The sequence below is a fragment of the Crotalus tigris genome, unplaced genomic scaffold, assembly GCF_016545835.1.
Source record: "Crotalus tigris isolate CLP2741 ecotype Arizona unplaced genomic scaffold, ASM1654583v1 scf7180000024339.11422700, whole genome shotgun sequence".
Lineage (NCBI taxonomy): Eukaryota > Metazoa > Chordata > Lepidosauria > Squamata > Viperidae > Crotalus > Crotalus tigris.
Window position 1 is genome coordinate 3,451,483 of NW_024100509.1, and position 125,919 is coordinate 3,577,401.

Here is a 125,919-nt window from a genome sequence, read left to right on the forward strand (position 1 = left end):
TTCTTGAACAATTCTAACCTATCATATCATGGTATCAAAATATTTTTTCCAAGAACATCATTGCTACTCCACCAAATGCTAGCCTATGGGGTATTTTGGACTGCTGGTCCTTTACCCGTGATACTCTGATCCTACAAGGCAGAAGCTAGCCATCACTCAAATCTCTTCCCTGTCAGTTCTAAGGCCAGTAGCTGTACCTGTTGTCATAGATTTGGTGATTAAAATAGAAAGTAATCAAACAAATGACAGCTCATAATTAGAAAGATTCTAAGATATAATCTTTGCTAAAAACTTTGTGTGATTGTAGAATAAAATATTTACCAAATTGTCATTATTTACCAAGTCTGGGGTTTTTGTGTGTGTGTGTGTGTGTGTGTGTGTTCTATTGCCATACAGATTTCTAAAAGATGAACTGAGCATGTCAATTTTGTCCATGCTTCAAGTTTCAATGAATATGACTTCAGTCAAACAACCCCATCACATTGAAAGGAGCAACTTAACTCCTTTATCTGACAATTTCCTCCTCAGCTTACCTTATTTGCCTTACTTCTGTCAGTATTTCACAACCCTGTCTGTGAACAAATTACTGTGCTGTTAGATCTGGTTACGATATAGCTAGGCTCTAAATCATTGATTAACAACAGGTTAAAATGGTCAGAATATTTCCCAATGAGCTATAGAATGGACATTTGATATGCTGGCAATACATGGCACTTCTTTTACTGGAAAAAGGAGGAGGGGGGAAGAGGGCCACAATAACAACAGTTGGACAGTTTTCCACTTCTCCATGACAATGGAAGACATTTTTTACAATGCCTTGGTAAGGCCACACTTGGAATACTGCATCTAGTTTTGGTCACCACGATGTAAAAAAGATGTTGAGACTCTAGAAAGAGTACAGAGAAGAGCAACAAAGATGATTAGGGGACTGGAGGCTAAAACATATAAGGAACAGCTGCTGGAATTGGGTATGTCTAGTTTAACGAAGAGAAGAACGAGGGGGGACATGATAGCAGTGTTCCAATATCTCAAGGGCTGCCACAAAGAAGAGGGAGTCAAGCTATTCTCCAAGGCGGCTGAAGGCAGGACGAGAAGAATGGATGGAAACTAATCAAGGAGAGAAGCAACCTAGAACTAAGGAGAAACTTCCTGACAGTTAGAACAATTAACCAGTGGAACAACCTGCCTTCAGAAGTGGTGAATGCTCCAACACTGGAAGTTTTTAAGAAGAAACTGGACAGCCATTTGTCCGAAATGGTATAGGGTTTCCTGCCTGAGCAGGGGGTTGGACTAGAGGTCCCTCCAAGGTCCCTTCCAACTTTACTATTATTATTATTATTATTATTATTATTATTATTATTATTATTATTATTATTACATAAAGAATACCTGCATATAGCAACAGGTCTTTTGGATCACCCAGAAAATTAAAGTTTGATTCAGGATATACATGATTTATAACTTCCTTCTGTCTAGAAAAAAAAATGCAGTCAAGAATCCTGCGGAGTTCCAACTGTGAGCAGATTCTCATTCATCTGCAGAGGAGTGCCCTGAATCCAAGTAGGGCAATGGGACAGGGATAGCTTAAATAGATTTGCTTAAATCTCTCCTGAGATAGTCAAATACTGTTTTGAAATAAACGGACTATCAGAATGGTCAGAAAATGTATCACATTAAAAAGTGCATTTAAAAATTATCAGTTGAAATGCAGGAGGTGGGTATTAATTAAAAAATAAAAATTACAATTCTCTTTGTAGTTGTATGCACATACGTTTGCAACACTGAATAGAAGTTCTTGTTTAAAGCAATTAGCAAGAATACTGCAACTATTTTGTTGCAGGGCTCATGCGCTTTTATTGTTATAACTAAGGGGTAGTCAACCTTGGCTCTTTTATGACTCGTGGACTTCAATTCCCAGAATTCCTGAGCCAGCTTAGCTGGCTCAGGAATTCTGGGAGTTGAAGTCCACGAGTCATAAAAGAGCCAAGGTTGATTACCCCTGTTATAACTAGTACCCAGGGAATGAGGAGGGATAAAGTACATCCATATACCTAGCAGGCCAGAGCACTTAAGGTTTTGGATGCTCAACAACCTAATTTGGATTGCAACCATGAGCTTTTCTTCAAACAGGAGGAGGCCACATGATTGGTTTCCTCACCTAAAATCCCAGTGTGGCAGAAAGATTGTGGTCCCAGGTAAGATACTGAAAATGTCAAGTGTTACACCCTCTTATAGCCCCAAAAGAATCTCATCAGCCCACTGTCTAACCACTTGGGATGCCAAGATGAGAGAAGAGATGAGTAACAAGAAATCAAGAACAGCCATTTGCTGACAATGCTGGACTCGCTCTGCTGAGGAAGATGGAGGAAAGAGCCACAAAGTGTAAGAACCTTTGGAAGGCATCATTCTGGAGGTAGCATAACAATGTCTGAGGAAAGATTTCCCAAAGCCTCTGAGGATCCCGTTGCTAAGAGGAGAAAGGTCTGCAGACCGGTTGTTTCTATCAATGTGCAGGCAAACTATCCAAGGGTAGAGGAGGGGGCTGATGACAAGAGAGACGCAGCCCTAGCAGGAAGGCTGTGAGCAGGCTGTTGGCAGATTGCTGATGGTGGGACTTCTGGAGTGTTAGAGCATCAATTAACCTTTGTGGCGCATGTGCGAGTGCCAATCAGCCAGAGCAGCTCTTCCAGGAAGGGCTGTGATAGGCTGCCAAATGCCGCATGGCCTGCTGCAGAGGAAAGAGAAAGAGAGAGAGAGAGAGAGAGAGAGAGAGAGAGAGAGGGAGGGAGGGAGAGAGAGAGAGAGAGAGAGAGAGAGAGAGAGAGACCGTGGGAGGAAGCAGCCACCTGAAGCGGAGCTGCGGATGTCCCACTTTATCTCCTTCCCTTATTAAGTTTATGAAGACGATGCTTCTCCTCTGTGTCACGCTGCTGCCGTTAGAATACTAATGGGGAGATCTATTAGTTCCAGCCATCACCCACAACTGTTGTCAGGCAATTTCATCCGTACCAACCGCCTGACCTTGCTATTTTTAACACTCTCAGGTCAGGCCAAGCAGAAGAGCTGACTATGTCACAGACTCCAGCATTAGTGAAGCTCACTAGCAAGCAAAGATTTGGGAAACTATTTTCCCCACTGACAGTTCTGTAATCTGATGTGCTGAGACATCTGATGCCAGTAAAAAAAGGATCCCCTTGGCTCCTGGATCACAAGGGAAATTCAAGACAATGTGGTCTTATAACTCTATCCGTATTTAGATAAGGATCGTGCAACTAATTATTCTTTTTTTATATATAAAAAAGCATAGAATTCCTGTGTGAAAACAGAAACTCTTCACCAATAAATGGAATGAAAACATGTTCAGTAAAAAAGATGGCAATCTGAGTGAACTTAGGTAGGTATGGCACAAATGACTGTGAACTTAGTGCATTTAAGGCATAAGTAGAAACCTTAAGCCTCAAGGTTTGTCTGTGACATGATCAGCTCTTGATTTTTCACCTTTTTCCCATCACAAACATTTTTTTAAATAGCCCTTGGTATAAGGAATTATGTGCATTATGTGCATTTGCAATTGTGTAATGAAAGAAGGTGTTGGAAGAATAAAAGAAGGCTAAATAAAAATGGAGTAAAACACAATTAACTATTGATCTGAAATATTTAAACTTTTAAAATTGAAAAAAAAAATGGGGAAATAAAAAGGTTTTCACCTGGTATTAAAATGACCTCAAGAGTATTTGTTTCTCAAAGAAAAACTAACAGTAAAAGCAGGTTGTAGACCCAACACAGGTTTTCTTTTAGCACAAATTGGTCTCAGAATCCTCAGCTATCTCTGAATTTCTTATGTCTAGTCTGGTAGACAACTTTGTCAGTTTGCTAAGGCTACGGTTTAACGGATGCCTCTCAGTTCTGTTTGTCTGTCTGTCTATCATCTGTCTAATTTATTTGCTCCCTTGAATCATGAGATGCATAATTTTTTTTATAATTTCAATCTTGTTGTAAGCCACTCAGAATCACCTTGAACAGCAAAAGCTTCAGTTTAATGCAGTGTTTCCCAAACTTGACAATTTTAAGGCATGTGGACTTCAACTCCCAGAATTCCACAGCCAGCAATGCTGGCTGTGGAATTCTGGGAGTTGAAATCCACATGCCTTAAAATTGTCAAGTTTGGGAAACACTGGTTTAATGGATGCCTTTCAGCTTTATTCATTCATTCATTCATTCATTCTGTCATTCATTCATTTAAAAATTGAAGCAAACTGAAAAACAAGGGTTTGGAGGGGAGAGAGATTAGTACACTAACCACCTCCAGCCATCAGCTTCTCTTCAAAGGACCGCATGCCAGCCAGCATAGCCAGGTTTTAGGGCTTTTCGGAAGGCTGAAAGAGAGAAGGTGGATCTTACTTACTGTTGCAAGATGTTCCAAAGAATAGGAGCCATGGCAGAAAAGGCTCTTCTGGATCTCATAGCCAAAACTCCTTGTCTGATGGGATCCACAGTAAGTCCCTTATGCCAGCATGAGTGGGACAGGCCAATCCCATTGGGGAAAGATTGTTCCACAGGTATCTGGGACCCATGCCATAAAGAGCTTTAAAAGGTAATAACTAACACCTTGAATTGCATTCAGAAGCAGATTGGCAGCCACTGCAGCTCATGTGACAGTGGTGTTACATGTGCCACCTTAAGGCTTCCAAAACCGTCCTCATTGTTCCATTCTGGACCAATTGTAGCTTCCAAATATTGCCTTGGGCCCAATCTCTATTTGGCTTATGTGATTTTTATCTCTGAACCTTTTGACAGGCTGCAGTTTTTTGACAGGCTGAGAGACAGAGAGGCAGCCCAGTGACCCAGCCTGGCAGCTGAATGGAGGCAGTGCAGTGCAAATAGAGGCCACTGAGCAATGGAGAAATGATAGGTGGCAGCAGACCAGCGGCTGTGAGCAGCACAGTGGACCCTGAGTAGCAGTGGTGCAGGGCTAAGTGACAGAGGAACACAGTGCCCAGTGCAGGGGCTGAGAGCAGCGCAGCGCATCAGCTGAGCAGCAGCCAGGTGCAGCAGAGGACCCAGATCAGCATATTGTACCTGAAAACCCCAGCAGTGGCCAGGCAACCAAAGGGCAAGAAGGCAGGGAGGAAACGGATAAAATTTCAAGGCCATGAATAGAGGGTTAAGAGCAAAGCATCTCCCAGAAAACAGCCTGAGATTTCCAGCAAAAAGAAGTGCATATCACTTCATAAAGGGCTAAGAAGCTTTTTCAATTTTTAAAATCTCTGATTTTTTTTTGAAAAAAGTCTTTTTTCAAATTTTCAAATTTCTTTTTTAATTTTCAACTTCTCTTTTTCAGTCTTTAGATTATTTTTTCAATTTTTAAAATCTTTTTCAACTTTTATTTTTTTATTTTAAATTCTTTTTTCAATTTTATTTTTTTTAATTTCCATTTTCTTCAATATTTTAAAAAATCTTTTTTACATTTTTTTCATTTTTTCAATTTCTTTTTTAATTAAAAAATTGAAAGGAAGAGTTTACTTATTTTAATTCTTTCTCGTTTTTTTAAATTCTTAAAGATCTAAAAGGGGAAAAATATGGAAAAAGAGACAGACACTTCAAAACAGGGAACATAGTGATGAATTTTCAAGACAGAGACTAAAGGGCCAAGAACTTTTATTGAAAATTTTTAAAATTTTTACAAGAAAAAAAACAACCCTCCCCAACCCACCCCAGCCCTCCCGTTCCCTCCCTCAACCTTCCCAGAGCTGAATATAGGCTTAGTTAAAGTTTCTTAAAGAACTTTTGTAAACTATTATAAATTGATACTTCACAACAGGGAAAATATTAAATTTTTAGAAATTTTTAATTTTTTAACAAACAAAGAAAAGTCACAGAAATAGAGACTGGCATTATAGTGACTTGCAAAATATGACTTATGTTTGAGCTTATGATCGCAGAAGACCAAACAATGTATCAAATGTAAATTATATGAATTTACTAGAAGAAAAAGTAAAGGGTCTAGAGGCAACCCTAGCCACTCTGAAACTCAATGAACAAAGCAAGAAACCCCAATCTAAACAAGAAGACTACACCAAAATTAAACACAGTAAGGAGCAAACAGCTTCTAAAAAGATGACCCCGTATATGAATCTTAAAAACAACAACAACCTGATACATCAAAACTGAAAACAATAGGGAACAGTTTCTATTAAAAAAAATGACCTTATATGTTCTTAGGGGAACAGAAACTATAATTGCAGACCAGACATTCAATCTTATTTCATTCTTTGACAAAGTGACTAAATTAGTCAACAAGTGAAATGCTGTGGACATAGTATAGTTAGATTTTAGTAAGTCATTCAACAAAGTAGACCACAACCTACTTCTTGGTAAGTTAGAACAATGTGGGATAGACAGCCTCACCACCAGATGGATTTGTAACTGACTGACAAACCGTACTCAACAAATAGTCCTTAATGGTACCACAATTACGTGGAGAGAAGTAAGCAGTGGGGTACCACAAGGTTCTTAGGCCCAGTACTCTTCCATATCTTCATAAATAACTTAGATGAGGAAATAGAAGGGGAACTCATCAAATTTGCAGATGACACTAAACTGGCAGGAATAGCCAACAAACCAGAAGACAAGCTCAAGATCCAAAGGGATCTTGACATCTTGAACATCCAACAAAATGAAATTTAATGAGGAGAAAAGCAAGGTTTTACACTTAGGCAGGAAAAAACAAAGGTACAAATACAGATTAGGCAAAACCTGGCTCAAAAATAGTAATTGTAAGAGGGACCTTGGAATGCTAGTAGACAATCACTTCACTATGAGCCAGCAGTGTGTGGCAGCAACCAAAAAAGTTAATACAATCCTTGGTTGTATAAATGGAGGCATGGAATCAAGATCACATAAAGTATTAGTACCACTTTATAAAGTCTTAGTAAGACCACACCTAGAATATTGCATCCAGTTTTGAGATTACAAACAGGGAAGAAATGTAAAGAATTCAGAGCACAAGTGGTTTCATCTATACTTCCAACAAAAGACCAACATCCAAAGGAGCAAAGGATTTTAGAAATGAACCACTGGCTTAAAAACTAGTGTTATTAAGAGAACTTCAGTTTCTAGACCATGATCTACATTATCTACATGAAAGGCTCCTGGCAAGGGATGGGCTGCACCTGGAAAGAATAAATTCAGAAAAAGACTGGTTCATCTTATCAAAAGCGCTTTAAACTAAAATTGGGGGAGGGGCCAATCTTCATGACCTTTAGAACCTAATTCTAAGCAAAAACCACTAGCTAACCAATCAAATAAGGAGTAGGGAGTAAAGAAAAAGAAAGAAAAAAAGAAAAACATAATGAGGTAGAGAATGTTGTGAAGGATGGAAAACTCAGTTACAAAGTGGGAGATATAGGAAACATACCCAAGACCCATAAAGGACTCAAATGCTTATAGGCTTATGCTCAAAGTTTAGGAAACAAACAGGATGAACATGAACTATTAGTACATGAAGGCAGATATGATAAGAGTTGACATTACTGAAACTTAATGGGATGAAACTCATGACTGGAATGTATAGATGGAAGGATATAAACTATTCAGAAGAAATAGACCTAATGAAAGAGGAGGTGGAGTTGCATTACATATAAAAGATCACTACATCTCTACAGAAATACATAAAACCAAGGATGAGAACCTCCTAGAATTTATATGGGTCAATATAAAAGGAAAAAAATGACATTGGTATAGGCGTATACTCCAGGCCAACCAACCAAGCAGAAGAAATAGATGAACTTCTTGCTAATCAGCTAACAAATTTATGTAGGAAAATACCACAGTAGTAATGGGAGACTTCACCTACCTTGATATCGACTGGGAGACAAACTCTGCAGCAAGTGGAAGATCAAACAGATTCCTAACCAACCTAGGTGACATCTTTATCATCCAAAAGGTAGAGGAGGGAAGAGAAGAAAAGCTATACTGCAAAAACAATTGTGGAGTAAATTGTTTCTGATTGTGACAGTAAAGAAACTATATTAATGTTAAATTTAATTACAGCGGCTAGGTTGTTAGTAGGGCAATGTTGGAAGAAGGAATCTTTGCCTACTTTGCAAGAATGGTTTCTTAAAGTTTCTTACTTAGCGGAGATGGCAAAGATTTCGGCTTTCTTGAAAGATCAATCGCAAGAGAAGTACCTTTTGGTATGGAAAAGATAGATAGATTTTATACAATACAAGTATGATATAAAAATATTATTTAGCTTTTGAATAATTTATATTTAAGGTTTAAAATATTTTTTAGATATTCTTTTCTTTTTTAAATTTTTTAATTTTTTTTCTTTTTTCTTCTTTTTCTTATTTCTTTTTTTTCTCTTTCTCTTTCTGCTTTTTAAATATTGGTGTTAAAGTATTTTATAATTTGTTTAATTATTGTAACTAAATTTGTATATGGTTTATTTGTGTTTAAATTTTTTTCTTTTAAATCTTAATTAAGCCTGTATTCAGCTCTGGGAAGGTTGGGGGAGGGTTGGGGTGGGTTGGGAGGGTTTGGGGAAGGGAATTTCTTTGTAAAATTTTAAAAATTTTCAATAAAGAAGAAAAGCTATACTGGACCTAATCCTTACTAATTGAGAAGAAGAGATAGAGGGAGTTGAAGTTGCTGGAACCTTGGGGGAGAGTGACCACGTCATACTGGAATTCAATATAATGAAAACACAAGCAATGGAACATAATCCAAGCAGTGTCTTAAACTTTAAAAGAGCTGACTTTAACAAACTCAGAGCCTAGGAAAGATTCCATGGATGAAAATCCTAAAGGGGAAAACAACTTAAGAAGCTTGGGAAACTGTGAAAAATATGATAATAAAAGCCCAGTCCAGCACAATACCATTGTAAAAGAAAAACAAGAAATCCAAGAACAAACCAGCATGGTTGCACAAAAATCTCTCTGATAAACTGAAAGACAAAAAGGAAAAGTACAAAAAATGGAAAGAAGGACACATAACTAAGGCAGAATATTAGTAGATAGCCTGAATCTGCAAAAATGAAGTCAGGAAAGCAAAGGCCCAGAATGAACAAAGACTTGCAACAGAAGTCAAAGATAATAATAAAAGTTTCTTTCAACATATAAATAACAAAGGGAAAAAAAGTCAAGGAAACAGTCGGTCCACTAAAGAGAGAAGATGGCAAGGAAGTAACAGGCAGTAGAGAGAAAGCAGAGCTGCTTAACTCAGTCTTTGCTCAGTCCTCACACAAAAAGAAACACAGCCCAACCTACCAACAAGGCTGACAAACTGTACTCAACAAGTAGTCCTTAATGGTACTACATGTACATGAAGGGAAGTAAGCAGTGGGGTACCACAAGATTCTGTCTTAGACCCAGTACTCTTCAATATCTTCATAAATTACTTAGATGAGGGAATAAAAGGGGAACTCACCAAATCTGAGATGAGACTAAGCTGGCAGGAATAGCCAACACCCCAGAAGACAAGCTAAGGATCCAAAAAGTGCTTGACAGATTTGTACAATTAGCCCTATCCAACAAAATGAAATTTAATGTGGAGAAAAGCAAGGTTTTACACTTAGGCAGGAAAAAACAAAGGTACAAGTACAGATTAGGCAAGACCTGGCTCATTAGGCAAAACCTGTGAGAGGACCTTGGAATCCTAGTGGACCATCACTTAAGTATGAGCCAGCAGTGTTTGGCAGCAGTCAAAAAAGTTAATACAACCCTTGGTTGTATAAACAGAGGCATAGAATCAAAATCACATAAAATATTAATACCACTTTAGAAAGCCTTAGTAAAGTGACACCTGGAATACTGCATCCAGTTTTGGTTGCCACCTTACTAAAAAGATGTTGAGACTTTGGAAAAAGTACAAAGAAGAGCAACTAAGGTGATTAACAGAGCCGAGGTGGCGCAGCAGTTAGAGTGCAGTACTGCAGGCCACTTTAGCTGACTGTGTTCATTAGGTCAGTGGTTCAAATCTCACCGGCTCAAGGTTTACTCAGCCTTCCATCCTTTCGAGGTAGGTAAAATGAGGACCCAGATTGTTGGGGGCAATGTAAATATATATATATACATTGCTTACTGGTGTACACCACTTAGAGAGTGTTTGCACTTAAAGCGGTATATAAGTCTCATAAATAAATAAATTAAAGGCCTGGAGACTAAAACATATGAAGAATGTTTGCAGGAATTGGATATTGCTAGTCTAGAGAAAAAAAGGACCAGAGGTGACATGATAGCACTATTCCAGTATTTGGGGGGCTGCCACAAAGAGGAGGGGTCAACTTATTTTCCAAAGCATCAGAAGGCAACACAAGAAACAATGGATGGAAACTCAGCAAGGAGAGAAGCAACCTGGAAATAAGAAGAAACTTCCTAACAGTGAGATCAATTAATCAGTGGAACAATTTGCATTCCAGCTCTATTCTGATTGATTGAATATTTAGTTATTTCATTTCCTTCTTTTCCTCAAAATCTTTATATTCCCAGTATTTTCTTACTACCTAATGTCTTTGTTAAAATCATTGTTCTCTGGCATTAATTAGAATCCACAGATTGAATCAAATTATCTTGTCTTTCTTCTACTGCACTGTTTCCCAACTTTAGCCATTTGAAGATACATGGACTTCAACTCCCAACGATGCTGGCTGGGATATACTGGGAGTTCAAGTCCACACATCTTAAAGTGGCTAAGGTTAGGAAACACTGTTCTTCTGGATAATATTACCTAAAATTTATTTCTGTGAGCTCATTCCTACTTTGTCACATTACGTAGGTTCTGTTCTTCTTAAATTGAAGTTTGAAAGTTTGTCCAGAAACATTACTTTTTAATAGATATTGAAAAAATACTTCGTCGTTTAATTAATCTGGGACATAACAATTAACGGAAAGCAAAGTATTTAGTTTTATTTTTTCCAAATAAAAGCAATAAACGAAGAGAAATGAATGAATGATGTTCTCACATAATGAAATGCATTACATTACCACAAATGACCACATGGTGGCAGTCTAAGACTCCATTATAATCAGATGTAAACCTAACCCTTGAGGCTAAGAATATTTCTGTCCTGAAATGTTAAGGATGTCGTCATTCAGTTTTGAAGATTGAAGTGGATATTGGGTATTCTTCTGTTAAAATGATGTACGTTCAGGGATTTCCATTAGGAACTTGTCAAATTCTGTCCAAGCTACAAAACTGCCTTTAATTCAGAAATCCTCACCAGAAAGAAGGCTGCAATCTATCTAAGCAAGATGTAAATGGACAATTAAAACGTGGGAAGAAAATCTAAAAAACTGAGGACATCTGCATGCCAATAATCTTGTGTTCACAGGAATATTGCTTTCTAAGTTTTTTTTCCCAATAGCATTAAAAACTTTATTTGAGGATTGGACAGGATTATGGTACCTTGAGGGAAATTCACTTTGTGGTGCATAGCTGATGCTTCATCAATAGAATAACAGACTTGAAAGGGACCTTGAAGGTCTTCTAGTCCAACACACACCCCCCCCCGCTCAAGCAGGAGACCCTGTCCAATCTCTTCCTAAAAACCTCCAGTGATGGAGCACCCATAACTGTGGGAGGCAAGCTGTTCCGTAGATTAATTGTTCTATCAGAAAATTACTTCTTCTAGGTTGAATCTTTCTTTAATAAGCTTCCACCCATTATTTCTTGTCCTGCCCTCAGGTGCTTTTTATGAATAAATCAGCCCCTTCCTCCCTGTGACAGCTCTTTGTGTACTGGAAAGCAGTTATCATGCCTTACCCCCTTCTTTTCATATGCTAGATACGCCTAGTAATCAGGGGTAGGCAACCTCGGCTCTTTTATGATTTGTGGACTTCAACTCTCAGAATTCTGGGAGTTGAAGTCCACGGATCATAAAAGAGCCGAGGTTGCCTACCCCTGGCCTAGCTCTTCTCTGCACTCTGCACTCTAGAGTTGTCTCCTCTTCTTCCTCCTCCTCCTCCTTCTTTATTGTAGTGACTGGATGCAGTATTCCAGCTGTGGCCTCACTGCTGTGGCCAGCATTATTTCTGAAATGTCCAAGTGATGTTGGCTGCCAGGCATGCTTTGAGCAGCCTGGTCTGGCAAGTTTTTCTAAGATGAAGTAGCCATAGCCTTAGCTCCAAGCCAGTGTTACATCTGTGCTGATAGATTGCGATGTTTTCTTGTGAACTTACCTTTAAAGACAATTCAGAAACTCTTGTCCGTACCAAATGCAAACGTCAGCATGCTGACTTCATAGGTAGTGATCCCAACACAAAACGTGAACCCTACCGATTACCTTCAAAGCCTGGTGACTTATCTCCACGGTTCCTTAAAGGTTGTTCTTCATTAAGGTTTGTACTTTGCTCAGCCTTGATGTTGTCTTAGGGTGGGCTGGGGGGTAATCTTCTTTGTCATTTGTTGAACATGTTGGTAGCAGGCTCACATAGGGCCCAAGTGCTCTATGAAAACCTTATTCAATAGCTATGAAATCATTCTTGTTCTTTGATAATAACTTGGCCTATAGTTCGATAATGATAATATTTAAAGTTTTGTGTAATATTTTGCAAACTGCCTTGAACACAAAGTATATTATGTATGTATGTATGTATGTATGGATGGATGTATGGATGGATGATAGCTATATGGCAGACAAACAGATAATAGCAAAGGGCACATATGGATGATAAGTGACAATTCATCAATTCATCCTGTGAGCTCAAGGGGAAGGGATTAAACATTCAAGCAGTCGGCCTGTGGAAATCTTTCTGACCAAAGAAGCTAAGCAGCAGCAGGGAACTGCCAGAAAATGAAAACACCTGCTTCTTTTTGTGGCTGATGTGATGGTAAACAAGATTTCTTGGTTGCAACTGCAGTGAAAACAGCATCCTGCAAAACACATTCCGCCTGCACTGGCCCCACATTTCATCCACAGAAAAACGGATCTGGATCTTCCTTCCCATTGTTCATATCTTCTCAGTTATATTCTCTTCCATTAAACACAAGGCTCTTCCAAGGTCTAGGTAGCAAGCCCTCCACAGATAATTCTGAATGCTGGTCTTTGTCTCGGGGCAGTTTTTCACAGCTCAAACCATTTCCCCTTCCAGACTGTCAGGTCCTGGCATCTTTACTTAAAACTGCTGGCTGGTTTCACCCTCCCCACTGACATAATGGGATCAGCATGCTGGCATTGCAGACTCCCAAGGGATGTGGTTGCTTAGCAACTTCTCTTACCCAGAAGGAAAAGGCTGAGCGTGAACCATCCACCCTATCAGCTATTACAGAGGTTCCCTTCAGATAACTGGAGCAAGACAGAAAACATCTTATGATGCTCTACGCTCCCTATTTCTCTACAGGGAAAGAGCGTTTTGGGATCAGAATCTGATGCTGCCTCCTTACATGATGGTGCAAATCTGTTGTTCAGCCACACCCGCCCTTCCCAGTAGAAAAGTAGCAGAAAGGCTGCTGTGGTATTTGCCGAGAAACCGACCCAGAGAGATGGGCAGTATTTAAAAGCCAAAAGCACCTAAACCACACGAAATAGATTAGCTATTTTATGATTTTGACTAATTCTGGTCTACATTTTAACTTGATATGGACATTGATCCTGTACTAACATTTATAAATGTTATCCTTAGCATACTATATACATTCAACATTCGTTAAATACTTTATTGTGGTTGTATGGTTAGGAGGAGGATGAAAGCCAGGAAAACCAAAGAAATGTATATAAAGGAGGTGGAATATTCCCCCCCCACACACACACATTTTTAAAAATCGTATCACGAGTGTATACAAACCATTCATGGTTCAGGAAAGGCGACTGGCCTGAGCTCCCGTCTCCTGTTGTTTTTTGCCATCTAGAGGCACTTGGAATTTTCACACCCACATCAGAAGGCTGAGCTCCTCTCTTTTAAACATCAGTGCCGTGAAACGGAATCTACGGTTTTTTCTAACTCCAACTATTCTTCTACATTTTGATTGTGTCTCCATATACTGCATGGATCATGGGTGGAATGAGAGAAACAATAAGTTGGCTTACAAGGGAGTTGCTAGTTTACAAATTCCAGTGTGCTTCTGTAGAAATGGGCTTTGGTCGCACTTGTTCTTATGGGGCTAAATGCGTCCAAACTGACCAGTTCTGTCCTTACCTTGGTTGTTTTAAGGAAGAAAGGAAGGATGCTCTTTTTAGGGAAAGCTGGGAAAGCTCCGTGTAGCAGGAATACAGCTAAGGCTGGTCATCTCATCGGTATCTGAAGTCTTATGTGAAAAATTTGATCGAAGAAAACCTAGATGGCAGCAGAGATGTGTAGGCCTGTCTGGTGAGGGCCATGGCACGTGAAAGATCGCAACTTGGGATGGAAGAAAAGTTAAAAGGGAAAGAGTGTACATTAATTAAATGAATGAAATGGATTGCACGGGAGCTGCCTCCCCCTTTCTGCAGCTCTTTGGATGACTGAAGAGATTGGGGGAGCAGAGGAGATCTCTAGGCCTAGAGCACTGAGGGAAGAAGACCCATCATCTCAAATCTGACCAGTCCCTGTTAGTACAGTAATACATGTCTAAGACTACATGGTGGTAATATGGATGGTTAAAAAAAAGAAATGTTTCGTTACTCTTACATCTATTGAACGTCACCCAATAGCAGGACCCGTTGCCTGCTAGAGCAGTGGTTCTCAACCTTTTTAATGCCGCGACCCCCAACCGGTCGTAAGTCGAGGACTACTCAACCGGTCGTAAGTCGAGGACTACTCAACTGGTGCAGCACTGTTTGCAGAATGGGACTTTTGGCGGGCTCAGCAGGGCAGAGACAGCCTGGACAATTCCTATCGGCTTTTGAAAGGGATAAAAGGGAGTAGCACAGCTAAGGAAAAGGGGGAAAAATGGTGGACTGCGTTGTTTGGCGACCCCCGTGAAATGGTCGTTCGACCCCAAATGGGGTCCCGACCCACAGGTTGAAAACCACTGTGCTAGAGAAAGAAGATTGCCAAGAACACCTGATGTGAGAATTCTAGCAACATTTCGTAGATAAACCTGATCAGACCCAGTTGGACTCTATTGGCAATTAATAATAATTAATTACTCATTAATTATTTAAATGCCAATATAAGGTACAGTAGATCAGACTAAAAAACATTCTTGCTAAACCTTACAGAAAAAAAAATCAAATGATGTAATTTGTACATTTTGGACATTTTTTCTCTGCCATAGTTTCTACTCCCCAGTCCCTCAAAAATCGTTTTGAAGATGGTCTATAATTTTCTTCTCCTTTGCCAGCCTTGCAATGGTGTGAACAATTATATGATCTATTGATTTACACACTCATGCTGTTTTGGCCTTGTCTAGCACGTTAATTCAAACAATGAGTGTGGTAATTGCATGAGGATCTGAATATTCCTTTTTCAATCTATAGTTTAGGGAGCTTTGGGTTAAAGATTTTTAATCAAAAGCTCAGGGAATCAAATTATAGAAGCTATATTTATCTAGACACCCCATCCACATGCTTGATTGCATTAGATTGCACTAGTCTCCAACCATCTCCAAGAGCTTCTCTTTGCAGACATCATGCTGATTTTCCCCTGGTAAGAACTGTTATTTGATGTGCCTCATTAATCCATGTTAGAGTGATTGCTGCCCAGTTGTGCAGGTGTGAGGCTAATTCGGTATTTCTCAATCCTGGCAACTTTATAAAGTCTGGACTTCAATTCCCAGAATTCCCCTTCCATCATGCTAAAATTAATGTCCAGACTTCTTAAATTTGCCATTTCCCAGGCCTCATATTGTTCCTCCCACTCATTATAAAAGTGGGTTACTCTTTAGATCACTAGGTAAAAACACTAATGTTAATGATATTGCACAAATGTGCCTGGAGAACAGTTCCTTTTTGTACTGATATTTCTTCTAAAAGATATTTTAGCAATAAGTGTCTCAAGTTCTTTTTTCTAATTTGTTTCATTCATTTGCATTAATATTTCCATATTGCTAAATGGTAATGGAAATAATATGTTGGACAAGAAAGTTAAAAAAAAATTGTACAGTAGCTTCATCTCCAGTCAGATATTGGTTCACATCTAAGTTACAGTGTGACACCAACAGGTACCAATATTCCCATGTTTACCACCTGGTCTATTCTACATTGTACATTTAAAATATCATTTTAAGTTTAAACATGGGAATGCTTATGCTATAACCTCTCTGGAGACATATATGAAGCCCTAAGCCCAACTTTCCATCTCCCATCAGACACATATCTGTACAGACACGTGCTCAGACATGTGCACCCTCTCAGCCATATCTACATACAGTATATACTATGTATACAGCTTCCCCCTATACAGTCATGGGCACAGACACCCACACTCACTCACTCAACATGTGTCATTTGAAGGAGAAAAGAACAGGTGAAGCTGTTTCTTTCCTTCCAGAGAAAGAGGTTAAAATACATAGAGGAGAAAGGCTGCATGACTCACTGAAAACTCTGCAAAGGGGGGCTTGGAGCACCACTGAAGAGAAGTACCCTTCAACGTTATGAATACTCATGATCAAATGTGTTCCTTCACTCAGTGTGGTAGAGATTGTGAGGTGGTGGTCCACCCCAGGCTTAGAGCACAGGCGCAATGGTGGGATTCAGCCGGTTCGGCAGAACCGGTAGCTAATTTTCTTGTTGCCCAGGCCCAGAATGGACTTCCGGAAATGGCATCCAGAGAACCAGTTGTTCACATATTTGAATCCCACCACTGCACAGGCAGCTATGGGGACTCAGCTGAGAAAATTAACAACAGTACCCACCATAAGCAACTGCCCCATATAACAGGTATTATGGTCAGGAATGTCTGTGCTGTGAGCCAGATGATAGCCACTTTTACTGAACTTTGAAATGCTCCCTTCAAGTGATTTTTCCATTGTTTCCATCACTGTAACATCAAAATGTCATTTCTAGTAGTTTAGATCATTTGAGAAAATGAAGAGGGACTCAACTTCTGTAAAATGGCCTTAGAAACCCATTCCCTCTGCTATAATGGGAACATTTACTATACTGCTATAAAAGCAAATATAAAAAGCAGGCATTAAAGCAACTGGAAGTGTTAGGCCATTTTCAGGCTAGTGATTTACAGCATCTTCTAACATCAGCTAGCATCCCCATGCTGATATCACAGTAATAAGGTCAGACTTTATATTGCCACAGCGATGACCGAATGATGCTAGAAGAAGCAGTAAATCATTAGTCTGGAATTGCCATAAATGTTGTAAAGCAACATCAGATATAACTAATGTGGTTGGCGTTTTTTAAGCATTCTGATTACAAAATAAGTAAATAGCATAGTCCAAGTCATCCAGGGAAAGAAATACCACTATATCAAACTTAACAGAATTTGTAAGAAACACAAACATTTCCCATATCTCTAATAATTAAGTAACAGACATTATTCTCCTTCTCACTTTAGTTAGATCAGGTATCTGTCTCTTATAGCAATAACACTTACACTTATATACTGCTTCAAAGTGCTTTACAGCCCTTTCTAAGCTGTTTACAGAGTCAGTGTATTGCCCCGAACAACCTGGGTCCTCATTTTACTGACCTCAGAGGGATGGAAGGCTGAGTCAATTTTGAGATGGTCAGGATCAAACTGCTGACAGTCAGCAGAATTAGCCTGCAATACTGCATTCTAACCACTGTTCCACCAGGGCTCAGTTATCGTTACATTTCTTTCTTAGGGAATAGTCAGTTTTCAGTCCAGATATTGAATTCTCTTTGACTTTTTTCACGGTTTATTCTCTGATGTACCTCAGAGTTTTGAGATCCTCCACTCTTCTAAGCTTCCTAGCACTCTCCCTCCCATAGCATTGTGAGTAAATTTTTAATCTCTTTCCTTCTCTGCTGCACTTCTGTCTGTTTCCTTCCCTTATTTGTCCCACCTAAACAGTAAAGCCCTTCCCCTTGCCAACATCCAGTTTTAATTCTGCAATCTACTGCTTGTTTCTTGTCAGCCACTTCAGCCCCTGGGCTCTTCTGCTTACAGCTTGGCACCAAGTAGCAGGCACAAACATGGACAACTTGTGACATCACCAAAATGTTTCTTCTAAGCCGCATGCCAGCATGGTTGGTGCAGCGTCCTTCACACCCATGCATGAGATGGCTTTCTGAGAAAGGCAGCAAGGCAGGACAGCGGGAGAGAGATTGGGCAGCACCTTAAATTTTTGTTAGATGGCACAAAAATACCCAGCAGGCTGCATATGGCCCATAGAGTCATAGAGATCCTGGCCTTAAATCAAAGTGTCCCTTCCAATTATATTGCCACTGGCTTACACCATTTTGATATGATGATGGAAAAATCTTGGAAAGAAAAATATAATTCTTAATAGATAATATCATAATTGGGGCAGCAGATTGTTATAGGGAATAACACATTTTCTTAAAAGCCATCCTGCCCTGCCTTCGGCACAAAGCCTACTGGGTGATCTTGGGTCAGTCATTTTCTCTCAGCTGTAGGAAAAAGGTGATGGCAAACCACCTAGGAAGAACCTTGCCAAGAAAAACTCCAGGAAGGTACCAAAACAAAAAGGTATTAATCAGTTTTGGCTACATCAAAACCTTGAATGCTAGAGTTCCAGCAAAATAGAAAACCTCTCTTTTCCCTTATACAATCTTGTTGACGGATGTCTAAATCCAGTATGCCCTAAGCCACATAATAAACAATGTTAGCTATGTGGCTCTTTTTTTAAAAAAAAAAATATTCCACTCCTTATTGTTTTTGTCCTTAAGCACTTGAGTGATAGCATTATGTGTTTGCCTAACAGCTGATGTATTCTACCAAAAAAATCCTAGGCTCTTCCTTTTAGCCTCATCAAATGCTTTCTTCCAATCCTTCCAATAGATTAGTACTATTTTATACGTTTTAGTGTCCAATCTGAATGCATTAATGCCATTTCTTTGTAATAGTCTTGACAAATGAGCTGGAACATTTTAGATAACAGATATTCTAACGATATTATTTGACAAAGTAGTTTTTGAAAATGCAGCTTAGTTCATGTCTGGTATTTTGTTTTCTCTTTTAAGTTGTGAAAGTTAGAAAATATATGCTATTGTTTAAATCTCCTACAATCATATCTATAGTTTTTGTTTCAAGCAATCCTTGTTTAGCCACTGCCTCATTTACTCCCTTTTCAGAGTTACAACGGAGATGGAAAAGTAACTCTGCGACCAACCCTCCATTTACGATCTTCACAGGTCTGTAAAGCAAAGGAAAGCTGAAGTAAACTCATAAGCACAATCATGTTTTCCCTTAGCAACCCCTTCACTCAACCACTGAGTGTCAACCTCCGGCTGAAAAGCCCAACCAAAGCAGAACAGTAGAGCCATTGTGTTCTCTAATATATACTTTATTGAGCGAATACAAACTGGCAAGGTGAAAGGAAAGCTATCTCTGAGAAAATGGCGGGAAGCAGTCAATTAAAAGGATGGAACTTTCCCTCCCCTCTCTGACAGGTTTGGGTCACATTGTCCAATACATTGTTCAGTAATTATTATGAGAAGAAACTTTAGTTCCCAAAACAAGTTTTCAAGAGCTCTAGCTCTCACACTGATAAGACAACTGCGGATTCAAAATTCTCCTTTCTCTCCCTCCCGCACTGTTGGCAAGTTCGAAGCATGTAGCGGTCCTAAAGACTGTAAGGTTCATAGCTTGACACTGAGTTTCTGATCCTAATTGTGGTCACTAAACAAGGACCACCTGTACTCCATTTTATAAGATATACTCCAAGCCTTATTTCTGCCTGGGATTCTTCCTTCCTTTAAGTTTCAGGGTTACATTTATTAACTAACTAGATGGAGATTCAACCATTAGATGGAGATAATACAAAACAACTTGCAAAGCAATCACCTTCATTTTCTCTGGGTTAACACAGAATGTTGCGTGGGAGAAACTCATTCAGCTGATGGCTGTGGACTTCAAGCAGTTTGTGCATAACCCTGTGAAGGCCATGGTAAATGCAGCCACAGTGGGAGAGAACAACCGGGCAACACCAACTGAGATGACCAAAGTTTGGTCCTCCTCAGAATTTAGATGAAAAGAGCCCAATACCGGAGGGTCTTTTGTTCCACAGATATTGTAGATATAATTATGTATGCATTCCCCCATCCCTATAAACTGTATGCCTTTATGATGTAAGAAAACTATGGCCACAAAGCTCTCTTTCTCCCTCGGTTGCACACAGACAGACAAAATAAAATGTCTCCGTGGCAACATCCTGGCCAATTTTAAAGGACTGTTCTCTGGTCATTAATAAGTTCCTGTGCTTCACATTTTGCAGCAAGGCAGCTTCCTTTGATAAGTTACAGTAGGAGGGCAAGTAGGCAATAGGACGCCAGTACCATCCTACTCTTGAAGTGAAATATGATGCTAATAAGTAAATCAACTGAGAGAAAATCTAATCACTGAAGGTTTTTTTTTCAAGGTAACAACAGACAAGACAAAACAAATCAGAACTTCAAGGCTTGAGATTTCCTCAAAGAACATGTTTATTGGTTACATAGTATCGGCAGGGTCAAAAGTGAAACCAAGTCTGAAGATCCCTTCAGAGAGCAACAATATTCCAAAGTTAAACTTCCCACCCCTGTGCTATGCAATTAGCTACGTTTCCTATAGAAGAGTTTGGAGGGCTTTCTAACTAAATGCTCCCACCCCTATCTAACTGACAGAAATGATCTTGGTTTCCATGGGACAGTAAAATGTTTAGACTAGTAGAAATCTCCAGCCCCCTCCCAATCTTGTGGCAACTTAGAACAAAGAAAATGGCTGCATCCAGGTTCATCACAGAGCTGACAGTTGGATACCCCTAAGAAAAAAACAAGTCCTATAAATGAAACAAAAATGCAAGTTTTTTTATTATTATTATTTTAAAAATTCCATTTTTACATTGAACAGTGTGTTGTCTAGGTATACAAGTATTAAAATATAATAATCATCACATTCATAATAATCTTATCAAAATACAATCATATACTAAGAAATAGCAATTACAATATTAAACATAGTATTACCCACATTAACATTAGCTATATAACAATCAAAGTATTTACTAATCCATTATAAATCTTGCTCACATAACCCACATATTCTCATAGTTCCTACTTTCTAAACTCTGTTTTTATCAGCTAACCATTGGTAAAATAAGTCCCATGTCATATAATATTCAGTTTCTTCTTTTTCTTTAATGTTTAACGTTAACCTATCTATTTCTGCACATTCCAGTATTTTTTAAATTATATTCTCTCTATAGGATTTTCTTCATTTTTGCAAAATTGTGCATATACTATCCTAGCTGCTGTTAAAATATGTAAAACTAAATAAGTATTACCTTTATTGTAATTTCCTGGTAACATGCCCAGTAAGAATATCTCTGATTTTAGATCTATATGTTGTTTTGTCATTGCTTCCAACCATACATGAACTTTATTCCAATATTTTTTTGCTTTGGGACACGTCCACCACATGTGGTAATACGAACCTGGTATTTGATTGCATTTCCAACATTTAGCAGATTTATCTTTATACATATTCGCTACTCTAGCAGGTTAAAGGTGCCATCTGTAGAACATTTTATAAAGATTTTCTTTATATGTTGTTGGCATTGTAAGTTTATAGTTTCTGTCCCATAGTTTCTGCCATTTATCTAATACTATTGTATAGTCAAAATTTTTAGCCTGTATTACCATTGTCTCCTTTACTTGTTCTTCTTCCAGTTTAGTAGTTAATAAATAATTGTATATCCTTTAAATTAATTTCTCATCTATCCCCATTAGAATCTGATCCAATTCAGTTGGTTCTTTATAAAAACCACATAACTTCCTGTCTTTTTCATATTTGGATTGTATCTGTAACTGTGGCCACCATGATAAGTCAATCCCTAGTCTATTAAGTTCTTTTTTAGTTTTAAGTTCCCCCTTTTCATTTAAAAACATCATTATATCTTATAATTTTTTCCATATTAATTACATTCGGATGTATTAACACCTCCATTGTAGATAACCAGACTGGTATTTTCAAACAGTGTTGTTCTTTAATTTTTGTCCATACTAGCAGTAATGCATTCCTAATATAATCTCTTCGAAAGTAGCTACTGTTGAGTCCTCAGCGAAAGGCAATAACTTCTGGAGTCATTGGGTAGTTCTCAGGAGCCTCTTTATTGATGTTCAGCAGCTCTGTTACAACGCCGAGGCACACAAGCCTCTCTCCTCCTTTTAAAGACAATCCCTGGGCCAAACGGCAACATTTGGCGCGCTTTGCACTTCACGCATGCGTGCGAGTGCTGGCGCCAGCCAGTCTGATCCCGGGCAGCTTGCAACTGCCTGGGACTGTTGCAACGTCCCGAGCCTGCCTTTGCAGGCTCAGGATACAACAGCTACGTATATCATTCTTCCCATACCATAAAAACACGTGCCATCCCAAATAAAGATCATGTCCCTCCAGTGTCAACAATATTATGTTCCTCAGATTAATCCATTCTTTCACCCACTTTGAGTACTGATGCTTGATAATATAGCTCCCAATCTGGAAGGCCAAAGCCTCCTCTATTTTTAGCGTAACATTTTTACATTTATTCTCACTTTTTTGCCTTGCCATATAAATTTTAATATCATTTTATTTAATTCTTCAAAGTATTTTTTCCCTAATCTTATTGGAATTGTCTGAAACAGGTACAATAATCTTGGCAAAATATTCATCTTAATTGGAGCTATTGTACCCAACAAGGACAGTTGTAGGTTTTTCCAATTTTCAAAATCTACTTTAATTTGAGCTTTCAATTTATAATAGTTATAGTCTTTGATAGTTACATATCTTGCTGTTAATTGAACTCCTAGATATTTAACTTTCTTTGTGATCTGCATATCATCATCTTAGCAAATTCTCTTTTCTGTTTATCTATAAAGTTTTTAACTAATATTTTAGTTTTCTCTTTGTTTATTTTCGGTCCTGGAACTGCACCATATTCCTCTATTTTCTCAATTAGGTTAGGTCCTGTTTCTTACGGCTCTTCTAGGATGAACACTAAGTCATCAGCAAATGTCTGTAATTTAAACTCTTTCATACCTTTTATTCCACTGTCTTGTCTAATATTTCTATTTAACACCTCTAGAGTTAATATAAATAACAATGGTGATAGAGGACATCCTTGCCTTGTACCCGTAGTTATATTAAAGTTTTCTGTTAAGTCCCCATTTATAATCACCTTTGCTATTTATTTATTGTATATTGTTTATTGTATATTTATTGTATATTGCCTTAATCGTATTAATAAATTTCTCTCCAAAGTCCATACACTTTAATTGTAAAAACATAAACTGCCAATTCACATTGTCAAATGCCTTCTGTGCATCAAGGAAGATCAGTGCCATTTGCTTTCCAGATGCATTAGTATTCCAGACTTTGAGCATAGATGGGCCTAATGTGTCTTGTGTTTATAAAATTCTGCTGGTAGGCCATCTGGTGTTTTGTTATTTTTTTGTCTCCTAATTGCTTCTGTTAGCTCCATCATTATTATTCTTTCATTCAGCATGGTCTTCACTTCTTCAGACACTTTTAGCAATTTAGCTTTTTCCAGGTATTGTTTTATTTTATCTTCTGATATTTTCTCTTGACTATATAATTTTCATAGAATTCCTTTATTATTTTTTTCTTAGCTTCATTTTGGTATTGAATAGTACCAGTCTCATCTCTCAATCTTTGTATCAGCTTCTTTTCTTTTTCTTTTTTTATTGAAAAGTTTTATACAAGTTTTAAACAATATCCCCCCCTAGAATAACCCCCTCCCTCCCCCTCTCACTCCCCAGAGCTGGTTACAGGGTTACAAATAAACAAACAAATTCTAAATAAACTTATCCAACTATACAAATAATAAAATCGATAATATACTTTAACTCAAATACAAAAAAGAGAAAAAAAAGTTTTAACAATATAAGCATTTCCAAATTGAAAACTAAAAAATTATTCATAATCTGCATAATGCATTTTAAACCCATATCATAACCCATATTTACTCTACATATAATTTATCCATCTTCACCTCGCTGAGATGTATATTTCTTTTAAACAACCACTCATCCATAATAAACACAAAATCTTCACTCCATTATAACCTAACCAACAAACTTACGCTTGATAAAATTGGCTCTTTGCTTCTTACCCCTAAAAAAGTAATACCCTTCTACTTAAAAAGTTTCAGCAAACCATTCATCTTCTAAAATTCTCACCAACAGAAATCATTAGAATTTAAATTCTTTTACACATACCCATGATATCTCATAATTATTTTTCACTTTAAATTAAAAAAATATAATATATATACTCCCAAATATTTAAACTTTTCCACTAAATCAACACCTTCTATTATTCTTTTTCTTTACATCTACATACTACACAAATCATTCAGCATTCCTTTATAACATACTAAATACAAATCATTCACTATTCCTTTAAAACATCTTTCATCTCAAAAAAAAACTACTACAAAAGTTCATCATTTCCTTTTCTTTATTCCAACATCCATCTTCTGCTATTCTTTTAATTTATGTCTATAGGCTGCACAAGTCATTCTCGGTTCCTTTAAAAAAATCTTCTGTCTCAAGAGACTGCTGCAAAAGTTCAGCCTGTATTTCGCCTTCATCCAATAGCATAACACTTTCAACAGGCTGCTCTTCCAACTTTTCTTCAGGTCGTAAAGATAATGGAGAGCCCGCCTTCAAAACCGAATTGTAAAAATCTTTCACCTTTGAAATTGTATTAAGTCTATAATGTATCCCCACATAGTTCAACACTATTCCAACTGGTATTTCCCATCTGAATCGAACCTGTAACTTTTTGAGCTCATCAACCAAAAAAGCAAAATCCTTTCTTTCTCTTTTTTAAGTCTGTATACAAAACATCTTCCCGACTTATTTATATTTTTTAAAAAATCTGTTTTACTGCTTTAATTTTTTATGCCAATTCCTCTTTCGCTAATATATTTAATTTATGTTTTACTAATTCCATTTGATTTTAAGATTTGATTTTTGTGGTTTTCTCTGTAATTCTAGTTCTAACATTTTACAAAAATGCAAATTAAGAATCCCCCCCCCTGGGTTTCTGCAAATGTTTGTCATAAAAATTCTTAACCAATCTGTCTGCTTTCACATCTGCACTTTTTACACAGATAGCCTTGGATAAAGGGTAGCCCTTCCACTGAACCAGATATTGTAATTTACCCTTATAGAATCTAGAGTCAAGAATACATTTGATCACACAATGAGTCTCTCCCTCTACCAGAAAGGGAACGGGTGCTTTTTTTGTAATTGACCGAAAAGACGATTCCATGACTGGTTTTAACGAGCTGCAACGGAAAGCAGGGTGAACTTTCCCTAATAGTCATGGGAGTTGCAATTGGACTGTGACAGGATTTATAATTTTGACTATGGGAAAAGGACCGAGGAAATTAGGTCCCAATTTCTTACTCAGTAATTTTAATCTTAGATATTTTGTAGAAAGATAAACCTTCTCCCCCACATGAAATGACTTCTGGGGAGATCGCTTTTTATCAGCCGGTTCCTTGTATATCTTTGCAGCCTAGGTTAGAGCTTTTTTCACATTGGCCCAAACCGTTTGCAAAGAGGTCACCCACTAATCTAAGGTTTGAGAAGCAGGAGTTTCCTGGGGGTATTTGGGCATAGGGACAAACTCCCGACCAATAGCTATTTTAAATGGAGTAAGTCCAGTGCTACTGTGTACAGTGTTGTTGTATGCCACCTTGGCAAAAGGCAGGAAGTCTGCCCAATTAGTCTCTTGGTAATTAACATAACATCTAAGGTATTGTTCCACCATTGCATTCATAGGTTCAGCCGATCCATTCATATTCGGATGAAAAGCAAATGAAAGCCTCTGGGTAGATCCAAAGAGTTTCACAAACTCCCTCAAGATTTTTGTAGTAAATTGAAACCCTCTATCTGACACATTCTGTTTTGGTACCCCATGGAGTCGATAGATGTGTTTTAAGAACATGTGGCTCTGGACCCGCAGGTTGCCAACCCGTGGTCTAGTTTAACGAAGAGAAGGACAAGGGGGGATATGATAGCAGTGTTCCAATATCTCAGAGGCTGCCACAAAGAAGAGGGAGTCAAGCTATTCTCCAAGGCGCCTGAAGGCAGGACAAGAAGCAACGGATGGAAACTAATCAAGGAGAGAAGCAACTTAGAACTAAGGACAGTTAGAACAATTAACCAATGGAACAACCTGCCTCCAGAAGCTGTGAATGCTCCAACACTGGAAGTTTTTAAGAAGAGACTGGACAGCCATTTGTCCGAAATGGTGTAGGGTTCCTGCCTGAGCAGGGGGTTGGACTAGATAACCTCCAAGGTCTCTTCCAACTACATTATTATTATTATTATAACAACCTGGCTAGCTTTTGGGCAGATAGGAGTCCCCAACAAGTGATGAAATGAGCTTGCTTCGAGAAAAGATCAATGAAAGTCCAAATCACCATGCTCCCCCTGCTTTCTGGCAATTCTACAATAAAGTCCATGGCTATTTCCTCCCAAGGCTGGGAAGGATCTGCCACTTGTTCTAACAGACCAGGAGATTTTCCATGGCACTTTTTCATAGCGGCAAGGTAGCACAATTTGTATATAACTTTCAATGTCCTTTTTCATGCCTGGCCACCAAAACTACTGCTGCACCAAATGCGAAGTTTTTAAAAATCCAAAATGACCAGCTTGCTTTGCATCATGACTACGTTGGAGGGCTTGAATTCTGAGGGAAGCAGGAAGGTACAGTTTAGAGCCCTTCCAGGGTAGACCATCTTGATAAGTCAATAGCGATCTATTGTTGTTGAACCAAGAGTCTGTTTTTAATTCCTCTTTAAGCTTTCGCGTTAATTGACTATCAGGTTCATCAGAGCGGCTCTGCATCTGACCTCTCATGGTTACCTGAGAGGCTGACTGGGGCAGAGGAATGGTGGAATTAATGACCTCCTCACAGCGGCTTTTATATTGGGGCATTCTAGACAGAGCATCTGCCAGAAAGTTCTTTTCCCCAGGGAGGTATTTGAGAGTGAAATTAAAACAGTTGAAGTACTGTGCCCACTTAACTTGCTTAGGAGATAACTTTCAAGGGGTTTTCAGTGCCTCTAAATTTTTATGGTCAGTCCATACTTCGAAAGGCACTTTCCTCCCTTCTAAGAAATGGTGCCAAGTTAATAACACCCATCTCACCGCAAAATGTAGGTGCAGGGTTTTAGGCACAAATAGGAAAATAGTCACAATGCACATTTGTGTACCGTATTACAAAAGGTCAAGAATAAGAAATAAATAATAGGAAGCTACCAAAGTCAGTAGGTTGAATCTCCTTATTCAGAGTTAGCAATTCACATCCATAAGGCTCATAGGGCTGAAAAGGACCTTGGAGGTCTTGTAATCTAACCTCCTGCCCAAGGCAAGAGTCCTTATACCATTCCAGACAGACCATCTCAGATTTTGAGCTGTCTCCTTAAAGAGGCAATACATTTCAAAAGCACAGCAAGATTTCAATAAACTGATGCTTAAACTTAAGTCTCTTATATCAGCTTCATTCTTTTCTTTCTGAAGGCCTACCTAATTATTTTTCCTGGACTGGATCTCTTTCATCCTGGCCCTTCACTTTCACTTCTTAGCCCCTCAATCTTCAAACTTTACTCAAGGGATCCTCTGCCTTCTCTCCCCATGGCCTGGTGTCAATAATATTTTGGGTTCTTTGATATACACATCAGCTGCAGGGAATAACATCCCAGTTGGGCAAAGAGCTCGCCAGAGAAAGATTCATGCCTTCTCCCCTTTTACTTCTTATTGACCAGATTTATTTTAATGTATTTATTTATTTTAGTTATTTATTAAACTTTTATGCTGCCCATTTTAACAAGGCAATTCCAGGCGGCTTATGGTCATTCAATAAAAATGTCATACATTACAAACATAAAAAAAGACCGTAAATTTAAAATTCAGTTGAAATTCAATTAACCAAGATGGAGAGAAAGTGAGAGAAAGAGAATGAAACATGTACAGGGAGGAGGTGGGCTCTGTCTAATCCATTAGCTACCTCCAACATACCACACCCCCATCGAGGCCCCAGACCAGTTGGTAGGAGCAGGTCTTCAAACACTTTTGGAAGGTCAAAAGGGTGGGTGCAGATCTCGCTGGGGATACTCCAGAGGGTGGGTGTCACGGCAGAAAAGGATCTTCTTCTGAACCCCACCAGCCAAAATTCCTTGACCAAGGGGGTCTGCAGCATGCCTCTTCTACCAGTACTGGTGGGGCAGGCTAATCCCACCAGGGGAGGGATTAATTTCTCCTTTAATTGGAAGCTTTGTCTCCTATTCCCTTTATCAGGCTGTTTCTTTCCAACCCAACCTCTTCCTTTCCTCTCCCAGCCAGGATTCCCTGGCTAAGCTTCTTCAGCTTTCTCTCTCTGTGCGCACTCAAAGTTCCACCGCCTCTTAATACTTTTCCTATCTCCAAATTAACATACCTATGCTCAGTTCTTTTTTTGTAAAAAAAAAAAAAAAAAAGGTGCCAGAACTCACACACGTCATACAACCCGCCTTGCCTATCCTACAAGGTTCCATCCAAAAAAGATGCCGGAACTCCGTTCTGGCCGTTCCATGACAAAAAAAGTGCTGCCTATGCTAAGTCCTTAGGATGCATAGATTTTCAGGCCATTTCACCCTTAAGTAGAGGGCTGGAACTGGATGAGTCTAGACCAGAGATCTACAAACTTGGTATCTTTAAGACTTGTGGACTTCAGCTCCCGGACTTCCTCAGCCAGCCAGGGCCTCTCTCTCTCTCAGCCCAACCCTCTATCAGAGGGTTGATGTTATAGATAGGAAAAACAGGAGGAGGAAGGAGTATTAGGCATGTTGGGCGCCTTGTGTTATTTATAAAAATAGTAAAATAAATACAAATAAATAAGTAACTAAATAAGTAAAAAATGCAATTCAGCAGTGAGAAAAGTAAGGTTTTACACAGGTAAAATCAAAACCAAAACCAAGCACAAATGTGTAGGGATAGAATAGGTGGCACCTGGCTGAACTGCAGTAATTGTGAGAGGGATCTAGATGATCTAGTGGTCAACACTTAAGTATGAGCCAGCAGTTTGCTGCAGCTGCCAAAAACCCAATCTGCCCTAGGTTGCATCAACAGAAAGATAGTAGCAAGATCACAAGAAATGTTAGTACTGCTTTATACTGCACTGATAAAACCACACTTAGAATACTGCATCCAGTTTTGGACACTATGATACAAAAAAGATATTGAGACTCTAAAAAGAGTGCAGAGAAGAACAACAAAGATGATTAAGGGACTAGAGACCAAAACACATAATGAATGGTTGTGGAAACTGGGTATGTCTAGTCTAATGAAGAGTAGGATTATGGATGACATGATAGAAGTTTTCTAATATCTGAGGGGCTGTCACAGAGGAGGTGTGTGTGTGTGTGTGTGTGTGTGTGTGAGAGAGAGAGAGAGAGAACCTTTTCTCTAAAGCACCCGAGAGCAAGACAAGAAGTGGATGGAAGCCAAACCACGAGATATCCAACTGAGAAGTAAGATGAAATTTCCTGACTGTGAGAACAATTAATCAGTGGAATGGCTTGGCTTCAGAAGTTGTGGGTGCTCATTATAGAGGATTTCAAGAAGGGACTGGAGAATCATTTGTCTGGAATGGTATGAGGTCTCTTGCTTCAACAGGAAGTTGAACTAGAACAGTGGTGGTGAACCTATGGCATGAGTGCCAGAGGCGGCACTCAGAGCCCTTTCTTTGGGCATGAGGTCCCAAAGAAAGGGCCCCGGAGATGGCGAGGGACTGGCCCTGCCACACTGGCCCCGCCCACCCAGTCTGCCATGACCACTGTGGCCCCTGCCCACCGGGCACCTGGTGATAAACAAGTTGGTTTTGGGTTGCAGTTTGGGCACTGGGTCTCTAAAAGGTTCGCCATCACTGACCTATATCATCCCAGACAAGTGACTGTCTAGCCTCTTCTTGAAACTCTCCAGTGATGAATCACCCATGATTTCTGGAGGCAAGCTGTTCCACTGGTTAATTGTCCTCACTGACAGGAAGTTTTTCCTTAATTCCAGGTTGCTTCTCTTTGATCAGTTTCCAACCATTGTTTCTTGTCCTGTCCTCTGGTGCTTTGGAGACCTCTTCTTCTTTATGGCAGCCCCTCAAATACTGGACTACTGCTATCATGTCTCCCCTATTTCTTCTTTTCTTTAGACTAGCCAAACCCAAGTCCTGCAGCTGTTCTTCAAATAATAATAATAATAATAATAATAACCCAAAGAAATACAACAAGGATGCGGCTTGGTTAAAAGAGGTGGATGCAAATAAAACAGAAATTGAAATGAAAGAACTAGTAATAACAACAAAAATGGTAGAAAAAAGAGCAAAGAAAATCAAAAATTGGTCAGCACCAGGTGAAGATGAACTGCATGGGTTTTGGTTGAAACATCTAACTGTTATACACCCACTCATTGCCAAACAGTTCAACAATATACTACAAGGAGGAGAAATTGAAAAGTGGCTAACAACTGGGAAAACCTACCTAATAATGAAAAATCCAGCAAAAGGGGCAACACCAGGCAACTACAGGCCAATTACCTGCTTACCAACAACTTTCAAATTACTAACTGGTGTGGTAGCTGATGCAGTACAACAGCATCTAGTTGAAAACAATCTCTTTCCACCTGAGCAGAAAGGAAACCGCCCCAATAGCAGAGGAACAAAAGATCAACTCCTAATAGACAAAATGATCTTGGAAAACTGCAAGAGAAGGAAGACCAACCTGAATGTGGCATGGATTGACTACAAAAAGGCATTTGACTCTCTGCCACATGACTGGATAATCAAGTGCCTAGAAATAACAGGAGTCAGTAGAAACATCACAAAATTTGTGCAAAGATCGATGGCACAATGGAAGACACAGTTGCAGATCAATGGTGAGAGACTGGGAGAGGTTAATATCAAGAGAGGAATATTTCAAGGAGATTCATTATCACCATTACTATTTGTTATTGCACTGTTTCCTCTGTCAACAATACTGAATAACTCAGGACATGGCTATCAAACATCAAAAACATCTGCCAGACTATCCCATCTCCTTTACATGGATGATCTGAAGCTGTATGGAAAAACATCATCTGAAATAGAATCGCTGCTCAACACTGTCCGTATATATAGCCAAGATATTGTAATGGAGTTTGGCTTGGACAAATGTGCCACACTTACTATCAAACAAGGAAAAGTAGTGAAAACTGAAGGAATCAAGATGCCCCACGAAAATAACATTAAGAGTCTGGATGAGGAAGATTACTACAAATACTTGGGTATCCTTCAAGCTGACAACATCAAGCACACTGAAGTCAAGAAAAAGATTAGAGGTGAATACATCAAGAGAGTGAAGAAGATCTTAAAGTCCAAACTCAATGGAGGAAATACCATAAAGGCAATCAACACCTGGGCAATTCCAGTCATTAGGTACACAGCTGGAATAGTGGACTGGACTCAAGCAGAACTAAAAGCAATGGATAGGCAGACCAGAAAAATAATGACAATGAATCATGCCCTTCATCCACGCAGTGACATTGACAGACTTTATCTACCAAGGCAAATAGGTGGGCGTGGAATGCTACAAGTACATCAGATGGTTGAAGAAGAAAAAATGGCTTTGGAAGAATATCTGAAGAACAATGATGAAGATGCACTGAAATTAGTATATCAGGAAGGCTTACTAACTACTGGAGAGACCAAACTGGCCTACAAGAAAGACCAAATGAAGAACAGAATAGAGGCATGGGAAGACAAAGCACTACATGGCCAATACATTAAAAAAATAGCTGGGAAAGCAGATAATAACAAGACCTGGCAATGGCTAAGAGCAGGAAAATTGAAGAAAGAGACCGAGGGACTAATTCTGGCTGCACAAGACCAAGCCTTAAGGACAAATGCATATAAAGTCAAAATTGAGACGACAGCAACAGACAGTAAGTGCCGTCTATGCAAAGAAGCTGAAGAAACAGTGGACCACCTGGTAAGCCGTTGCAAGAAGACTGCACAGACTGACTACAAGCAGCGGCATGACAAAGTAGCAACAATGGTGCATTGGAAGATCTGCAAAAAATATCATTTGCCTGTAAGCAAAAACTGGTGGGATCATAAAATAGAGAAAGTCATAGAAAATGATAAAATTAAACTGCTCTGGGACTTCAGAATTCAAACAGACAAGCACCTGCAACATAACACCCCAGACTTAACAATTGTCGATAAGAAAGACAAAAAAGTCTGGATAGTGGACGTGGCAGTGCCTGGAGATAGCAGAATAGAAGAGAAAGAACTGGAGAAGATAACAAAATACAAAGACCTACAAATAGAAATAGAAAGACTGTGGCAAAAGCAAGCAAGGGTAGTACCAATAGTAATAGGCTCCTTGGGTGCAATCCCAAAACAACTGGAGCACCACTTGAACACCATTGGCATTGACAAATTCGCTATTAGTCAATTGCAAAAGGCGGCCTTATTAGGAACTGCTTCCATCCTGTGATGATACCTGTAATACCATCAAACATCCACATCTGCCTATCCCAGGTCCTGGGTAAGGACTCGATAGGTAGACAAAATGCCAAATCCAGTCTGAACATCTGGCTGACTGTGTGATGATCCATAATAATAATAACTGTAAAGTTGGAAGGTACCTTGGAGGTCATCTAGTCCAACCCCCTGCTCAGGCAGGTAACCCTATACCATTTCAGACAAATGGCTGTCCAGTCTCTTCTTAAAAACTTCCAGTGTTGGAGCATTCACCGCTTCTGGAGGCAGGTTGTTCCACTGGTTAATTGTTCTAACTGTCAGGAAGTTTCTCCTTAGTTCTAGGTTGCTTCTCTCCTTGATTAGTTTCCATCCTGTTGCTTCTTGTCCTGCCTTCAGGCTTTGGAAAATAGCTGACTCCCTCTTCTTTGTGGCAGCCCCTGAGATATTGGAACACTGCTATCATGTCCCCCTCATCCTTCTCTTCATTAAACTAGACATACCCAATTCCAGCAACCGTTCCTTATATGCCTCCAGCCTAATCATCTTTGTTGCTCTTCTCTGTACTCTTTCTAGAGTCTCAACATCTTTTTTACATTGTGGTGACCAAAACTGGATGCAGTATTCCAAGTGTGGCCTTAGCAAGGCATTGTAAAGTGGTATTAACGTGATCTTCATTCTATCCCTCTGTTAATACAGCCTAGCACTGTGTTGGTCTTTTTGGCAGCTGCAGCACACTGCTGGCTCATATTTAGGTGATTGTCCACTAGGACTCCGAGGTCCCTCTCACAGTTACTACTATTGAGCAAGGTACCCCCTATACTATACCTGTGCATTTGGTTTTTCTTGCCTAAATGTAGAACCTTGCTTTTTTGTTAGATAGTGCCCAATGTTCAAGTCTGTTCAGATCCTTCTATATCTTAAGCCTGTCTTCTGGAGCGTTGGCTATTCCTGCCAGCTTGGTGTCGTCTGCAAATTTGATGAGTTCCCCATCTATCCCCTCGTCCAAATTGTTGATGAAGATGTTGAAGAGCACTGGGTCCAGAACAGAGCCCTGGGGTACCCCACTACACACTTCCCTCCATGTAGATGTGGTTCCATTGTGGACCACACACTGAGTACGGCTGGTTAGCCAGCTACAGATCCATCTGGTGGTGATGCTATCTAACCCACATTTTTCTATCTTGTCAAGTAGTAGGTTGTGATCTACTTTATCAAATGCCTTACTGAAGTCCAAGTAAATTATATCCACAGCATTCCTCTGACCCACTAATTTTATCACTTGGTCAAAGAATGAAATAAGATTTGTCTGGCATGATCTATTTTTGACGAACTCATGTTGGCTTTTACTAATGACTTTGTTTGCCTCTAGGTGTTCGTTGATTCGTTGTTTGATTATCTTTTCCAGGATCTTCCCAGGTATTGAGGTCAGGCTAACAGGTCTATAATTTCCTGGGTCCATTTTTTTTCCTTTTTTGAAGATGGGAGCTACATCAGCTCTTTTCCAGTCCTCTGGTAGTTCCCCAGCGCTCCAGGATCTTTGAAAAATATAGTTCAGTGGTTCTGAGATCATATCTGCCAGTTCCCTGAGAACCTTGAGGTGTAATCCATCTGGTCCTGGTGATTTGAACTCGTCTAGACTGGACAGATGCTCACTTACCATTTTCTTGCCTATCTTAACTTGTGTTTCTATTCTGTTTTTTATGGCACTGTTTTTGATAGGTTGGTCTGTTTTTTCCCTTTGTGTAAAGACAGATGCAAAAAACAAGTTAAATAGTTCTGCTTTCTCCCTGTTTTGTCACCTTCTTGCCACTTTCACCCACTAATGGACCAATCATTTCCTTCACTTTTTTCTTGTTTTTTACACGTTGAAAGAAGCTTTTTTGTTATTTTTGACTTTGGTCGCAAGCCTTAGTTCATTTTGAGCCTTGGCTTTCCTCATTTCATCTTTGCAGGCTCAGGCTATTTGCTGTTAATCTGACTTAGTTATGTGCCCCTCTTTCCACTTTCTATACTTGTCCTTTTTATCTTTCAATTTGTCAGAGTTCTTTATGTAGCCATGCTGGTTTCTTTTGAGAGCTATTATTTTTCCTCTTTATTGGTATTGTGCTAGACTGGGCTTTTATTATCTCATTTTTCAAAATTTTCCAAGCTTCTTGGGTTGTTTTCCCCTTGAGGATTCTCATCCATGGAATCTTTCCCAAGCCCTCTCTAAGTTTATTGAAATTAGCTCTCTTGAAGTCCAAGACTCTAGTTTGACTATGTTCTATTGCTTGTGCTTCCAAAATGTTGAATTCCAATATTGCATGATCACTTCCTCCCAGGGTTCCTATGGCTTCAACACCTTCTATCATTTCATCTCTGTTAGTGAGAATTAGATCCAAAATGGCTAATCCCCTAGTTCCCTTCTCTACTTTTTGGGAGACAAAGTTGTCTGCTAGGTTTGCCAGGAACCTGCTTGATCTTCCACTTGGTGCAGAGTTTGTCTCCCAGTTGATGCCAGGGTAGTTAAAATCCCCTATTACTATTGTGATGTGCTTCCTGCATACCTTAGTTAGCTGACTAGTAAAAAGTTCATCTATTTCCTCTGTTTGGTTGGGTGGCCTGTAGTATACACCTATGGCAATGTCATTTTCCCCATTTTATATTGACCCAAATGCATTCAAGACAGTTTTTATCATTGTTGTGCTCTATTTCTGTAGAGATGTAGTTATTTCTTATATAGAGAGCAACTCCACCTCCTCTTCTATTTGGTCTGTTTTTTAAAAAATAATTTAAATCCCTCTATCTGTGTGTTCCATGTGTGGGTTTCATCCCACCATGTTTCCATAATGGCAACAATATCATATCTGCCCTCATTAACCCGAATTTCTAGTTCACTGTTTGCCGTTTATACTCTGTGCATTGGTGTATAGACATTTGAGTCCTTTGTGAGTGGCCCTGTGTTTCCTTTCTACATAACCTGTGTGGTGCCTGAGTTCCCCTATTGTATTACCACCTATTTGGTTAGTGCACTTTGTGTGGCACTTGCTATTAGAGGCTTGATTTTGCTTGACAGCAAGGTTAGTATTCTTGTCCACACACACATCTATGTTACATGCACTGATAGCCCTATAATTTTTAGATTGCCGGGGACAGGATTGTTCTGTATCAATTAACTCACTGTCCCTGCTGTTTAGTTTAAAATTTCCTCCAGAAAATCTGTGAATTTATAGCCGAGTAACTCAGTCCCTTTATTTGATGGATGCAAACCATCTCTTTTCTACATCTTTTTATTGGACCAGCTACAGACATCATGACTAATATATCCAAAGCCTTCCCCTTTACATTACTCCTTTAGCCACATATTGAATTGTGCTATGTGCTGGCCTTTTCCATTTTGCTCCTTATACACTGGTAAAACCTCTGAGAAAGTAAGCCTACAGCCTATTCTGCTAAGTTCCTTCCCCAAGCTCTGGAAATCGTTCTGCACAGAGAGTACATCTTTTTGATACAGATCATTAGTGCCAAGATGTACAATAGTCTCCACATCACAGTCCTTGCTGTGTTTTAGTCTCCAGGCCTTTGACCATCTTAGTTGCTCTCTGAATTTTTTCCAGACTATCAACATCTTTTTTATGATATGGTGACCAAAATTGGCTGTATTCCAGGTGTGATCTTACTAGGGTTTTATAAAGCAGTACTAATACTTTGCATGATTTTGATTCTATGCCTCTGTTTATACAACCCAGGATTGTATTAGCTTTTTTGGCTGCTGCTGCACATTGCTGGCTCATAGTCAATGATCGTCCACTAGGACTCCAAGGTCCTTCTCACAGTTACTGTTTTTGAGCCAGGTCTAGCCTAATCTGTACTTGTACCTTTGGTTTTTCCTGCCTAAATGTAAGACTTCACTTTTCTCCACATTGAAACTCATTTTGTTGGATAGGGCCCATTGTTCAAGTTTGTCAAGATCTTTTTGGATCCTGAGTTTGTTTTCTGGGGTGTTGGATACTCCTGCCAGTTTGGTGTCATCTGCAAATTTGATGAGTTCCCCTTCAATTCCCTCATCTAAGTCATTTATGAAGATACTGAAGAGCACTGGGCCTAAGACAAAACCTTGTGGTACCCCACTGCTTATTTCTCTCCATGTGGATGTAGTACAATTGAGAACTACTCCTTGAATATAGTTTGCCAGCCAGCTACAGATCTATCTGGTGGTGATGTTGTCTATTCCACTTTTTCTAACTTACCAAGGAGTAGGTTGTGGTCTACTTTAATCAAATGCCTTACTTAAGTCTAAGTATACTACATCCACAGCATTTCGCTGGTCTATTAGTTTAGTCACTTTATCAAAGAATGAAATAAGATGGGTTTGGCATGATCTGTTTTTAACAAACCCGAGCTGGCTACTAGTTATAACTTTGCTTGCTTCTAGTTGTTCACAGATCTGTTTTTTAATTGTTAACAACTTCTGGTGATCTTGGCAGGGAAGATGTATGAATTTTTACAGACTGCATACATTAAATATTCTTAAACATCATCTTTGGGCAGGTGATTGGAAGATTACCAAGGTCCCTTCCAGCCCTATGATTCTATGATCTATATATGATGTATTGAATAATTTGTCAGTTCTCAAAAATGTCATCTATTATAGATGATTGTATATCAAAATGCCATAACAATGCAGAAATTAAATGTGAAATGCACATTGTAATTATTCAATTAATATAGGTAGTCCTCAACTTACGATTACAACTGAGTGCAAAATTTCTATTACTAAGTGAAACATTTGTTAAGAGAATTTTGCCCCATTTTACAACCTTTCTTGCCACAGTTGTTAAATGAATCACTGTAGTTATTAAGTTAGTAACACTAACAAGTGAATCTGGCTTCCCCATTGACTTTGCTTATAAGAAGTTTGCAAAAAGTGATCATGTGACCCTGGGACACTGCAACCTGTCATAAATATGAGTCAGTGAACAAGCATCCAAATTTTGATCACGTGACCAAGGGGATGCTACAAGAATTGTAACTATAAAAAACAGTCATAAGTCACTTTTTTCAGTGCTGTTGTAACTTTAATGGTCACTAAATGAATGGTTGTAAGTTAAGGACTACTTGTATTACTTGAATGCCCAGAGAGTATCAAAAGACTATTCTAACCATAATGTAAGGACTTTTTAAGTTAAAACATTAAAAAGAATCACTGTCCCAAATTGGCTCTAGATATATTGTTCTTAGCTTTTTCACTGATTGGGATTCCAAATTGGTACACAATCCCAAATAGGCATAGTTGAATCATTCTTTATCATTCTAATATTATTATTGTATATGACTTCACTACTTCTTTGGATTCTACCATAGTCATTTCCACAGGAAAGCCATTGTGGGAAGAATCCAGAGAAAGAAATATTTTGGAAATATTAAAAAGGCAGAATATATTTCTCCAAAGGAATAATGGAGAAGATCTTTAAAAGACAGAAACTTCTCCCTCCCCTCAGCCAGAAAACTCAGCAGAAACCAGCTTTTAGAAACACAGATATAATAATCCATTCAGGAAGGTCTGGGCCAGGATGCTAGAAGCTATGAGATTAGGAAGACTAAAATCTATATACCCCACCCAAGCTCTAAAAGACATGACCTTTGGGGGCATAATAGGATTAACCCATCAATGCCAAAAGGGCACACAGACTCAGGTCAAAGTACATGACACAGGAAATACAAAGCCTCAAACAGGAACAGGAAAGAACCTCAAGAGCCCCAGAGGGTATAAAAACCCACCACTCCCAGCAACACGTGGTCAGCTTTCCCAGAGCCACATTGTTGTCTGGCTCTGTCCTTCAATAAACTACAACCTTCTTTTTAAAGCAGTCTCCATTTTGTTTATTCCCAGCTTGGGCTGGACCCTGATTAAGATTTTTCATTCTACACCATGTTACTTTGGGGATACTTTCATTATTATTATTGTTACTGGCATTTAAGACTGAGAAAGTCAAATAAACTCCCTAAGGATTCCCTTGGAAGTAGGTGTGCACATTCTTTCAAAATATACCTCGCTCAGTGAAGGAATAGCAACGAACAAAATCTCTTCCTCCTTGCTCAAATATCTGCAAATGTTTGAATCAGATATGCTTGGGCACTGGGTAGAGACTGTCCACTGCATACTGTTGGCCTTTCCCACTCACTCACAATGCAGCCAGGTCCTCCATCTTGCCCCCTGCACATGCTTGGCCTCTGCTTCTTCATTCCCCCAGCAATTTCAGAGTTGGTCTTTCTTTCACATTTAATACAATAAACCAAAACCACCCACCTTGAAATTGATCCTCCTGTGACACCCCACCCCCTTCTCAGTATATATGTTTCATGGATGTTTCATAGGTAGATTATTGTGTTCAGGAAAAGATTGCAGTGGCATGTATGTTTCTGGGTCTTGAAAACATTGGTCAGTCAATAAAAAGTCATATAAGAGAAAATAACCAACCTAATCAAAGCATTTGGAAGCCAGGTAGAAGGCTCCTTTTTGCGATAAAACAATTGGTGTGGGTGTGCGTAGAAAGGATAGACTCATCAAGTGACTGTATTCCTGTGAATTCTGAAGCTGTTGCTTGCATACATCGCATTTTCTTAAAGACGGCTTGTCTGTTTGGCAGGAATTTCCTAGTTTCCAGTTTCCAGGTATCTGATTGGCTAGCAGACTCATCCATCTCTCAGATCTTTGATGAAAATGTGAAATATTCTGAGCGGTTTGCTCCCTCTTGCACTGGAGCTGCTGCCTCAATGGCTAGCTGCTTTATCTGCATATTCACCCAAAGCCTTGTGCATCCGATTTCTCTGCATCGAATGTGAGCCCTGAGCTCCGTCGATCTCCGCCTTCTGGTTCAGATTTCTCTTTTTCAACCCTCCTCCCTTTTCTCCCCTCCTGCCTTTTCTGCAACCCGATTCCTGGCAATTTTTTGACACCTAAAGGAAAATTTAGGGAGGCGTAAACCGTTGCAAGTAGTGATGGTAAAGGAGGGAGTGAAAAAGAGGACAGGCTGGGAAGGCGTGAGGAACAGGATGATTTCTTGCAAATAGCTGCTGCTGATTTTGCATGGATTGTGGAGCAAAACGAACTGCGTTTGGGGGAAAAGGTTTTAGCTCTGGTAAGTGGAAACACAACCTGCTTGATTTGACCCTGTATTCATTCACCTCTGTGGCATATCGTTCTCAAATAGGTACTTTATTGATCTTACACTCATTATGAATATCTTGCATTAGCTTACAAACCTTTACTTACAAGGTTTCATTTATCTCTAGAATCCTCAAATGAATATATGTACATCATGTCTCAGTAAGTATACTCTAAATATGTTCCTGTTGGCTGAGATGTAAATATTGTTGTTTTAATGAAGCACCACCATATTTTCATTTAATTGCTTCCATATGCCTTGACTCATTTAGCCAAGCAGGTTATTATTTTTATATACGAATTATTAGACTGAAACCTGGGAAATGAAAAATGAGCTGTTGAAACAATTATGTTCATATTTTGCCTCGTCCAGCCTCAAAGATCCAAACGTGGATAACAAGTATCAACTCACAGTCAAACTTATTATTTAACACATACACACCTGGATAGGTTACAATTCATTATGTACAGAAAAGGAGAATTTAGTAAAATTCTGATACATTTGGGGCTGTATTTTACATCATCACTTCATTTAAGCATCAGTTCAGCAGTGTAACATCCACCTTGTAGGGTTGTCATGGAGATGGTACAAGGAAGGTTTATCTGAACCATCAAAAATGTGATGCAGTCTTGCTTTCACCTATTCTTTTCTTCCATGTTTTGCTTTTTGTGTGTTACAATGTGTTACTTTTATTTTAGGAAGAAACAGGTCAAGGTTTCAGGTTGTAAAGAAAAGGATTTCACTTTAATCTGGCTTCTTTGGCAAGACACCTTGGTTGTAGTTGCTGCATTAGCGTTGGTGCCTGTGTCCACTTTTATTAAACTGGAGAAGAAGATGAAGCAGGGACCAATAGAATTTAATCTCTAAATTATTTTAAGAGACGCCTTGAAAAACAATCCTGTAGAGAGTGAGGTGTTTTTTGTTTTTTTGTTTGTAAGTAATGTAATGGGAGATTTGATTTGTTTTATTAGGATTTAATGGCATCCCCGCCCCCCTTTTGAATTTCAACCATGCAGTCTGGTCTGTTTTTTTCAGCCAGAGTGAGAGGGACATTTTGCATTTGATAAAAAAAAGGGAAGATGTCAGCTCTTGAAGGAAATAAGTAGATTTCAAAGCAAAATGCTTCTTCCCAATGCACACTGTATAACTTAGGCTGCTCCTGTGACAAATGTACATATGTGGTTCCCATAATGCACTCAGTTTTACAATTCAGTATGTTTAATTCTGTTGAAGCTGGATTATCTTTTATTTGGGGTGGGAGATGAGTTTTACCCATTATTTAATTTAGACTTATTCTATGCCCATACTCAATGTATATTTGAAGTCCTATTTGAAATGCAGTAGGAAAGGCATCTTTGATTTCTCTGCAAATAATTTCACCCTTTACCATTTAAGTAATATGTCAGGTAAAAAAAAATATGTTGGAAAGAGCATATTGATAAGGCAAGTATTTCTAAGCTAGCAAAATTTCATCACCAGGATCTGCTCTGTTCTGTGACAGATAAATCCATGTAGTATGTTGTTTCGTATTCACATGGTATCTTAGGTGAGACTCTAACATGGATTCAAGGTATACAGAACAGTAATTGGGGGTAACTATCCCTTATCCAGTTTCCATAGATATATCTTAGGCTGTTCACTTTGACTCTGCAGATTGAATTGTTATAAGAAGAGAGGCTAACCAGGTCTATGCTTGATCTTTATTCCTCCGAAAGAATTAAGATGGCTGGATTGGAACTCTATTCCTGCAGAACAGAAACTATTCATGCTTTGTTAGGAGGCTTTCAACTGAACTGAAAATGGCAGTTATACATTTTCCAAAGACAAAGAAAAATTCTTCCCCTTCCACCCAATGCTTCCAATTTAAACAACTTTTATCGAGCTTTTAAAGCATGATGCATTGGCTCAGTTTCAAACTTTCAGAATGAAATGATCTGTGAACTCTTTCAGTCCACAAGGACATGAGAATCCCAACAAATGGACTCATTTGGATTTTCCTGGAAATGAAAACTGGGCTTGGGTAGGCAACCCAATGACTTCTGGCTCCTGAAGCCCTTTTTGGAATCCACCGCTAGATTTAGTGGCAGTTTCCAAAAATGTGGGTAGTATACGGAAACTGCAGCATAAGCCCTAAAACAGGATTAACCAAGTTTTTAAAAGCAACAGTCACATACAGACACACCCCTCAGAAAAGAAAAGGGTCTGTTCAAATGTGTAATGTTTGGACATCTTAGATAGTCCATCAACCATGAAGTTGATTAAGTGGCTTTGTGCTGGTTATAATTCTTTATAATTCTTTATTTTCTATTCAATTTCACTCTACTCTTATGATGAAGAACTGAACAATCTATGTCTCCCTAAGGAACTTGGAGGAAAATACTGTAGAAATAATGAGTATCTAATTTCAGGTGAAGTTTGAATCCTTTATTGGTTGTGGCAGTGTCAGGCTTTTATTTTTAGCTCTGGATATTGCTAGTGATAACAGTGTTTGAATTCCTAATTTCAGAATGTTGTCCACAGAATTTGAAATAAATATTTTCTCCCCAGAATATTCTGGGGAAAACATACCTTTCAGCTTTCTGCAAAGAAATGCCAGTTTCTGACATTCTTGACTCAGCTTGAGTGTCCTAGTCAGAATCCAAGATCCTTGTTATCCAGCCATCCCATTACTGTGTTTCTTGCTGGCTGAGGGGGTGGGCGGGAATAAAAACTTTCCAAGCACATGTTCTGGCACATGTTCTTGAAGCTGGACATAGCATAGCTGTCTGATTCGCTTTCCTCCCATTCAACCTCCTCCATGGGCCTTTTCCTATTATTTGGAAAGTTGGTGCACTGAGAAGAAGAAGGTGCATGCCATCAACCAAGAAGGGGAAACCATCTGGTCTTGTTCATATCGGATATTGATGGGGAGAAGAAGCACGGGATACAGAGAGCAACGGGTTGAACTTCAAATGAAGACAATCCTTACAAGTGACCATTCCAGTTGCAATCTTTTGGCTAGCCAGTGAAATGCTTTTTTTTTTTTTTAAGCACAGGAATAATTTTTGTGTGGCAACCATTTTCTAGTTAACAACCACTTTTATTTTTCATCACCCTCATTGCCACCGTCACTTGATTTTCCCTCCTTAGTTTGCTTTCCCAACTTTTCATTGCTCTCCTTTCCAATTACCTTCCATTTTCTACTTAAATGATTCAGAACTAAAAGGGTTGGGCCATCCATGGGGCAGGGAGATTTGACCAACCTTGGCCAATATGGAAATAACTAAGTATATTTGGATCTGATAAGTACTTGAAAGGGACACTACTAGCAGATCCAAAGGTTATCTATTATACCAGAGGTCCCCAACCTTTCTCGGTTGGTGGACCAGAGGGAAAGGGAAGGGGAAGCATTTTATGCGCACATGCGCACAAACAAGGCCACAAGCATGCACGCGATGGAAACGGGGTGATGCTAGTGCCCTCATGACACTCACTAGCCCTGCCCCGTTTTTGCCGTGTGGGCACTAGTGCAAGCCTGTTTTCACCACATGGAGCCCCGTTTATGCTGTGCGGCACCCCATTTAGGCCGTGCGGAGCCCTGTTTAGGCCATGCAGCTGCGGGGCTAGTGCAAGTGGAGATGAGTGCGCGCACACACAACCTGGTGGCCAGTAGGCCATGGCCCGGTAATGGGCGGCGGCCCACAGGTGATGTTGACAAATTATCCCTGAGAATGATAATGCCAAGTATTGTCTCCACACGTTCACAAGCACCGTTGCCAAGAAAACACCATGAATCTCCAGAGATTTGCTCTCTTGAATGGAAATATATTGATGTCCTGATAAATGAACATTACTTAAAACACTGTTATAAAATTGTGCATCCCATTACAAATAAGAACTATAATGAAAGAGAACTGCAAACTCCTGCAGAGTATTTCTGTAGCAAAATGAAGAACTATATATGAATTTGAATCTTGCATATGGAGTCCTCTGGTCCAATGTCCAGGTTTCCCTGGTCATGTAAGAAATGGGAAAGAAAAAAGGTTCAGTTCTATTTTCTTTCTTCCGCTTTTCTTGAGAACCATTCCCTGCCAAATAAGTAGGTGGTGGAACTGTACATATAGGAGTTTAATTGCTTCATGAATAGCAGGATAAATTAGAAGAATAAATTGCACAGCAAAAAACAGTAAGTATTGAATTATTTAAAAGTTAAGAATGTAGTTTTATTTGACCTCTGTTGACTTGGAAATGGGATACAGTTCACTATTAGTTAAAAAAAGCTGTGCAAAGGCAGCCCATCTGCCTTATGGCCCTCCTACCACAGATACTGCTGCCAGAAGTGTTCTTGGAATATTTTGTACTGCTTTTCTGCAGAGATGCAAAGATGGCATTGAGTGAATGAGCATTTGAAGTAGGATTTTTAGTACAGGCAGTCCTTGGTTAATGACTGTCCTTTTAAAGACCTTTGAAAGTTAACAGTGGAACTGAAAAAGTAACCTTATGACCAATTCTCGAACTTAAAACCATTGAAGTGTTCTCCAGTCATATAATCATCACTTCCACATTTTATTGCCAGCTTTCAACAAGCAAAATCAATAGAGAAGCCAGCAGTAAAATCACAAGTTGCAGTTTCATGTCTTGTTTAATGACCATGGCTCACTAAACTTAACAAGCATGGTGGAAGTGAAGTCGTAAGTCCATTGTAGTGATGTGTTGTCTCGCTTAATGACTATGCCACATGGCAACAGAGTTGCCGGTCTCAATTGTGGTCATTAAGTGAGGACTACCTATACTGTCATTTTTAAAAAAATATGGATTGGTTATTTGATTACAGGTAGTCCTTGACTTACCACAATTTGCTTAGTGACTGTTCAAAGTTACAACAGCATTGAAAAAAGTGACCTATGACTGTTTTTCATAGGTATAACCTTTGCAGCATCCCCATGATCACGTGTTCCCCTTTTGCGACCTTCTGACCAGCAAAGCCAATGGATTCACTTAACCATCAGGTTACTAATGTCTCACTTGACAACAGAAATGTGGGGCTCAATTGGGGTCGTAAGTCGAGGACTACCTGTATACAGATATGGAATCTGTGGATTTACATTTTAATTTCATATTATGATAAACTGCACAGAGTCTTGGAAGTTGAATGAAACATAAATATATGTAAATCAGTTATTTTCTGGTACATTCTTGTTAGGATTTGGAAAAGGCTGCGACTGAAAATTTGGAAAGCTGCTTTTGTTGGCTTAAACCAAGTTAGCACAACTTGTGGAAAGGAAAAGGCCAGACTGAGACCTTAAAAATAATCACAGGCCAGAAAGGAATACTTGGTGTGCCAATCTGCTATTTGGGGGCTAGCAGAGCAGTAGGAGTGATGGAGTTGGCTGGGCCTGTGAGGCCTGGGGGCAATGGGAGGTGCTCAGCAATAAATAAATGAGTTTAAAAAGATGGTGATCGATCGAGATAGCTGAGACCCTGGCTAATCACTCTTCTTACAAAAATTAGTAAACTACATGCTGGGATTTTATGTCCTAAACATGTGGACTGGTTGCATTCTGAGGCTTCCTGAATAGGATAGTTTGAGGTCTAGACATTATACAATGGAACTATGGTCACTGCATAAAACATTAGATAAAAATAAGTTGAGCCTTATAATAAAATTTAAAAATCTCTCTTGATCCAAAGATTTCTTCTTTCTCTCACTCCCAGAAAAAAAGAAAGAAAAGAAATTGTTTTTAGAAGACCAATCGTGGTCGTTATTTGAGGGCATCTGACATAATTAAATCCATTGACCACTTTTTTTTCTTACCCATGATGGCTACTTTCTATAGGGCCGTGGTGGCGAACCTATGGCACGCATGCCACAGGCGGCATGCAGAGCCGTCCCTGTGGGCATGCGCGCCATTGCCACAGACAAAGGAACACAGGGCCTGGCTCCTCCCCTCCCCCTCTCCACGCACGCGGAGTTCGGGAACAGCTGCGAGAGCTGGGCGGAGTTCGGGAACCTATAAAAGAAGCAGTTTTGGTGGGAGAGTGAGTGAGCGGTCTTTGGAAGCGACCAGTGATGGGTTTCAAATCATTTAACAACCAGTTCTCTGCCTCACCTTCCCTCCGTCTTGGTCGGGCTGGGCTGCTTGGGGGGTCGGCTGGAGTGGGTGCAGGAGGGTGGGGGTCATGAGGTCTCGGCTGGGGGAAGGCGAGGGGGTCTGGCTGGGGGGGGCGGGAGGGCCAGGATGCCTCCGTGGAGGAAAGCCAGCCCCTGCCAGCTGAGCCTCTCATCCACACTGCAGTCACGTAGGATTGCATAGAAGGGCACCAGGCAGGGATCTGGGGGGGTGGACAGCAGGGGGGAATCAGAGCCGCCAACTCCCTTCTGCAGTGCAGATCTGCTGCCTCATCGGGCTGCTAGTGAGCAGCTGAGGTGGCTCCAACCCCTGGCTGCCCCTCCACTTCCTCCTGCTTCCCTGCATGGTTGACCAGTCAGAGCAGCAGCAGAAGCCACCCCAGAGCTGTCGAATGGATGGGCCCAGGCTGGGCAAGGGCTTCCTTCTTGCTGTCCTGGAGCCGTCTCTGCCTGTGCTGATGGGGCTCCATGGCCAGTTCGCCATTATGCAGAATAGCCAGCATGCTGTGGCTGCTGACAGACACTATCGGCCCCCATGCGCTCGCTGGCCTCTGTGTGCAGGGGCCAATGGTGTCAGGCAGCAGCTGCTCCGGCCCCTGCGTCACCTTGCCTTGCCCCGTGGCAATTGGCACACCCGCCCTGCCTCACCTCGCCTCACCCCGCCTCCAGCCCATTGCCCCACCCAGCAGAGACCCCCTGGATCTCCCCCAACCCTGCCCGGCCCCCACAGGTGTCCCTCCCCACAAGCATCATCGAGGTGGCCACACCCACTGTGGCCACACCCACCCAGTCTGCCATGACCACCACACCCATACCCACCCAGTGGGCCATGCTCACCCAGCACCCGGCAATAAATAAATGGGTTTTGGGTTGCAGTTCAGGCACTCGGTCTCTAAAAGATTCGCCATCACTGCTATAGGGCAACAACCTTTTAAAGAAATTGATTGGTAATAGAGATCAAGGAGTTCATGGAGGTCCCAGATCCAAAAGTACCATAAGGAGAAATCCTGGTAGTGGAATAGTTTAGGTCAGGGGGGCATTGTGTGCTACACAAGTGAAGGAGGCTTCATATAAACTGGATAAACTGCTAATATAAGTTTGCTTTATCATTTTCAGCCATAGCCCAATATGAATATGCATTGGAAGTATTTACTGTATGCCAATGTCTAAAATAAAAGGCTAGTTTTAAAAGTCCCTGGTTTTTCTAAATTCAACAGAAAGTTATATTTTTGAAATTATTTATTCCCAATATCACAATGGTTTAATTGTTTGACATGGACTAACCTAATTCCTGCTTGCCTTACTAGGATCAGTATGTAGTTGCATTTTGAATTTCTAAATGCTTCTTTGAGTTTTGCAGACCCCATTTTGGGATCAAAAATGGGAGGGGATGCATTCAAAATGGCCTCTTCAGCTCTGCCCCATACTTAATTTCCCCAAGTTCTACACTACATAAATAGTATGGGGTGGTAGTGCATAAAATACATTCTAGTCTTCTGCTCACATCTTCTGTAATCATTTTCTTACATTTATTCCGCTGTGTGATGCTTTAAGGATTTTTTAGTTCCTTTTACGTTGTGCATTATCATTCTGATTTTATTTTGTTTGTGTTCCATATTTCCCTGAGATCTTTTGCTTATAAGGAAACTACAACATTTTAAGAATAAAATAAATGTCTATGTGTATGAAAATGTATTCTTTAGAGAAAATGGAGATGCAGCATGAATATTTTAAGATCAGTTGTGTATGAATACAAATGATCCCTTATTTTAAAAGTGGGACTAAAATGGGAAGCAGTGAGGATATGTGAAATTAAATAGATTGGCAATAGCTTAAGTCCTCTGTCAAACATATACACTAAATTGTCTGACCAAAAATATTGGGGTGGTGTTATATTCAGTAGAGAAGCAAGGCAGACTGTAGCTGCAGCTGCTGTGCTGATCTTGACCAGGTTTAGTGTGCCAGATGTGTTATATAAGTTCATCCTGTCCCTCAGCTAGATTGCTGAGTTCTTTGTTCCATAAATAGCATGGAGTTTTTGCAGACAAAATAAACTGTAATGTATTTTTAAAAACCACTATTCTGACTGTATAAATAATGAGATGTGTAATAATGCTGGTAGTATGGAGCTACTGTATATTAAGAAAAAAATGGGTTGGTCTCAACAGCAGTGTTAAGGAAATGAAAAGCAAGATAGGTAAAGTACGAATGTAAATAATATTTTAAGTGATGAGCAAGCAGGATCTTGGACCAACTTCTCTCATCCTCTTAGGCTTTGAGATATGGGGCAATTGAAGAATTATATTAAGAAGGCCTCCTTCAACAAAAGAAGATAGAGGAGAAGAAGAATTAATTAATTAATGTCTATGGAGATTTTCAGTCATCCAGGTCATGATTGTCCCAAAGGTGCTTTTTTCCAAAAGGCAACTAGGCTTTCTTGGGTTTTTCCTTTGAAAACATTTTGCTTCTCACCCAAGAAGCTTCTTCAGTTCTGAAGTTCTCTGAAGAGAACTGAAGAAGCTTTTTGGGTGAAAAGTGAAATGTTTTCAAAGACAAAAATCAAAGTCCAGTTGCCTTTTGGAAAAAAGCAACTTTGGGACAAGAATGAATTAAATAACTAAATCAGGTCAAAGTGCCTTCCACCAATACTATCCAGAACCATTCACATGGCAGCTAAGTTTTGCAAATCTGGTTGTTAGAAATTACTGCATGTAGTTCTCAACGTACAACCATAAAGCAGTCTGCTTATCATGGCCATAAATTGTGACACTTGTAAATTGGGTCACCTATGTGACCAATCCAATTTTATGACTTTTTTGCCATGGTCATTAAGCAAATGACATGGTTGTAAAGCAACCGCTGTGGTCTTAAGTGAACTAATGGGTCACTATGGACCAGTTTTGCTGAAAAACCAGAAGTAAATACCAGTTTGGGGCAAAACTGTCATAAACACGTTCACATGACAGCATGATGCTGCAAGTGGCTGTAAATGCAGACCAATTGCCAAGTACCTGACAGCAGTCATGTGACCACGGGGGGGAGTCACTGGAACCGGGACATAAGTACTCCCAAGGAGGTCCATCATAACTTTGGCTGCTAAGGGACCGATCATAAGTCAACGACCACCTGTACAGTAATTGTAGCATTAGTCTATCCCAGTGATGGCGAACCTTTTAGACACCGAGTGCGCAAAAAACGGCCTGCCCCCGCGCCCGCCCGCCTCCCCATCCCATTCTGCCAGCCCGCAGGGCCACCTACCGCCTCCATGGCCTGTCGCAGATCACCCAGGCGGCCCTGCAGTGCCTTGGCAGCCACGCCTTCTGTCTGCACCCCACAGCATCATCTGTATGCAACAGGGTGCAAGGGCAGAGTCTTGTCCCCACTGCCCGGCTGCCATGTCCTTGGCTGGGCTGCTGCACGCAGGCCATGCCCAGGGGTGATTCTCCTCCAGGTGAGGAGGGGTCCGTGGGAGAGACAGGGCTGGGGTAATGGTACACGTGCCCATAGAGAGGGCTCAGAGTGCCACCTCTGGCACACGTGCCATAGGTTCGCCACCACTGGTCTATCCATTAACTTGTGCTGTATTTTAATGTGGGAATGGATGTAAATTGAATTGGATGAATGAAGAAAAAGGGATTGATTGATTGAATGCGAAGGAATTCTGAAGCAAATTGTCATGTCGGAGGAATTAAATTTGCATGTATGGTATACAAGATTATGACTAGAGGAACTTATTTTTTTTCCTTGTATTTCTTTTTAGTTTTAATTTTTTTAAACTTCTGCATACTTATATCAGCACAGGAGTTTCCTCCCCACCTTCAAAATTCTTCTGTGGCAGCACTTCAGAAAGATTCACATGACTCTACAATATCCTGTCAAGTGGACATTCCAGGACTGCAGTGTGAAAGCAAAAAACCATGCCTTTCTACAAATACAGATGGGAATTTTCTGGCATTCCAAAAATACAATTTTTGTTCATGATGGCACAGCTTCATAGCCCTCCAAAGCATTTCACATTGCCACAGAGTTCCTTAAAGCAGGGGTCTTCAAACTTAGCCCTTTTATGACTTGTGGACTTCAACTCCCAGAATTTCTCAGCCAGGCACGCTGGCTGAGGAATTCTGGGAGTTGAAGTCCACAAGCCATAAAAGGGCCAAGTTTAAAGATCCCTGCTCAGTGGTGGGATTCAAATATTTGAACAACTGGTTCTCTGTGTGAATGCCGCTTCTGGAAGTCCATTCTGGGCCTGGGCAACAAAAAATTAGCTACCGGTTCTGCTGAAGTGATGCAAACTGGCTAAATCCCACCACTGCCCCTACCTTAAAGGATCTTTTTGGCCTGTCCATCTAACCACACAGTGTTGCTAAGTCATGTGTTATTACTTATGTCTATTTTGCATGGCACTCAAAAGAATCTGGAAAGTTGAGCTCAAGTTGGGATGCCTGAATAGACAGAATTCATATTTTGCTTCCTAAAAAGCCTATCCAATATAATTTATTTCATACAATGGCATAACTGGAACAGAGATTTCAAATTATATTAGCTTTGGTAATTCATCCTGTGCAATCTGGCATAATAAATGGGTGACAGTCTTCAAAAAACGTTGGACAGCTAATAAATATTTTAGAAATACAATAGGAGAATTGGCAATAGTGGCTTTGCTGAAGGCAGAAAAAGTCTCTCAGAGCTACTTAAGTGGAATGACACATAAGCCTAATGAAACAACTTAAGCAAGGTTTTTCATATGGTGCAATTATATTTGGGGAAAATATTTTGGTTAAAAATATGGTTTTCTCCTGTTATTGTTGGAGGGATTAAAATGTAGTATTTCCTCAATGGAATTATTTCTTCATCTATCAAGGTATCATAAGAATATACCTTTTAAGAAATCATAAAGATTCAGGTAATTTACTATTTTCTTTCATAGCAGGCTACAGGGTCACAATCAAGAAAGAAGGCAGAGGAGTCCGGGACAAGCTAGAATCAGTAGAAGATGAGTGGAAAAATTCCACTGCCAACTGCAGAGTGTAATGAATCAAGTACCTCTGGGTTTCAACTAGCCACGATCATCTCTAATGAGAGGGAGCAACTCACAGAGCCTACGGATGCTCCATCTATCACACCCAGTATGCAGAATGACGCCAAGTCTTTCAGAGCAATGGAGAACAGAACCCAGGCAGATGATGACTACCAGGATAATGCAAGCCAACATCAGGAAGTGGAAATAGACACGTGGCAGATGAGTATGCAGAAGAGAAATGGTCAGCAAGAACAATTAGGAACCAACAATGACAGCACCAGCAGCATAGTGCATGTAAATGGGTTACCTGCTGAATCTAAGCTTGGTACAGAGAGCGATAAAGACAGAGCACAAACTCCATCCACTGCAAGGACTGGCAGTGCTGCTTTCAAAGAGAACCTCTTGGCAAATGAGTTGTTTTTCAATGATAGAAGCAAGCATCATGGTTTGCAATCATGTCGGGATGCTGCCGAGCTGTTTTATCCTGAGGATGCAGAAGAGCACATAAGGTAACAGCTAGGGATGAGTGGACCAGGGGTAAGTCCGCTCTGCTTATCTGCCTGATTACGGAGCACACTTTCTGTCCAATATTTCCTCTGCTTTTTAATTAAAAATCTGAAGGAAAGTTTGCAAGAGGGTTAAGATGAGAGAAAATACGCTTTTTAAGTACAGGCCAGATTTTTGCATATTTGTTTTGTTTGCTTTAATGATAGCCTACCTCTCCTAAAACCAGTGCTTTTTTTGTAAAAAAAAAAAAAAAAAGGTGCTGGAACTCACACATGTCATACAACCCACCTTGCCTAACGTACAAGGTTCCATCCAAAAAAGGTGCCGGAACTCCGTTCTGGACGTTCTATGACAAAAAAAGCCCTGCCTAAAACATTCTGGAAACCATGGTTTTTCTTTAAAAGAAGAGAAGCAGTTTCTGCTACCATTCATCTTTCCTTTGATCCAGTAGGACTGAAGTTCTAGAATGTATTTTCAGAAGGCTTCATCGTGGAATTCTTTTTCATGCCAAGGAAATGCAGAGTTTAGCATTCATTTATTACTTAAATTAATGCTTATTTTTTCAGTAATTCTTCAAAATTCCTTGTCACTTTAGAATAATCCCAAGAATTTGGTAACTGCCATTAGTTCAAAAGTATCTTTTCTCAATGACCTATAATTTAAAAGGAGGGCACATTAACTTGGGAACAGTTATTGGGTGTCACTAGATGCTTAGGCTATGAACCTCTGCTCTCTTTGACAGGAATTCTAGGAGAAATGATAGTAAGCACTTTGAAGGTCGTAGGTTAATATAGATTTCTCTGTTAAATATCAGATCTAGTCTCAGGACCGGGGGCTTTTATGAAAACGTTTTAAGCATCTGATCCTGGTTTATGGGAATTGTTAAAAGAATATTATGGAAGATGCTTTCTAAAAGTTTGCCCAGCCCTATGGTTTTCATTTTTCTTGGAGAGTCTAGAAAGGAATTGATTTGAGAGCTTGATAGATGTATCTTAGGAAATGGAGCACCAGGGGTTCCCTTTCACAGTCTGAAGCTGGCAACAGTTAATTCCCACTGAAAAGGCAACTATGCCTAGAGATGACATGTTATTAAAAAAAAAAACAGCAACAAAAACAAGTGGCACATGGTTTTAAAACAAATTAAAGGACTCCCTCCCCCCTTCTTTAGTTGGAAAGTTAGAAACACTTTACTGATTCAATACATTCTCTACTGATTCTATAATGCATGATGCAAATATTTTGCTCCTCTGATGAAACACAGAGATCTCTTAAACTATCACTGGGGGATAGAATGCTTCAATTTCCCAAGTCTTATTCATTTAATTTATAGGTCATCCACCTCCTAAACAACTCTGGATTCTGATAGTTAAAAGAAAAACTCCAGCATATAAAGCAGAGGTCTTCAAACTTAGCCCTTTTATGACCTGTGGACTTCAACTCCCAGAATTCCTCAGCCAGGCATGCTGGCTGAGGAATTCTGGGAGTTAAAGTCCACAAGTCATAAAAGGGCCAAGTTTGAAGACCCCTGATATAAAGAATGCAATTTACTGGAAAAGCAAAATTCCGGAATAAAAGGGGCTTCACTCCTTTCCCAATGTCTGGCAGAACAATCAGGTCTTTCATGATTTCCTGAACAACAAAACGTTGAGAGCATATGAATCTCTTATTTATGATTCAGATCTAAATGAAAGCAGATTTAGTAAGAGCTAAATTGGATTATTTTTCTAAGTATCCAATTATCTCTTATGGTCAGTGGCCACCCTTTATGGACAACATCTTGCCTCTTCAGCTTGTTGTAGAAATTTTTAAGAAATCAAGCACTCTATTTGTCTTTTCCATTTTTGAAAATAGAGAAGGAATTATTAGGAATAATAATTTACCTGTGCTACTATAAAATGGATTTGAATCTAGATTATGGCAAAAATAAAGAGTTTAACTGCAAATGTTGAATTACATCATTTCTTTGCAATTGCAATGTTTTGTCCTAAATTACTTCCTTAAAGTCTACAAAAATAGCATCTATTGTGCACAAATTTTTAACTGATCTTAAGTCTCCTCCTATTTCAGCTTAATTGTCACAGAATCTAAGCTCCATTGCAGCAGTTATGACAGGGAAGATTTTGCATTTAAAGACATCAGGGATGGATTCAGCTCTACTTTTGAAAAAATTGTGGAATCTGACCTTATGAAGGGCACATACTACAGCAGCCTGGACTCCTTGGATGTGCTCTCCCTTACAGATGAGACAGACAGCTGTGTTAGCTTTGAAGCTCCACTCACACCTCTTATTCAGCAAAGAACCAAAGAAAGTTCTGAATTTTCAGAACAGAAATTCCTCACTAACCAGAAGGAAGTTCTGGAACCCAGGGCAACAGAGAAACAGGGTGAAACGATGGCAAGGGTTATGGATGGTGATTTGGGGAGTCCCCTGAAGCACTCCATCACCAGCAGCCAGTCTGAGAACGTGCTGACCCAAATATCACTGAAAAATATTCCTAACGGCTATCACATGGAACAGCTGGAAGTAAAGCTTCCAAAATTTAGTAATTCAATCAGGTAATTTGCTTTACTCAGACAATAGCTATTATTTAATTGCATGCTTATCATATAAAGAATCCATTCAGTTTTCTGCACTGCATAGTCTTTCTCTTATTATTATTCATTATAGCAGCTTAGGTGATAGTGGCAATGGTAGTTTTGGTTATAGCAATGTTAATGACACATACACAATACTAGTTTTAATTGATTCCACTGATTAATTAATGGGGATGATAACTTCTGTTGATTTACTGTTTGATGGGATGAAGTCTAATCAAACTAAGTCTAATCAAGCTAAGAATTGTTAGTTTAAGCAATTTCATATTTGTGCACTTTGTCATTGTCTCTGTTTTCTTCTTCTATTCATGTTAACCAACCTTTCCCCTTCAAAAGTTGTTTTTTTACTTTAAGATGATTAAATTATTATCTTAGACTTTCAGTAATATTATTTGTATTGTTACTATATTAAAATTGTGGTAACATTTAACAGTATTTATATTTAATGAATACTTTAAATACATTTTTTGGGCTGGAAGCCCTAATTATTTCCATATTGTATATATACATAGTAAGGCAAAGCAAATAATCTTCAATTCCTGAAATTTGCAAGCTATATCGAAAGTGGTTTTATTTTTGAAAAGGCAACTAGACTCATCTTTTGAAGAAAAAGAAGACGTTTCGCTTTCTATCATGAAAGTGTATTGGATGGTGTTGGAGATGGAAGGACAGTTATTGACTGTTGAGATTAGTTGGGGGGGGGATGATAGGTTCTGATAGGATGATGGTGGTTAGGATATTTGTGGATTCCTTTTGTACCATGCATCAGTCTCATTATATCCCATTTTTAAATGTACAATACGCATGTTGAAAGTCAATGCAAAATCTAGATTAAGAAAGCAGGTTAAATCCCAAGAGTCGTTAAAGTGATTTAATAGAATATAGGACATGTTAACAAATGTCTAAAAGTCAGCCACTAATTTACTAATTACTTTAATGATAATAGGCTAACAGAATTCAAAAAATTCTTTTTTACCTTTTACACTTTGAACATATCCACGCATCTCTCTTAGCAGATTGTTTCCAGTGTGTCATTCTAATTTAGTTAATAGCCACAGTTGTGATTGGCTGTGTCTGCTTGCCATGCCTCGTTCCCTTGGGCTTGGTTGCTGCCCTGGGCACCCATTTTTTGCTGAGCTGCTGACTGCTAAGATGGCTGCTCTATTTCTTTAAAAAAATAAAGTTTTAAAAGTGCAAGATAAAAATTTTTCAGCAGTTGAACGAAGGTTGGCTAAATTGTAATTTTTTAATACATTTTATTAATTTTTTACAATAACAATCTTTAGTACTTGGTAAACAACGTGTTGTTTGGGTTCATATATTTAACAACAATCAATAATAGTTTCTATGTTTCCATAATCAACATACTAGTTAGTGATACATTTCCTTGATCTTCTCTTGTTCGAATAGTATTTTCCTTTTGCCAACATTGAGTAAATACAATTCTTAGTATTTTCAATACATACAAAGCTAAATGTAAATATTTTTGTAGTATTTATACAAATAACGTTAACATCAGTGTATAGCATCTTTTCTAATCAGTTTATGTTTCAGTTGTATTTGCGAAGAGTCATTTTGCTAAACTGTAATTTTGTGGACTCTGAAAAAGCTCTTGCTGCAGACAATTATTACTGCCTTAAGCATTAAAATGCATTTATCAGATGTTTTACAATAGGGTTGGATAATTTTAAGGCTTATTTGTCACTGAACTAGTCCCACCCAACCCCTGCCCTCTGCTGGCATTCACTGCCAGCACCTTTTATTCCTCCCCTCAACCAATTATAGGTGCAAGACTGAAAGAAGGAAAAGCTCTCCCATTTCTTTTCACTGAAGAACACAGTGGCAAGTTGCATTGTTCATTAGTAAGGTTTCAGGATTCCAAGACTGCAGTTGAGACTCCTGGTCTTCCAAGACGTTGCAAGAGACTATCCAATGTCATGATGATGTTACTACAAGGTTTTTAAGGGTGGAAGCAGAACCTGGAGGCTTCTGATCATCAGTTTGTGGCAATTTCCATCCTCAAGGTCCCAAAGGCACCATATTGACAATTTTCAGGGTTACTTATGCTACTGCAATGATGGTGGTGTTAAAGATGAGAATAAGAGTTGTTTGTCTCCTACTTACTCCTGTTTCCACTCTTAATCTCACACAAAACACAGCATCAATGGCCAAAATTAACTTTAAAGATAACTTCTAAAATACAAAAATAACATTAATTTTAAAAAGTCAAAATACCGGAGAACAATAAATTTAAAAATCTGATGCATTTTAATTGAAGAGTAGGAAGAGGAAGCAATTCTGGGTTTCCCAGATATTTGATATCTGAGCACAGTGCCACTTATTAAAATTAGTTTTTGTTCTAGTGATGCCAACATGAAAGATGGCCTTTTGGATTCAGATTCTGATATGGGCAGCACAGAGCAACTTGACCAGGGAAGCACAGACACTCTTATCAATGGCTGCAAGGCACACAGTGAGGCTGCCAAAAGACTGGCTACAAGGCTGTACAATCTTGAAGGATTCAAGCACTGTGATGTGGCCCGCCAGTTGGGCAAGAAGTAAGTGGGGGTAGAGGGATAACATAATTCTAGTAATTGATTGTTACCTTTTGTGAAAAAAACCTGGGGTACCTTTGCCCAATGAAGAGCTTCTGATTGTGCAACAACTGCTCTAGCACTCATCTACAGCTACTTGCAGATAACTTACTGATTTGGGATAGATTGTGAATAGATATGTCAATTAAAGGTAATGCAACATGAATGAAAAATGAAATTGGTCATGGCTACTAACTGCCCACAAGTAGAGTTGATGAAGATGGAAATGCACAGTGGATCTAGCAGTAATGAAACTGCTACCAGGAACAGATTCTCTCTTTTTCTGATTCTGTTTTCCTTTTTTCCTTTCTAAATGATAGTGTAGCTTGCATCAAAGAGTGTTAAAGGATAATATTTTTTTTACAAACTAAGATGAAGCCTGATGTTATCTCTGTGTACATCTTATATGTCTATATCTTGCAAGAAATATATATTTCCCTTTTTAAAAAGCATTTTGTCTAGAAAATGGATATATCAGATTTATATAAGTAGAAATTTGACTATAGCCAGAAGGGTGGTAATATTAATCAAGAAACGTTTCACAAGAAATTTTGTTCATTAACAGCTATTATATTATAATGGTTCATAATAGAGACAGTTGGATGGCCTGAGTAAAAAAATAAATGTTATGGTTCAACTAGAGACAAGCCAAATATTTTATGTAGCTGCTTTGCAAACATTGTAATGAAATTTGAAAACAGGAAGTTAATCTTCAGAGGTAAATTGCCCTCAGTGTAAATGTGATGATATTTAATCTACTTGATATAGGGAGACAATATTTTTTAACTTAAAGGAATATATAAGTCCTATATAGTACATGATTACATTAGGACTATTTCTTAATTTTTAGTCCATAGTCTAGTTTAAAAGTATTACATTGATTCAGTCACATTTTCTGATAGTGCTTCAGTAGTAATGTCACTGATTTCAAGAAAGAAAATTCAAATTATGAGGCAAGAGAAGTCAAAGAAATCAAGATGGCAGTCAACCATGGGATTGAAGCCCTATCTCTTTGTATATCTATGTAACACTGTGACTGCCATCTTGATTTATGTTATTTTTCCATCCCCACAGACACCCCTGGAGAGTAATATTTTAATACACCATTACTAGATATTTATATATTTTTTTAAAAAACACATGAAGTAAAGATTGTTGTCTCTTGAATGTTTATACTACAAATTGTACTGTGGAATTGTATCATGCCTTTAGGGCTGTAAAATTAGAATTGGATCTTCCTTCACCTGCATTAAGTAACTATATTTGGACTGGGGGGGGGGAGGGTGGTGAGTCACTCACTTTTTGCTTGAAACAACTGAATCAAAAATAGCATGTCTGTAATGATTGATTCCAAGAGAATAACCTACAGAAACTATATAACAACTCTGGGGTCTTTTACAATGTCCTGTAAAAGCTTGTTTCTGACTTAGACACAGTAGTGGGATTCAAATATTTGAACAGACGGTTCTCTGTGTAGATGCTGCTTCTGGAAGTCCATTCTGGGCTGGGCAACAAAAAATTAGCTACTGGTTCTGCCGAACTGGTACGAACTGGCTGAATCCCACTACTGCTTAGACATATTTCTGATTATTTGTAGAACACTGTATGATAAGGAATGACTTAAATTCTCTGCTTCACTGATAATTTATTCATTTTGATTTTCTCAGAAATGCTAGCATTTGAGATGCTTTTAAGACATGTTCTTATATAGACAATGAGTTCTGTAAAATAATTGTAGTTATACTCATGATAAATGCTAGGTTGTTAGCAAACTCCACCTGGCTACCTGGTTTCCCCTCCACCCATCTTTTATTCTCATATTGCTATAGCGTTGATTTCTAGTATATGCTCACAAATACATTCATTTACAGGATTATTTGTGAAGATAATGCCAATAATTATTGATGGTGTCATCTTTAATTGCAGTAACGAGTTTAGCAAAATGGTAGCAGAAGAATATCTCCGTTTCTTCGACTTTACTGGGTTGACCTTGGATAAAGCACTCAGGTGAGCAGGGCTGATAGATTGATTAATCAATAATTAAATCTATTAATTTTATGTTTCTGGAATTTTGCAAAGATTAGCTACTTAGCCATTTTAGGGTTAAAAAAAGAAAAAGAGATAGCATTGGTTGATTATAACTTTGAAACAAGCACTGTTCATCTGTAAAGAAAATGTTGGGTATTATAAAAGCTAAAGAAGTTTGAAATGTTTTTGGGTTGAGCAGAAACCACATACTGACTCATTAAAATAGTCTGATCCACATGTGAACATTGTTCTCTGTGGCCTCTTCTTCCATTGAGCATGATGAGATCTTGGCAAACCACAACCCTAGTTTACCTTTGCTTTGCTTGTAATGTTTAATAAATAGCGAGGTGAAGATAACTTTCTATGAAGAACTGGTGTGGTGTTTTCATCCAAGAAGTTTGAACTCCATTAAGAGCCAGTTTGGTGTAATGGTTTAGGTGGTGGCCTAGAATCAGGAAACTGTGAGTTCTACTCCCACCTTAGGTATGAAAGCCAATGGGATGACTTTGGGCCAGTTACTCTCTCTCAGCCCAACTCACCTCACAGAGTTGTTTTGGGGAAAATAAGAGCGACAGGGTGTGTTATGTATGTTTGCTGCCTTGAGTTACCTATAAATGGTAATAAAGGCAGGATGAAAAAAAAAGTAAATAAATTTCTATGGGCTGAAAGGTAGGATTAGGGTGTGAGAACACACTTCTAATGGCTATGGGGAAAACTCCAACCTTACCTTAACCTCTTCTTTACTGGAAATTACGTTTTCCTAAAGCAACTTTTTCTGTTTAAAGTGCTATCTGATTTATTTTATATGTTTATCTGTAAAACGAAATTATGCCTTCCATTTCAGACTTCTAACCAGGGTGTTTTCAGGGCAGCCACAGCCATATGATCCAAATTCCACCCCCCCTTTTTTTTTTTACATGCATTGCGACATATAAAAGGGATAGAGTTTCATCTGCATAGTTGTGGCTATTATTGATTGTTTTGAAACCCTCTTGTTTCTAACTCTTACATTGGTTTGCTTAATATACATTTCTTTTGAATGTCTGACATATTTCTTTGTATTGATTCTATGCTCCTCAAAGAGAAGGCATTTCACTGTAAATAAGTATATAATGCATATTGAAGAAAACAATTCTAACTTCACATCTAAGCCAGTGAATTAGCAGTGACAAATCAGGAAAAATATCTAGGGGTTATGGTGAATAGCTTAATAAAAATATGATCTGGTTCACAGGTACTATAGTAAGTGCTTTTCACCCAGCACATTATTAAGCTATAGAATTCACTTTCAGAGGGTACAATACAGTACAACTTTGATTTGATTTTAAGAGGGGCTTACACAATTGACAAAATATACATAGATCAATAACTTATGCTCATATATTGAATGCAGTATTAGAAACAGGATCGCTTTTAATGCTGGTTCCTGGGGAATAGGAATTGGGAAGACTTATTGCATTTATATTTTGCTTTGGATTTCCTGCAGACATCTAACTGATTATTGTGAAAAAATAAGCTGGATTTTTGGTTTTATTTTGTGCATATATTCTACTGCTTCAAATGTATAGTAAATCCAACCCATTCTATTTTTCATTTTGCAAGCCAAATTTTTAATGAAACATCTGGATATAAATTCATTGGTGTGGGACTGATATAGAACGTATTTATTCCTTCAGGCATTGTTTTTCCTTTTTCATATTCACATTTTCACATTCACAAAAATATTCAATATTTTTAATCCTTTCTGCAACAAAATAATTCCACGTAAGACCAGTATTATGGGCTTCCTCCAAAGGTAGCTTTTTGCTGCTGTTTCTTGAAATAATAGATGACCATACCATGTAGCGTTGTCATTGGGTGACTTCAAGAGTGAATGGAGGGTCTTTCTGCTATGAAAAGAAATAAAAAAACAAAAGTATGAGCCACCTAGATGTTTTTAAAAGTGAAGTGCGTCTTTTTCCACAGAATAATGGTCACTAGGTGGGCACATTCCACCAAAGGTCCTTTGGGAGCAAAACACCCAAATCAGATCTCATCAAGAGCTACAGCAAAAGCCTTTTACACAGTGTCTGCTATTTAGTTCAAACCTCTTGATGACTGTCAGTCTTTAGAGTGCCAATCCTCACAGAATTATCTCTTATCCCAAAAGGTTTGGTACCTTTAAAACTTGAAAAAGTTTGATATATTAAATTACTTATTTGTTTAGTTGCTTTCTTAATAGTTACTTTCTATGTTTAGAGCTTTCCTAAAAGCTTTCCCCCTTATGGGAGAGACACAGGAACGGGAGCGGGTCCTCGTCCACTTCTCTCGCAGATACTGTCACTGCAATCCCCAGGAGAGCACATCGGAAGGTAAGAGCTGATGTCAGCTAAGATCAGAGTTTACCCTCAAATTTATTTCAGTAATTCATTTATTTAGATTGTATTCAGATTCATGGCAGTATTCTAGCTTAAGAGGCTGCTAGAGAATCATTGCTTGAATTTATCAAAGGAACTGCACTGGGCTTTAGGGGAAAAACAACTAGTTTTTCTTTCCTGAATAAAAGAAGAGGGAATAAAGGCATCAGCTGAGAAGGGATGATATTCTTCCATGAAACATGCAGATTATTAAAACAGTAGAACAGTGTTTCAGATACTATTATTATCATTTCTCTTCCTGTCCCTATTTCCAGAATGACAATTACATACAATATGGTGAGCTGTAGCTTGAATGCTATTAATAGTGTTCCTAGTATATTTATGGCCAAGAATATAAGATTCCAAAGACATGTAACAGCAGCAATGCTTTGGTTCTGTTCACCTTTGGCTCTGATTATCTTCAGATTGTTTTATCTAATATAATATACAAAAATGTTGCATGTGAAGATGGTGATAAACCTACTACTTCGTGCTTTTCTTCCTGCTTTTCTTCCCATTCTCCTTTCAGTTCCTTCCGTACCAATAAGTTCATTTTTTTTATAAGGTATGATATTGTGTGAAGAAATAAGGGCCATGTGCAGAGGATGTAAAGTGCACGAGAAGGATAGAATTAAGTACTTAAAGAGGCACCACCCACAACACTTGAAGTATCAAATGATATATTTCTTATATCTTATGTAGTTTAGGCCAGAGGTCCCCAACCTTTTGGGCACCAGGGACCCGTAATGTGGAGAGAGATTTTTCCACAGACTGGAGGGAGCATGGTTTTGTGTGCTGCCTGCATCATGTGGATGGGGCTTTGTTTATTTGTGTGGACCAGTTGATGGCATGCCACGGACCAGTACTGGTCCACGGACCCGGGGTTGGGAACCCCTGGTTTAGGCTGAAAAATTAGGCCTTTGTGAGTAAACATGGTGAGGTTTGTGTTGGAGGTTCAAAGAGGATATGGGTTGATCTAAATCAGTGTTTTTTAAACTTAGCAACTTTAAAAAGTGTGAACTTCACACCAGAATACCCCAGCTAGCATTATGGAAGTTGAAGTCCACGCATCTTAAAGTCCACACATCTTAAAGCCTATACTTATGATTTGAGATTTCAAGACAAATCTATTCAACTCAGGCTGCTTCAAAATTCATCTAAAAAGCAATCAACCTAAAGGCTATAATGGGGAAACATAAAACATCTGCAGATGTTTCATTGGGGGGCAAAATGGAATAGAAATAAGAGAGATTACAGATTCTTTACAGAGGTGTAATAACTTGGCTGTATCAGAAGACCTGTGGAAGATAATTATTTTATAGTTTTACACTTGTTGGCATCATGTCTGAATGTTATTTTTCTAAAAAAAGTATTGAAGCTTATGTTTTGGTTTTATTGTATTTATTGTACATATATTGGCTATATTGTTATTGCTTTTGTATGCCTCTTAAAATTCTAGGGACTGAGTTAGTTTATAGATTACACATATTTATACATTAAAAAAAATAAACAAAAGCCAATTTTAAACGTTCTGCAATAACCCAAAAATTTAGCAAGGTGATAAAATTCACTGACTGGCTGCAGCTATCTATTCTGTCTTTACTGTATCTGTTCTGTTCACTGCTAAATGGGGCTCTCCTGATTTTGTGTGTGTTTAGTACTGTAAATGGTAAACAGAACAATTGGTAGAGACCTTCTTTAACATATCAACAGTCAGAGGGAAAAACTTATGGCATTGTAGCAGAAATGGAGTAAATGGTCTGGCTATAGGTTATCTCTAGGCTCCTTCCTCTGCATCCCCCCCCCCATCTATGCTGTTATAACTGGAGCTGAAAAAGAAAAAACAACAACAAACACATCAATATCATGAGCAGAGCAGAGTCTCAAGCAGTTGTTTTACTTCCTCTTCTTTTTTATATAGACAATGAAAGTAGATTTCCAAATTCTTTGGTCCTCTTTTGGGAAACAATGGTGGGGGAAGGGTTATTCCTGATATTTCATTAATTTGGTGTTTTATGCTTCTATTTAACCAGTAAAAGCATACCATAAACTAATTCAGACTCCTACCAACTGAGCAGCTTAGTGCAATTGCAAAATTCTGATTGGCCACCAACATAGTATTTCCCTATCTCCTTCTTAGGAGAATAGCTGCATATGAAACTGAATAGGGCCCAAAATGGAAGAAGTATCCATATCAGGTTGAAATGGCAAAAAATGCCACTCTCATCCCATTCACTACCGGTCACTTGTCTTTGTCTCCATGGAAACTGTGCTGGGAGAGTGGAATCCTAACAGATTTTATAATAATAATAATAAAGTTGGAAGGGACCTTGGAGATCATCTAGTCTAACCTCCTGCTCAGGCAGGAAACCCTATATCATTTCAGACAAATGGCTGTCCAGTCTCTTCTTAAAACCTCCAGTGCTGGAGCATTCACAGATTCTGGAGGCAGATTGTTCCACTGGTTAATTGTTTCTCCTTAGTTCTAGGTTGCTTCTCTCTTTGGTTAGTTTCCATCCATTGCTTCTTGTCCTGCCTTCAGGTGCTTTGGAGAATAGCTTGACTCCCTCTTCTTTGTGGCAGCCCCTGAGATATTGGAATATTGCTATCATGTCATTCCTCGTCCTTCTCTTCATTAGACTAGACATACCCAATTCCTTATATGTTTTAGCCTCCAGTCTCCTGACCATCTCTGTTGCTCCTCTCTATACTCTTTCTAGAGTCTCAACATTTTTTTTACATTGTGGTGACCAAAACTGGATGCAGTATTCCAAGTGTGGCCTTACCAAGGCATTGTAAAGTGGTATTAACAGTTCACGTTATCTTGATTCTATTCCTCTGTTAATGCAGCCTAGCACTGTGTTGACTTTTTAGGCAGCTGCAGCACAATGGTGGCTCATATTTAAGTGATTGTCCACTAGGACTCCAAGATCCCTCTTACAGTTGCTAATATTGAGTAAGGTACCACCTATACCAGTGATGGCGAACCTTTTAGAGACTGTGTGCCCAAACTGCAACCCAAAACCCACTTATGCATCGTTGAGTACTGGGTGGGTGTGGCCCATTGGCTGGGCATGGCCCATTGTCTGAGTGTGGCTGCGGTGATAACAGGAGACTGCATGGGACTAAAAAGTTCAATCAATCAATTCCAACTCTGCAAGATCTTTTTTTTCCCGCGAAAAGTTGAAATTGACTGAACTTGAACTTCTTTTTTTTTTGCACACGATGGTGGAAGCCTAAAGCGAAAAGGTTTTATAAAACCCAGCTGAAGGCCTAAGACTGGGGCAACAGCGCATGTGCCCACAGAGAGGGCTCTGAGTGCCGCCTCTGGCACCCGTGCCATAGGTTCACCACCACTGACCTATACTATACCTGTGCATTTGGTTTTTCTTGCCTAAATATAGAACCTTACTTTTTTCACCACTGAATTTCATTTTGTTAGATAGCGCCCAATGTTCAAGATCCTTCTGTATCTTAAGCCTGTCTTCTGGAGTGTTGGCTATTCCTGCCAGCTTGGTGTCATCTGCAAATTTGATGAGTTCCCCATCTATCCCCTCATCCAAATTGTTGATGAAGATGTTGAAGAGTACTGGGCCCAGAACAGAGCCCTGTGGCACCCCACTACACACTTCACATTATACACTTGCTGATGTCATTGAGTGCTATCACTTTTAAGGGTAGAACACCTGTTTCATGAAGAGTAAAATAATTAGTCTTCCTGAAAGCTGAAAAAAAATCAAAATCAAATGATTTATGTATATAGCCATTGCCGTGTGTTAGAAATTTTGAATAAATCAAGATAGAGCTGTAATCCAGGAAATTCTAGCTTCTGGATAGCCAATTATTCAACAGGTCAGGTGGACACTACTCAAAAAGTATTATACAGCTGTTATATCTGAACAGTTTTAACCATCATACAATAAGCAAAACAAACAGTGAAAAAATAGGAAAGGCTCCAAAAGGAAAACTGTATCCCTTTTCCCCTCCAAATTCTGTGATTAAATAAGTGTAAAAAGGCCACAGTGGTTCTGGCTATAATACTGAGTGGTCATTGAAACATCACTCAAATAGAGGAAAGATATAATAAGACAGGTGATAGAAGAAGAGAGTTAAACCATAAGTAAAACACATCTTCTCACAAAAAGAGTGACTGTGTCAGGTGATCTAGAAAGAATCATGGAATTGAAAGTGATCTTGGAGGTCTTCTACTCCAGTCCTCCTGCACAGGACAGGAATACTCAGGCCATCCAAAATAAGTGGATAGCTAACATTTTTTTGAAAAAAAAAAAAACTCTTAGCAATGGAGGATGACTCCAAGAAGCAGGTTGCTCTGCTGCTTAATAGCTCTCACAGTCAGAATTTTCTCCTTATTTTAAATTTGGATCTCTCGGTGTAAAGCTTTCATCCACCAGCTCTTGTCTTTCCTTTAGGTATGCTGAAGAATAAATCCACACCCCTTCCCTTTGTCATCCATGTTTTAGAAGATTGTTTTCATACTCCTATTAGCCTTCTCTTCTTTTGACTAAACTTACCCATTTCTTTTCACTGTTCTTTATGGCTTTAGCTTCCAGTCTCTTCACTATCTTTGTTGCTATTCTCTTTCCATTACCTCAGCATCTTTTTTGTGTTGTAGTGACCAGAACTGATTACAATATTTCAGGATGATCTGTCTGACACTTTACCACCAGTAAAATGGTACTATTACTTCCCATAATCTGGTCCCAAGGCCCGTATTAATGCAGATCATGTCATTGGCTCTTTTGGCAGTTGCTATTTTATGCTTAATCTACCAGAATGTAGAGACTCTTCTCTAGCACTAGTGCTGAGCCACGTGCTGCCTGCCTTGTACTTGTGTATCTGATTTTTCCTAGGTAATTTCTGAACCTAGCATTTTTTTTTACCATTGAAAAGCATTTCGTTAGATACAGCCCATTTTCTAAATTTGTCCTTTTTATTTACCCAAGAGTTCTTTATGCAACAAGATTTCATCATCTGCCCCCCATTTTTATTTCTCTGGCATTGCTTATGGTTGGGCCTTATTATCTCATTTTTCCTAACCCTTCTGAATTATTCTGCTCAGGATTTTCATACATGAAATTTTTCTTAACTTTTCTCCCTCATTTATCAAAATCAACCCTCTTGAAGACTAAAACACTGATCTGATTACCTTAGTTCCCCTGACTGAAATACACTGAATTATAGATCATATGCCCGTTCCTTTTTTTTTTTTTTTGAATGGCATATTAAATGTGATTGGCAGGCATTTGAGAAGCTAAGCACAACTTTCAAGAACAACTTCCCTCTATGCCTGAAGAGAAAAGTTTTCAATCAGTGTGTGCTACCTGCTCTAACATATGCCAGTGAAACATGGACACTTATCTCACAATCGATATAAAAGCTACGGGTAGTGCAAAGAGCCATGAAAAGATACATGCTCGGCATTACAAGACAAGATGGAAGGACCTGCACATGGATTAGAGAATAAAGGAAAGTATACAATATCATCAAGAAAGGAAAAGAATTGAAATGGAAATGGGCTGGTCACATAGCAAAAAAAACTGATGGCAGGTGGACCAAGGCAGTCATAGAATGGATCCCAGTTGATAAAAAGCATCCACGAAAGAGACCTAAAACAAGATGGATCCATGACATCAGCAAGTATTGTGGACCCAATTGGCCAAAGAAAGCTCAGGACCGTATTGATTGGAAATATGTGGAAGAGGGCTTCATCCTGCAGTGGATAGACAGTGGCTAAAATGATGATGATGATAGATCATATGGCTACTGTCTGCCAAATGTCCTACAATTATCACTTCTTCCACTATTTCTTCCCTAGTAGAATGCATTAGACCCAATATAGCTGAACCCTGAGTTCCTCCTCCACCTTATGGATAATAAAAGTGTCTGCAAGGCACATAAAGAACCTGATGGAGCAGTTATTGCAATGTTTGATTCCTAATTAATGTGGGATAGCAATGTGTTTCCTGGACTCCTCACACATCTGAATGGTAAGTATTTCAGTTGTATTTTCTGCTTGGATGGTATACACATAGCATTGTCATTATTGTTCTTTTTTTTTTTAATATGTATCAGATACTTTGGGCAGTTTTCACCCTTAGTGTCACAATTAAATGCAGGAATATTATTAAGAATTTGAAGAGTTCCTGGATTTGGGACAAAATTAATCTTATCAGCTTCTGCTAGCTGTTTGGTCTCAGATGTTAAAATCTTGTCCTCCCCAGTGAGCTAAGCAGATATAGGAGCTGCCTTGTGTTCAATATATTTCTTGGGACTAATTTTAAAGTATATTAAATTCCTTGTGTTTTCCAGATGGAATCCATACACTCACCTGTGCTCTGATGCTGCTAAACACTGATCTCCATGGCCATGTAAGTATGGCTAATAAAAAGAAGCTAACTTTGATTCTCCCGAGATTCTCCCTTTGACTCTTCTTTTATGGTAAATATGAGACTACCTGGGAACACTAGAATAATTTGGAAATGAATATTGTAAAACAAATGGTAGAGAGGAATGACTTAAACATTTTAATTAAATCTGGTTTCATGCTCCAGATAGAGCAAAAGACTAGCCTTTTTTAAAATATATATTTGATCTTGGCTAGAATAGAAATTAAAATTATATTTCAAAATATTTGGTAACATAAAACTCTCTAGTTCAGTGGTTCTCAACCTGTAGGTCGGGACCCCATTTGGGGTCGAACGACCATTTCACGGGGGTCGCCAAACAACGCAGTCCGCCATTTTTTCTCCTTTTCCTTAGCTGTGCTACTCCCTTTTATTCTATTGGCTTTTGAAAGCCAATAGAATAGACTCTCTTGAATAGAGTCTAATTCTATTGGCTTTCAAAAGCCAATAGGAATTGTCCAGGCTGTCTCTGCCCTGCTGAGCCCACCAAAAGTCCCATTCTGCAAACGGTGCTGCACTAGTTGAGTAGTCCTTGACTTACGACCAGTTGAGTAGTCCTCTACTTATGACCGGTTGGGGGTCGCGGCATTAAAAAGTTTGAGAACCAATGCTCTAGTTTCTATTCTTCACCTACCATAGGACTTAGCAATGTGTTTTACCTCCATATGAAGAAATTTTCAAGTTAACAACCAGATTTAACATGTTCAAGTGAAGGATTAGCCACTGTTGATTTAGCTCATCAACTCTTGAGAAAATCCTGAACCATCTTGACATATGAAGCTACCTGGAATGCATGCTTTACTATAGTTCATTAAGGTTATAATGAAATACAGGCTTGAGGTTTGAACAGCAACCCATTTTTCATTCCCTACTTTACTTATTATGATGCTCAATGAAACTTAATAATTTGTGACTCCAAATTAACCTAATAAAAATATTGCCCTACTGAGAGGAGACTGAGATATAATGATCCTTCAGAATACAATGACAAAATGTGAAATATTTGAGGGGGGGTTGTCTGATGTTATCCTACCACAATTGATATAACTACAAATCTAGAACTTAACATATAAAAAATCCAGAACTTCATATATTGTAAATAATTCCATTTGTGTTAAATGTCATAACAATGACTCTGTCAGACCTGCCCCAATCTCATCCCTTAGGGAAGAAAAACCCTTGACTCCATTTGTTTGAAGTGAAAGGTACTTTTACTAAGAGATGCTGGTTACAGTAAAATCAAGCAGAATCTGAGTGTCCCGCACAACAAAACCAAACTATTTCTTTTAATCCCATCCCTCCCCCCCCGACCAGTCTTATCCCAGCCTATGTGATGGTGCCTGGATGTTTTGGGAATGCTGAGGTGTTAGGGCTGGTAACTTTCCATACTCAGGGCAAACAGTCTTGAAGATGCCTTGGCACGAATCAATCCCATGGTGATCTGCTTTTTTTCAGCTGTTAACCCACCTCACAAATTCCCACAAAAAATGCATACAGGTTTATTGCTGCCCATTTGTCCTCCCCTCATGCCTCCCCTCCCAGTCCTTTGATGGCAGAACACCAGCATGGCGCCAAGCCAATGATGGTGGACCTGACAGACTCATTAAAAGATCTTTAATTTTGTGGAAATAAAGAATAATAAAAAAATAGGGCAAATATCTTTAAGGTTATCAATGGGAATTATGGGAGTCACTTTGGTGTAGTAGTTAAGTTGCTATCCTAGAAACCAGGGGATTGTGAATTCTAGTCCCCCCCCTTAGGCATGAAAGCCAGCTGGGTGACTTTGGGCCAGTCACATTCTCTCAGCCAAACCATGTCATAGGCTTTTGTTGTGGGGAAAAAAGAGGAGAAGGAAGGAGTACTAAGCATGTTTGCCACCATGAATTACTTATAAAGTAATAAAGGCATGATAAAAATCCAATTAATAGAATAAATAAACCATACTTATGTATTAAGTAGTACAATTTGTCATAAAAAATAAAAACAAAACTAAATAAAAACAATTATGAGGTTGGATGAATATATCTGAAATTTAGCCCCATTAAATTATTTTTGTGTTTGTTATTGTGTATGCCTTCTGGCAACTGCCTGTACTGATCAGTTTTCTCAGCAAGGTTTTTTCAGAAGGTTTGACATTCCTAGGTAGGGGTAAGAGAGAGTGACTAGCTGGAAGTCACCCAACTGGCTTTGCGCTTAAGATCAGACTAGAACTCATGTTCTCCTGGTTTCTAGACTGGTGTCTTAACCATTACATCAAACTGGCTCTTGCATGAAATTCTTTAGTACTGCATATGCAGTGGTGGGATTTAGCCAGTTCGCACCGGTTCAGTAGAACCGATAGCTAATTTCTTTTCAGTTCGGAGAACCGGGACCCATGTGACACCTTCTTTCCAGCTCCAACATGGTCCTCTGTCACTTCCTCTGCCACCATGGGCAGTCTTACAAACAAAAGAAGTTTGTGGGACTAAAAAAAAGTTCAATCAATCAATTCCAACTTTGCGAGATCTGCCGCCCATCCTCGTACTAGTGGGGGCAGGGGAAGGGAGGCTCTGGCATGCACCCACCCCTCACCATTGCCACTCCATGTGTGCCCACGTGTGCCCCTGGCTCCTCACCGCCATCTCCCTTCCGTAGTGCAGCATCTGCCAGGGTGGCGGTGGGCCGGATGATGCAGGGATGTTCGCCACTGCTGCCACCTCCTGCCAGTCCCATATGTTGTCCAGGCGCCAATGCCCCATGAAATCAGCTGTCTCGTCGGGCTGCTGAGGCGGGGTTGGCTGCGGCCAGACCCTCAGCCTCCCCTCCACCTACTCCTGTATGGTTAGCCAGTTGAGAGGTTCGGAGCAGCAGCAGTAGCCGCCGCCCCATGAGAGCTAAGTGGATGAAGCCCAGGCCGGATGAGGGCCCCCTTGTGGCTGTCCCGGGACCATCTCTGCCTGCCCCAATGGGGCTGCACTGTGGAAAGGAGATGGCGGCAGCTCTGATCCCCCCCTGCCGGCTGCCCCCCTCCAGCCTCCTGCTTGGCACCCCTTCTACGCAATCCTATGTGACCGCAGTGTGGATGAGAAGCTCAGGCGTTGGAGGCTTTCCTTCATGGAGGCATTCCAGTCTTCCTGCCCCTGTAGCCAGACTTCCCCCAGCCAGAACCTGCGGACCCCCGCCCTCCTGCACCCACCCCAGTCTGAGACTCCTGCAGCCCCCCCCCAGCTTGGACCTCCAGCAGTTCCACAAACAGGAGCTCCTGCCCCCCCCTGTTGGGACCTCCTGCCCCCACCCCAGCTGATCCCCTGAGCAGCCCACCCCAACCAAGATGGAGGGAAGGCGAGGCAGAGAACCAGTTGTTAAATTATTTGAAACCCACCACTGTGTATATGTGAAATTATTCATGGAACATTTTGGTTTTGCATTATTATAGGAATAGGCAAAATCTAGTTCCCAAGATAGTATCACTGATATTTGATGACAAGATAGTTGGAATTTAATAAAATGACTCTGGCCCATGCAGGGAGAAAGCTACTTTAAGAGTGGTAATAAAAGCGAGCTGCTTCTAGGAGGCTTCCCACTCTCATCCTTACCCTTGAATCTGCAAAGGGCGGGCAGGCAGGCTGACAGGGATACTCCGATGATACTCACTCTTATTCCTGATTTTTTTTTTGTAACATTCAGTTTGTTAAATTAGTAGAATTATGTGCCTTTGTTAGAAGAAGGCTGAAATTTGTTGAGTACACTGAAAAACAATTACTTTAATAAAAAACACTCCACACTTAAAAAATAAACCAATGGCCTTGAAGATCAGTGGCATTAAATCTCCTAATTTGCATCTCTTTCTCATATATATGTGGCATAAATTTTTACAGCTCAGTTAATCAATCAAATTTAAAGCTGCACTTCATTAAAACTCTTTACAAGAATACAGTTCTCCCACCCATTTTACTTTCAGTAATCAAGTTATTTTTTTTTTTAAAAAGTATGATCATTAAAATAGTCCAAGATAAGTAATTGTAATATAACACATCTATATAATAAAAGCAATGCAAATGTAATCCCAGCTTCTTTTTGGAGATGTGTTGGGCCCCTACAGGTCATTTTTTCATTTGGAAAAAGTCCATGTTTTTGAAAATTATTTTTGAAGCACCTCCTTGCATTACAAATGTGGTCCTTTGCTGTGAATATGACCTATTTAAAATCTACATTTCTGCCTGGATTTTCATCTTTTCTTATTGGCTTAAGTTTTCCTTCCCCCCCCCCCCAGACAACTTGGTCCCTTTCAGTCTTCCTGCTGCCTCTTTGCCCAGATCTTTGGTTAAAGTGGTTGATGGAAATTCTGACTATTGTGGGATCTGTCTTTATTATTGCCCACTTTTGCCACTATTTGTTCTTTACTATTGCATTATTTTATTGTTATTTTTTCTGTTTCTACTTAGTAAACCACATGGAATTAATGGGATTTGGGCAGTATATAATTTTAATAATAAATACATTTAAATAAATAAAGGTTTTCTCTGATATTTGTCCAAGTCTCTGCCACCTTCCTCATTTTATAGAAATACAAATGATGAAATTTGTGAGATATTTTGGCTCAGAACAACCAATTTCATTCAGTAGTGGAGCTGCGTGCGCTTGCCCACCACTCACACGGAACCATCCCCTCTCCCCCCCCGCCAGTCTGCAAAGCCAGAAAGGTTGGAGAACTCTGCCCTATGTCATTCCAGAGAAATGGCTGCCCAATCTCTTTTTAAAAGCCCCCAGTGTTGAATTTAATTGAACTTTATTTGGCCAAGTGTGATTTGACACACAAGGAATTTGTCTCCGGGACAGAAGCACTTGGTGAACATGCAAAGCAACAAAATCATCATCATCATCATCATCATCATCATCATCATCATCATTAAAAGGGGGGAGTAAAGAATAATAAATAATAACACAACAGCCATACTATATGGGTAAATATATATAGACATTAGACAGATGGAGCACCCACAACTTCTGGAGGCAAGCTATTCCACTGGTTAATTGTTCTCATTGTCAGGAAATTTCTCCTTAGTTCTAGGTTGGTTCTCTCCTTGATTAGCTTCCATCCATTGCTTCTGTCAAGCCTATCTTAGCTTGGACATTTAGGAACGAAAGACCCTTGATTCCATTTGTATTGCAAGATGTACTTTTACTAAAGCCAAGTGGTTACAGTATAAAGAAAGCCAGATCTGAATATTCCCACGTAAACCCAGTGCATTTCCTTTCTCCCATTCACAATTGTCCAATGGTATTCAAACTAGGTGTTTTAGTAACAGTCCTAAAGTTTAGGGCCTCTGTGGTGGGTGTTCACATTCCGTTCTCATGCTTGTGTCTTTGGATCTGCCAGGCTGTTCTGGGTTGGCAATTCTGGTCCCTGTCATCCCCCCTCCCTCTATCCCCTTACTTATCCCACCCCCCCTTTTATGGCAGGACGCCATCAAATGAAGCAGGACTAAAGCAATGCGATGACAGACCTAACTTTCTGCCCTCTTGAAAAAGTGGTTTATTCCTGAAACAGAAAAAAAAACCAAGAGAAATGGTTAGAGTTTACAAGGGTTTCAGTGGGATTTGTCAGGATATTTATTGTGAAATTTGCAGAGGAGTCGTGGGGCTCAAATGTGTTGAGCATTGACCCGTTCAGTTTCAGAAGGGGGGAAATCCTTCCATGATATCAAGTATTGTATTTTTCCTCTGTGTTTATGTGAATCTAAGATCTTTTTGACTTCAAAATGTTGTTCTCCCTCAGTAAGGACAGGAGTTGGAGGTGGTTTCTTTGCTAGGTGTAAGTGGGAAGTGATTGCCAGTTTCAATAGGCTGCAGTGGAAAACTAGGTGAATGCATCTGAGGGTTTTTGGTAATTCCAATTGCATTGTCACAGGGTTGATAATTTTAATTATAGGGAAAGGTCCAATGTATTTCATCTGAATTTCTTTGAGGGTTATCTTGATTGGAGGTGTTTGGTAAATAAGTAGACTTTGTCTCCAATGTTAAAGTCTTTTGGTTTGGATCATTTGTTATTAGCTTATTTTTTGCATATTTCACACGTTTCTTCCAGCGCTTTGCAGACTACTGGCAAGATGCTTTGTAGTTTATCGTTCCAGTCTGTTAATGATATATTTTGGGGATTGATTTGCAGCAGTTCTGGAATGACCATGAAGTCTTGACCCAGTGTAAAGAACAGTATAAAACCAGTGCTGCTGTGGACTGTGTTGTTGTATGCTACCTCCATGAATGGGAGGTTGTCAGCCCAACTGTCTTGTTGGTAGTTAACGTAGCACCTTGCTCCAGGACGCCATTTGTGCATTCATGGCCTCCATTCATCTGGAGATGATGGGAGGAACTAAATCCTTGCATGGTGCCCAGCATCCTTAGGAACTCCTGCCAAAATTGTGAGGTGAATTGAACTCTGCGATCTGAGATGATCCACTGTGGGGTACTATGGAGTCTATATACAGGTTACGCAAAGAGCTTGGCCAACATGCATGCCAAGGGGATTTGGGGACATGGTATGAAGTGCATCTGTTTGTAAAAGAGGTTAATTACCACCCAGATCACCATGTTTCCTGTCCATTTGAGAGGCTGGCTCAGCTTGGGTTTTCCCTCTCTTTTAGTCTTTAGAAGGTTAGTGATAGATAGTGCAAATGATGGGATGAATATTAACAAACTCAGAGAAAGCCTAAGAAAGATTCCATGGATAAAAATCCTAAAAGGAAAAATAACTCAAACATGGGAAACTCTGAAAAATATGATCATAAGAGCCTAATCCAGTACAATACCACTTAAAAAGAAAAGCAAGAAATCCAAGAAGAAACCAGTATGGTTGCACAAAGATCTCTCTGATAAAGTGAAAGACAAAAAGGACAAGTACAAAAAAATGGAAAGAGGGAAGTTTCTTTCAGCATATAAATAACAAGAAAAAATTCAAGGAAACGGTCAATCCATTAAAGAGAGAAGATGGCAAGGAAATAATAGGCAGCAGAGATAAAACAGAACTGCTTAACTCATTCTTTGCATCAGTCTTCATGCAAAAAACAACTTATATCCCAACCTACCAAAACCCTAACCGTTAAAGAGATTAGAAATAAAAATTATAATAAGCAAGAAAATGGTTGGAGAACACCTATCTAATCTTGATAAATATAAATCACTGGGATCTGGCAGATTACATCTCAGAGTTTTGAAGGAGCTGGCAGATATTATCTCAGACTCATTGTACCATACCTTTCAAAAATCCTGGAGCAGTGGGGGAACTACTAGAGGATTGGAAAAGAGCTGATATAGTTCCCATCTTCAAAAAAGGAAAAAGAAAACACCCAGGAAACTGCAGACCAATCAGCCTAACATCAATACCTGGGAAGATACTGGAAAAAATAATCAAAAAATAGATCTGCCAACATGTAGAAGCAAATAAAGTTATAACTAATAGCCAGAATGAGTTTGTTAAAAACAGATCATGCCGAACCAATTTTATTCCATTGTTTGACAAAGTGACTAAATTAGTAAACCAGCGAAATGCCGTAGACATGATATACTTAGACTTCAGCAAAGTAGACCACAGTCTACTTCTTGGCAAGCTAGAAAAATGTGGAATAGACAGCATCACCACCAGATGGATTTGTAACTGGCTACAAACCATATTCAATGAATAGTCCTTAATGGTACTACATCTACATAGAGGGAAGTAAGCAGTGGGGTATCACAAGGTTCTGTCTTAGGCCCAGGACTCTTCAGTAACTTCATAAATGACTTAAATGAGGGAACAGAAGGAGAACTCATGAAATTTGCAGATGATACTAAGCCGGCAGGAATAGCCAACACCCCAGAAGATAAGCTCAGAATCGAAAACGATCTGGACAGACTCGAACAATGGGCCCTGTCCAACAAAATGAAATTTAATGTGGAGAAAAGCAAAGTTCTACACTTAGGCAGGAAAAACTAAAGCAGTGGTTCTCAACCTGTGGGTCGGGACCCCATATGGGGTCGAACGACCATTTCACGGGGGTCTCCAAGCAAGGCTGTCCGCCATTTTTTCCCCCTTTTCTTTGGCCACGCCCCTGGCACCCGGTGATGTATAAGTGGTTGGGGGTCACCACAGCATGGGGAACTGTATTATGGGGTCGTGGCATTAGAAAGGTTGAGAACCACTGAACTAAAGGCACAAGTACAGATTAGATGAAACCTGGCTCAAAAATAGTAACTGTGAGAGGGACGATCATATAAATATGAGCCAGCAGTGTGGCTGTGCAGCACAAAAAACCCTAATACAATCCTTGGTTGTATAAACAGAGGCATAGAATCAAAATCACATTAAGTATTAGTACCGCTTTATAAAGCTTTGGTAAGGCTACACCTGGAATACTGCATCCAGTTTTGGTCACCACATTACAAAAAAGATGTTGAGACTTTGGATAAAGTGTAAAGAAGAGCAACTAAGATGATTAAAGACCTGGAGAGTAAAACACATGAAGAACGGTTGCAGGATTTGGGTTTGGCTAGTCCCGTGGTGGCAAACCTATGGCACAGGTGCCAGAGGCGGCACTCAGAGCCCTCTCTGTGGGCGTGCACACTGTTGCCCCAGTCCTAGGCCTTCAGCTGGGTTTTATAAAACCTTTTTGCTTTAGGCCTCCGCTGCCGTGTGCAAAAAAAAAAGGTTCAATCAATCAATCAATTTCAACTTCTCATGGGAAAAAAAAGATCTCGCAAAGTTGGAATTGATTGATTGAACTTTTTAGTCCCACCCAGTCTGCCGTTACCACCGCAGCCACGCCCACCCAATGGGCCACGCCCACCCAATGGGCCATGCCCACCCAATGGGCCACACTCACCCAATGAGTCACGCCCATCCAGCACTCAATGATACATAAGTGGGTTTTGGGTTGCAGTTTGGGCACTCAGTCTCTAAAAGGTTCACCATCACTGGGCTAGTCTGTTGAAAAGAAGGACTAGGGGGGCCATGATAGCAGTATTCCAGTATTTGAGAGGCTGCCACAAAGAGGAGGGGGTCAACTTATTTTCCAAAGCACTAGAGGGCAGGACAAGAAACAATGGTTGGAAACTAATCAAAGAGAGAAGCAACCTGGAATTAAGGAGAAACTTCCTGACAGTGAGGACAATTAACCAGTGGAACAGCTTGCAGTGAGAAATTGTGGATGCTTCTTCACTGGAGACTTTTAAGAAGAGACTGGACAGTAAGTTGTCTGAAATGTTATAGGGTCTCCTGCTTGGGTAGAAGACCTCCAAGGTCCCTCCAGCTCTATTATGATTGAAGAATTGCCAATAGAAATTGGAAAAACCCAGGAAGCTTTGGAGCTTACAGATATGTGAGGTTCCCATTCGAGTACTGCTCTCACCTTTTTGGGTCCATCTTTATCCTCTTATGGCCCAAATAATCAATTTTATTTTTGTGGAACTCACACTGGGAGAGTTTTGCGTATAGCTGGGTGGCACAGTTTTTTCAGTTCTGCTCTAATCTCACATGCTCTGCCATAGTCTCAGTGTAAATCAAACTATCACCAGGTAAACTAGGACCCCTTTATATAAATATTCACGTAGGACTAGATGACCTCCAGGGTCCCTTCCAATTATTATTATTATTATTATTATTATTATTGCAATAATACAATCAGATTTTCCTTGAGCCCCAAGGAAGGTACCACTAGTTCTATTGATATTGTCATGAGGATCACAGGCGACTTACCAGGGGGTCATCATCTGTCCCATTGTCACTCTTTGCCACAGGGTTGGGGTGTTCGGCCGAAGTTCCCTCACCATTGCTGGGCGGTGGGGTGAACTCAACACTTCCACTCATTTAAAGTCTGTCTCTTGACATTTTGTGGAGCCTTTGCCTCTTTTTTGTGTGGGACTAGGTGCCGGTTGGGGTGCTTGGCAGTCAGCTGCTCTGTGACCCTCCTTGCTGCAGCGAAAACAGCTAGTGGGTCAGCCTGGATCCCACTTCCCTGGTTTTGGGGCTTCCTTTTCTGTAGGGAAGGATCATCTCCACTCTCAATTTGCACAGCCATGGTATCTACACAGATCAATCTCCACCTCATCAGCCAGGATGTACCAACTTTGGAGAGTTCGTGGTGCACCTCTGGAGAGACAGGTGTAAAAGATCTCATTGCTCAGGTCATCCTGGAAGCACTCAATCAGCATGTCTTGGGGCCAATTGGCCAGCCTACAAGCCAGGGTCCAAAATTCTTTAATGTAGGCAGCCACAGGTCATCTGACTTTGCCTTATAATTTCAATCTTTATTCTGGCCTTTCGGTTGGCTAGGTGGTCTTCAAACCATTTCCTCATGTTGCCGTAAACCTGTCAAAGTTACGTAGTTCCATCATGTCATCATTGTGGAGGGTCACCATCACTCTGCTGTTTCGCCTTCCAAAGCCATAGTTACACTCCTCACTCTACTTCAGGAGATCGGCCCCATGTTCCTGCATGTAATTCCACAGTTGGATCAGGAAGAACACCAGTTGCTTTTGGTCACTGGGGCTGGTGGTCAATGCTCCTTTCTCCATGGAGGGGTGGCCCATGTCCTTTTACAATTATCCAATTGTATTCAAACTAGGTGTTTTGGTAACAATCGTAAAGTTTGCACCTCTTTGGTGGGTGTTTACATTCCATTCTCACGCTTGTGTCCTTGGATCTGCCAGGCTCTCTTCCAAACTGGCACCTCTGGTCCCTGTAATCCTGTCATCCCCTTCCCCTATATCCCCTTCTCCCTCTCCCCTTTTATGGCAGGATGCCATCGAAGTGAAGCTGGGCTAAAGCAATGCAATGGCAGACCTGACAGTTTCTTGTTCTGCCTTCTAGTGCTTTGGAGGATAGGTTGACTCCTTTTCTTTATGGCAGCCCTTTATATTAACCTGCCACCTTCTGATTCTGAATGCTCCTCCCATGGGGACTTGGATGAGGCATTACAGGAGATTCCCTTTCCTCAGAACTAAGCTTTTAAATTGCAAAACAAAAAATCAATTAACCAGGTTTACCAGACCAAAATGATTTTGGAGTGCAACCCCAAAATTGGAGATATGAAGAATAAAGAATGGAATGGAACAGAGTAGAGTAGAGTAGAGTAGAGTAGAGTAGAGTAGAGTAGAGTAGAATAGAATAGAATAGAATAGAATAGAATAGAATAGAATAGAATAGAATAGAATAGAATAGAATCTTTGTCACTTTAAATCTATACAAATCATCATATATTAAAATGAAATGTTGCATTCAGCTCTCATATATGTGGATATATATGCATATATCCACATACACACACGTATATGACACAGAGAAACATCCCAGTCTAGTTGGAGTATATACATGTACATGGCAGGGGGGGGGAATCCTGCGAATTTACAAGATGGATGGCATAAGGAACAAAGCTGTTTCAGAATCTAGTAGTTCTGCTCTAAATACTTCAAAACCTTGTCCCAGAGGGGAGCAACAGAAACAGACTAAAGTGGGTGTATGGGCTCTCTAACAATGCTTTGAGCTCTAATCACATAGTGTTTATAAGCAGTGTCCTGAATAACAGGATGCGAATTTCCTATAAACCTCTCAGCTCTCCTTACCATTCTCTGTATGACCTTCTATCTCAGGCACTGCTACCACCAAACCAAACAGTGAAACAGTTTGTTAAAATGCTCTCAATCATGCCTCTGTAAAAAGTGGTCAGGACAGAAGGAGAAACGTGCTTTCCTCATCCAACGCAGGAAATGCAAACTCTGGTTTACACACTTCACTAAAGATAACGTATGAAGAGACCAAGTCAGATTGTTAGTTATCTGCTCCCCCAGGTGCTTAATACTATTGACCACCTCCACAGCTGCAGCCTTGATACAAAGCATTTTTAGGTTTCCTAATTATCCCAAAGTACTCTAACTACTCTGTGAATAAGTTAAGATATCTAACAGGAGAGTATGATCTGCATACTACATTAATCTGCACTTTATTTATTTACTTATTTATCAATCAAAGTTAAAGATCTCCCATTTCACTCACAGAGCAACTCCGGGCAGTGCACAATTTAAAACAAAAACCTATAAATATGTTTTAATAGAAGGCAGTTACAACAGGAATAAAGTTTAACGGGAGGGGGGAAGGTTCTTTAGGACACTAGCCAACCCCCAAAGTTGAGTGTTTGTCTAAGAGCCCCAAGCAAGTCAGGAAAGCCAGGTCTTCAAACTCTTCAAAAGGCCAGGCAAATGGCGTCTGACTTACTTCAGAGTCTGATAGAAATGGAGGATTAGAAGAATAGAAAATATCAGAAAGGGTGAAATTCCTCCTCTCCTCTCCCCAGGCTTTTTTCTATATTTTATATGCCAAATGAACCTTATTAGGTTCAATTCTCCCAGGATTTGGGGCATTTGGGTTTTTGTTTTCAAGCACTATCCAGAAATCTGCTACTAAATTCACTGCTTCTCTGAGTACCTTCAAACAATAGCTGCATGATTCCCATTAATCCCTGAATCTCAACTTCCTTCCCATTAGACCTGCCCCAATCTGATCCCTTAGGAAAGAAAGACCCTCGACTCCATTTGGTTAAAGCAAAGGGTTCTTTTACTATAGGTGTTGGCTGCAGTAAAGTCAGGCTAGCTCTGAGTTTCCTGCACTCAAAAGATACAGAAAGCTTCCCCCTTATCCCAACCCTCCCTCCATGACTAGTGCATCTTCAGCCAATTGGAACTCGCTGAGGTGTTTTGAGAATGCTGAGATGTTTTGTGGTAATCCGCATACTTTCTTAGAGTGCTTGGCCTTGGATGCTGGTATAAACTGGTTCTGAGCTGCTCTGGCCCTTATCACCTGTCAATCCCCCCTCCCTATTTCCCATCATGTACACACACAGCTTTATTGCCCTCCTCCCCTTCCCTCTAGCCCTTGATAGCAGGATGCCTGCGAGGTGCCAAGCCAAACCTGGCAGACCTGACACTGCTTTTCTTTGGAAAAGAATAATGACTTTAAACCTATAGAATACCTAAAATTGCCAGCTCACCAACAGGCTTTTCACTGTTACACAAGGGAATAAAAAGTGTTATTTCCATATTGGGTATGAAAAAATAACTGGATGATCTGAGATCACTCTCACAGAAGAACCTTAGTTGTGAACAGAAATTCTAGTTTGAGCTAAAATTACTCAAACACAAAATAGATTTAGCATGCCATGTTCTATTTGTGAGAACTAGGCATAAGTTACCACAGACAACGTCTCACAACTTTTCTACCTGGAGGAGATTTGGCAGAGAACTTTTGAGGTCCCAGATTTAAGTTCCTTTGTAAGTGAGATGGTTGTGGTGATATGATGAAGGTGTAAGCTTGGAAGGCTTCTCTGAATTGTAGCCATTCAGTAGTACATGTTGACATTAATTTCTTTTTGTTTATTTGTTTTTTTCTCTTTTCTTTGTCTCCTGCTCCTGGATCTTCTACTTTTACTGTATTGTTTAACCTTTCTCAGGTGGTAAGTTCAGTCACTAGAACATTTTTATAAAAAAATTTGTTTATTATTAAAGTGTACTTTTAAAAAAGGAAATGTATGCAACATATAATTTTTCTCAACTTTGCTCTTTAAACTCATTTCGACTTATTGAAATTAGTAATACTTCCAAGAGTTATAAGCCTCTGATATTATATGAGCCAATAATTCCTATCTCTGTATATTCAGATTAAAAACAAATAATTGAGTTTAGCAATATCAACAATAAGAAGAGAACAAATTAACAGGAAAAATAATAAACACGTACAAAACATTTTAAAATATGAATATCACACCCAATGAGCCAAACTTTAAAATACTCTTCTTCCCAGAGGGAGCAATTATAACATTCCAGTTCTTGTGACATTATGTTGTAATCATATTTTAAGGCAGGAGGAAGGGGCCATTCTGATGTGCATGAGTGTCATTTCTCAAAATACATGCTTCTGAGGTATCTGCAGATATTCATTTATTAAAGAAAGGACCATGAACCAGGATGTTACTTCTTTATTAGTGCAATCCCATCCAGAACTAAAATTCCACACTCATGGCCATTCAATCTTACCAGGTTCAGCCGAAAGTCTGTTATCCCCAACCAGACCTACACAGCCTCCAGGCACCACAAAAGGGCAGCAACATCAGTTGGATCGCCTGGGATGGAAATCTAAGCTTGAACATCATCAGCATATTGATGGTACCTCATCCCATAGTGGTAGATGATCTTACCCAGTGGCTTCGTGTAGATATGCATTCTTGAGAATTTAGACTGAATCCTATCCAGAAGGGGAAAGGAATAAAATGGTTGCAATGCCTTAGCCCAAAGTGTACTTTTAGCACTCCTAGAATATCCTGTGCCCCCCCCCCGCAAAATGAAAGTGATGTTCCTACTATTGATTTTTGTACCTAATTTTGATGTGCTCTGTATGGTAGAGCTGTGAGAAACTATGGCCCAGAATTTAACATGATCTGTTGTTATTTAATTGCCAGGTATGCATTTCAGATTGCTTTGCAAAAAATTAACATCTTGTTTTTAATATAATTGATCTGCACCATGAAGAGCTTTAAAGGGGGCAACCAGTACTTTACTGGTACTACACTGGTAAACAGTGCAGCTCTTGAAATAGAAGTGTTACATGTGAGTATGGCATGCCCATTACTACTCAAATATATTTGGGACCAGATGTTGTTTCCAAAAGCTTTTCAAGGATATTCCCTTGTTGAGCAGATTGCTGTAATTCAACCTGGTGATAACTAAAAAGGAACAAAATCTCTTGTTCCTGCAAGGCTCATAACTGGCACCCAAGATCCTTTTTTTGCCTCAGCTGCTGTCTACTCATCAGGCAGGAAATATTAGTCCAGAACCCCCAAGGTACAAACCAGTTCTGCAGAGGAGAGGCCAACCCTGTCCTGAACAAAAAAATGGTATCTCTCTGTAGTTGGATGGCTTTCCAACCCAGAGCCACTTTGTCTTACCTTAATCTGTTCCTCTCCTAGGCCTGAGCACCCTCCAGACAACCAGACAGCATTTTAATGATACCATTTGATTGGCTCACTGTCAATGTATAAAGTTAGTATTAGCAGCACACTAGTGACCTGGTTCCCATGTTGATGGATGATGTCACCCATGCAGATGTTAAATAGGAGCAGGGAAAGTGTCACGAAGAATGTAGGGCCCGATCTCTCCGCCCTCCTGCAACTGTCTCTTTAGGAAGAACTAATTTACAGCAATGCTGCCCAAATCTCTGTGGTGGCCCCAAATGGTATAATGTTCAATGATATTAAAGGACTATGAGAAATCAAGGAACTCCATGAAGGCATCTTCTCCCCTTTCCTATCTTGTCTAAAGTCACTGGAAAGTGTAATCAGTGTTGTTTCCATGCTTGACCCAGATTAAAATATGTCCAGATAGCCACATTTATTATTTGTGTGCACTTTATGCTTTCTATCCAAGTTTGGCCAGAGCCCTCTTTGCACTTTTCTCACTTCTAGGTTTCCCCCCCCCCCCCATGGTGTCTTGTTGCCTTATCTGGTGTACGTAAGAACATTCTGCTGTTCTGTGTGTCTTATTAAGATTGCATCAAAGTTGCTACTTTCCACAAGCTGCTTATGTTGAAATCTTCCTGAAAAAAGTTTTCCTTTCTTTTCACCTGTTTTCATTGTCTCACGTACTTTATCTTTCCCACATATGAATTCACACAAAAGCATAGTGTAATTTTATCATATTATTATATACTGACTCTACAAGTAGTCCTCAACTTTACAACCATAGCTGAGCCCAAGATTTTTTTTGCTAAATGAGATATTTGTTAATTTTACTATCTTTTTTGCTACAATTGTTAAGTGAATCAGTGCAGTTGTTAAGTTAGTGATACAGTTGTTAAGTGAATCTGACTTCCCCATCGACTTTGCTTGTCAGAAGATTGCAAATAGTGATCACATGATCCCAGGACACTGCAACCATCATAAATATGAGTCCATTGCCTAGCATCTGAATTTTGAACACATGACCCTGGGGTAGTCATAAGTGTTTTCAGTGCCGTTGTAACTTTGAATGGTCACTAAACAAACTGTTGTTAAGTTGAGAGGCTACCTGCAATTTATGGTTCATTAATTAAATGTGCGTATCAATATTATAATGATTCATAGGTGATATTATTTAATATATTGTCATAATGCTATTTAACATACATGTTGATGTGCAGGACTTTTTTTTTTTTTTTTGGTTAGCCAGAAGCTTTACTATATATTAAAAAAAATGTCTCAAACTGTTGCAATATAGTTCAATCCTTTTTGGGGGATTGGTGAGTCATTAGATGACTCAATTCATATTTTTTGAGGCTTATTTCATTTAAAAAAATAATATATGAGTGATTCCTCTTCAAGTAAAAATTCCTTTTGGACATACTTGTTTTAGCTGAGCTATTAACTTCAACAGTTACCAGGCCCAGTTAAGACTGTTTTCTTTCTTCTTTCATGTATTCTACAAGATTCCCAGGAGACCTCTTAGATTATATTTTATCTTCAAAGTACAGAAGTTCTCTACTTATAACAAGTTTGTTTAGTGACTGAACTTTAGGCAACCTTCTGACAAGCAAAGTCAACGGGGAAGCCAGATTCACTTAACAATGGTGTTACTGAACAAATGTGGCAAGAAAAGTCATAAAATGGGGCAAAGCTCACTTAACAAATTTCTCACTTGGCAACACAAATTTTGGGCTCAGTTGTGGTAGTTAAGTGGAGGATTACTTGTATTCTGAGTCAAAAAGTATCTTCCTCTCTTATAACTAAAATATAAATCTCACATATTAGGGAAAGCTTTAAAAAATATAAAAAGTATAAAAAGAATTACAGAGTACAGCGTGCCATAACATCACAATGCGATCAAGGGTAGATTTATATACCAATAGTTTCCTCATTAAGTTCAAGCCTGACTGAAATGTATGACTCAAATGCCTGAGTAACACCATTTTCTTCTAAATCAAAACACATCCCTTTGTCAAACATCTTTGACATTCCTCAGATAGGGTTATGTTGATAATTTACATTTTTAACATACAAAATATTTTCAGTGTCATGGAGAGAAGTAAGCAGTGGGGTACCACAAGGCTCCATCTTAGGCCCAGTACCCTTCAATATCTTCATCAATAACTTAGATGAGGGAATAGAAGGGGAACTCATCAAATTTGCAGACTCATCAAACTCGCAGGAATAGCCAACACCCCAGAAGACAAACTCAGGATCCAAAAAGATCTTGAACAATGGGCCCTATCCAACAAAATGAGTTTCAATGTGGAGAAAGTTTTACATTTAGGCAGGAAAAATCAAAGGTTTAAGTACAGATTAGGCGAGACCTGGCTTAAAAACAACAACTGTGAGAGGGATCTTGGAATCCTAGTGGACAATCACTTGACTATGAGCCAGCAGTGTGCAGCCGCCGCCAAAAAAACTAATACAATCCTGGGTTGCATAAACAGAGGCATAGAATCAAGATCACGCAAAGTATTAGTACCGCTTTATAAAGCCCTAGTAAGAGCACACCTGGAATACTGCAACCAATTTTGCTTACCATACTACAAAAAAAATGTTGAGATCTTGGAAAAAGTTCAGAGAAGAGTAACTAAAATGATCAAAGGCCTGGAGACTAAAACATGAAGAACGGCTGCAGGAATTGGGTTTGGCTAGTCTAAAAAGAAGAAGAAACGGGCAACATGATAGCAGTATTCCAGTATTTGAGGGGCTGCCAGAAAAAAGAGGGGGTCAAACTATTCTCCAAAGCACCAGAGGGCAAGACAAGAAACAATGGTTGGAAACTGACCAAAGAGAGAAGCAACCTGGAATTAAGGAGAAACTTCCTGACAGTGAGGACAATTAACCAGTGGAACGGCTTGCCTTCAGAAATCGTGGTCACTCCATCACTGGAGATTTTTAAGAAGATACTAGACTGTCACTTGTATGAAAGGATATAGATTCTCCTGCTCGAGCAGGGGGCTGGACTAGAAGACCTCCAAGGTCCCTTTCAGCTCTATTCTATTCTCCTATTCTCCTTATACAACCTACTGTCATTTTCCAAAGTTCTGATTAGCATATGTAAAGAATATACTATAAATGTGTAACCACCCCCTATATTGTAGGTCTCTTTTGTGTTATTAATCCAGTGTCAGCAGATACTAGTGAAAAGAATATTGGCCGCTTTCTGTCAGGCCTGATTCTGGCTCCCCCCCCCCTCAAATGTTGTTTTGTGTTTGATTCAGCTTTTGTTATGTTTTTTCTTTGACATTTTGTACATTTAATTCACTAATCTCATGCAAATGAAGCTGTACAGATGGTGCTTCCTCTATCACAGAGCAAAGCAATTTCAGCAGAGTGACCTTCTGCAGTTGCCCAGTCCTCAGTGTGCGCAGTGATTGAACTTCTTCCTGACCAATTATTTTAAGAAATAGAATTCAAGGGGAACTCCAGGTGTTGAAGAGATGCATCAGGCATACGTTCCTTAGGAGGCATCTCTATCCAGTGAATGTACTTGTTGCCTGCCTGCTTGGATGAGTCCCTCAGCCCAGGACTGATCGGGCAGACTAAGGCTCTTTAAGCATATAGATCAGGGGTTCTCAATCTTGGCAACTTTAAGACTTTGCTGGCTGAGGAATTCTGGGAGTTGAAGTCCACAAGTCTTAAAGTTGCCAAGGTTGAGAACCCCTGATATAGATATTTATATGCTGATAGAATTTTGATTGCTATGGCCACCCAGTCATATCTGATTTTGAACTGCTTACAAGAATTTAAATATATCAATTTTTAAAAAGTATAGAAATAATTAAAGTACGAAAGTGGGGACTGTTATAGGAAGACTCATAATATTTAATAATAAACAAAATATACTAATGGAGTCACACCATGTTCTGGGCCTTTAGAAACAACCAGGTCTTTAAGACTCTCCTTGGATTTCTGTAGATCTCAGGGTAGAAAACAGTGCATTTTTATTTGACTACAGGGCATGATAGTGTAGATATTATTTTGTTGTATATTTTGAGCCTAAAACTGAATGTTTTGTGCTATACATACTTCTACAACAGAAAGGAGAATGAAGTGTTACATCTTGCATTACATGGATTATCTTACCGATTCCTGGAGTATTGAAACTTGAGTGGAAATTGGATGCACCTAATAAGGTCACCAAAATGAAGATTTGTATATTGGAGAAATCTAAAACAAATATACCTGAACCAAAAGAGAAAGTGATGTAGTTCTGCAGTCGTGATCTACAATATGCTTGGGTTCCGGCTTGAAAACAATTGAGTATACAGTATCTTGCATCAAGTGGAAACTTCTAACAGACTTTGAAGAAGAAGATCATTGCAGCTGTGAATGGCCACGTTTCAAATGAGAAGGAGTAAAGATTTATTACGATAGAAGAGACAAGTCTCTGTAAGGAAGGATCAGATTAGAAGCAAGCTCAGGAAATAGGAGTAATAACAGAACCCAGAAACAGTTTTCAAATCGTTGTGGAAGAGATTCCCTGAATTTTCAGAAAGAAAAATAGCACTGTAGAGTAAGATGTAACTGAGCCTTGCAGGAAAATAAAAAACAACTTTAAAAGTTGTTGGCTACTACTGGGAGGATTCGATACAAATTTATGCCAATTAGGCCTGTCACCTAAAGTAATTGGGATGCCTGACTTAACATTGCTGATCTTATCTAGTTTGACGTAGCAGTTAAGGTACCAAGCTAGAAACTGGGAAACTGAGTTCTAATCCCACCTAGCTAGGTGGTGTTGGGCCAGTGACTCTCCCTCAGTCTTAGGAAGGAAACAATGGCAAGCCCCTTCCAAAATCTTGCCAAGAAATCTGCAGTTGCCAGAAGTCAACATTGACTCGTAGCTGTGCATATACAAACACACACACACACACACACACACAGAGAGAGAGAGAGAGAGAGAGAGAGAGAGAGAGAGAGAGAGAGAGAGAGAGAGAGAGAGAGAGAGAGAGAGAGAGAGAGAGAGAGAGATCTTATTATTGACTGCAAACTTCACATGAGCCAGAGTTAACCAAATCCTGCTCAAGTGCTATCCTGTTCTGGGCACCATACTTTACAAAGGATTTGGAGAAACTGGAACAATTTAGAATATGGTGGAACTCTATGAAGAAAGGGATATTTATCTGGATCTATATCGCTCTGGGGGGGAAATAACTTGAGTAGGGATATCTTAGGATTCCTTGAATACCCAAATTTTAAAAAAAAAAAATTCAAAAAGGGGCATGTCCCAATCTCTCTTGTTTTGGAGTGCAGAAGACCAAGTTGTTGATTTAAGTCATAAAAAGCAGCTCTGATTGAATGTTAGAGAAAACTTCCTCGCCACAGTTTGACAACCATTTCACTCCTAGATGCCTGGAAATTATTGTCACAAGGGTGTACAAGTCTTGCAAAAGCCACTACTCTTATGCACCTCTATAAAGTTTCAGGGAGAGGTGCTTTGTTCATGTTTCCACATTTTGTAAGGCACCTTGCTTGAATGCTTTGTACAATCTTAGCGTACAATAAGCCTTTCATGTGGAGGCACTGTTAGTTTCATTGTTCACTCTAAGTCTTTATTGCCAGCCTTTAATAAGAGGGATGTTTGTGAACCATCATCATTCCTTGTGAACATAGTTTTCAAAAACCTTTGGACTCCCTACTTGAATTTTAACATTGATGTTCCCATTGAAGATATTGCCAGTGCTGTAAATTTCATCATATTTCTTAGCAAATAGATAGCAAAGTAAGGAGCATTTGTGTTAAAATCAGATTTTAAAAATAAAGAATTCAAAATCCTGCCACAATCTACATGTTTCATCTTTTCATAAAAGCTTTAGCCTAACATTTGTGAGTTCCAGAAGTGGGAATGACTTTATATAACACTGTTTACAGTTCCCGTTTTCTTCTGTTAACTATTATTGACAATATTTTTACAGTTCTGTGGCTGTAAAAATGAAAGCATATCTCTTCATATGTTGCTATTGTTAGACTCAATCCTTCCCCACATACCTGTGAAATTTCCATTGGTATTTCCTTCTCTTTCACAGGAAATAAATTTCTGTAAGAGCCATGAAGAAGGGAAAACTGTATCTTACCTTGGAGGTAACTAAGTGATGGGCCTTTTTTTTTTTTTAAAGGATCCTGTGCATATTCACCCACTTGTGTGAAACAGCACAGGCATTCTTTTCAACTTACAGCTTCTTCCAATATGGTGATCTGGCGATGTATCACTATGTGGTCACAATATGGAAGAGCAAAAATGTGCTGCTTAAAGCAACAAGTGTTGGTGTGTGCATATAAATTCTTTTAAAAAGTTGAGAAAGGACACCTACACGCACACCAGTTATCTCCAAGGTAAGATAATTTTACAAATATTGCTTCTAATTCCACAGCTGAATATCAGGCTCTTCGATTCTGCTCAAAGCAGGCCACCCCTTTTCTGATGAAGCAAACCCTATGGAGCTTGCAGATTTTACTCCATGCATCGATCATCCAAAAACAGACATTCTATGCATGGAGTATTCTATACATGCAACAGTTTGTATCTATTCCTGGCTGAGATCATCTTATATATGAACTTAAATTAAAAATATATATATTTTTTACCTCCTGCAAATCCATGCAGTTTACTTGGCAGCAGCACAGAAGTGCTGTGTCGTTACTGCCTTCCCGCATGTTTTTCAATTTTGCAGACTACCTGACAGGCCTCCGATTCTCTGGTGGTCTCATATTCAGTTATGAACTGACCCTGCATCAATTCCAAGCACAGACAAAGTTAGGACAGTGCTGCCATCTGGTGAAACAATTTGGGAGTTTACAGATCTGTAAATTTCTTCAGAAACGTAGAAACCAGGCAGGCAGGCAATTAAAAGAAACAATTGAACATTTTCCTTATTATCTGCATGATAAAATACATTTTCCTATAGCTGTGTAAAGTAATTAGCACATAAAGCAATATGACGAAAAGAAGGGACGAAGTGCGATACCTGAAACCCTGGGATATTTTCATGACCATAAAAAAGTCATATTCTGGTCTATATTCCTTGTTTTCAACCTGTATTTTTCCCTTCACTTATTTCAGCATAAGATAATTATTCAGCATGGTTCTTAAGGAATAAGCACAACAAACTGTAATATAGGTAGTTCTTTGGTTACAACCACTCATTCAGACCAACTCGTTCACTGTTACAACAGTGCTGAACAGTGGTACTTATGAGTGATCCTTGATGCTCCAGCTGTTGCAGCACCCCAATGGCCGCATGATCACAATTTGGGCACTTGGCAACCATTTTGCATTCACAACAGTTATAGTCAGTCACATGATGGCCATTTGCAGCCTTCTTTGCTGGCTTCCCAAGCAAAGTCAAAGCCAGCAGGGAAGGTTTCAAGTCACTCCTATAAATTGCTGCTGCTTTTTCTCTCAAGGAGCCCTACTACCAAGTGTGAGATCCTTGGATCTGATATTCCATAATGTGTATTTGCCTGCAGCACCCATCCTATATAGCACGTGGCCCAGTCACATGAAGTCCTTGCTTAAGAACCTGCAATCCTGGCTTATATTGATGGCAACCAGATTTACTAGAATTGCCATTGCTAAGGGATGGGGATCATGTGACATCACACTTTACAACCACCTCATTTAAGTGATGGAAATTCTGGTCCTAATTACCATCATTAAGTGAGGACTACTTGTAGTTTTCTCCATAGCACCCCATTCCAACATGTTTTGCAATGTTTACAGGAGGTCAGCTGTGACACTTGCTCAGATTTAACAAGCAACAACTGTCTCCTAAGATTAGGGTTCCCATGATTGTTCCAGTATCACCCCCAGCAACATCATCAGCTTTTAATCCCATATGTGGAATGTAGTATCCTTACATACCATGCCAGTGATATACCTATATTCTGCACTAATCTATGAATTATGGTTGTGTGATAATTCAAAACACCAGTCAATTTTTGAATTATTTAGAAAATTGACCCAATTTATATATCTCAACTGAATTGCCAAGTCAGATCAATACAATTCAGATTTCTGCATCAATGAAAAAAATCTAGCTTCTGTGCATACATAGGAATATTTTAATCATCAAAGCCATTAGAAGGCTGTACTGGGTGATTTTTCTTTTTCTTAAATTAATTTGGGAAGTATGTCTGAAGTTATTCCCTGATCTGAATGTTTTTTAAGCCCTAATGTAAAGTATTTGACATATTTAGAATAAGGAAATATACTAGATATGTTATAGGAACATCTCAGTAATATGTGAACAGGGACTACAACTAATGAAGGAGAATATTTGTGGCTCAGGGTTGAAATCAGAGGTCCTTGGTGCTCTCTGAGCTTGCTTGTTTTCTTGCAAACATTTCGTTATCCTAACTAGGTAACATCATCAGTGCTAGTAAGGAGTGCTGTTTGCTGTCAGAATATAGACTGACACCAAACAGCACTCCTTACTAGCACTGATGATGTTACCTAGTTAGGATAATGAAATGTTTGCAAGAAAACAAGCAAGCTCAGAGAGCACCAAGGACCGCTCAGGGATTACAACTGTTTGAAATGGCTTAGGTCAGTGATGGTGAACCTTTTAGAGACCGAGTGCCCCAAAACTGGCCCCACCCCTGCTTCACCCAGTCCTGCCCCCATTCCACCCCCCATCCCCTGCCCCACCTGCCTGCAGGGCCATTCACCAACTCCAGGGCCCGCCACAGATCAACCAGGCAGCCCAGCAGCGCTATGGCGGTCACACCCTCTGCCCGCACCCTGCAGCATCAACTGTGCACGATGGAGAGTGAGGGCAGAGTCTTATCTATGCTGCCTGGCTGCCATGTCCTTGGCTGCGCTGCTCCGTGTGGGCCACGCTCAGGGGCGACTCTCCTTCAAGGGGGTGCTTGAGAGGAGGGGGTCGCGGGGGGAGGCAAGGCTGGGGCAACGGCACATGTGCCCACAGAGAGAGCTCCGAGTGCCGCCTTTGGCACCCGTGCCATATGTTCGCCACCTTAAGTCATTCCCTCTCCCCACCTCCAGGTGAGCTTCTGATTTTGATAGTTTACCAGTTAAGCACTTTGGAGTCCCATGATGCAGTAGTAAATGAAACAGGCTTTTTAAACTGATTTTAAGGAAAGAGGCCAATGAGATTGCAGTAAGGAATCCTCTTTCTCATTTCTTGGGAAGTTTTCAGGAATGGAATCCAGAGAAGAATCTGTTAGTTCACTTCATGTTTATACGCAAACCTGATTCATTTAAAACATGGCTGTTTATAAAATGAATCTATTATTTTTTTTTCTTTTTCATTCTGCTGCACTTTGGACCTAATCTCTAGGGAAATATTGCTATATAGGAAGCATCTGCCTTATTTATCTGAACATTCATATATTTCATATTGTATTTAAAACATTATGGTTTTTTGAAAAAAAAAAAGGTGTCCAGTGATCTGCTCTTCTACATTATAGAATATTGGAAAAAAGATGTCCTGCCAACAGTTTACAGCAAATCTGGATGGACTAAATGATGGGAAAGATTTTGCAAAGGATCTGTTAAAGGTAATGCTATGCCCCAAAATGAGTCATTATGATTGATAAAAGCCCATGTGCCTGAAGTTGAGACCCTATTCACACAACACATATGTAATGGATGATAATCTACCACTGCTTACATGCTGCTCCTGCAAATTCTCATTTTCATTCTTAAGAAATTGTCTATATCGGCCTTTGTCACCCTGTCTTAGACTATAATCCGTATTATTCTGTTTACATAATTAATGGACATGATGCTTGGAGATTATGAAAATTGTAGGTCAAGACTTCTAGAGGCCCTCAAATTGATGAAACTCAATGCAAATCATCAGAAAAAAGAGTTATATTACTTCAGGTTACAAATATAGAAAATACTGAATTCAGAGTTCTTTCATGTTAAAGTTTTCTGTCTCTTGAAAAGTGTGCTCCCAAGTTTTTATTTAATGCACTTATTTTGTGTAAATAGGAAGCTGCTCACCTAGGAGTATTCAAATAGATGCATCTTCTACTACCTTCTGAAGTAGTACAAACTTGGAAAGAAGATAGGTCCTAATATAAAGTATCAGAATATGATCCAATTGCCAAATATGTGTGTCCTCCAATTACATACTAATTTCTAACCACACTTTGTCATGTAATGGCTCATAGCCAGGAGTTCAATCCTCACCGGCTCAGGGTTGATTTAGTCTTCCATCTTTCTGAGGTCGGTAAAAGGAGAACCCAGATTGTTGAGGGCAATATGTTGACTCTGTAAAACCACTTAGAGAGGGTTGTAAAGCACTGTGAAGCGGTATATAAGTCTAAGTGCTATTGCTATTTGAATTGTTTTAGTAAGCAATATTTCACTGCTACTGATTCAGAATCACCTTTGAATACTTTTCCTGCTTCAGTACTATCTCTGCTTCTGGTATATTGCTCCTTCTACTTGCATATTTCAGTCACATACAAAATCATGGAGACCTAAAACAATTAGGGAGAATCAGGGTACTTGTATATAGCAACACAGGTTTCTCCAAACAGATGTTCATTTCTTTATCCCTTTCATAGTAAAATACAACAGGTTTTACAAGAAATAAAAACCAAGAAGTAATGCAGAATGATCATGTAGTCTGTGCCACTGTTAATGTGATTAATATAGATTTATATCAAACAGCTAGCTATCTTATAGAATTCGTTCTTTACAAAAAAAAAAAAGCTCACTTAAATTAGACCATTTTCTTTCGGTTACAATCTTCTTAAAACCAGAGCTATGAAGATAAAACAGTAAGGTAGTTCTAAAAATGCTCTAAAAGAATACTTAATGAAAAAACATAAATTGTCTTGATAATTCATTCCTCATATACTCTGAACAATGATCACATAATAAATAAGCAAGTTCTTCAAACCTATTTTTCCATATAGGGCTGGCCGTTAAACAGCTTGAGGGTGTACAAGAACGAGTGTCTACTGTACACCTTGTTCTAAACCAGGAGTAGGCAACCTTGGCTCTTTTATGACTCGTAGACTTCAACTCCCAGAATTCCTGAGCCAGCTGGGAGTTGAAGTCCACAAGTCATAAAAGAGCCAAGGTTGCCTACCCCTGTTCTAAACAAATCAGTTTAGTGGCTTATTGTCCCTGGGAAATAGAAGATGCTGTCCCATGCCTTCAGTGCTGAAGCAAAATGTATCATGTCTAGTTTTTGTACACTGTCTTGCCCTATGGTACATTAGGATAACTGTAAAAATATTTTCCCATTTCAGAAAATTTAATAATGATTAATAGATATTCAGAAATATTCTGATAATACTATGTTTTTGTTTCAGGCCCTGTATAACTCCATAAAAAATGAAAAACTAGAATGGGCAATGTAAGTAATTGTTTTAAATATATGTTGTATTGTTTTCTATTTGTAGCCTACCTTGTAACTGAGGTGTGGGGTCCATGGTTGAAATTATTTAATTAATCTATTGCAGGGCATGACACGTTAAAGCCAACCTTGGCTGATCTGAGAAAAATTAAGGAGGGTTGTCCCTGGGAACCATCACGGAAATCCTAAGGCTGTAGGCTAAGTTGGGAAATCAAAGCCATATCCCAGAAGGCAAGGAGAAACCTCTTCACTATAGTTGCCCTCAGCCCAACATGGATGTATCCATTTAGTCACCAAGAATCAAGTTTGGCACAGAGACTTTCTTGTTTAATGGAACTCAGATTACTGTACTGTATTATTTTCAATACTTATTTACATTTTAGCAGCATTCTTTTTAGACTAATCTAAATTAAATGTTAAATTTAAGAAAAGGGTTCAGTAATGATTACCTCAAAGCAGAGCTTAGCATCAGATATTGAAAATACTTTAGTTTGGATTTTAATACAAGCCAGGAAAAAGAAAAACTTTGTTCCCTCACATAACCATTTAGTGTGGGACAATAATCAATTTCTCTATCCTGGAAGTCTCACCAATATGTTTTGTTTCATGGGACTTACTGCTGCTGAAATTCATCTATATTGGTTTTACTAAATAATCTATTTCACATGTTTGGGAAAATATGTTGTACAGGTAGTCCTTGACTTACAACAGTCCGTTTAGTGACCATTCAAAGTTACAACAGCACTGAAGAAAGTGACTTATCACCGTTTTTCACACTTGCAGCATCCCCATGGTCATGTGATCAAAATCAGGTGCTTGGCAACTGGTTCATATTTATGATGGCTGCAGTGTCCTGGGATCACGTGATCACCTTTTACGACCTTCTAACAAGCAAAGTCAATGGGGGAGCCAGATTCACTTAACAACTGTGTTACTAACTTAACAACTGCAGCGATTAATAGCTGAGGCAAGAAAGGTCATAAAATGGGGCAAAACTGAAACTTAACAAATTTCTTACTTGGCAATATAAATTTTGGGCTGAGTTGTGATCGTAAGTCAAGGACTACATGTAGTCCCTGCAATATTCTGGACAAGTTTTTGGGCAAGTGATTTGCTTTGGCCTCCTTCGTAGGGTGAGAGAGAGGACTGGCTAAAGGTCAGGTAGATGGCTTTTAAAATCTAAGACAGGACTAGAACTCCTGGTCTCCCATTTTTAGCCCAATGCCTTGATCATTACACCAAACTGGCTCTCTTTTTAATTGAGGAAGTAGTTAAATATGCTTGAGAAAGCGCACAGTATGTGATACTGCATGTTAGATCTTAAGGCTGTACCAGGCCAGAAAAGAGTCTGAAGCATGTAACATAGTAGTTGTCTTGGTGAACAATTTGAATACTTTCTTTGGGTGCTTCCATCATTACAGTTGCACACAAGGAATGTTTTATAAGTGAGAAGTGAGCATTCCAGATGTACATTTCAACTATCAGTGGGGTCACTGTGGAACTAAAAGTAGTGGTTTATGCTGTCATTGCTTTAGGACTAGGAATGCTGATTTTAAAAAAAAACAGACTGACCCAGAAATCACATGGTAGAATTAGAGCAAAGTTTATTAACATTCCAAAGTTGAAAATTCTGGCCAGTGAATCTCCTGAAATTGGATTTAAATAGCAGTGATGTCCCAAAACTTCCAAAGTCTTGATCACTTCTTCAACCTAGAGAGAAATCTGCGTAAAGAGACTCAAAGGCAGCAAAACAAAAAGAGAGAAGGTTTGGCAGTAAATGTTCAAACCCAAGGACTAGACAGGTTGAAAGCAGAGGGCCTTAATGGCAAGGGTAGCTCAAATATTGTAAGATTCTAAAGAAGAGTACAAAGATAAATTTTTAGTTATTAGAAAGATATAAAGACAGAAGTAACCACTTTCCCAATTCAAATGGATAGAAAAGAAAAAGAGAATGGCAAATGAAATGAGTCTAGGAAAATACAGACTAATCAGCTTGACATTAATTTCTGTGAAAATCACTTTTAAGTGTGCTGCAGCTGCCAAAAAAAGTCAATGCAGTTCTAGGCTAATCAAGTGAGATCAGTAGAAATCATAGTACCTGTAAGGACCTGCCTCAACTAGATCTCCTAAGAAAGCAGAACCCTTGAAACAAGCATTGCCTCAAAAGGAACTTTTATTGAGAATTAGTGTTGGCAAGAGAGCAAAGCAAGGTCTAAAGATTTGGCATATAAAAGATTACATCAAAAAGGCAATTCAAAATTCCTCCCTGCAGTGTCCAACCATCCAGTTGAAATCCAGCCAATCCACAGGTGCCACTGTGTTGAGAAGCTGGAGATTTAGCACCCATCTCAAGATCTCTCTCGATTTCATTTCCCAACTGCCCCAGGCTTTGTTGTCTGGAGATAAGGCAGATGTTTTCAGGTTGCATTCCTCTTGCCCAGAGGGAGGGCATCTTGTACAGAGCAAAGCAAAGCGAATAACGTTCCCTATGCAAGCACCCTCCCCTAACAGCATGGCAAGTCCCGAAAATACATAGGCAAAAGCAAGAAAGAGAAATGGGAGGATTAAAGACAAATACATTTGAGGGACTCTGACAGTACATCTCTACTTCAACCTGGGCAGGTCTCTTCCAGCCCTGTGGTTCTGTGATTTAAAGAGCATAAAGAGATGTGGTCCTGTAGAAGCCTAGGCATTCATTTGGGTTAGAAGAGGATTTCTGCATTTAAAGTCAGCAAGAAAAGGAAAGAACAGGTTATAAGGTAAGGTAGAAACCAATTGCACTTTCAACCTATACTTTATACAGACTTTATATATGCAATATTTAGACTGACATTTTTGTGCCATGGAAGTCAACTGTTCTCTCCTGTAAGTCCAGTTTCCACATTACATATCTGTATGCATGCATTAGCAATAGATAGACCAGACTAGACTAGACTAGACTAGACTAGACTAGAGTAGAGTAGAGTAGAGTAGAGTAGAGTAGAGTAGAGTAGAGTAGAGTAGAATAGAATAGAATAGAATAGAATAGAATAGAATAGAATAGAATAGAATAGAATAGAATAGAATAGAATAGAATAGAATAGAATAGAATAGAAGCTGGAAGGGACCTTGGATGTCTTTTAGTCCAGCCCCCTGCTCGAGCAGGAGAACCTATACCATTTCAGACAAGTGACAGTCTAGTCTCTTCTTAAAAATCTCCAGTGATGGAGCGCCCATGATTTCTGAAGACAAGCTGTTCCACTGGTTAATTTTTCTCACTGTTAGAAAGTTTCTCCTTTATTCCAGGTTGCTTTTCTCTTTGATCAGTTTCCAACCATTGTTTCTTGTCTTGCCCTCTGGTGCTTTGGAGAATAATTTGACCCCCTCTTCTTTGTGGCATGATCCAAAGAGGTCTTCTGAGGAGCAAATTCATTGGTTCCTCTATTTGCCCTAGTCATTCATGTTCATTCCACCATTGCAACTCCAGAAGGATTCTTCAACAGCCAGAAAAAAATCTTGAACAGCTGAGCAGGTGTTACATAGCTGAGCAAATGAGAGAGAGACTGGAAAACATTCAGTAGCGAGAACAAGAGTAAGCAAGGAAGGGATGGTCCCATGTTTTTCTACGTCCATATAGTAAAAAGTTTCAGTATATGGGGAAGTTAAGCAAATGCTAAACTGATGGAGCTCTATCAGTTTTAAAAAGCTCATTTGCCATAGCCACCTCAGAAATGGCCTGGCATCTCTCCTGTCGCATGCATGTAGACAGGCTTCCAGGATGCAGGAATAATGACCTAAATTAGTAGATCTATGGTCTGAAGGAATAATTGCTTCCTATTCCAGACATGAACATTGCCATTGTTATTTATGTGGTATTACTCTCCCATGGTCCTGTTTCATTAAATTTTGAGCCATTTCCACTTTTACAATAAATGCAGAGTGTTTTATCTCTTTTTATGGCACAAGTCAAGAACATGAGAAGTGATAGTACCACTCTACACTGCACTCGTAGGGCCACATTGCAATGCATCTCAAATTACATTTTAATTGATTTCCTTTCTTTTGCATTGAAGCCCTGGAGTACTTACTTATGGTACTTACTGCCTCATTTACTAGATTTCTATAGCCCCCCCCCCATCTCAATTGATCTGGGCAACTTACAATTCCAAAAGTATAAAACAATTAGAACAATAAAATCATTTTAAAACAAAAAGCAACATTAAAAAGTATCCAAAATAAATATACACAGCAGCCAAGACACTTGGCCTGTCAACAGTAAAGGCAGGAAATGGGACCTTTAACAGATATAACAATCAAGGCTCAGTAACCCAGATTTTTAAGGCCTTACAAAAGACCAACAGAGTTGGAGCCATTCTAAACCCCAAAGTATATGACATAGCAGGAGCTACTGCAGAAAAAGCCATCTTCTAGCCTGCGCCAGTCAACACTCTGGCTGATGGGAGCTGCAGCAGGCCCAATCTGCTAGATCAAATTGAATGGGTGGAGATTCTTGGAAAAAAGTGGTACCTCAGGTAACTTGGCACCAAACTATATAGGACTTTACATGTGACAACCAGCATCTTGAATTGCACCTGGAAACATAATCAGTAACCAATGCAGATCAAGCACTAATAACGTTATATGTGCCATATATTTAGCACAGTGGTTCTCAACCTTTTCAATGCCATGACCCCCAACCGGTCGTAAGTCGAGGACTACTCAACCAGTCATAAGTCGAGGACTACTCAACTGATGCAGCACCGTTTGCAGAATGGGACTTTTGGCGGGCTCAGCAGGGCAGAGGCAGCCTGGACAATTCCTATTGGCTTTTGAAAGCCAATAGAATTAGACTCTATTGAAGAGAGTCTATTCTATTGGCTCTCAAAAGCCAATAGAATAAAAGGGAGTAGCACAGCTAAGGAAAAGGGGGAAAAAATGACGGACTGCGTTGTTTGGCGACCCCCGTGAAATGGTCGTTCGTTCCCAAATGGGGCCCTGACCCACAGGTTGAGAACCACTGATTTAGCACCTATCTGCAGCTTCATTCTGCACCAGTTGAAGTTTCTGGATGCTCTTCAGGTGCAATGCCATGTAGAGCGCATTGCTAGTCCAAACAAGAGGTTACAAAGGCATGGATGATGATGAGCAGGACCTCCCAGTCCAGGAATAGGGCAGCTTTCTTTAAGGGGCAAGTTTCCTTTTGATGAGAATTCTTACATCTTTTGAGCTTTTGGATAGAATCCATCTCATTCTGCTCGCCATAAAATATCATACATTAGAAAGAAAAGGAATACCAATTTGGCCAGTTTGCAGTCCCATCATCCTAGCTTCTTCTCTGGTTGCTTATTCTTTCAAAATTCACTAGATATGTACACAACATGAAAAAAAATATATAAAGGGGTGGAGCATCAACTGAATACCAGGTTTGTATTGTCTAATAATTGATTAGCTGGAGCAAACAAGCTCACAGGTTTTTTAGAGTCCACTGCAGTCAAAACCTCACTAATATAGAACAGTTCTTAAGGATTTTGCCGTGCTTTTGTTGTTTGTTTGTTTTTTCAGATTAAGGGGAGAAATACATATTTTATAGAATAGAATAATAACTTTATTGTCACTTTGAATGTACACTAATCAGTATTCGTTGCATACAGCTCTCAAAGGGTCACCACCTCCAATATACACTACATAAATATGACAAAAATAAATAAATAAATGCAGAATTATGCATATACTCACATATATTATATGACACAGGAAAAAAAAACAGCTAGTTCAGGTTATGTATACATGTGCATGGCGAGAAAAATGAATCTTGTGAGTTTACCAGACAGATGGCATAGAGAACAAAGCTATTACAGAATCGGGCAAGCCTGCTAGAAATGCTTGGAAATCTCCTTCCAGAGGGGAGCAACAGAAACAGACCGGAAAGTGGGTGTGTAGGTCTCTAAGCACATAGCTCTTATAAGCAGCATCTTGAATACCAGGAAGTGAGCTTCCGGTGATCTTCTCGGCTGTCCTTACCACTCTCTGTATGGACCTTCTGTCTGAGGCACTGTTGCCACCAAACCAGACAGTGATGGAGCTTGTTAAAATGCTCTCAATTGTGCCTCTGTAAAAAGTAGCCAGGACAGAAGGAGAAAGATGTGCTTTCCTCATCCCACGCAGGAAATGTAGACGCTGGTTTGCACCCTTCACTAAGGATGACGTATGGAGAGACCAATTCAGATGTTTTGTTATCTGCACCCCCAGTTACTTAATACTGTTGACCACCTCTACAGCTGCATCCTTGATACTGAGTGGAGTATGACGATGCCGTCTCTTTCTAAAATCTAAAATTATTGTTGCAAAGGTTCATTGGAAAGGTCTATTTTGTGCAATTTAAAAAGTGAATATCCATAATTAAAATTTACTAGATACTCCTCAAGCATTATAGCAGAATCTAATGATTTGAGAGTCCTCATGCTTTTCAAACAACATGGCCCATCTTTTCCCACTCTGGAAGATTTCAGAATATTTGGGGATGCTTTGAAGATGCTTTGCCCTTTGTTGAGGAAGAGAGTTGATATTATTCAGAACTGGCACATCTAAATTTAAATGTCTCCTGAGATACAATATGCAGTAACAACCCAATCAGGTTTCAAGGTCAGATGTAATGTTTCAGAACTAGACCAGAACTCAAGTCCCTTTTCTAAGCAGCCAAACCCATTTTCCAATAATTCTTCTGAGAAAATCTGCATAAAAAGACTCACTCCAAGAGAAGTATGTTGTATGAGAGGATAGACCAGGGGTAGGCAACCTTGGCTCTTTTATGACTCGTGGACTTCAACTCCCAGAATTCCTGAGCCAGCCATGCTGGTTTAGGAATTCTGGGAGTTGAAGTCCATGAGTCATAAAAGAGCCAAGATGCCTACCCCTAGTATAGACCTATAAACCTTTTGAAAGAGATGGATCAGGCAAATTGTTGGAAAAGATAAATCTGTTACCTAAAACACATCTATACACACTTCCAGATACCCCAGTGCCCCCGAAGCTAGCAAGCTTTTTGGGTCTAGCCAGGGCTTTTTTTGTGATAGAACGCCCAGAACGGAGTTCCGGTACCTTTTTTGGATGGAACTTTGTAGGGTAGGCAAGGCGGTTTGTATGACGTGTGTGAGTTCCGGCACCTTTTTTTTTTTTTTACAAAAAAAACACTGGGTCTAGCAACATGCATTGAAGGAATCACAGACCCATTTTTCTTTCATGTCTTTCAACTGTAAGTACCCACTTGCTGAGGTTTCTACAGTATCCTCAAAGCTCTCTAATTCTTTGTGAGTGCAAGGGAATGAGATTCATCCAATCCATGCCTTCATCAGCCCTATGATATTGCTTAATAGGTGGTTATTGCTCAGAAGCCGCAAATAAATTATAGAAAGAAGTAGAGATTTTGAAAATCAGTCATTCCTCACAGAATTCATCCCACTCCATTTCTCTAGAGAAATAGAGACAATGTCGGCAGCAACGTTCAAGGGTATATTTCTTCTCTTCTGCTCTACTGAGGAGACCAAAGCCCAGCTGCTGAATAGCCTTTTTGCAAAGTGCAGCTAAAAAATTGTATTCTGTCAGACCGCACTGCTGCCACGGTCCGCTCAGTGGACAAGGAGTGAAGAAGAGGCAGTCTGGCACTGGGGGATGGTGCAGAGAGGCAGCCAGAAGGCTAGAAGGTGGTGAAGACAGAACATAAGCAAGCATTTGACACAGGGACAATTCAGCAGCCACCAAAAATGACTGGCAGGGCACAAGCAGGCAGGAAGGCAGCTGCCACCAGATGGGCATGGGCAAGCAGTGGACTTGTTAGAATAAAGCAAATCAGAAAGGGAAAGACAAAGAGAGATGGCACAAATCGGGCTCAGAGCTGACTTTTGACTGATGCCATATCTGGTGGCAGAGAAATTGATGACTAAATGCTTAATTTTAAAGAAAAATTTTATGATGATTGGGTTTAACAATGTTGCCTGCTAGACGAAATATGCTTATGCTGGGGACAGTAGTCAGATATTATCAAAAAACCGTCCCCAGGTTGCGACACATTCCAAAGGGTCATGGTAACGATTTTCTACCAACCTTCTAATAACATTTCATAGAAACATAAGCATCAGCTAGGTAGTGGACATCTGGATTACTTTTTTGCCCTGATGTCACCAGTGCCAAAGTCATGTTCCACATACTAATCTCCACAGGAGATTTGGAGGAACTGATGATAATGAAGCCCTCTGCCTTCCACAGAAGCAGCACCTGCCTTTTTGTCTCACCACCTTTTCTACCTGCCTTTAAGTCTGGGATCATACAAGATCTATGGCCTTTGCTGGATCATTTGTTCTATGTACTATATTATGCTCCTCAAGAATGCTGCCTGCTATACTGAGTGAGGGAAATTTTTGTGGGGGCACTGGATACTGATTACTCTGCCACCTCTTCCTTTCTATTTAATACCTCTCATGAGTGAATTACTGTGGTTTAGTAAAATACTCTCTGTATCTTTCACATACATTAGTTCCTCTTCCCTTACCCTAATTGGGAGTGCCATTAGGCTGCACTGCTCATGGACCTGGAGCCCTGGCAGTTCTAAGAATAGAATAGAATAGAATAGAATAGAATAGAATAGAATAGAATAGAATAGAATAGAATAGAATAGAATAGGATATCTTTGTTGTCATTGTGTAACTCATAATGAAATTAAGTGATTAAATTAAATTAATCAGTCTTGGATTACTGTACTGTGAAGGCAGTCCTTGACTTATAACTTTGTTTAGCAGCCATTCAAAGTTACACTGGCACCGAAAAAAGGTTATTTACAACTGGTTCTTGCATTTATGACCTTTGCAGCATCCCCATGGTCATGTGATCAGAATTCAGGCACTGGGCAACCAGCATGTATTTACTATGGTTGCAATGTCCCAAGAACATGTGATCGCTATTTGCAAGCTGACTCCTGAAAAACAAAACCAATAAGGGAAACTGGATTTCCTTAATGATCACGTGATTCACTTAACAACTGCAGTGTTTGCTGTAACAACAGTGGCAAAAAGATCGTAAAATTGAAGAAATCAGGATGATACATATTCAAATCAAATCAAATCCTGCTTCCTTTGGTTAAAGATTCAACTGAATCTTAAGAACTTTCCTCATCTCCATCCATTTGCACAGGATATGTGAGGTTTCACCTTGAAAAATTACTGCTAGGTATGGCAGAAGCCTATCTCCAAAGATGACTCTCATCCCCATTTGGAAAAGAAAGTGGATTTTGTTGTCCAGCTATAGTTTCCTCTGTTTTAGAGCTTCAGAATTTAGCCAGTACACAGACAAATGGAAATAATCGCCTCCATTCCCTTCATTCCCTTTCTGATGCTGCAGTCTGGAATACTTTTATATTAATAACTTTAGACCAACAGCCACAATGAACGTAACTGATGACTTTTTTTGTTTTTCTAAATACTGTGTGGCATTTCCCCCCCCCCCCCAAAAAAAATCTATGTTTCGGTTTAATTTTTTTTAATTCATTTTATCTTGCATTGAAGTGATGAAGATGAACTTCGGAAGTCATTATCAGAATTGGTGGATGATAAATTTGGTGCCAGTGCAAAGAAAATCACAAGGATAGTTGATGGCAGTAACCCTTTCCTAGATGCTCCCCAGGCTCAGAATGCTGTTACCTACAAGCATGGCATCCTCACCCGGAAAACCCATGCTGACATGGATGGGAAGAGAAGTAAGTCTTAATTTGGGAGGACGAGATCAGGACAAGATTGGTATGATGAAATAACAACTTGAGTCTATGATGCATTTATGACTATCAGTGCAAATAAAGATGGAATAAATTATCTTTACCATTAATTAATTTGTCTGTAATGAATTATTTCACAGATTTGGACATAGAAAAGCATCGTCCTCATCTCCTCATTTTATATTATTCAGGCAACTTTCAGGTTCAATTATCTTTCCTTTTGGTTACGTTCAAACCAAAAGGATTTCAAAATCCTAGTTTCATATATCATATTTATGATAAATCCATCTTTTAATTATGAGCTACAGTGACTAGGTTTACACAAGATTCTAAATCAAAACTAAGCCAATCACAATCAGTGAAAGTTAACGTTCTTGTTAGTTGATGGCTTATAACCTCCACTGGCAACGTGGCACTACAGATTCAGTCTTTTATTACGATTGTTTTAAAAACTGTTTCATATGCCCAAGTTGTAATTTAAAGGTTGCTTCAAAAGGCAACCCAATGACTAGAGTCTTACTTGACACTAATGTGGTTTGTTTCATAGTAGCTTACTGTATAGTGCAGTGGTTCTCAACCTTTTTATACGGCAACCCCGGTCATAAGGACGCGGCGCGCATGCGCGGCGGTGCCCCCATGCACGGTGCGCATGCGCGGTGCCGCCCTCTGAGGGGAAAAAATGGCGGATCGCGTTGTTTGGCGACCCCCGTAAAATGGTCGTTCGACCCCAAATGGGGTCGCGACCCAAAGGTTGAGAACCGCTGGTATAGTGGAAAGCCATGGTTCATGGCTTACACTTACTATGTAACGTAATGGATTAAAGCAAATAGCATCTTAGAGCACAATCGCCACCGACAAGTGATTCTTGGATTCCATTGAAGAAATATGAAGAGAAGCCCTTGGAAAGTACTTGCCACTCCATTGTTTGTAGTAGAAAGTGTTGAACTCATTTTCACAGCGAAAATAACTGCAACACATAAAATTGTGTGTTATTTCTTGAAATGTTGATAATTCCAGATTAAATCAATTCCAGTTAACTCAATTTCCTATGGATTAAAGGGAAAGCAGAGAAATGCACTTTTTTTTACATTATCAGCAATCTAATCAGAAACAGCTTAGAGTTCAGAGGTTATTTACTATTTTTTATGCATTGTCTTTTGAATACCTTTATAGTGGGTGATATCTAACTTAATCCATGCTTTTTCCCATCATGGACTCTGTACCACTGTTTCTCATGTTTTTGTTTTTGGCATGATCGAAGAGTGATCTCTCATTCCATTTTTGCTTGATAATTCAAAAGTGATCCTTTAATATTTTCTCCTATTTATTTTAAAAGTACTTGTTCATATCTATTAAATTGAAAAGAAACATGTATATATAGTATTAATAGCTGGCTCACTTTATTAGTCTGTCTTATCTTGTTTTTTATAGGTTGCATCTGAAAGGACCTTTCTATGGACTTTTCTTGTGATTTCACATGATAATCAGGTAGTCATGGGGAATATTTGTCTTTTTTTTTTTCAGCTCCAAGAGGACGAAGAGGATGGAAGAAATTTTATGCTGTGCTTAAAGGGACCATACTGTATTTGCAAAAGGTAAGGATGGTTGATAAACTCCTTTTCCCACAGAATATTTCCTCAAGGCAAGAATTTCTATTAAACCTAAAATGCCCAATGGACCAATATTAGGAGAAATGTAACATAGGAAGAAACTTACAAAATCTAGTCTTAAAATGTGGCTCTGGAAACTCACAAGTTTGCTTTATAGGCAGCAGAATGTTTTCTCTGGAACCAGCTAAACATTTTGCTTTGTGAATTAAAAGAAAAGAAGGGTATTTGTAGACATAGAGTCATGTTCCAATTTCAGAATCCAAATGGCTTCTGAATGATCATTGCTGCAACAATATGAATAGGATAGGCTTGTCCATCACAACTGAGGTTACAGACTGGTAATGATATTCCCAAAAAATTACTATTTAATAGTTGCTGTTGACACTCACACAATTACCTCTAGTGTAGCTGATCAATGCTGACAAACTCTAATCTTCCTGCCACAGAAACCTGTCTCCTCTTTTGGATGCTCTATACAAGCTAAAGCAAACATGAAAAATAATTTACTTAAACAATAAAATAATAAATGTTTTAAAATATACATGTGGAAAATATATATTGCTTGTATTCCCAATGGGTGTGCTGTCTAATCCAGAGTGGTTTTTTGCTCAACAACTGTCACTCAACTTGATTCTGACATCATTTTCTTCTTCAAAGTCTATTGGATGAAAACTGACAAATCATCTGTGGAGGCAAAGTAAAATACTTCGGATTCTGCTTTTGCATGGCATGAGTACATATGGAAAATAAACTCAGCATGTTGATTCATCAAGTCAATGAATCAACATAAATATAGTCAAAAATTGGTATTCAGAAAGTTCCATTTCAGTGTATACAGCAGGGGTGTCAAACTGCCGGCCCTTGGGCTGAATGCATCATAGCAAAACCTAGCCCATCCCATTGCTGGCAATGGCAAAAAAATCACAATAGGTCGCGACATGCCACGTGACATTGCAAGTTTGACACCCCTGGTATACAGTGTTACAGTTAACAGCTAAAGATCAAGTGATTGGTCTATCTCAAACTTTGTTGTAGGCAAAAGCACTAAAAAAAATCTGATAAAGTAAAATAGTCCTGATAAATTAAATGTCTGAATCAGTATATAAAAGGATGAATATGGATGGGGGGCATTTTGTTCACTGAAGAGTGATTTAAGAAGGAAAAAATTGTCTGTGATGTTTCTCCACTTGTCATGAAGGTGAAAAGACTCTCTGATGTCTTGCCACTCCTTTCTCTCCAACTCATTTCTCAGGATAAAGCTATGTAAAAATAATAATTAAATTGACTAAGATGAGTAAAAGAAAGAAAGCAAAGAGATAACAGGGAAGTACAAACAAAAAGCAAGATTCTTCTTGCAGCTGCTTTTAATTCCCAAGTGAGAACCCAAACAAATCCTTCAAAGTCTTTTCTGAAGCATTGCACTAGTGAATGTTTTCTTTAAAAAAAAAAAAAATCTAAAGAAGTGGACATTTGAATTTTTCAGGAAGTTATCTCAGTCTAAATGAATCTCCTCCTCCTCCTCCTCCTCTTCTTCTCCCTCCTTCCCTCCCTCCCTCCCGAATAAACACAAATGTGTATGTGTGTATGTGTGGGTCCCTGTGTACATGCCACAAGGCAAAATTAGGAAGTAGTTCACTACCATTCTTTTTGTCTATCAGGCTCTTCTTCCTCTCTGCCTTCCTCTCTCAAAGGTGGGACAGATTATCTTCGCATTGTTTTGCCTTTGCGCAAGTAAGCAAGCTTTTAAAGTAAATATGGGTTTGTAGCTACTCACCCATCTATTCTGAGATTACCTCTGGGTATATATGAAGCACCAATATTTTTGAAAATACAGATTATGCTTTAAGGTAGTGCTTTGCTTTATAACACAATAATTTCCCAAGTTTTTATATTAAAAGAGGTCAAGAAATCAGATGCTCTGGTGTCTAGAGGTTCTGTATAAGGAATCCTGGAATAGTATCAAGCTCTATTTTCAAGAAAACCCATTCACCTTAATGAATAGGTTGTGTATGTCAATTTAATTTTGTTAACCGCTAAAGTATTGTCTGTATGAAATCTTAAAAATTTAGAATTCTGATCAACTGCAGCCCAAACTTATAGGAGTTCCTACATATTAGTAAAGATAGCTATGTAACATGCCTATCCATAATCTTCTTCCAAAGAGATTTTAAAGATGTTTTTAAAAATTGGGACCATAAGCTATACAATGTCCCCTATTATTTTCATAGGACCATAGAATCATAGGGTTGGAAGGACCTTAGAGGTCTTCTAGTCCAACCCCCTGCCCAAGGCAGGAGACTTGCTGCATCCCAGATAAATGACTCCCCAAACTTTTCTTGAAGACCTCCAGTGAGGGAGCACCACAACTCAGAGAGGCAAGCAGTTCCATTGATTATTGTTCCCACTTTCAGGAAATTGCTAGCTCTGGGTTGGGATCTTGTCATCCCTAATCCTTCTCTTCACTAGGCTTGAAAAGCCTAGTTCCCTTAGCCTTTCATCATACAGTTTAACCCCTTTTCATCTTTGTTGCTCTACTCTGCACTCTTTCTGGAGTCTCAATATCTTTTTTGTATTGTGATAACCAAAACTGTACTCACTATTCCAAGTGTGGTCTTACTAGTGCAGTATAAAATGGTACTAACACTTCATGTCATCTTGATTCTATCCCTCTGTTGATGCAGCCATTGGCACTCCACTGGCTTTTTCAGCAGCTCCAGCACACTGCTGGCTCATACGTAAGTGGTTGTCCACCAGGACTCCTAGATCCCCCTCACAGTTATTGCTGTTGAGCCTAGTGCCACCTCTTCTATATCTGTGTTTTGGTTTTTCTTGCCTAAGTGTAAAACCTTCTTTTCTTGCCATTGAATTGCATTTGTTGGATAGGGCCCAGTGTTCAAGTCTGTCAAGATCTTTCTAGATCTCAAGTCTATCTTCTAAAGTGTTGGCTATTCCCCCCCCCCCCAGGTTGGTGCCATCTGCATATTTGATGAGTTCCCCTTCTTTCCTCTCATCTAAATCATGTATGAATCTTTTTATTTTATTTTATTATTTCCATAATGTATCACTATTCCTTTGGAGCCACTGATGTAGAACACAGTTGAATAGTAAAACAGTTTGTACAAAATAATCTGCAATAAAATGAAGTAATAAAAAGTACAAAATATAGATTATAAAAATTTAAAACAAAAACTATTAACCAGTGTATTACACAGGAAATAATTCTTTTTTAGCCAATCATCTGAAGCTAGTCAGTACAGGAACCAACCATACTTTCCCCAGGAAAGTTTTTCATTATATGATCAGACTATATAACTTGAAAGCTTTCTACACTCATCTAGCAGTACATTATTTAGCTTGAGTAAGAAAATTTAAATTAATTTCTATTCATTTACATTATAACAAATGTTGCTATCCCACCTTTAATTTTTGTTATCATAGTTTTCTCATCTACTGTCTGTATACCTCCATGCATGTAACTCTCTGATTAAAATTCAGAAACTGATTTTTCTACAACAAGTGACAGGAAACACGGAGCAAGGAGATAGTTGCTATTCCTACTGACAGGACATGATATTTTCCAAGTACTTGATATCTCTCATTTTAAGCAGAAATGGAAAGCAGAAAAAATGCTAGGAAATAATGTAGCAGTAAAAACAAGGAACATCAGGAACTGCACATTGGGGCAGTACTACAATGTTTAGGTGCAAATATTGTCCAAAGATGGTAGAAAATGCATCTCAGAGTTTTGATCACAATCATCCTTGAAATTAACCTTGAAATGAACTTGTTATAGATAAATGGATGAGTAACAATGGAATATTTTGCTGAATTTTTAAGAAGAAACAATTATAAACCAGATTTATATTTCCTATATGCATGTTTGTATACTATATACTGTCTTTCTAGTTTGAAGTCTATATCACAGAAATCCCTTATAGCCACTAAGACCATTGTTCATTTGAGAGATTATTTTAATTGTGTATGGTTTATGTTTCTTTTTCTGTGACTATCTCTCTCGGTGTGTGTGATTTTTGGGTAATAACATTTCTATAATCTACAGTAATATATGAATATAAGAAGACTCTGTTTAAGTTTAATCTGAAAGAGCTGTTATACCCGATTAAAACAAAGTACATAATGGAACTGTTGTGATCATGAATATTTGAAGGATTTTGTGATTCTTACTTAAGATTTTAGAAAGTGTGAATGGTAGCTAATTGTTCAACATGCTGTTAATATACAGATAAGAATTATCCACATGCCACCAGTCAAATCACAGAGAGAAGATTTTCATTATTTGAGGTATGGGGCATATATCCAAAAGCCAAGAAATGCCTGACAATATCTACATTTCTAAAGACTTGTCAATGAGAAACAGAAATATCAAGAAGAATGCAGATTATGTGATGAAACACTACTCACATCAATGCAGCAATCATATGAAACAACTATTGAATGTGATGTCATTAGTAGGAACACAATGCCTTAAGATTATAAGGGAATACTAGTTAAATATCTTCAGGCACCCAGAGTTTTAGGGCAGAAAAAAAAATCAGGAGTCTGGCATCACCACAAGAGATAAACAATTCTGTGAAGCATCAGTTATGAGACAGGATCTCCTGGATCACTGAAGTTTGGGGCAAAGTTCAGACTGGAAAGTCCTGGAACATAGCAGAAGAAAATTAGCCTAACAGCAAGGATGTCTGTATATAGGCCTTATACAGTTTATGGCAAAAGGGAGCATCAAATAATACAATAGCATTTTACATCCTAATTCCAGTAAGTGTCTTTGTATAAAATTGAGTGCCTAATTTTTGCCATGTTGAATTAATAAACTTTTGTTTGGGGAAAAAAGTACTTGTCTTCTGTACACATTTTACTTTTAGACATTGGTTAATGTGAAAAGTAAAAATATTACAAACACTGTTCATTCACTGGCTAATATGAATCACTGCATTGATTAACTCATCAGTACATAGGTCCCTCTCTTTTACCCCAGGGAAAGCTTATTTATAACAAAATGCATCCTGTTTTCTCATCATGTATCACATGCATTAAAAATGCAACATTATACTTTGCAACCTGCATTTATTTTATTTGCTTGGGTTTTTTTTTTAAATTGTGCAATATATAGCACTTGTCAACAACAGTCCCAGGGATGCATAAGCAAAAGTTTGTAAAAGAACTAGCATGCTCCATACTTACACTCTGAAATAAATACAAAAAAATATGATTCAGTAGTTGCTGGAAGAGTATTCAAAACTGAATTCCTCTCTTCAGCCTTTATACATTCCTCTTGTGAATATCATCTGATTTTACCCTTTCCTATTTATTTTTATGGTCTTCATTGGATTGGAGTCTCAGGCTTTTTAAAGGAAAATCTGGAGAAATATCTGTCAGCAGATACAAAGAATCATATTCAAATTATTATGGATGAGCTGCTGTTATCTTTCTTTTCTGTCACAGGATGAATATAAACCTGATAAAGATCTTTCTGAAGTAGATCTGAAGAATGCTATTCGCATTCATCATGCCTTAGCCACAAAAGCCTCGGATTATAGCAAAAAATCCAATGTGCTGAAACTGAAGACAGCAGACTGGAGAGTGTTCCTCTTCCAAGCTCCGTAAGTAACACAGGAAAGATTAGGCAGGATTATTACAACTTAGAGTGACTTATTTCAGATGTTGTTTTTATACTTTCCAAAGGCTCCGGGGATCTGATGACATTGCCATAGAAACTGGGGAACTAAAAGGGAAAATAGGGCATATTCAGCCTGGCAGAAGCTTAATTCATCTGTTTCAGTTCTTAGGTTAATGAAAAACTGAACAATTATGACAACCATTAATATGTTTGTAAATTTGAGTGACATGATCTTGGGGGCATCTGGGACCTCAAAAAGTGGGGACTGTGGTCCATGGACTGTGTTTCTTCAGCTATAAGCTCTCTTTTCATAGAGCAAAGTCTCATGACTACATTAAGGTTCTTATTACAATGGACATTATCATCAGATCTTACTGTTCAGTAAATGAACAGTATCAAGCGCTGGGGAAATCAGGAGATTCAGGCAGTTTAAATGAATATAAAGATTTATTGCCAGTTTAAGCTCTCCACAAGAATCTGACCAACTAGCAGTCAAGGGAAGTGTGCAAGAGATAAGAGAGGCATTCAAGTTGGGCTGGACTTAGAACTTTTGTGGTGTGCAGGGACTCGTAACCTATGACATATTTGACCCCTCCCTCTGGCTTAGCCTGGTCATCTCCTACAATCACTATGTAATTAGCATTAGAAGCCATTATCTGAAGGCAAGGACACAGTTCTATAGTACCATAGAAACAATTCAGGACTACTCTATAAATAATGTATAAAATAAAATATATATATATATATATATATATATATATATATATATATATATATATATATATATATATGTTTTCTGAGTTTTTCGCGGGTATTTGTATGTAGGTCTTTGGTTGTTCGGGTTTTCTCCCACGTAAAATTGGAAGTGTCTTGGCGACGTTTCGACGAAGTCCCATTCGTCATCTTCAGGCTGGTGTTTTCAGCTTCGTGCTTCGAGCAGCAATGTGTGGTCTTAGCTGTTTCTTCCTTTTAACTGCCAGTGGGGGTATGAACTGATTGGGTGGGAGCTTGGCTGTGTTCTGATTGGGTGGAGGTGTGTTCTGATTGGTTAGGGGCTTGGCTGTGCTCTGATTGGCTGGGGGGTTGGCTGTGCTCTGATTGGCTGGGGGGTTGGCTGTGCTCTGATTGGCTGGGGGAGTGTTCTGTTTGGTTGTGCTCAGGTTAGTCTGAGTTGCAGAGGGATTCAAGATTTTGGGCTGCCTGCCATTCCTTGGCTTCGTGTTCGTGGTCGTGCTTCCTCTTCATGGAGGGTGTCAGTTTGCTTCATGTATGGATTGGGGGGGTTTAAAGTGGCTAATGATGCAGCTGTGGTCTGGCTTCTGGTTTGTGGTCGTGCCTCATAGTCAGTGTGGCTTTGGGTTTGTTTTTTGCGTGGATGTTTGGTGGTGACATCCTGTGTGGTTTTTGTGAGTGTGGGTCTGGTATCATTTTTTGTGTTAGGGAGTCGTTTGTCAATGAGGGCGGGTTTCCAAATGGCTGGTAGGCGGGAGGTATCATCTCGCTTGTTCATGCTGTGTGGGCGTTTTTCTATCTCGATGGCTTCTCTGATTATTCTGTTATTAAAATGTTCACTTTTGGCAATGGTTCTGGTATTTTTAAAGTCAATTTCATGTCCTGTAGCTTTAAGGTGTTGGACCAGGGAAGATGTTGGTTCCTCTTTTTGACTGAGTTCTTATGTTCTTCAATGCGTGCACTTATTCTTCTGTTGGTTTGTCCGATGTATGTGGTGGGACAAGTGGTGCATGGGATTTCGTATACTCCTTGATTTTCTAATTCAATTTTATCTTTGGGGTTTCTAAGGATGGTGGATATTTTTCTGTTTGTGCAGAATGCTGTTTTGATGTTGTGTTTATGGAGGATCTTACTGATTCTGTCTGTGATGCCTTTTATGTATGGGAGGATGGCTTTGCCGTTTTCTTGTTCTTTGTCTTGGATTTTAGTGGGGGTTTCTTTTTGGATTAGGTTTGTAATCTTATTTCTATGGAATCCATTGGATGTTAGTACATTGGTGAGAGTGTGTAGTTCGGGTTTTAGGTGTTGTTCGTCAGCTAAGCGTTTTGTTCTGGAGATGAGTGTCTTGGCTACAGAGTTGATCTGTGCTGGGTGGTGGTGTGAGAGAGCGTGCAGATAGCGGTTTGTGTGTGTTTTCTTCTGGTAGATGGTGTGTCCTAGGGAGCCATTGGATTTCTTGTAGACTAAGACATCCAGGAAGGGAAGTTGGTTGTTAGCTTCTGTTTCCATGGTGAACTGTATTTTGGGGTGTAGGCTGTTGAGGTGTGTGAGGAAGTTGTCCAGTTGTCCAGTCTGGCCACATGGGAAAGAAAAACTGGACAACTTTCTCACACACCTCAACAGCCTACACCCCAAAATACAGTTCACCATGGAAACAGAAACTAACAACCAACTTCCCTTCCTGGATGTCTTAGTCTACAAGAAATCCAATGGCTCCCTAGGACACACCATCTACCAGAAGAAAACACACACAAACCGCTATCTGCACGCTCTCTCACACCACCACCCAGCACAGATCAACTCTGTAGCCAAGACACTCATCTCCAGAACAAAACGCTTAGCTGACGAACAACACCTAAAACCCGAACTACACACTCTCACCAATGTACTAACATCCAATGGATTCCATAGAAATAAGATTACAAACCTAATCCAAAAAGAAACCCCCACTAAAATCCAAGACAAAGAACAAGAAAACGGCAAAGCCCTCCTCCCATACATAAAAGGCACCACAGACAGAATCAGTAAGATCCTCCATAAACACAACATCAAAACAGCATTCTGCACAAAACAGAAAAATATCCACCATCCTTAGAAACCCCAAAGATAAAATTGAATTAGAAAATCAAGGAGTATACGAAATCCCATGCACCACTTGTCCCACCACATACATCGGACAAACCAACAGAAGAATAAGTGCACGCATTGAAGAACATAAGAACTCAGTCAAAAAAGAGGAACCAACATCTTCCCTGGTCCAACACCTTAAAGCTACAGGACATGAAATTGACTTTAAAAATACCAGAACCATTGCCAAAAGTGAACATTTTAATAACAGAATAATCAGAGAAGCCATCGAGATAGAAAAACGCCCACACAGCATGAACAAGCGAGATGATACCTCCCGCCTACCAGCCATTTGGAAACCCGCCCTCATTGACAAACGACTCCCTAACACAAAAAATGATACCAGACCCACACTCACAAAAACCACACAGGATGTCACCACCAAACATCCACGCAAAAAACAAACCCAAAGCCACACTGACTATGAGGCACGACCACAAACCAGAAGCCAGACCACAGCTGCATCATTAGCCACTTTAAACCCCCCCAACCCATACATGAAGCAAACTGACACCCTCCATGAAGAGGAAGCACAACCACGAACACGAAGCCAAGGAATGGCAGGGCAGCCCAAAATCTTGAATCCCTTTGCAACTCAGACTAACCTGAGCACAACCAAACAGAACACTCCCCCAGCCAATCAGAGCACAGCCAACCCCCCAGCCAATCAGAGCACAGCCAACCCCCCAGCCAATCAGAGCACAGCCAAGCCCCTAACCAATCAGAACACACCTCCACCCAATCAGAACACAGCCAAGCTCCCACCCAATCAGTTCATATCTCCACTGGCAGTTAAAAGGAAGAAACAGCCAAGACCACACACTGCAGCTCGAGGCACGAAGCTGAAAGCACCAGCCTGAAGATGACGAATGGGACTTCGTCGAAACGTCGCCAAGACACTTCCAATTTTACGTGGGAGAAAACCCGAACAACAAAGACCTACATATATATATATATATATATATATATATATATATATATATATATATATATATATATTTATATATAGTCTATATATATGTAATCTATAAATTTTCTGGATTATAGACATTGAGAATCCAGTGTAAGATAATCTGTTTTCTTCAACATTAAAAGAACAAAGAATATACATCCCAACATAATTGTCAGGTTCTATAAATTATGTCCAGACAAATGTATTTATAATTATATCTATAAAACACAAAGAAATCATAGCAATAATGTAGGTCAGTGGTTCTCAACATTTTCTACACCACAGTTCCCCTTTTAATACCTTTTGTGGCCACAGACCATGGCCACGACCCCCAAGACTTAACTCAAGCAGCAGATGCCAGCATATAGTCAACCATGTCAAGATCTAGGAACTTCAATAGGAGGCCACCAAAGTACACCAGGATTGTAATCTTGATAAGCTAATTGGAAAACAGCATCCCAGAAGGTGGCAGTGGCAGTCCATTTCTGCTCTATGGCCAAGAAACCTGCATGTCGTCAGCCTTTAGAACAGGAGTCCCCAACCCCCCCGATCCATGGACTGGTACTGGGCAGGGGCATGCCAACAACCGGTCTGCCCAAACAAGCAAAGCCTCATCCGTGGGATGCAGGCAGCACACAAAACCACACCTTCTCCAGTCCATGGAAAAACCTGTCTCCATGGAACCAGTCCTTGGTGTTCAAAAGGTTGGGGATCTCTGCTTTAGAACTCAACTTGAAAGAGCCTCTATCTTTTAAGAAGAATGCAAAGAAGAAGGATTAATTATTGATGTGAAAGAGAAAGGTATTCCACCTGATATGATAGGTCAGTTCAGTACCAATGATCAGGTCTTCTTTTCATACTAGTGGCAAAACAAATGTCTTTCTCTCTGGGTGTGTATGTTTCTGATCATTTGGCTTTCAATGCTGCCTACTTTCCATAGAAGCAAAGGAGAAATGCTGTCATGGATCCTGAGAATAAACTTGGTAGCTGCCATTTTTTCTGCCCCTGCATTTCCAGCTGCTATTTGCTCCATGAAGAAGTTCTGCCGGCCTCTCTTGCCATCTTCATCAACTAAACTCTGTCAGGTAAAACTGAAATGTGTGCACGTAAGGTGGCCTGGAATTCAGGCAAGCGCTGAATAAAACATGCAGTTGAGCAGGCCTCAGCAGTTGTCTTGTCCATTTTTTTGCAAGAGCAGAATATGCATCACAAATCATAGAAGGCCCCAAACTCAGATTAAAGAAGGCAATTCATTTCTGCTCCCTCTTTACATGCTTTGGCTGATTTGTTTTGGGGTGAAGGCAGGAGACAGGTAGCTGAAATATTGCCAGGCTTGAAGAAGTTTCTTTCCCATATCTTATGTGACTTAGGCTACCTTTTTATTTAAAATGTATAACCTGCCTAAGATAACTAACATTGTACTGTACTGTACTGTACTGTACTGTACTGTACTGTACTGTACTGTACTGTACTATACTATACTATACTATACTATACTATACTATACTATACTATACTATACTATACTATACTAATTTGAAAGCAACAAGAATAATACATTTTGCAGTATCATTTTTGAAATCAGTCAGGCACAAATATTTGTTAAAATAAAATAGTTTTATTTTACAGAAGGGATGAGTTAACATTTTCTTCTCTCCTGTCAGAAAGGACAGCTACAGTCCCATGAGAATAAAATGAGGCAAATTACAGATGAATTAACTGAACATAAACTGCACCCTGTAGTGAAATGCCTGAAGTCAAAAGAGGCTGAAGAATATCGTTTGAAGGAACATTACTTAATCTTTGAGGTGAGTCTTCTATTATCTCCTACCGAGAGTTGGCAAATGATAACTGTCAGTAGAAGAATTAATGAACTTGATGAGATGTGCACAAAAGCATCTGACAACTGGGCATCATAATCTACTTCCATCCTATGATCAAGCAAAAGATGTTTCCTAATTGAGAAATGAAGTTATGTCCTTTCAGGATATACTATATTTTCTATTCAGGAGACAGGAATAATTCTCAACTGTAAAAGATATAAATACACCTGTGATTTGCATGATTCATGCCACCTTGTTTTTTATTGCACATCTAAATAATTTTGGGCCAGATAAATATCTTTCATTCTATTTCATTGCCCTCTACAGCAAAACCGATATGAGACATATATCAACCTCTTATGTGCAAAGATAAAAGCTGCGACAGATGACCTGGAAAGAATTGAAGCCAACCTCTTCACAATGGAGACCCAGGATACTTCTTTGAGGAAGACTTGTTCCAGTCCTTCCATAACCCAAGGGCAACTGTCTGTTGAAAGTAAGGCAGAAAAAGACACTGTAGTAGAGCCAAACGCTTCACACATAGGGAGTCAATAAGAGAGCTGGTTCTCCTTATCTGCAATTCATGAGCACAATAATTTCTCAGATATAGAGTTACTTCAATAGAAAGAATTCAAAGGTGTTTTAGTTTACACTAATTCTATCCTGGTGCTTATGTTTTTTGAATTAGGCTGCCCATGTTGGTTTTCCTGAATGAATATGCAATAAAAGGGCAAATTTCCCGTAGAAGGGCTGCATAGGTCTTTGGCCCATTGCTTGTCTTTGTGAGTACCTGCATTTTCCAATGAACAACATGTGTGAAACTGATAACATGGGAACCCAACTGAATTCTTTTCTTTGTTTTTTTTTTTAAAAAAAAACTATGAGTGAAATGGTAATTCCATAGCCCTTGCAATAGGCTTACAAAGAAAACTATTGAAACAGTGGGAAGATTTTTATTTATTGTTGATAAGAGGTTCTGGACTGGACAGGGTATCTGTTGAATTGCATTTTCACATGAATTGTAAAAACTATATTACTATACCTTCCTACTGCCAAACACAGGTGTACTTGGTTTCAGATATATAAACTTGCAATCTAACATAGGCCAAAACAATAGCAGGAATAAAATTCCTTTAATATACAGGGAACTCTTAGCAAGACTAAGTAATATTTTGAAAAGATAATAACATATTTAACTTGTTTTCCTTTCTATTTCTAACAAAAATCCATCTGACTTTGCTGCAGTAAAAGCCGCTTTGCTATGCTCTCAGCCTCTGTAAATAGCCAATTCACAGCTCTTGTTCCTGTTCCTTCTGCTGCTTCTTCCTGGCCATCCAAGCATCAGCAAGATAACGTATATGTGTGATGACCATGGAATACTGAGTTGCAATCACAGATAGTTGTACATATTCCATTTTGCTATAAGCATAAATATACTTGCATAATGGGATGTTGTGCTTCTGTTCCTTTTTTCAAGTGTTTTGAAGACCTCCAGCACTTTATTTATGGATTGATTCATCATCATCTTTTTTTCTATACATTTTTCAGTCAACCAAGTTCCAATTTTAAAGGATCTTGTAGCTGCTAATGACAGTAATTTACAATTTATATTTTTGCAGCTTTTTAAACTAAAGATAATAAAGAGATTTCTTTGGATTCTCACAGCTTTGGAGAATTTATAAATGATTGAGTTTCCATGTTTCTTACCACTGAAGCTACCACTCTCTTTGTCACCAAATTTTTAACCATCATTTTTGTATAGTTTGATAATTTTATTTGAAAGACTGCACTAAAAATTATGTACAAATAAATATTTAAACTGTTAATAAAGAAAATTCATCTAAAGTTCCATTTGTCGTTTTGATGATTTTTAACTATTCAGTAGCGTATTTATCCTTATCTAATGACCCTTTGGGGAGATTTACTGACACAGAGTGGTAATATTCCCTCAATTATAGATGTAGTAACACCCTGAGTTGAGGAAGGCTGGCAATAAAGGAGCGATGACTTCTGTTGATGATTACTGCTGATACAGAATACAATAACATGTCTCTTTTTTGCCCCAGTTGACTCAGGTTCCCATTATTCCATTTTGTGTAATTTGCAGATCTGATGCTTATTCCACTTACCTGTTCATCAAAATCACTAACAAAATGTTGACAAGTTCAGGAACTAAGACATGTAGCATCCCACTTTATACTTTCAATTTGATAAAGAATGATTGATGAATGACTGTTAGGTCTGATTTTTAGACCGCTATATATTTTACTTGTCATGCCATTCAAGTAGATTTAATTAGATCTGTAATTAGAATGCCACGAGTTACTTAGTCAAATGCTTTGCACAAATTAACAAGTACTATGTTTATAATATTTCCATAGTAAGTTAGCTGATCAAATATGAGATAACTATTTTTCATAATTTGTTCTTGAGAACAATTTATTTCTGATAAATTAATATAGAGCATAGGTGTCAAATGCGTCACGTGACGTGTCGCGATGTATCGCGGCTTTTTGCATTCCCAGCTATGGAGTGGGCACGGCTTCAGTATGATGAAACCAGCCCGCAGGCCGTCAGTTTGACACCCATGCTATAGAGTTTTCACAGAATTTAAAGTTCACTCTCCTTACAAAATCTTTGCAGGTATTATTGTCAGACTGAGTGGACTACAAATCCCCCCTTGTTTCTTCCTGAGACACGATAATTTCCTTCCTCCAATCTCCTGGTGCCATCCAATCGCTTTCAAATAGAATCTTTCCGCCATTGATTTATTAGAATCTTTCAGCCATTGATTCCAGAGTTCCTCAAATAATCCATGTGTTCCTTAGTAATATTCTTAATTTTAAAAAGGGGAATTGAAATACAGTAAACTTAGAAACATACCAAACATATTCTAATACTGGCAATTTTAAATTCAAGACATCGCTATTTGGACCAAATTCTGAAATAAAGAGATGCTTTAATTTAATGAATTGCTAATTCACAATTTTAGGCAAGCCAATTGTTCTTGCTGGTTCAAGCTCTTGACTGGCAACAGCTAACCTAAAATTATATCACAATTTACTTGCCCATAATTTCTTAGATAAAAGAAATTTCCTGCAATTTTCAAATTAGGACTGCCTTTCCACTTTGTACTTTAACAGGCCGTGCATTTCAGCAGGCTGTGCCTTGCAGCCTTTAATGCAGGCAATACAATAGAACTCAGGCTAAACCTGGAGCAAAGATTTTCCTATAATATGAAAACTGTGGTGTGGTTGTTAAGGTGTTGGACTTTCACCAGAATACTGTAGATGAATTTCACCTTCCTGCCTAAAAACATTCTCAGTGATGTTTACAGTAACCATAAGTTTGTAGGAATCCTTGAAGAAAACATCACTGGACCGAAGCAGTGAATGGCAATACTCCAGCTATGGGAGAGAACAAAGCTTTATCAGATCAAAGAAAGGGAGACAGAGGGAATCACTTTTCACAAGAAAGAAAATCAATAAAGGAGCAAGCCCAGTGGATAACAGTCACATTCAGAACCATGAATCAAAAAAAGGAGAAATGTTTCTATATTAAAACCCATTTAAATATTTTTAAAAGTTATAGTACAGAGGGGCAAACTTACTGCAATTTAATAAATATGAGACCAGGTGGAATGAGTCCTATGTTTGGAATACAGCAAATGGAAGATGAAACATATACATAAGGGAAGTAGCAAAGCAACAGTGTGTGAAAAATAGCCTTACCGACTGAGGAAAATTTAGATAAGATATCAAATACGTGAAGGAACAATTAAATGCAACTTCTCGTGTATATTATTAGTGTCCAAGCAAGGAGACACTAATAGGACTTAAATGACTTTAATTAACCTGACTTTTGCTAGGAGAAAACTGTGCCAAGCATATTCCTTCCAGGAAATTCCTGACAACTTTCTCCTTCAGTACAAATGAGCTACTCTTGGCTAGATACTAACTCATATGGAAGCCTAAATAAAGGAAGTGAAATATCAGAAATATTGGAGGAAGTGATTGTGAAATGCCAGGATTCTTGGTTTTTAAAAGAAACTTTTACTGTATTTAAAAGTTTAATAAAACCTGAAATGGAAAATGAACATGTATAGGAACTGGAAAGATGGACAGGTCAGTGTTTCCCATTGTAGAGATAATATCAGAAAACATAATTAAAGGATGCTTTAAAAAGTGCATTTTCAGATATATTTAAATGAAAGGAAAACAAGGAATACATGTATCAACTGCACAGTAAAGGCAGTGATGCTAACAAGTAATCAAAATTACTTATTTCTTATTTGGCTTAGTCATCTCTGATAAATGTTTATCAAATAATGAAGAGCAGAACTGAAATAATCTCTGGGACCAAGTAAGTTGTATCCTAGGAATCTTCAGCCTGAAACCAAATACAGATAGTCCTCGAGTTACGAATGTAATGGATTCTACCCAGTATGGTCATAATGTTAATTGAATTACTTTAAATAAATGATCCCCCATCCCTCCAGTCCCTGATACATTTGTTAATCGAATGTATGGGTTGTTAAGTGCACATGAGGTACCCCGGGGTGGAGAAGATCATGGGGGGGGGGCTAGTGCTGGAAAACACCACCTACTTCTGCCCACCCAAGGCCTCCCTACACACACTGAGATATCTCCTGCTCCTCTTCCCAACCTTAGGATCCCCATAGTTGTTTTGGCCTTCTCTACACTTATTTTTTGAAGTTTGGTAGAGCTCAGGACTACGTGACAGAAAAGCTGTCTTTTCAGATGAAGGTGAAGCTGTTTTCTTTATATCTTGTGTTCTTCTGTCCCCTTTGCAAAAGGCTTTTGGCACAGAGAATGGAGGTCTGAAAGAGCATAAGATCGCATCCCTAACGGCTTTCATTCTCCTTACCAAAAGCTTTTGCAAAGGGAACAGGAGACTTCGGGGGGGGGGGACGCAATCTCACGCTCTTGCAGGCCTCCATCATCTGCAAAAAGCCTTTTGCAAAGGGGACAGAAGAACACAGAATCTAAAGAAAACAGCTTCACCAGCATCTGAGAAGACAGCCACTTTTCTGCCACATGGCCTTGACTCTGCTGATCCTCGAAAAGTGAGTGATCAGTGATGGGATGGGGAGGAGCTAGTGGGCTAGAATAGCAGGGGAATAGGCAGGGGAAATGTTGCAGCATCTCTGCGGTCAGTTGTAATGGTGAACGACTGCCGTGGTGCTGCAACATTCGTAATTTCAGGATTGTTGTAAATTCTTTTGGGGGCGTCGTAACTTTGAACTGTTGCTAAGTGAACTGTCATAATTCAAGGACTACCTGTAAATTGCATCCTAGTAACCTTCAGCCTGGCTCAAATGTTTGTCTTATCTTTGAGAAATCCTGGGAACAGGTGAAACATGACACAACTAGAGGTCCTCTCTCTTGCTTCAAAAAGGTGGGAAAGAAAATCCAGCCTAGTCCACCCTACAGCAATATTTGGAAAACTATAAGCACGTAATACATGCTCTGTAGGAATTTTAAAAATGAGATGGTAATTTTGAGAGAATGGACTTGTTAAGAACAGACTAATCTACAGACCTATCTCCTCTGTCACTTAATGCAATCTCTCTCTCTCTCTCTCTCTCTCTCTCTCACACACACACACACACACAGAGAGAGAGAAAGGGAGAAAGAGAAGGGAGGGAGGGAGGGAGGGAGGGAGGGAGGAAGGAAGGAAGGAAGGAAGGAAGGAAGGAAGGAAGGAAGGAAGGAAGGAAGGAAGGAAGGAAGGAAGGAAGGAAAAATTCGACAAGTTCCTTTAATAGCCTAGGATACAATTAATTTAATCCTGGAAATTTAAACTCATTAAAAATGTGGTATTCCACAATCATGTTCCTGTTAAATTTTATCTTCAGTTTTGCTCATTCATTCTGCCCTCTTTGAATTGCCTTATCCAAATAGAATTCTCCTTTCCTTTTGGAGAAGTCTGAACTAAAATAGTCAAATACTTATATCTAGTTACCTATTAACATTTTGCTCTCTTCAGTGAGCATGTAGTATACAACTCCTTTCAGAGAATCCTATTTTTCTTTTTTCCACATTTATTAAAATCTCCCTTTAAAATCCAACAGACTTACATTGTATTCAGAAATTATTCAGATCCCCTTCGCTTTTGTCAGTTTTGTTATGCTGCAGCCTGATTTTATAGTTGTTGAAATTCATTTTTTCTCATTAATCTACACTCAGTACCGCATAGTGACAAAGTGAAAACAGAACTTTAGAAATGTCTGTAAATTTATTAAAAAGAAAAAACTGAAATATCATATTGGCATAAGTATTCAGACCCTTCACTCAGTACTTCGTTGAAGTACCTTTGGCAGCAGTTACAGCCTCGAGTATTTTTGGTTATGACGTAACAAGCTTTGCACGCCTGATTGGAGGATTTTCTGCCATTCTTCCTTGCAAATCCTCTGCTCCATTCAGCTTTCCCTTAACCCTGACCAGTCTTCCAGACCCTGCTGCTGAAAAACACCCCCACAGCATGATGTTGCAACCACCATGTTTCACAATTGGGATGGTATTGGGCAGGTGATTAATGGTGCCTGATTTTTTCCAGACATAACATTTAGAATTGAGGCCAAACAGTTCACTCTTGGTTTCATCAGACCAGAGAGTCTTGTTTTTCACAGTCTGAGAGTCCTTCAGGTGCTTTTTTGCAAGCTCCAAGTGGACTTTCATGTATTTTGCACAGAGGAGAGGCTTCTGTCTAGCCATTCTACCATAAACCCCAGATCGGTGGAAGACTGCAGTGATGGTTGTATTTCTGGAACTCTGTCCCATCTCCACACAGGATCTCTGGAGCTCAATCAGAGCATCCATCAGGTTCTTGGTCACTTCTCTTACTAAGGCCCTTCTCCCCTGATTGCTCAGTTTGACAGGGCAACCAGCTCTTGGAAGAGTCTTGGTTGTGCCAAATGAGGCTGTTTGGGGGTCATCCCAAGATTCCGCAAGTGCTCCAAACAGGAATTCACAGGATAGGGGGTCATCCCACACATCTGTTATTACTCCAGACAGGGAGACTGACTGGGGGTATCCACATAAATCACACACAGTTATAGAAAGGGAATTCCATCAGGGGCACGCTCATAATTCAGCAGTTGCTCCCAAAAGGAAGTCAGTAGCAAGGGGGTTTGCCATGGAGGTGGCTCCTGAGTCTGGCACCTCTGGCACGTGCTCGGGGGCTACGGAGTACTGGGGTACTTCTGCCACTGAGGCCTCTCCATCTGCTGGCCTTGGGCTCGAGGGACAGTGTTCCCAAGAGGAGTCCATTGTGGACTTGGGGACTTCCACCTCTCTGAGGTATATTGGTTTGGACTCAGAGGATCCAGCCAGTCAGCAGCTGGGTGGGTCAACTGGGTATTTGGGGCATCAAAGTCCTGGCCTGCCTAGCCTGGTAGGCGAGCAGGTAGGCCAGGCACCCTCACCAGGGTCACCTGGACACTTAGGGCATCAACGCCCTGGCCTGCCTAGCCTGGTAGGTGAGCAGGTAGGCCAGGCAACCTCACCGGCCTTTAGAAGGTCGCAGCGGGCCAAGTGCCCACTTAAACATCTAGCAGATTTCGTGAGGTTGCTGTCCACCCATGAGGAACCTCGCTATGAGGTCCCTGAATGAGGAAATCAACATTAAGTAAGAGTGTCATATGCTATTTTGATTTGGGTATATTTTAATTGAGTTAACTATTTTTGAAAGAGGTTTGCATGTGTGCAGACCCAAGCATTTCCGCCCTCCTTGCATTGGATAATGCATCTGTATAACACTCTCCCTGCATTGCATAATGCACCTGTGCCTAAGCTATGTGTGTTCCATCTAGGGGGGAGGGGTGTTGTGTCCTGAGCCTGCAAGGATCTCTGGAGCTCAGTCAGAGTGTCCATCAGGTTCTTGGTCACTTCTCTTACTAAGGCCCTTTTCCCCCGATTGCTCAGTTTGACAGGGCAACCAGCTCTTGGAAGAGTCCTGGTTGTGCCAAATGTCTTCCATTTGAGAAATATGGAGGCCAATGTTGTTGTGTCCTGAGCCTGCAAGAGCTGAAAGCAGGCTCAGAATGTTGCAATTGGTCCCGGGCATTCCAAAAGCTGCCCAGGACCAGACAGAGCGGCACCAGCCTTGTGCGCATGCGCAAGGCACGAAAATGCTAAATTCTTATTGGTTAACACTGTCTGGGTTTCTGACCCTATAAAAGGCCTGCGTGCCTTTTGCTGTTTGCTTGGTTGTAGGAGAAAGAGAATAAAGTGTTTGTTGTCACCATGTGTCTTCATCACTTGCACATGAACCACAAACACAACAAATGTGCTCTTAGGAACCTTCAGTGCAGAAATTTTATTGTAGCCTTCCCCAACTCTGTGCCTTGCAATAATCCTGTCTTTGAGCTCTGCAGGCAGTTCCTTTGAACTCATGGCTTTTGCTCTGCTATAGTATGGATTGTCAGCTGTGAAGCCTTCTATAGAAAGGTGTGTGCCTTTCCAAATTATGTCCAATCAATTTAATTTACCACAGGTGGACTCCAGTCAAGGTGTAGAAACATGTCAGCAACTAAAGAGAAATGGGAGGCACCTGAGCTAAACGTCATGTGTTGCTGAATATTTATGCCAATATGATATTTCAGTTTGTTCTTTTTAATAAATTTACAGACGTTTCTAAAATTCTGTTTTCACTTTGTCATTATGGGGCACTGAATGTAGATTAATGAGAAAAAATGAATTTCAACAACTGTAGAATCAGGCTGCAGAATAACAAAATTGACAAAAGTGAAGGGGGTCTGAATACTTTCTGAATGCACTGTATAATCATGTGCTATTCCTCTTAAAATCAAAAATCCCATAGTCACTTTCTCTACAATATTCCTGCTATTTCATTTTCTCAGCTAAATCTTCTCTCTTGGTTGAAGCCAGAATTAGCTCACTCTCTTGGGCCATCCTCCATCTTCACAAGGAGAAAGTTATCAGCAACCTAAATCATGAAGAACCATGCTTGGAAGAATTTGTCTCTCACCATATGTCAGGATAATTAAACTCTCCCTAAATACTACTTCATGTCTCCTTGAAGGAGCTTTGGGGCCTCTTCCAATGCTCTTATGAATTGTGTTCTTTTGTTCGAGAGAAGCATGCAAAAATGAAATGGCAACTGTCAGAAAACATGATCTTAAAAACCAAGTGCCATTGACAAAACATAATATTTTAAAAAGTGAAAAATAGTTCCTGTTGTCTTTATAAATGAAGATTAATGCAGGTTTCAAGCACACGGTCTGTGTGTGCTTAATCATGGTGATTCACATTCATTTCATGACAGACTGAAATTGTGTTAATAAAGAATTCTGTTTGATGAGGTTATCCATTTTTTTCTAAAAAGGAAGGCACAATGTATATATTTTTAATTAGGCTTGAGATTTTTTTGTTATTTATTTTATTTTAGATATTTCAACATTTTGGGAAGGGGAAAAAAATAGCCAGTTAGCTAGACAGAAGCCCCTGCACCATTTAACTATTCTATAGGAAGCTACAACAATTAGCAGTGCTCTGGAAAAGATTGCCCTGCAGACAACAGA

The 125,919-nt window shown here is 39.3% G+C and overlaps 1 protein-coding gene across 2 annotated transcripts; it reads left to right on the forward strand.

The window, feature by feature from the left end:
- The first annotated feature begins 38,890 nt into the window (after positions 1 to 38,890).
- PSD2 (pleckstrin and Sec7 domain containing 2) lies at positions 38,891 to 118,199 on the forward strand. 2 transcript variants are annotated; one of them, XM_039326094.1, is made up of 15 exons: positions 38,891 to 39,688; positions 50,752 to 51,353; positions 53,419 to 53,907; positions 56,310 to 56,504; positions 58,467 to 58,547; positions 60,807 to 60,919; positions 67,295 to 67,353; positions 91,821 to 91,910; positions 93,687 to 93,730; positions 103,264 to 103,454; positions 104,994 to 105,064; positions 110,546 to 110,703; positions 115,472 to 115,616; positions 116,196 to 116,339; positions 116,682 to 118,199. In XM_039326094.1, the coding sequence occupies exons 2-15, from the start codon at positions 50,818 to 50,820 to the stop codon at positions 116,907 to 116,909; spliced, it is 2,544 nt and encodes an 847-aa protein (XP_039182028.1). In that variant the 5' UTR covers positions 38,891 to 39,688; positions 50,752 to 50,817; the 3' UTR covers positions 116,910 to 118,199. The 2 variants fall into 2 exon arrangements, with proteins under 2 accessions (XP_039182028.1, XP_039182027.1); XM_039326093.1 differs by having other exon boundaries at positions 50,755 to 51,353; positions 67,295 to 67,355; positions 91,820 to 91,910.
- The last annotated feature ends 7,720 nt before the right edge of the window (positions 118,200 to 125,919 follow it).

What these genes read in the sequence shown, in the direction of transcription:
- PSD2 (XM_039326093.1), top strand. Translation starts at nt 50,818, where the DNA reads ATGAGTGGAAAAATTCCACTGCCAACTGCAGAGTGTAATGAATCAAGT. An exon ending in CCAGGAGAGCACATCGGAAG is followed by an intron (nt 60,920 to 67,294) that starts GTAAGAGCTGAT and finishes TGTGTTTTCCAG; the next exon opens with ATGGAATCCATACACTCACC. An exon ending in CATCAACTAAACTCTGTCAG is followed by an intron (nt 115,617 to 116,195) that starts GTAAAACTGAAA and finishes CTCTCCTGTCAG; the next exon opens with AAAGGACAGCTACAGTCCCA.